General features: G+C 37.2%; 2 protein-coding genes across 2 annotated transcripts; both read right to left on the reverse strand.

The window, feature by feature from the left end:
* Window positions 1–1892: 1892 nt before the first annotated feature.
* On the reverse strand, window positions 1893–80293 carry LNPEP (leucyl and cystinyl aminopeptidase). The gene is made up of 16 exons (XM_074329203.1): window positions 78979–80293; window positions 48759–49699; window positions 34981–35101; window positions 33888–34042; window positions 31959–32072; window positions 30352–30486; window positions 25791–25922; window positions 23434–23594; window positions 23114–23202; window positions 17381–17564; window positions 16072–16228; window positions 9161–9345; window positions 7475–7636; window positions 4684–4824; window positions 3926–4007; window positions 1893–3287 (listed from the first exon to the last, which is right to left on the reverse strand). Exons 1-16 carry the CDS (start codon window positions 78995–78997, stop codon window positions 3156–3158), a joined length of 2910 nt encoding a protein of 969 aa, XP_074185304.1. The 5' UTR covers window positions 78998–80293; the 3' UTR covers window positions 1893–3155.
* A 9694-nt stretch (window positions 80294–89987) lies between these two features.
* Window positions 89988–127933, reverse strand: ERAP2 (endoplasmic reticulum aminopeptidase 2). The gene is made up of 19 exons (XM_019727916.2): window positions 127819–127933; window positions 125184–125864; window positions 121508–121646; window positions 117172–117306; window positions 115364–115484; window positions 113262–113416; window positions 110347–110460; window positions 108826–108957; window positions 108469–108600; window positions 105585–105653; window positions 104393–104568; window positions 102135–102214; window positions 101804–101987; window positions 97578–97734; window positions 96911–97095; window positions 94248–94409; window positions 93582–93722; window positions 91673–91754; window positions 89988–90975 (listed from the first exon to the last, which is right to left on the reverse strand). The coding sequence occupies exons 2-19, from the start codon at window positions 125723–125725 to the stop codon at window positions 90832–90834; spliced, it is 2850 nt and encodes a 949-aa protein (XP_019583475.2). The 5' UTR covers window positions 125726–125864; window positions 127819–127933; the 3' UTR covers window positions 89988–90831.
* Between the last annotated feature and the right edge of the window lie 385 nt (window positions 127934–128318).

Below are 128318 nucleotides of genomic sequence, written 5' to 3' on the forward strand. Positions count from 1 at the left end.
TACGTACCCAGGGCTCTCCTGCAAGCGCTTTTGTTCCTACAGTGGCTATAGCACAATCAAATGAGAGCACAAGTGGCAAAGGCTATTAGAGTGAAGTAGAACCTGTGACAGTATGAAAGTTCTGAAACAATGGCAAACAACACAATTTTACCTCAAGAGGCTTATAATTAAACAATAAGATGGAGGAAGGCACAAGTTTATGGTGGAAGGTGACACTACTTGCAGTTCAAGAATTCCAATCACTGGACTCCTCAGATTTCTACTTTCATAGCCTTTCAGATCTCCAAAACAGAGGTTTTTCTTCAAAATTCCAGACTTCCAAATCTACCTTTCCTAACAACCTAGTATGATGTGTCTTTTATATTACATTCAAGCAGACTGTCTCTCTGCAATGAATACTTGTTGGACAAGTACGTACTGTGTTTCCTCGAAAATAAGACCTAGCCAGACAATCAACTCTAATGCATCTTTTGGAGCAAAAAAATAATATAAGACCTGGTATTATATTATATATTATATTACATTACATTATATATTATACCAGGTTTTATAGTAAAATAAGACCGTATCTTATATTAATTTTTGCTCCAAAAGACGCATTAGAGCTGATTATCCAGCAAGATCTTATTTTCAGGGAAACAGGGCAATTGTGTCATGGGCCTATGTGCTTATATGAAAAAGCAAACTGTGACTGCTGACTGATTCAATCTATTTGAGTTCTCAGAAATACAGTGGCTAAGATAAAGTATTTGGGGAAAAAATATTTCAAAAGCTACAATTATACTTATTATATACATGGTCTACCTATTACTTAACGTTATATTGCTGATTGAAGAGTTGGTATTTAGAAGTGTCCCTCATAGACCTCTATGAGTTGGCATAACTTTTAAATTTATGGAATTCTGTGGGAAAGTTTGAGGTGAGGCCCACAAATAAAATTACAAATAGTATGGACACGGTCTCATGGGAATGGACAGCTTTGAGTACAAAGATAGCAATGGATTACAAGTTACCTCTGTTTTTAGCTGATGTTTTGATAAAGTTTTACTTATAATAATATCCTCCATACCACACACACACATATATACTCACAGGAAACAATGATATAATTCAAGACAAGATTTGCCATATGCAGAGTTAACATGTTACAGGAGCAATGTAAAGACGGGCAGAGAAGTATCTTAACTGATTTTGGGAAGTAGCAAAATTTAAACTCTGTATCAAAGTGGAATTTAGTAATATAACATGGTAAAAAACCAGCAACAAAAAAATCCCTTAGAAGTTAGTATTTTTCCCCCACTCTAGAAATATAAAAACACACTAACTTTCAGTATCACTAAATTATCATTCATTTACTGAAGCACAAGAGGAATAAATACCTACAATTACCCCAGTTTCAATAGGACATCTTTAGATGATTCTGTGATTCTCAGGATATAATATTTTTTACTCTAAAACAGAGAGATAAATGTTTAGAAAAGACTAAATTGGGTGAAAGCACACCAGAATTAAAGAAGGCTATCTTTTAGCTTGCCAGCCTTTTAAATTTTATTATATAAAAATATTTTCACAAAGTAAAATATAATTTTATACACAATCCTATATACTCTCACTTTACACCTGCTGAATAAAAAAAGGTGATCTTTCCCATTTTCTGATTCTGTGGAGTATTTTTAAGTGCTTGCAAATGGACAACTACCCTTTTTATGTACATAGATGATGTTTTCAAACAAAATATGAAGTACTCAAGAATTATTAGGAAGAAAGCTTTTCTCCTAAGAATCAAAGAAACATAACAATCTACGGATAAGTCTGCATAGCTCAAAAAATTCAAGTACAGTATTTCTCCTTTAGTAGTAAAAACGCCATATAGTTTTGGATATCTTCCCTCATTTTTCTTTCTTTCTTTCTTTGGCCATTCCTTTTACTTTGTTAGTTTGGCCATGATAAAAGAAAACTATGGTTCCTCAACTAAAGTACTGTTTTTGATAGTAGAAAAAATTCAAAGCCCACCATATTAAACCTGAATCAAGTTACTCCTATCCCACATTCTCCTTTTTCCTTTAAGGTACTATGGTGAACTTCAAACAAAAAGGTTCAATTTCTCAAAGGCCCTATTTTAAAATGTGTTTCTAATGTGCTACTCTATCGTATCAAATGTTAGTCTATCCATGGGTATGATTCAGAGAAGCGTCTATAATCTATCAAGCCAAAAGGCATCTTAAACAACTTATATTCTTAGTAACAGTGATAAAGTCATGATAAAAAACAATAGCACTAACAAAATGCTTGCCATAAATGTAGAACCACTTATTTATAACATAAGGTATATGGCAGGGAGCGAGGAAAGTGTACAGATTTAGAGGATATTGAAATTTATGAATAAAATAATTATAATTAAAGCTAACTTGGTTTGAAACATTTTCTTAAAATATGAAAAAGAAAGGGTTAAATATTTGGAAAATTTAATCTTTTAGCCTCATTATTTAGCTTTTCAACATAACAAAAATTTAAAAATTCTGTAGCACCTGGCTATTCTACAGAAAAAAAAAGAAAAAAATATATATATATATGAATGACAGTTATAGATCTTATTGAAACTTGTTTCCAGGAAATGAAGGATTAATCAAAACCCTGAATCCAAGTAGATCCGCACACCTGAGGTCAGTTCTCTGCAGTCACGTGCTCCATCAACTCCATCGCCACACTCTCAGAAGCTAACTTTGTACCACATTCAAATAACATCTATCAACAAGAAGCAACAAATAGCTGACAAACCAGCAGCCTGCAAAGATGGTAGATCTTTCCTTGTTTCACTGTGTCAGTATTTTCCGGATACTGAGAAATTGAACAGAATTCCAAAACAGATATTTTCCCCCCCATTTGTATATCTTCAAAGTAGAAAAATTACTCATTGTTTTTGTAGATGGTTGGCATATAGGTGAATATAATTTTGTAATAAATAACTACATACTCCCCAAAGACATTTCAGAAAAGACAGATGAAAAATACAGACAGGCCCTGAGCTAACTAGAACTCCTAAAAGTGCAAACAACTCAGCAGCGACCCTTGGCTTCACCTTGGCTTTTGCAAAAAGCAGAGTCAAGTTAACAAGCTCTCTGAATGGGCGACAAAATGAGTTGCAGTTGGCGATGCTACAGCCACCACGTCAGAGTTTTAAGGTTCTTCTCCATCCACTGGATATTCAACTGAATGATTTCCAAAGCTTCCTGGACATAGCGAAGCCGAGAGGTTGCCTCTGACTGATTTTCAAAGAACGCTTGAACCTGTAAGTTACACACAGAAGTATTTCAAAAGAAGAACAGTAGATCTCGGGTAACTAATCTGAATATCTTTTCCAAATTAAGCTTTTTTAGTGACGGCTGTGCTGATGTCTTAAAAGAAGTAGAGACAAGAAGCATGTTAATATTCCAGGTATTTACATCAAGTTACTGATCAAGTATGGTGAAACCTGAATTTAAAAAATAAATTCTCCTTACTCCCACAAGGATGAAGTTTTCAAATAAAAAAAAAAAAAAAAAGCCAAGTAACAGCAAATGAAGTAGAGTCTAAAGTTAGGTGTGGTGCCCTCTTTTACCCTTGGAGTGGAATTCCTTAGAACAGTTTTATTAATACTTAAAAAGAAACTTGGCACATACTGGTATTAATTTAAAAATAATAATATTTGTATGAGGGAGACAATAGAATATTGTTGAGAATGGAACCAGAATTTTTCCTTATCAGAATTTTTTTCTCATTGCTGTATATCCACCCTTCAGAAGTAATCTCAATGCAGAATCACCAGCATTGATGAAGGCAGACAATGGAACAGAAATTGGCATGAGAAGCCACCATCTGACTTAAACTGAGCAGCCGGAGGGGAAAGGGTGACCCAATCTCCCCACTAGCATTTTATACAACCAACCTCAGACAAATGTGCTTTTGTTGAAAACAGGTGAGTTGATCCAGCAACAATACTGTGCATGGTGTAGGACCCCAGATGGAACCTGAAGAAACACAAACAGAACAGCAAAAAGAGCAAAACGTGAGGCAGCTGTTGGTAAGCCAGGTTCCTGCGTGCAAAGGCAATGCTTTACTGTGAGCTACACATGCCCCAAGCAGAGCTGAGTCCAGCTGCTGGGAACCACAGCCCAGTAAATCAGTAGTCCTACACACACTTACTGCCGGTGGGAGGGAAAGGTGGGCAGGAAAAGGCAGGAGTTAGGAATACCCAGATAAATTATTAATCCATTTGATCTATTCAAAAATCACATCAAACATCCAGAAATGTCATTACTATTTTAGAAGGAAAAACACCTACACGTGCTCTCGAGCTGGGTGTGAGTTCTTAATGATCCCTCGGCAACGAAGAGGCATTTTTCAACACATATAACTAAACAGCCATTCTGAAGTCGCCCGGGGCCCATGCTAAGCTAAGTGACCTGGTGTCAAGCACGGTTGGGCTTGATTAGCACTCACAGGGAACACAACTGTTACGTGACTCACGTTATGGAATTACGTTTACAAATGTGAACATTTCTGGGTGTTTCAGTTAAACTGTCACTGAAGCATTTTTCCTCTCATAGCAAATCATAACTCCTGTGAACCACGACAACACTGGGCACGTTTTTTAAACGCAGAGCCTGAAAATACTAAAAGCTAGCAATTCTCTGAGAAACTTACTTCTGTACAAGCTTATTCCAGTTCTCTTTGACAAAATCCCATGCCAACAAGTGTCCAGGAAAACGTCGGCCCACTGTTCTAATGATAAACGACAGCTTTTGTGTTCGGATGTTATCTCCACTGAGGCTAGTTTTCATTAACCTGAAAAGCAAAGCAGATTTAGCTTCTAAAATAATTATTCATGATGGAGTGATCACAAAACTTAAATTAGTACTGGCCTCCTAATTAAAGCTCTGTAGCAGTTCAAGGGATGGAAGTTTTGGATTAGGCTGATCAATAGATTGAAAACTTGTCATTTTTTTTAAACAAAGGAAGATCTCACCAAGGAGATAAGCACTTAGGACATTTGAGAAATAAACTCTGGTAAAATTTATTACAGTTCTGAAGACTGGTATTTTTTTTGTTAAAAACTACAATTGATTTGGGGCGGCCGGATGGCTCAGTTGGTTGGAGTGCGAGCTCTCAACAACAAGGTTGCCAGTTCAAATCCCGCATGGGCTGGTGGGCTGTGCCCCTTGCAACTACTGTGTTTCCCCAAAAATAAGACCTAGCTGGACAATTAGCTCTAATGTGTCTTTTGGAACAAAAATTAATATAAGACCCCGTCTTATTTTACTATAAGACCAGGTCTTTAATATAATATAATATAATATAATATAATGTAATGTAATGTAATGTAATGTAATGTAATGTAATGTAATGTAATATAATACCGGGTCTTATATTAATTTTTTGCTCCAAAAGATGCATTCGAGCTGATTGTCCGGCTAGGTCTTATTTTCGGGGAAACACAGTAAAGACCGAAAACGGCAACTGGACTTAGAGCTGAGCTGCACCCTCCACAACTAGATTGAAGACAATGAGCTGCAGCTGAGTTTCTGGAGAGCGGGCCTGATGGCTCAGTTGGTTAGAGTGAGCGCTCTCAACAAGGTTACACCCCCTGTAACTAAAGATTGAAAACTGTGACTGGTCTTGGAGCTGAGCTGCGCCCTCCACAACTAGATTGAAGAACAATGACTTGGAGCTGATGGGCCCTGGAAAAACACACTGTTCCTCAATATTCCCCAACAAAACAAAACAAAAACTGTAATTGATTTGAGAGAGCAGGCATATTATTACTCTTAAAAACTGGGCTGCTTGAATAATGTGAAAATGAAGATACATTTAAGAATATACTCTTGATATTTTTTGATACTTCATACGTACTATATAATGTTGTAAATTCTTGACTCATTTTCTCTGGGACCTCCCTTTTTCTCCCTTTACTCACAGACCAGACCCGACTTAGATGTGTGGTGAGGAGTCCGCATACGCTGGGTAGGCTTCATCTCAGGGACGGGACACATGGGCAGAAATCCTAACAAGGCTTGAAATGGGAATTACCTATCCCCGTGTTGTAGGTTAAGAAACTGAGGTTATGCAATTACCTCAGTTACACAGCTACAAAAGCCTGGCATTTGAACATAAGCAGTTCTCATCTACTATTGTTATAAAATCTGTGTATAGTGAGAAAACACATACCCGCAAAAGAATATAGCAGTATTTTTAAAGGAAGAAAAACCCAAGCACCCATCAAGATGTGATGGATCAAATCAATGATGATAGATTAGAGCCATACTACGGAATGCTATGCAGTCATAAAAACAAATGACGTAGGCTTTATGAACTGATATGGTGAATCTCAAAGACTGATCTTTCACTAAAAGGACCAACACACAACACTGGGTGTGATGTATATAAATATACCGACCAGGACTGACACTGTGAGCAGAGAGAACAAGAATGGAAGTGAGGGACCACGAGAGATACTTTCATATTTTATTCCATTTTCTCAGGTGTTGTTTAAAATACTTTATTATGGGAATTTATTAGTGTGCTAGTACTTTAAAACAAAATTGTTACTATTTGGCTGGTGCAAAAAAGTAATTGCAGTTTAAAAGGTTAAAAACAATTGCAAAAACCGCAATTACTTTTGCACCAACTTAATAATTTAAAAACAAAAACCTTTGTCTATTTGCTTGGGTCAAAGGTAAGCTACTACTCTAAAGAAAACGATTACTTATAGTATATCCTTTGGAAAATGGGTTTGTGCAGATACTGAGGACATCTCTGGGACACCATTAGGATTTATCTGAGAAAAATTACACGTGCAAGAGCAGCAATGAGACCTCAAGGCCTCCCTCTAGCCTTCCTGGTGTCGACTCTAACGTGACCTTCATGTTTCCCGTGGCTCCTCAGAAGCTCCTCCACTCTGCCTCTGACTGTTCTTCCTGTCAGGAGGCCCTACTCACTGCCCTTCTTTCCCCATGTGAAACTCGCATTTCCAGGTCTTCATCAGCTGAACGTTAAAAAGGAAAGGTCTGACAAATTCACAGGAAGGTGTAGCCTACAAGCTTTTCCATGTTACCATTTTCTGAAGTATCTGCATTTTCAAAATGACGGCTTGGACAAAGCAATGCCTGGACCAAAAAGAATGAAGCAGCAACTGTGGAATTAAAGACAACATGCCAAGGGGAGGAAGAAGTGTTGACGCAGAAAGTGGGAGGGGCTTGTGATTCTCGGCATGTTCCAAAGTCTTCAGGCCAAAGCACTGTTGGCCCGTATGTCCCATCCCTGACATGAAGCCCACGTGGTACACGCAGGATCCTTACCACACTGTCCAAGGCAGCTCTGGTTTGTGAGTAAAGGGAGGGAAAGGGAGATCCCAGAGAAAATGAGCTCCCCACCACAAGAGCATGATGCTTTAATGCCTTGGGTTTCTATATAGCCTATTCCTCAGGTGGTTTCATACCAGTAAAGTTTCCATACATCCTCCGAGCTGGCAAGAGCTTCAAGTATTTTATTCTTCTCTGCTTCAGAACCTAAAGACATGTACTTGCTTAAGAGGAATGACCAGCCTCTTTCTGTTTTTGCTCCAACTTTGAACACGGTCATCATGACATCAGTCGGCAGGCTGTAAGAGAGGTGGTCAAATGTGAAAAGAATAAGAAATAATCCTGAGTACAAAGGCAAGGAACTGACTAGAGGTGGTGTTTTGGGGTCAGAGCAGGCAATAATTAGAAGAATTTTTACTGTTCCAGTTTTTAATGGTTAATTTAGTGGTTGCTACTGTCCTAGTGGTGGGACTATAAGGAATATAAATTCAATTTAATATAATAACTATTCACTGAGCATCCATAAAGAACGAGGCAGGCAACTGGTTGGATGATGGAGAGGGAAAGAATGAGACCCAGACTCTGTTCTTTAGGAAGTCACAGGCTACCACACAATACAGAACAATAAATATATACATTACAATACGGTGTGGTAAGTTCCATGTTAGAAATGTGGGGAGTGGATGAGAAGGAGGTAAGAAGCATAGTTTTCTCCTTTTATGAAGATCTCAGAGCTGGAAAGAACCTCAGTAAGATTATCCAAAACCCCTACCCAAAGGCCCCCCAACTCTTTATCTGAGGTTTGACTCTTTGTCCATAATGCCCAATAAGGAACCTAGAGAGAACCAATCATCATCAAAAACATTTCTACTAATTTCTAACTCCATCTGCTATGTTTTATCCTAAATTAAAAAAGACTTTCTTGACAACCCACACCCATTCGGATGGACTGCTATCGAAAAAACAGAAAATAACAAATGTTGGTGAGAATGTGGAGAAATTGGAACCCTTGTACACTGTTGGTCGGAATGTAAAATGGTGGAGCCATTATTGGAAACAATATGGTGGTTCCTCAAAAAATTAAAAATAGAATTACCATATGATCTAGCAATCCTACTTCTAAGTATATATCTGAAAGATATATTAAGAATATCCTAATCTCTGAAAGAACTGAAGACAAAAGTTTCAAAGAGATATTTGGACACCCATGTTCATGGCAACATTATTCGTAAGAGCCAAAGGATAGAAGCAACAACCTTTCTATTAACAGATGAATGGAGCAGCAAAATGTGGTGTATACATACAACAGACTGATTATTCAGTCTTAAAAAGAAAGGAAATTCTGACACATGAACAACGTGGGTGAACCTTGAGTATATTATACTAAGTGAAATAAGCCAGTCACAAAAAGACAAAATCTGTATGATTTCACTTATATGAGGTATTTAGAGCAGTAAAACTCATAAAATAGAAGGTAGAATGGTGGTTGCCAGGGCTTGGGGAAAGTGAGAAGTTGTTCGGGTAAAAAGTTTCAGTTTTGCAAGATAAAAAAATTCTGGAGATTGGCTGCATAACAACGAGAATATACTTACACTACTGAACCGTATACTTAAAAATTGTTCAAGATAGTAAATTTCATGTTGTACTCATATGTATTTAACCACAATTGAAAAACAGCCTTATTTTATAATACAAGGGCATAGACTTCACCTATATTAACACTGAGTTTTACAACATTTGTGATCCACGATGAGAAGATCCTGGTTTCAGTATATGATGGGAGGTAAAGAAGAGGAGTTCATTTGAGTAGAAGCACACGTCACCTTCGCGTTCCATTGGATGCCATCCAATCGTCAAATAGCTTCATGGCAGTAGTGCTGCAGTTCTCGAGGTTGTGGGTGCAAGCAAATTCTAGCAAAACTGACCGCAGCTCTCTCATAGATGGGGTGCCGTCATCAGTCCAAGTTTGCTGTTGAATTTGGCTTTGAAGCAATTTAAATATCCTGGTCTAGAGAGACAGCATGGATTATAATGGAGAAGGACAACCAGAAAATCAGGACAACTAGATCTCTTTTTCCCAACATTTACCCAAGGAGAAAAAAGGCAGGGAGACATAGCTATTACTCATTAAATATCAATTGCCCACACACAGCTGGGATGAAACCATTCAATAAGACATAAGGCTGCTATAGGCCAGGAGGACTTTCAGTGACAACACAGAGAAAATTAATGACTTCTGCGCAGTAGGGAAACTTTTTTCTGTGTGTTTGCAGCTAGAATTTATTTGCCTGCCAAAAAATATCACCTAAAACCACGGCTAAAAGAAAGTTGGAACTTCCTGACCTCGTGACTTTAGAATCCATAAATCCATAAAACTAGGAGAGAAAAGATGTACTTCTTTACTCATGGTAGATGTTTAAATGTTTCTGAATCCAATATTAAAGGAATATTTAAAATAGCAACTAGTTTGACACTGTAACAAACTAATGTAATCAAATTAGAGAGAAAATGAGGACTGCAGGAAAGTATAGTTGTTTATAGTTATCCTCCCCCAATTTTTTATTTAAAAACTTTTCGAACCTTAGCTACAAAAAATAGCCCAATGAACACCCGTATGCTAGCTTCACTGGTTTTTAACTGCTTTGTTTCTATGTGTGTATTAACACACATACACACATGTTTTTCCTACTTTAACTGAACCATATGAAAAGTCAGTTACAGACATTATGGTATTTCATTTATAAATATGTTAGCATACAACTCCCAGAGATAAGGGCATTCTTCTACATAACTATAATACCTTATCACACTTAAGGAAATGAACAGCTATTCAGTAAAATCATTTACTATCCAGTCCAGCATTATAGTTACTTCTGAAGAAGATGTCATTCTTAAATGTATACTTATGGTATTAAGAAACCAACAGAAGTGTAGAAGCTGTTCATAGTATATGCAGGTATTTTCATATTGCAAGCTGTGGTGCGTGGGCAGGGGTGAGAACCACCATACAAAATATGCATTTATGAATGCCACTAAAAGGAACAAAAATTCTAATGTAAAAATGCTTATAGGTTGTTTTGTTTTGTTTTGTTTTTAGAAAACCTGTATGGCTATAAATGAGGAGAATCAAAATGAGAAAATTACAGGCATGCTCCGCCTCCAGGGTACTGGGCCCAGGGGCTCTTTGCACTGGTACTTCTTTAACACCCTATCTCTATCATGGCTCACATCAGGTCAACACGTACCACAGACAGCCACATACAGAAACTCTCAACCACAGAAAATTAGCTCAAGCCCTTCCCAGAGCATTATATTCTTTCAGAGCACCACAGTCAGTACCTAAAATGAATCCTAGTTGGAGAGTTTTAAACTGCTGAGGCCATTTTCTCAGCACACTTTCTCTGAATAAGTCTCTTGTGGAGCTGACTATGAGAACAGAAGAAAGAATCCATGCAAGGAGAAGGACCGGCTTTTGTTTGTTTGCTTCAAAAGCAATAAAATAGAGAAAGAACAGCCACCTTGTGGAATGTGTGAGTGACAAAGCTTGCGAGTCATTGGGAGGACATGAAGCAGAAAAGTACTTGCCATGCTCATTGGTAATGCAAGGCACTTAAAAGCAATGCAAGAGATCCTAGTGGATACACATGACTTCATTGGTACATACTGTCTTCCACTGGCCTGACCTCAACGGTAGCACGAGAGCAAACCATCCCAACTGGCTGAAGCAGAAAAGAAATTTGAAAGCTACCCATAACTGTCAAATAGAAACAAAGCTACACATAACTGTCAAATAGAAACAAAGGAAGAATGGGAGAGAAAAACAGTTACATGTTTGAAATACTATTTTTAAAAAGCGGAGAAAAGCGCAATGTTCCTTGACAGTTTACTAAAACATAAAGAAGCCAGTAGGAAAAAGTGGCACTTAAAAGTCCTGAAGACAAGGGGGAGCTGACAGTTGGAGGTGCTGAGGCTAATTCCTGAGCAGCTACTCCGTCGGAATTATCGCGTGCAATTTCACTAGTTACACCCTATACCAAATATTCCAGAGGAATTCCAAAAATAGTTGGTTTTAAATATATTTCAAATGATAACGTAATAAAGATTCTATTTTAAAAAGAATAATTCTATTTTTAAAAATTCCTCCTGTTATAAAATATCATTTTTATAAGTAAAACAGGTTATGTTTTTAAGATTAATAAACCATAGCAAGTGCTTCAAATTACCTTTCGCTTTCAAAAATAAAATTAAACCTATTTTTCCATGGTTCTAAATTAATTTTTTGAAATTTAAACTCATTAAACAATAGAATCCAATCCCCTGATTTCATAAAGTGAAAATGGCAAGTGGGGAGAGGGAACTAATTGGGGGGGTGGGTTATACAAGCTACAAACATTGGATATGCAATAAAATGCAACAACAATAACACAAAATGATTTAAAAAATAAAACAGGGAAAGATGCTGGCACTTATGTTTTATATTACATTTTGATTTACTGCTTTAATTTTACACTGATACGCCCAGGGAGTTCTTTCTTGGGTCAACTGAGCTTCTTAAAAGAGAAGTGTCAGCTTTTATTACAAAAGGTTTATCTCAGCAACCCCTCATATGTAAAATAATGACAGACTTATAAGTGATGAAACAGGAATATGGCTGGGATCAGATGTTAACATCAGATGTGAACAATTTGACACAATTCAAATGTGCCTACAGACCCTACCCACTGCAACACCACAGCATACATCATAAAATGTGGGACATGGGTACGTGTTATGTAGGTATATACAGCCTACACAACAAAATGACCAATAAATGTACACACCACTCTGACGACAGTGACATAAAGAATTAGACACCAGTCTTAATCACAAATACTGATTGAAGATTGGCTCCAAGGACTCAGAAATTTCTGCCATTCCAATCTCTGACTACAGTGGGTCAGATTTCATATTTTGAGAGTTTTGATGCTATCAGAATGCCCTAAGATTAGAATAAGAATTTTAAAGAGACACTTTCTCCCTCCTGATGAACTAAAGCTAACTAACTTGACTTTTAACTGACAATCAAGTATACGCACATGAAGATCTACAGCAGTTAAAGGGCCCGTCGTCTTCCAAACGCATACTAACACCCCTGCCCGTGCCCTCTAACCATCAGTCCCCTGAACCTCAGCCTGAAGTATGTTCTTAATAAACACATACCTGCCCAGCGAACTGGGAATCAACATCTGGAATGAAGATAAATAGTTATTTGAGTGTCACAGTAGGAAAATATTCCAGAGGTCTAACTCCTTGAATTGAGCTCAGTATATACATTCTCAGCACAGGGGTAGCTTGAGTATCAAGTGCTTCCTGACACTGGGCCTCAGCAGAGTTAATGGAGAGAAGCAGGGGGAAGAGTGGTTCTGCCACCATAAAATCTAACTAGCTGGGCAGCTTCCCAGTAGACAGATATTCTGCCTCCTCTTAGGGTCTATTTCTATTCGCAAACTTCATTTTCTAGAGTCCAACACTGTCCTTTAATAGTGAAGAAAAGTGAGTGATACGTACTGTTATTTATTACTACCCATACTGGGTTGAATAACGTCCCCCTATAATTCAAGTCTGCCTGGAACTTGTGAATGTGACCTTATTTGGGAATAGGATTCTTGCAGATGTAGTCAAGTTAAGATGAGGTCATACTGGATGACGGTGGGCCCAAATCCAATGACCGGTGCCCTAGTAAGAACAGGGAAATTTGGACCAAAAAAACACAGGAAGAATGCCACGTGAAGACAGAGGCAGAGTTGTAGCGCTACATCTACAAACTAAGGAACGCCAAGCATTGCTGGCAACTCCCTGAAGCTAAGAGAGACGCATGGAACAGATTCTCCCTTAGAGGAAACCAACCCTACCCTGCCAATACCTTGATTTAAGGCCTCCAGAACTGTAAGAGAATAAATTTCTGTTGTTTTAAGATATTAGTTTGTAATAATTTATTACGGTGGCCCTAGGAAACTAATATACTACCCCAAATGGTGGTGATTTGATATGGCAAATCAAAGTAATTATAGCAATTCTGTAATAAAAAAAAAATATGTATACAATGAAACACACTAGTGCTAGATCAATTAAATATCCATATTGAAAATCTATGAATCTTTATGTCTACCCCAGATCATATACAAAAATCAATTCCAGATGGATCATAGATCTAAACATAAAAGGTAAAATAATAAAGTTTACAGAAGGGAACACAGAAGAGAATATCTTGGATTAGGCAGATTTCAGACACCAAAATTAAAAATCATTCTAATAAAAAAATATCATTAAGAGAGTGAAAAAGCAAGCCAGAGTGGGAGAAGATATTTAAAAATAAACATGATCAATAAAGGACTCATAAATAGAATATAAAGAACTCTTACAAATCAGGAAGAACAGACTGACAATCAATAGAAAAACAAATGAAAGACTTGGGTACTTCACAAAAGAGAATATCCAATGGTCAATAAATACATCAAAAAGAATTCTCCTTCACTAGTCATAAGGGAAATGCAAATTAAAGCCAAAATTGCAATACCACTATGCACCCATCCGAATGGCTAAATGGAAAAAGGTTTACTATTAAGTGTTGGCAGGGATACAGAGCCAGAATAGAAATGGAGCATTAAATTGGCATAACTTTGAAAAACGATTTGGTAGTACAATATTAATCATGTGTATGTTGTGACTCAGCAATTCCACTTCCAGACACATACCCCATAGAAATGCACACAAATATTCATCAAAGAAACATATAAGAATATTCACAGTAACACTGTTTATAATAGCTCCAAACTGCAAATAACCCAAATGTCCATGGGAGGTAGCTAAACTGACTCACAAATGGCCATTTCTTTAATATACTAACAGGAACAAGTCTGTGTTGGATTCTAAGTGCGACCTAAAAAGACCAATAATTGTGTTTCTTTGTTCCCAATCAATGTAGATAAATTTTAAAGTGCATTTAAAGCAACAGTAAATAAAAAGATGCCGTACGAAAAAAAAAGAGAGACCAATAACTATTCCAATAACTATTTGCATACTTCTTGGAAAGGCACACACATACTATAAAAATACTGTTAGTAATATTTTTGATATAAAAGAAATCTCAAATAGTAAGTTGAAAACTTCATTTTCAAGACAGCAACTAGATGTGGGACTGTCATTTTAAACCTTAAACATATGGTTTACAAGCACTTCAAATAGTTTTTACTTAAAATCTGTTTAAAATAGAAAAAAAAAACTGATAGCAAGAAAGAAACAGCTTTGATTTTTCCAACAAGAAGTATCATTAGAAAGATGACATTGCTAGAATACAAATTAATTTAAAATATAACAACATCACACAAAGAGTAAGCTTTGGAGTGAAACTAATCTGGGTTTGAATCTCAGTTTTATAATTTATTAGGTGAGTGACTTTGGGGAAGTTATTTAGTCTCCTCATTTATCTAATAAGGGTTAGAAATCTCTATTTGGTATTGAGTGAGTATCAAACGAGGTAATCTACATTAAGTACCAAGCCGGACATACAGCATATAGTAAGCACTGAAATGTACTTGTTTCTGGTGTGTTTCACTCATTTATTCATTCAACATTTACTGACCATCACTATGGGCTGGGTCACATTCCAGGCATCTTTACAAAGGCCGGTAGTTAAAAGCCTTTAGAATGATAAAAATCTATCAATTAAAAGAGACCTCAGAAATCATATAACTTCAGCACCTCACTGATGGGTAGGAATGGGGGTGGCTTCTTTGTGGTCAGATCAGAAACTTGTGATGAAGGGTGCTTTTCAAACTCTATATGGCCCCCCTGCCCTGCATTTCCTCCCCCCACTGAGAATCACGCACGTGATGAGAGCACTTATCATAGGCCATGCACAGTAGGACTGTGAGAGCAGCAGAAAGGAGACTGTTAGAAAAAAGAAAAATGATGTAATCCAATCCCTTTCTGTTACCAGTGAGGACACCAAAAACCCTAAAAGACTTACTCTAAGTCCTGGTCCAATACTTTCTTCCTTTTCCTGAAAGCTATCTTTTGCGTGGTCCATGGAAAACTTGACTAGGTTATAAAGCAAACCCTGTTGTCAGTATGTGCTGATTCGGAGAAATAGATAAAACAAAGAATTCACTACTCCCTCCCAAGCTTTTAAAGACTCAGTCAATAGTTTAATACTGAAAGTGTCTAAAATAACAACTGTTAAATCAGTCAACTGGTTTTAAAAAAGGTAAAACAATCTCCAATACCGAGACTCCTTTACTGCTTCGCAGAGAAACTTATATCCACCAGCATCATCATCCGTAAGACAGGTTACCAGTAAGGACACGTGAAACAGAATATTCTCAATACAGACATAACTATCATTGTATATTGACCACTAGGAAATGAATGGGGAGCATTACTTTGCCAAAAGACCTGTTTCAACATGTATTATATGCAAATAAACCAGGATTTGCAGAGAAATTTTCTCTTCATGTGATAGCAGTTTCAGAAGTCTGTATTTTGGTATTCAGACAAGACTACGTACGTCACGCTGAGCTTTTATTGACTCTTCATGGTAAGCAATGACATTTTGATTCAAAGTAAAGATTTCACCACTTGGAAAGTGAAGACAAACAGAATTTAACTAGATGCTTTTTCAGTCTTACTGCAGAGTAGAATTAGAACTAAGAAGTAAAGGCAAGCAATCAAGAGAAGCTGGCAGGGCCAGGCTTACCACCAGTCTTGAGGCCAGATCCATGTATCCCAGCTTTTCCAGGAGGTTATAGATGAGGCCTGTCTGGAACAGGGCTTCACTGATGGGCGCAGTACAGGTCTCATTTCTAAGGTAATCAATCAAATCAAAGGCCCTCCGAAGAGGTACTCTGCCCAGGCTAAAGGGTAAAGGAACAGAAAAAGTAAATACACCGAGACAGGCAGATGAACTCTATGCATGCTGAGAGAGAAATTTTATGGCCAGATGGTGAGTCTTGAAGATCTAAAATTTAAGCTTAGAGTGTCATTCTGTAAAGTTAGACTAAATATTATTATCTTTGATTAAGTTCATGTGTGTGACCCAAGGTTAAAGACACATTTCAGCGGAAAGATAAACAATAGCTCCTTTTTTATTCTGTAAGTCACCTGTAAATTGCTACTAACTCAGGAAAAGTATGACAATACCTTAGGTGAGAAAAGATGAAGAGTACTAATTTTATTTATTTTTTAATTACTTACATTTACCAGGTGAGAGCATGTGGCATAAAGAGGGTCTATATCAGAAATTCTTTTGTGTGTTTGTATGGGAATTTGTTTGTCAAACTTGCTAAGCTGAGGTGAATTTATGGTGAGTACATTTTAAAAAGTAACCATTTTATAGAAATCATAACAATGATGGCTGAGATAATATAAGGTCATGTCATAAAAAAATGAGCCAAAATAGGAAGATCAAGAGCATCCGGAAGGAATACTTTTGAGTATTCTTTGTGTCTCTAGACCCATTAACAACCTCCATTGGTTATCTTTCTATTCAGAAGGTATCTCTGCACAAGATCACTGCCATTCTTGGCTGTGGGATTCTGTAATGCACGGGGTGGTTGGGGAGGCAAGTGGTACCCAAGTAAGGAGCTGCCAGCTGTGAGAGGTGCCCCTCGAACTAGTGAGTAAGCACTAAGCCTCAGGCTCAAACTAAGTGCTGCTTAAAAAAGAATTCTCTCAAGAAATAAAACAAAGCCTGAACTCCTATGTCAATTTATTCAGCAAATATGTGTCTTGCTTGTTGGCATCTACAATCTTGAAATATTATTTAAATCTTATTATTTAACTGTTCGATGTTTGTTGCTGATATTTCCATATAGATGGTAAAGCTCCTGGAGGTAAGGAATATGTCTCCTATTTTCCCAGTCCTCCAAACTGAATGATACGTAACAGGCAATACATGCTATCTCTTTTGAACTGTTTTTCTAAAATGTTCTTTTCCTCAATACCACTTGGTTAAAAAAAAAAAAAAGAAAGAAAGAAAGAAACACCCCAAACCAAATATACTCTACCCTGCAAGTTCAAAGATGTTGTTGATGAGGTTGGCTCGGTCTTTGTCACTCAGGACATAAGGATTTACTTGCAACTGTTTGATTAGCGCTTTCCAGTCGTCATCTGCATAGTGCACAATGTAATAGCCAGTCATGTTTGTATTGACTTTGATCCACTGCACTTCTTCTGTAAGATTGATGACATCTAATACAGAACCAAACAGTGAGAGAGAGAGAGAAGAAAAAATATTAAATGATGCTTTGTTTCAAAGTTAATATGGTATACTTTTATATTAGTTTTACTATGAAACTAAATTTCTACCTTTCAGCACAGTTATTTTCACGTTAACAAAGAACACTATTCATTTATTCATTCATTCATTCATTTAACGGTGAACAAGGTAGATATGTCTGTCCCTTCACTCATAGATCTTACAATCTAATGTAAAATATCATATAAATGTTATTGAGCGAAAAAGAAAATATGGTATTTTATGGAAGCACATATAAGAAATGCTTCACCCCCCAAGGGGAGGTTAGGAGAGGTTTCTTGGAAATAAAAAGACACCTAAGGTGAAACTTCAAAATCTATATAGGTATTAGTCAGATGAAGAGGGACCCTAACAGTTCAAAGCCCAGAGAGAAAGTATCCATGCACTGAACTGGCTCCCAAGTCCATTGGGCTAGAGAAGAGAAGCAGGGAGAAGATAAAGTATGTGTAGGGTGAGGCAGTAGGAGAAGATCATGAAAGAACTATATAAAATGGATTCCATTTGGCCTTTGTTGCCTTTCATTATGTTAGCAAAGGAAGAACAAGATGATTTAGAAAAGTCACATAACTCAAAGCTAGCAAAATAAACATTAGGGAAGAATAAAGGTCTCACTAGGCACAAAGAAGAAATAAATCAGTTAAAATAATAGAAAAATAACATGCACTTTTTGGGGCCTTACCATTACATATATAAATGCTGAGACCATTGTTAGAAATGCACATAGAATTGTTCAATTGATGTACAATTAATAAGGAGCTACAAGACATATGACTACAAAAACTATATTACTACAAAAGCGGGTGATAAAATATATGTAGGAATTTTTAAAATCCTTTAAATTACTAATCAAGAAATGCCCTTTAAAGCTGGCAACAAGGACGTGAATTTAATATAATCGCTAAGGGTATGTACGCTTCTAAGCATCTTAAAATTAACTACTTATTAGGATATAAACTCATGAGCTTACTATTTTGGTCAGTGTTAATCCCTCAGTGCCTAAAACAATGTTCCTAGCAGGTACTTAAAACATATTTGGTGAATTAAAGAATGAATGAACAAAATACGGTAAATACTTTACTCCAATTCTACTAAAACTGCAAAAGATTTTTAAGATGGACAAGACTTATATTCTGATCATGTCTTAAGATGACATATCAGATAATGTCTTCTTCATTAAAAAATTCTATGCTAATTTCTGTTTTATTGCTGACATTGGAATAGACGGGAAAGATCATTTACATTAATAAGGATTATTCCTTTTTCCAGAGCAGAATGTAGTTCTAAGGAGTAATTGTGACGGTAACAGTAGATGCTCCAAGCGGGAGATATTTTTAACAAACCTATGACTGATGAAATTAACTTTATCATTAGCTAATACAAAAATATCAACACTCTGCAGGTCACCAAACACAATTTCCTACAGAGTTTTTATGAAGAAAGGACCGTAGGAAGAAGGACTAAATAGCACCAAATCTCCCTTTCCCATAAGAGGAGGCAAAGAATGATACGTATGGCAATTTTCCCACTGGATGGATACAGGAAAATATTGAAATACAGAGTATCTTGGCTGATAAGCAACTGGCCATGTTGTAAACTTAGCCAAGTCCAGATGGTAGCGAGGAGGGACGCAGCTGGGAGTGTACTTGAAATTATTACTGTCATTTCGATGACAGAATATAAAGCAGTGCAGCCAACAGCATAGAGAGCAGAGTTGTCATATAAAGAGCCAACATGTTAGTCTCTTTCAGGTCTTCTGAATGATCCAGAATGGAGATCATTAAAACCACAGGTATCAAAAAATAATAGCTTTGCTCACAAGGGAGGTAACTACATCCTGCAGCTCAAATGTGGATGAGGCTACCCTCATATGTTTTCAATTTATTATAATCATTAACAGATTAACAGTTCAATTTTCACAGTCCATTGAGTAGTAAAAAAGAATGAGCAACTCCAATCTTAAATGGCAGAAGCCCAGATGAAGTAATCTAATATTGATTTTAAAAAGCCATTTGTCAATGAGTTATGAAAATCAACTACTGTTTTATAAAGAAACATTAAAGCACAGAAACAAAACCCATGTTTCTACTACAAAGTGGCAAAATTTTCTGTGTAGTTTGCTCCAGAGGGCTAGCATGAGACTTGCCGTTCAACTGCATCCCCTCTTGTTCAAAAGCATTCCTTTCTGCAATACCCCTTTCTTCTCCTTTATTTTATTGGGGGGGGGGGGCGGGAGGGAGAGGCAAGAGCAGAGAATGGCACACGATGAATATCTTAATTATATGTTTTTCCTTCTTCTTTTTTCCAATTGCCTTTCACTCCAATGAAATGTCTTTAAGTTTCAGAGAAATATTTCTGGCACAGTGATATCCTTCTAGAAACGTTAATATTTCAAGTTAGATTTATTACAAAAATTTCCTATAGTTAAAAAGCTTAGGTCTGAGTTAAGATGTGGATAAGAAGGGAGTGGGGAGAAGGGGAGGAGGGAAAGGGAGGGAGAGAAGGGAGACACTCATTTTTTAAGTATAATTTCTTCAATATGGAACTTGAAAAACTGGCCCCTTTTCGCTCTTTTTCTGCACTATCAACTGTTCAAAATTCATGTATGTGGGGAAAAGTGACAAAGCTATTGACCAAATATTAAGTCCTATATTTAATTGAACTAATGGACTAACCCAGCAATCCTGGCATTAGAACACATGGAAATATACTATAGATTTAACAAACCACCAAGATAACACACTGTACTAAAGTTATATGGCATAAAATAAGCCTGTGTAGTCACTGTCTCTGCTACATTTCTTTCAAGAACAGAAAAAAAGTAAATAAATAACCGTGATTCTTCCTGGAGCATCAGGAACCAAGAAGACCCAAGTGTCCTTAGGGTCAAACATTTTTTTGTGAGGACAGACCATTTTCAGTGTGGACTCTCAAAACCTGAACTGCCAGGAATTAAAACAGCAGCAGCAGCAAGGTAGATATCACAGCTGAGAATAGAAAGGAACAGGCACTGCTTTCATCAGACATCGGCTCACTTCCAGCTCTAGACTAAACCAACTATATGACAGTGCATTTTGTATGTTCCCCTTTACCAAGAATATTTTCAAATGAAAGGGAAACAGAAGATATCATTTCATCAAGGCTTTGAATGCTCTTTTCCTAGAACTTTTTACAGTGAGATTTGAAATTGAGTCACTTCATTATAGACTAAAATTTATTAATTCAATAAATGTTTGTGTGCATACGGGGTGCTAAGGTTGCAAAGGTGATTCACATAGCTATGATATCTATCTTCAATGGGGGGGATACATCTAATGTGGGGAGAGATATTAGTGAAACAGTACTTACAGTATGTTAAAAGTAGAGAAGTAGAGAATGCTATTCAAACACATAAGAAGGGCACCTAACCTGTCTTGGGGTGAGGGAAGGCTTCTTGGAGCAAGCAATGGGTGAGTTAAGATCTGAAGAATGAATAGAAGCAAATCAAAGTTCGGGGAGGCAGGAGTGTTCTTCCAGGAGAGAAAACAGCATTGCAAAAGCCCAGAGACAAGAGGAAGAATAGCATGTTCGAGTCGCTGAAACAACTTTTGTGCAATGGAAGTGTAGAGCGCCAGGTAAGGGTTAGAGCAGACAAATAGGAGCTAGAATCTCAAAAAGAGTTTAAGAAGCTCACATATAAACTGAGCTAAAAAGGAAAGGGCTAATAAAAGCAGTTTTCTTATTGTCCAATTACTTCTAATACCACCCAAAACTTACATACTATCGGGAGGTTTGCAAAATTTCTTTATTGGTCCCTTTCAAACAGGGAGATGAGATGATTTGTTCTCTTTGAGATGGTAGTCTCAGAGACTATCCTTCCAGGGCCCACGGGAAGTATGGAGTTTTGTTCTCATTAAAGGAGGTGGCACTTCCTTGCATCTCCAGCTATGCTATATTAATCAAAGATATGATGGCTTCAACTGTTCTTAGTGTTTTAAGTAATGAGCTTGTTGTAACATTTCACTCTAGTTAACTGCAATGCAACTGGTATGCTCATATATTTCAACTGCCATTATAAATTGTTATCACACAACAGAAGGGCAAGTTAGAAATATGTATTAAATCACAAAAGGTAACACAGTCTTCATTTTGAGAAGCATTCCTATGAAAAAGTTTAAATAATGAAAAAACATTTAAGAGCTCAATTTTTTTTTTTTTATAGAGACAAATGGTGAATCAAATGTCCAACAATAAGGGAAGATTAAGTCAATTACTGTATATGTTAGGTTTTTTCCTAGAAAAAAAGATATAAAAGTCACATGTACACAATATCAAGTAAGTAAAAAATATCTTTGAAAATGACTAGAAAGAAAGAAAAATGACTAGAAATAATCATGAGAGTAGTTATGATAGGCTGAGAAGATTTTTTTCCATTTTCTCGATTTTATGTTATGCGGACATATGACATTTATTTTTTCCAATAACAACATTAATAACAATAGCTAACATGTATATAGCACATAACACGTGCCAGTCATTGTTCTAGGTGTTTCATATAAATGAACTCAAGTAATCCTCATCATAACACTACAAAGTAAGTATAATCACTATGTCCATTCTACAGCTGAGGGAATGAGGCTCTGAGAGGTCATATAACTCACCATCACACAACTGAACCAGGCAATCTGGCTCCAGTCTGTTCCCTTACCCACTAAGCTATACGACCCTCTCAAAAATACAGGATTGAACACCAGATCCAAATTCAAACAAGAAATTTTCCCTTTCCATAAATCTAAAGTATCACTAATGGTTCCCACAGAACCCAAGAGCCTTATGTTCTTTCAGGATGTAAATTAAGAGGACACATTATGTGGCATTCATAGAGGTATTTAACAGATGGTCAGAAACTACGTTTCAATTGCTTTTTATAGACTCCTTGCGGGTCAGCATACACAATCTTCACATTTTATGATTCCCTTCCTTGTAATCATAATTTCTTGCCCCATTTTTTTTCATTACCAAAAAAAATGTATACTGTGTCTACAGGACATTTTGTAATAATTGTTTACTATAAATCTAGGCCATGAATCAACCTTTATTATGCATAAGAATCATCTAGGGTGCTTGTTAAAATGCCATTCATTGCCCCAGCCCACCCCTAGAAAGCAGAGAGCAGAACATACTTTAAGAAACTGCTCTAATTCTTATTTTGTAACATAAAATATATTCTAGGATATAAAAATATATCATTTGCTATATTCTAGGACTGCTAGCACATTCAGTGCAATTTCTTATGCCTTATATCATACGACTAAGAAAGACCAATTTTATTTATGATATATAGATTCAGTCTCGCTCTAGTCACATCATACATTGGTGCCTCATAAAACCAGCCCAGAGAGTGTGCACACTGGAAAGGATAAACTCCTTTCTTCTGCTTAGTCAGATGTTTTTAAAATATGCTGTACCCAATTTCTTATCAGAAAAGTATTAATTATTTTCAAACCTGATTTTGTTTCCAGTAATGATACCGATTGATATTTTGAATAATTTCTCCCCTCAGTGACAAAGGTTAGTGGAATATGCCACAGATAGCTGTAAAAAGAAAATATTGAAAGATTAATCTTTCCAACATTTCAGTCAGTTATACACAATTTGTTTGTTTGGTTTTGGGAGGGATTTTGGCAGGAAGGTGAAAATTTTCAAGGTAGTCCCAGAAAGGGATAATAATCTTATTAGGTTTCATAAGAAGCTATAATTACAAAGCATTTAAATATACTTTAACCTGTGTGCAAAAAAAGACAGCAGGGAGAGGAGGGCCTGTACCTTACACCTGAAGGCTGGATTCCAGGCTTCATATTTAAAAAGAACCTTTCTTGTTGTACAAGAAGTTCCTTTCCTTTTCTTTGAACGGTCACTAAAGGAAATCCTTTCTGCAGCGTCCAGGTTTTCATCATTTTCTTTACATCTAGCGTTTTGTTTGTGATCTATAAATAAAAGAATAAATAGTTTTTGCTTAAAGATAAACAGTTTAAAAACTACAGTTTATCTATACCTTTCCCTTTTTCCCTACCACATGCTATGAAGGCAACATTTAATGTTAACAGTAAAAAAGTAGCATGAATGCTGAGTTGCATTTACTTATCTAATCTAAGTAAATGAGCCATTGCTAAAAGGAAAGTAACCTGGAACAGAACGAAGTGACAACTAAAGAGAGTGAGGGAGGCACGTTATGCTAAAAAAGCAGCAGATACCGTATCAACCGAGTGTTCATTAAACTCCCTAGAAAAACGTAAGTGCTTCTTCAGGTCACTGAAGGTATGAATAATGACATACAGTCTAGAATCAGAAGCACTGCTACTCACTCCTGTGAATCAGCTGCATCCAGATTTGCCTTTAGTCTCCAGACCCTCTACTTTCTTAAATGCTAAAGTTCTCCTTTTAAAGAACTAATACTGTCAGAATGGCAGGGAACAGCAGCAGGAGCAGAAGAGTAAAATATGAGCAGGTCAGCTGCCTTGACTTTAAGTCTCTCTAGAGAACAGCGGTAAACTTCTTTGATGGTGAGGCCCTCTGTCCCGGATAATGCATGAACTTATCTACAAAATCTAGAATCCAGTATCAGAGGTTCACAGACCCTCTAAAGCCCAATATCCCTAAGACATCTAATATCAATGATTAAGATACAATTTTTAAACAACTATCTCTTTAAAGCAGGTGAGTCAAATTTATGACAATTTATTTTCCTAGATTACATATGGATTTGAATTGCAAGCAACTAAAATCATGAAGTACTTAAAATGTTTGGTAATATCATATGCTACGGCAGGCCTTCCACCAATCACCAGCCCGCAATTAATTTAAAGCAGAAAAGGATGGAGCAAATCTTCCCAAATTCATTGTGATATTCATTTTACATTTCTCATGGCTGGGGTCTATTTATTTCTGGACAAGAGGTTGGGGAAGGAAACAAACTTGTCCCCAAACAAGGAACTTCTGGGTCTTTGAAACATAACTGAAATGAAGAGGCCAGTGCATAATTTGACGTGGGTGCTGAAAAACCTGAGGGTAACATTAGGGACTATGTTGGGCTAGGAAAACAGTATGAAGCAAAAGTTGAAGTCGGTGAGGAAGGCAGAAATATGTCCCAAATGTCAGGAGATAATATAATGAGTATAAAGTAAATAATGTGGCTTTCAATTGCAATGCTACTATATGATAAGAGGAAAAACCATGGTTTGGAAGCAACTCTTCAGTAGTGAGAACTGATCTCTCAAACAGAACTCAGAGAGTAAGGAAGGTATACCTTCTGGCCAAAGGGTTAACAGCTAGAAAATAGCAGTTTTCAGATAAGGCAAGGAAGCAGAAAGAGTATGTGGAAAAGACCCAATGTGGGGTACTTATTCCAGGGTCTATAAAACTTTGAAACTTGTGGGTGCTATTTTGCATATATGCAGTTTTTCTGGGGAATACGTCCAGAACTTTCATCAATTTTTCAAATGTGTCTGTGATGTAAACATTGAGAACTTTATCTCAATCAGCGTAACAAACTCAAATGCTTATGAGGTTGCACAGTGAGCGAGCACGCGATGCAGGCTGGCTTCTGGCACTGCTCTGAAGCCTAACTTGTACCTAACTACACCGCTTGTTAGAATATTTGCAGGCACGACAAAATCCAAACAGCAAGCTGGAAGGGTGGTAGGCAGCCCCTGGCAACCAGCTTGTATCATTTACTCCAGAGGACCATGGCCCTACAGGACAGGAGGATGCACAGGGCAAAGGATAGGGAAAAATCATGACTGGGAGGTGGGAAAACTGCAAAAGCATACACACAGAAAAGGATGGTTTAAGAAAAAACAAAAAAATCAAATAATGAAAATACAGTAATATACATTGACTCAGATAAGACAATTCCTACAACACAGGAGTGGAGATGAAGGCATGGAATAAAAATGGTTACGCATGGCCACACGAAACTTCTCAGCAAGTAAGACTAGTACTTCCATTTCTTGACTTTTATTTCTGTGCTCTATTCATAAATATTTATATTTTAAGCTCCATCTCCTCTCTCTTAAATAATTATCCTTGGTACCACAGCTTATTTATATACTTGACAAAAATATAAATAGGAGAACTACTCTCTTCTTACTTTAAGAGCTAAATAAAATATCCAGGTCACACACCTCATTAAAACTATCCCACAGGTCATCACTTTGAATGGATCCATAGCTATGATTACGCAGGTATAGGACAATAGCACGTTGAAATACATCTTCACCAAGGTAAGTTTTCAGCATCAACAAGAGAGAAGCTCCCTATTAAAAAAGAAAAGTGAGAAAGAGAGGACAATATTAGAATACAATAGGTTTATAGAATTGAGAATCTAAAATTCAAAATATACCCATTCTAAGCAAATATTTTCATATATAGAGCCTAGCTATAACACACTGTTATTTAGTCTAGTTAGTATCGTATAATCAGATGTGGGCTATGTTCAAAATTGTCTTAAAAATTATTTTAAGGGGTTTGACAAATAATTAATGGAGTAGATTCCCAAGTGAACTTATTCTCCTATGAGCCATTTTGTGTGCTCTATAAGTTACTCGCTGTTTCAGTGTTAGTGTTTAAAAGCTAAGTGTTTACAAATATATTTTTAATAAAAAAAAACACGCCAAATTTTCCGTGGCATCCCCGCCCCTATCCCCAATGCTTAGAATACCAGTTGAATTCATGGGTAAACCGTGGCAGATAATAAATTAGCAGAGCTCTCAAAAGTCTCTCTGCTGGGGAATACATTCATTTCTAATTTTAGTATATCATGTTGCTGAAGTAATTAAGATCTCTCTTCTTCCTGCAGAGTCAATTTAAATATGTTTGGAACTAATGAATGTACAGGGCAGTAAGTATACACTAATAATTTAGAATCAGGCATGCAACTATTGAGGCCACACTCTATTCACTAATGCACATGTCATCATTTCCAGTCTTAAAACAACCACCTCCTCCATAAAGGCTTCCCTGATTCGAGGCAGAAATTGTATTTCTCCATCTTCAAAAGCAATTTGTCTCACTTCTTATACCTGCCATGTATACCGGGGGTGTCAAAGAATTGTATACAAGTGAACACTTTGGTCAACATTGCTCAAGCAGTAGTTTGCCGTAATCAAAACTGTCTAGACATTGATGGCAACCACTTTGAGCACCTCTTGTAATTGCAGAAGTCAAACATGACTTGTAATCATCTTTTGTTATTGGTATATATTGACTATTACAATTTTAATAGTTTTTTCCTTTCTTAAATGTGTATACATTTTTTTGGCACGCTCTGTATATATATTTCCTTTTCTAGACTGTATGCTAGTTAAGGGAAAAACTGAAAAACTCAACTCCAATGACTAAAACAATGCCTAGCACACGGCAGACACTCAAATGATTTTTGAATGAATTTCACCTCTGATAAAAATGCAGCCATGTTAAGTCATCAAGATTACCATACACGTATAACTGAATTTAATGCCTACTGCTCTCTTATTTCTATATCATACCTCACAGTGTTACTTGTGCTATATATTAGTACTCATTCTTTTCCCAACAGTTCCCCTTCTCTTCTGCCATCACCAGCGTTCCCTCTCTACTGTAACATTCCCATTAACAAACAAAAACTATGTAATCCTTATTTTAAACAAATAAGACATGCCCTTCCTTTCCTTAGTCCCATGCCTCCTCCAGTTTTTCCCTTTGTAGTCAACTCCTTAAAAGAGTCGCCTGCACTGGCCATCTCCATTTGCTCTCTTTCCGTTTTCTCTTGAGCCATCTTCCAACCATCACTCCACTGGAAATGCTCCTTTCAAAGTCATTTCAAGGTGAACTGCATGGCGTCAAGCTACTATCACTTCTCAGGCTCATCGTATCAACCTACTAGTAAGCGGCATTTAGGATAGTAAATCACCCACTCCTCCTTGAAAGTCTTTCTGTACTTGGCCTTGGGATACCACTCTTGATTCTCCCCCTATTCACTGGCCATCCCTCTCAGTCTCTTCTGCTGGATTCCCTCCACTTTCCCAAGGAATGAACTTTGACATCCCCTGGCATTGAACCTTCAGACCTCTTCTCTTTAAATTTTCTTCCTAATTGATCTCCTAAACTCAAGGGGTTTTAAATGGCTCCCAAGTTTTATATTAATATATCTAACCAGGCTTCCCCTCTGAACTCCAGACTCATATCCAACTGCCTGCTTGGTAGTATTTCCATTTCCCCTCTCAAACGTACCCCAAACGAACTTTTTATTATCCTCTCCAAAACCTACTCCTCCAATAGTCTTCATTGCAGCAAATAACAATTCCATTTTCCCAGTAGTTCAGGCAAAAATCTTGAAGTCAACCTTGACTACGCTCTTACGTTTCACACCTAATCCATTAGCAAATTCACCTGGATTAACCTTTACAATATACCACAGCTCATCACTTTCACTACTACCACCCTAGTCCAGCCTCCATTCTCTTACCACTGGTCTATTACAACCACCTCCTAACTAGTCATTTTGACTCCACGTGATGTTGAAGGCTAAGTGGTGATCTTTTAAAAAATACGTCATACTCTGATACTTCCCTATTCAAATGGCTTTTCCTTCCGCTTAGCATAAAATCAAGGTCCTTACTATGTCCTATTAGACCCTACAATGAGCTGGCTCCCTATAATCCCTCTGACTACATCGACTACTTTCCCTTCTGCTTATTCCACTCCAGACACATGGCTCGCTGTCTATTTATTCATTCATTTGTATAGTATCTGTCTCTATCTCTGAACTCGGAAATGGAAGCTCCATGGCAGAAGCGACACAGTCCACCTTGTTCCCTAATGTATCCCCAGCACCTAGTAGGACAATGCCAGGTGCAAGGTTGGTACTTGTAAGATTTGCTAAGTGAATGAATTCTCACAAAACAACCTGTGCATCAGAATTAGGCTTGAAGGTTATGAAAACCAATAGAATATGTCTGTTACACACATTTCCCTACTGGCACTTACTTCTTCTTACACACAACATTGGTAAATTATCCAGTGCTCTACTTTTCTCAGGTATGTAAAATACTTGCCAGATTCCCAAATCTGAATAAGTAGTGACCATATTGACAGGAGTTAGGTATGCTGTGGAGACCACATGATCAGAAGACAGTGAATTATGGGTTTAGAGGGTGGGGGTCGGAGGAAGACAGAGCTCTGTGACAACAAATCCTGAAATAACTTTTGTTTACAAGAACAGAACCACAAGTTTTAAAATGTTCTTTATTGACAGGTCCAGAATGGGCTTTAAAAATCACAGCAGACGCTCTAACTGGGATATATTTAATATAGTTAATTGAACTCCTAATTTCGCTACTGGTTAACAGTGTTAGCATTCTCTCCGCCAGTCAGGCTTGCAGCTGCAAAACATTTCTGCCTCCTCCTGTCCCTCTTACCCAGTCACTAAATGCTTTAAGTACTGCTCTCTAGCCAGAGTGTTTCTACAACACCCTTTTCCTTCCACTCTCACAGCCACTCCTAATTTCAACCTTTAACACTTCATGTTTGGACTTCAGCAGCTATTTGCCGACTTTGGGTCTCTCTCCAGTTAAATCCATTTTATAAACTCAAACAAATTAATTTTCTTAAATGGTAACTTTAATCAAGTCATTCCTCTGTTAGAAACTTTTCTAAAGCTTCGCATCGCTTACAGAAAAAAGCCAGATTCCTGATGGCCTTGAGGACCTTCTACCATTGAGCCCAGCCTATCTTTCTCATCTTTCCCCAACTCCACATTCAGCTTCCACTGGACGCAAACACTTACTCCCTAGGCAAAAGTGCCTTGCCCATCAGTATTCCTGACTTTTTCGTCACACACCTCCTTGTCCCATTCCTGCTGTACTTTACTCTTCCCATTCCTCTTCACCTATATTCTTTTTATTATTTAACTCATTTCAATTTCCATTTTCCTCCAAACAATTTCTCTTCAGAATCCCAGGGCAAAATACTTTGTACCATGCACTCAGCACACATTATTTCTTATTGCTTCACAAGTACCCACCACCTAAACTTTGAGTTTCTTGATGACAAGGACTGTACCTCACATGTTTTGTGTGTTTTCTTCTCTAACACAGGAATTCAATTTATTAGTCAATTAATCTGAGAGCCAGAGTGAGGAGGCAAAGAAGGCCTAACATTCACCCCTCCCTCCCAACGCAAATGTAAGCGGCATGATATCTCTGTTCTTCTGACCTCTGGTAATCCCGATCAGGTTTCTAGCTTTTTGGTTTTGCTTCACCTCCAAACCTGGGGTGTGTGTTTCTGATGCTGCGATCTAATCTTCAATTCCTAAAATCTGTTTTTGCTGACTTGTTTCGGCAATTCTGACTTTGGAATACACCTCAATCCTGAATGACACAGCCAAGGGGTTACTAAGAACCCTCCCTGGACATACCGGTATTTGATCTGTAGATCTAAAGAATGAACCAACTTCAAAAGATATATTGCTGTAAGATCTAGTTAACTGCCCTGAATACCGGTCAGAGAACTTAAACGAGATGGAGGAAGAATAACCCAGAAAAAGAGAAGACCAAGATTTAAACAGAAGCAAACATCTTAAACTATAACACGATACCTGAAAATAATATTCATTTTATCTTTAAAATAATCAAAATCATACAGCTTGCTCACATATGAAATTAATTTGAAACCTACTCCAGGTACTTTTTGTGTTCATTGTAATACCTTAAAATATGAAAGAGAATCAAACATTTCTTCAATCTGTTCTGAAGATTGAACAGATGATAATGATATTGGATGAGATGAATTCAAGGAATCTTTCTTCATGGTTTTAAATCGAGCATCTAGGAAATCTTCATACTAGCAAAAAATGAAACAGATTAGGAAATCATGAACGGTATCAAAGGCAAGTATAGTAATTATTTATATGAATTAGGCAAATTACTGCTAATGTCATTATAAAAAAATAACCAGCTTCACTACACTTCAGAAAATAGTCTTTGAAAAGACAGAAAGAGTGTGGCATTCATGCATAGTCTTTAAATTTGAAAATAAAATTATAACCTCCTGGCCATGTGAAAAACAGTGTTTCCTAAACAACAGCATAAGGATGAATTAAGAATCTATTGCTAAAGCAACCAAATGACAAATCCTGATTTTCAAGATGAATATTCTAAAAGGATTAGTGTGTGTGTGTATATATAGGATTTGTGTATATTTTTAAAATAAAATCTGAAATTAATAAAAACTGGGCCTTAAGCTGATTTCTTATATATAGTCCATCTTTTCTACTAAAATATACATTTCCTTTAACTGAGGTTCATTTGAAATGAAATATAACTCTTAAACAGAAAGAATTCTTTGAAAGCTCAGCAGATGAGCTCCCCTAGAGTACATATTGGAAGATTTTAAACATTCTGGGCACCACCAAGTGGTGAAACTGTATATCTCAGTGTTTAATTAAAACACTGATTTAAAGTACCTTGTTTAGACTTGTAGCTAAAAATGAGTTCCTTCTACCACTTGAAATTTTTGAACATGCCCTATACAAAAATTTCAGATTGAAAGCTCTAAGGGTACTCCTGTTTTGAAGTAGTCTTGGTTCATATATCCAGGAAGTTTAATAGAAAGTCACAGAATTTTAGAGCTGAAAGGGATCTGTATGCTTTCCCACCTATTGTTTGAATTACTTGGCAATATCTGTCATATCATTGCCTAGTGTGTCCAAGTATCTCTAAAGACAGGAAACATTTCCAGAGAGTCTAATAACATAGAGACCATATTATTATGCTCTCTGTAACAGAATGGTGTCCCAAGTCTTTGAAAAGGGACAAAATATGGTTTGTACCTAAAAAGGGCAAATCACTTGTCTATTATCAACCTATATGTATCACTGTTACAAGACTGATCACAGTGATAACAGAGACAGCAATGCAACAAAGTATCTTTTGTTTTCCTTTATGCACAGGATAAAAGGTTTTATTTTGCAAAAACACTTTTCAAATTTATTTAAATTCCTTCAAGCAGAAGGGTCATATCTATTAAAAATAAAATGTAGCCAATCAATTTAAAATGTTCATAAAATGTTAATAACAAAATGTAAAATAATTTCACATACTTTCAGCTTTCAATAAAATATATCAGTAAATAAAAGCATAATTTTCACTGTCAAATCTCCAGAGGTATAGATACCAGTAACAGGGGCCCATTTTATTGTATCTTTCTAGAAACATTTTCATTACTTCAAATGTATAGAAAATACAAGGCGAGTGTGATGACACTATTTTCTCCCCCCTAGCATTCATAGTAGGCCTAATAAACACTGTACTTACACTATAGAGCTCTTCAAATATTTTTTCCAAAGAGAAATACTCCATGAAAGTAGCAAAACCTTCATTTAGCCACAGATCGTTCCACCACTGCATGGTTACCAGATTACCAAACCACTGTGGGAAAAAACAAACGCCTAACCAATACAATATTTACAGTCTCAAGAATTTTCTAATGATTTAACTGTTAGATTAATTAACTATAACTAGATTACAATGACTTAAAATACAGTTATTATAGTTAAATTATATTCACATTAAAGACTTACAAAAGCTGTATAAATTTACTTTAAAAGTAAAACAAAAATTTTAACATTTCACCTCAACTAAATGGGGAAAAAAGCAAGACAATTAGCATATTTATCAATTTAACACACGTTATCTACTAGGCACACACAAAAAAGGTTTTTAGACACCTCATTAAAAATGAGATTTCCAAAATAAATAAATAATGAGATTTCCTAGATAATGAATTCGTCTACCTTCTAATATCAAGTTAGGGAGATTATTTTCCATTGTATCTACAACCATCCATGATAACTGAAAAATAAATTTCTATGTGAGATTTGCCTATAGTCAGAGAGCCCATACTTCACATTTCTCCTCAGTTACCCAAGTTGAGGACAGTATGTACATAATTCAAATAGCAGTCAAACAACATTCCTTAAGAAAGTTGGCACATATATAAATAAATGAAATCAGAAAAATCTGAAATGTGTTCTTCTGTGAGGTAGTAAGGAGAAGGCAAAAATGATAGGGGACTCTTCTAAAAAATGCATCTCAAAAATCTCTGAAATAAAGAGTGGTAATAGAGTATGCTATTTAGACAGTGTGTCCTAGGGCTTGTCTCAAACCAGCAGCAAAACAATTAAGCGACTAGATACTGAAACAACACTTCTGAGAATTACAAGAGCATACGTTTCAAAGGTATTACTTTAAAACCTGTTTCAGACGAAGATGATTTGGAAGTCCTACAGAAGTACAGAGCGGTGGCCCCCAAGTTGCGATGGGCGGCCCCAGAAATAACAGACCTAGAAGAGATCCCCTAAAAGACACCTTGTCTACATGCCTAACACTCTGATAGTAAATAAGGACACGCTTCATGTGCCAGCTTGTCATGAAGTCTTCACAAGGGTTACAGAGTCATACTCAGATTGAGTTTCAGATAGGGAGTCCACTGCCCAGGGCATGTCCCACCCTTGCCATGTCCTCCCACCCTCATGCATCCCAAACCATACCCAACACTGGTAGCACCTCATCGAGGGCATAGGAGAAACAAGGTATTGGGGGAGACAGTGGGACGTTCACACACCCATGTCATTTTCTTTCTTTTTTTTCTGGGTCATACAGAGAGTACCCTCCCTCTCTCCAATGAATGGAAGATCCAGTTGTAGCAGGAGAGGAAAAAATAAATCAATCTTGTCCTGACAACTACAATCCAAGAGTTGTGAGAGTGCAACTTAGAAAAAAGATTTTTCCGCCATAAAGTTATACCAAGCAGCCGCTATTTGTAAGAGGCAATATAGCTGTATATTAGTGTGGGGGGGACACAGAGAGAGAGAGAGAGAGATCTTGAGATGTGGTTCTTCAAGGTCCCATGCTGCCACTTATCAGCTGTGTGACTTGGAGGAAGTTATTTATTTAACCTGAGTCTCAGTTTGACATCTGTAAAATGGGATTATCACCCACGTAAGAGCAGTTATGAAAAGCAAGATAATAGATGTGAAAACACTTTATAAACTTCAAAGTCCTATACAAACATTAGATAGCATTTTCATCTGAAAATCGTTCATGTTAAAAAAAGCATCATTTTATTATGAAAGAAAGAATACAAAGGTGAATTATTATTAGCATCCAAATCTACTCTAATAAACTAGGACATGAAATAGACCACAGGTTCGACACAGAACATACAGCCCTGGTTGCTCATACCTGATGGGCCAGCTCATGAGCAATGATTTTAGTAACCAGTTTTCTGTCCCCCACTGAAGAAGTGTCATTGTCATACAGAAGTGTCTCTTCTCGGAAGGTGAGCAAACCCCAGTTTTCCATCGCTCCTGCTTCAAAGTCAGGAATAGCCACCAAATCTGGACATAACAGGAAAAAAGAGATCAACTTTTCCTCATCTAAGGCACTCCCTGGTGAAACCAAAATATTTCACCCATGGTTTTATTGCTGTGGATCAAGAGGCAGTGTGTTCATTTGACGCTCCTAAGGAAGGGAAGTGTCCTTATGTTGGCCTTGTCTGCTGCTCACTGGGCCATCCGCGGAGGAAGACCTGATCACAGCCCTGCGGTGTCACTGTTCTTTGTCCCTCACCAAAAGGAAGAGATACCGAACTCCTGCAAAACATACAGGGCCAACTCTCTCCTACTTAGGACCAGCTCCATGGTGAACAACACATGCTTTCCTAAGCATCTATTACTTGGTTTTTACTATTTGAATCAGCCTTTTATTATTATTATTAGTTTCAGGTGTCCAAACAATGTAATAGTTAGACATTTACATCCCTCACAAAGTGATAACTCCCCTGCCTCAATCTATTGTCCTGCTGACATTGTATATAGCTGTTACAATTCCATCGACTATTCTGTATGCTGTGCTCCATATCCCATGACCATATATATATATCTTAGATTATAGTTGACAATATTACTCAGTTTCAGCTTCGGGTGTACAGTGCAGTGGGGTCAGGCAACTACACCGTCCATGAAGTAGTCTCTCTAATAAGGAATTTCTTAGTAAGTTAGAATTAGTCACACTCCAGACTGGTCCCTAAGCAAATTCCCACTTACACAGCATCTTTGTAACAGCCCCATAAACTTCTAAGTGTTTTAAGTTCCACGTTCAGATACATTCAAGAAATCTAAATAATCTTAACAAATACAAATAATTTTTCAAACATAAACAGTGTTCCTTGGTTTTCTTTTACAATAACTCTGGCAGAAGTTTTTTCTAAAACCCATTTGCAAAATGAATCTAAGTTACAGTGGTAACAAAAATAGAGGTACTGTTTGATTCTTACCCAATTTCTTAAGTGGGTATTGAATTTCAAAGTAGTTTTCATAAAACTCAAGAAGCTTCACAGTTGTTTCCAAGGCATGGTGAACTTGACCAATCTTTTCTGGTACAGCATATATAGAAACCTACAAGGAAACATTATGTATGTTGTAGGAACAGGCATAATTAAAATGTCATGATATTCAAGTGGACACTGCCAGAATTAGCGTACGTGAGAAGTGCATAAAGTTGTGCGATTTTTCAGGACAGAAACACTTGCTTATAGTTCTTTTAGCCCCCACAGTTTAGCAAGTCACTTCCACGCATACAATAATGTCAAACAAACAAACAAAAAACTTGATAATTCCTTTTTTCTTTTTAAGTTAACATAACACCCAAAATCAACAATGTTGGCTCATATTATAACAACTTATAATCATTTGCCCATTTAATTTTACGATACTCTTCACTTGTCTCTATTACCTACAGTTGCCCTTTCTTGACTGTGAGCTATGAAGACTGTGAATTATTGAAGGACAAAACCAAATTTTCATCCTTATAACACCTATCACAGTGCCTGGCATTGAGCAGGCCTTCAATACAGAAGAATCTCATCCTAAAAGGGAGTTAGTTCTGAAGTAAACACGTAAGGCAGAAATTGAACGTTTGTTGAAATGACCCTGGAATAACCTAGTAGAGACCACTACATTCTCTTTCAGTAAGGTGGTACAGGTAGTTTCCCTTCCAGCTTTGGGACAGCTTACTTTTTACCAGTTGTCGGCCTGTTTTTATGGACCATGTTGTATAAAAAATAACTATGCCCAGGAGAATGAAACACTCAGTGAACGGCATAAAGTAACTAAAAGCAACTTACAAGTATGATAACTTGCTACCATTGCCCATTCAATCCAGGGCACGTGTTCTCTCAGGGAGAAGGCAGATGCAGTCACCCACTACTTAAATGTTATTCTTTCTCTCTTTTGCTAAGTGCATAAGGTAAACATATAACATGTGACTAACTGTAAATGTCTTATTCAATAAGTATCAAAAGGCAAAATTTAAGCAATCATGTTAAAAGCAATGGGTTTTAAAAAGCAATTTTTTTTTTTGATTGAGAAAAAAGCCCTGTATACTCACCTGGAAAATGGGATATGGATAAGACATAGCAGAAAATAAAAACAGCAAAATAAAGGTATCAATAGGTGGGAAATGGAGACTTATTGAATAATTAATCATTTAGACAAAATACATTTGTGAACTCTAACTCTAAATTAACTTTAGTTTCCCATTTAAGACTGAAAAACTGTCAACAATTTCTAAGAGGTCAAGTGCATTCCAGCCATAATTGCCTTTATGTGGGGCTTTAGTCTATAGAACATATGCATTAATCACAGAAACATGGAGGAAACATGGCATAAAAATTAAATGTAAAGAAAAAATTTTTCAGTAAATAAACAGTAAAATTAAATGTACAGGCTCTGAGTTAGAGTGCCAGGTTCAAATTTTAGTTAGTTGTGTGACCTTGAACAGATTGGTTAATCTGTCTCCTTCTCTGATAAAAGTAGCTCCCGCCCTCACAAGGCTGCTGTGAGCATCAAATGAGCTAATACATTGATAGAACTTAGAATAGTACCCGACACAATATAAGGGTTCAAGAAATGGTAGCTATTATCATTACTGTCCACAGCCTCCTCAGAAGTTGGCAAAATATGGTGACTAAAGCATTTGTGCCAATAGTTACTCAAAGAATGAAATGTCTAGAACTAGAGTTAACCAATGAAAAGCATGTTGCATTTTCATATGCGTGAGAAACGTCATCTCACACAGCATGTGGCCACGTGTACTTCAGCAGCCCGGCTACCACATGCAGCCCTTGGTATGCGGCTGTGACCACAGCTTATTACATTTCGTCACCACCTGCTCAGGGAACCACAAGCTCATCCTGGTCACAGGCACTTCTTATATCGTTCCCCTCCGAAGTCAGTGTTAGTTACAAAAATAATTTTTAAAAGCTCGACATATTCTTTTTAAATCTCTAACTGCCATTATAAATGACTATACCATGATCACTTGGAATTTGAGATGCCATTATTGTCTCTGCCTGTTATTTCCAGACTTACATATTTTATGTCACAGCTGACACAATCATTGAGAAGATGCTACACTAATAGAAACACGACCTATATCCCCCAGATTCCTCCTCAAACATCCTTCTGCCAGGCACACTATTTGGCCATTCCCATCAAAAATCATTTACAGGCAGGTACTAATGACAATAAAATGCAGAGGAACCTAACAAAACAATCAGTTTTGACCAATTACGGATACATCAGACCCTTAAACAAGTTTACTCATTAAGATGAAAACCACCCAATCAGGATGCGCTTTTTAAAAAAGGAAGATTCAACCAACTTTTACAACCTGGAGTTTTCTTTTAACTACATTTTTATACTATCTTTTAAGTCTGTACAATGTTCTAGATTTAGTGTTGCCCAATAAAATTTTCTGCATTGATGGAAATATTCAGCATTGGTGATATCCAATATGGTAGCCGCTAGTGACAGGAACACTAAAAATGTGGCTACTGAGATTGAGGAAGTAAATTTTAAATTTAGTTTTTTTTCAGCTTTAATGATATAATTAACATAATATTGTGCAAGTTTAAGGTGTACTTTTGTGTCAATTTAATATATTTATTTATTGTGAAATGTGATTATCACAGTAGTATTAGTTAATACTTCCATCACCTCACATAATTACTTTTCCTTGTGGTATGAACATTTAAGATCTACTCTCTTAGCAACTTTCCTATGTATATTAACAGCAGTGTTAACTATAGTCATCTTTTGTACATTATATCTCTAGTGTTTATTTATCTTGTAACTGGAAGTTTGTATCTTTTGACCACCTTTCTCCAATTTCCCTCCTCCACATCCTGCCTGTAACCACAAATCTGTTCTTTTTTTCTGTATTTGGTGTGTTTTGATCTTTGGGTATTTTTTTAGACTCCACCTATAATTGAGACCATACAGTATTTGTCTTTCTCTGACTTATTTCACTTAGCATAATGCTTCCAAGATCCATCTGTGTTGTCACAAATTATAGGTTTTCCTTGTTTTTAAGGCTGAATAATATTCCATCGTGTATATATACCACAACTTCTTTATTTATTCATCAGTCGATGGACACTTAGGTTGTTTCCATGTCTTGGCCATTGTAAATAAAGCTGCTATGAACATGGAGGTACAGATATATTTTCAAGGGGGAAGACAGTTTTAAGTAGATCAATCAATCATTCATGGACCTAAAGACCCCCACCCCCCAAAAAAAAGCGTTGATTCTAGTTCTCTTAAAGGTCTAGATCATTCTATGGCAGGGCAGATATGGAACAAAGGGTTTTGTATCATTCTGGACTCCATAGATCAGGACAAGTAGTGAAAAAATAATTGAACTTAACAATGTAGGCCTTTAATTCATTAAAATGAAGGTAAGTCTAAGAAATCACAAAAGGGCTGAGAAGTTAAATTATGTATTCTTACTATGTGTATGTTGGAGAGGGGGGATTTGGGAAAGAGGGGCAACTTGTTGAAAACCCTTCAGGTATTAATATAAAAACCAAACAGATAAAACTTCATTTTTTTTTAAAGGTAATTAGTTTTTAAACTTGTTTTTGTCCTCTCTAGTTTAGAACTATCCAGGGCTGAGATAAATAACTGTAGAATCCTCAAATAACCAAGGCCCCTAATATGTGGTTTGTCAGATATGCCTGGCCAGAACATTTCCTTCTCCTGTGACCTAGATCTATCTTAAGAAACCTGCTGTCCAGTTTCAACAGCTCCACTTTCTACCTGCTGTGGACTCCTAAAGTATTCCTCTCCAGTCCCTATAAACGGCAGGTTTAATGTTTAGACTAACAGTACTTAAGATGTGGTATGGCTACCCTGGGCATCCCTGATACTCTTTCAGTGGGTCTTCAAGGTCAAACTATTTCCGTAATAAGAGGTTTTTGCCATTTTCACTCCCATTCTCTTATGAGTGCACAGTGGAGTTTACCACAGACTCCATGACATGTGATATAACAGACTGACAACAGAAGCAAATCTGAAAATCTAGTTTTTTATTAAGCCAAACATGGAAGAGATTTGCAACAATGTAAAATAACACCTTTCACTAATATTTTTTTGTTTTGGAAAACAGTTATTTTTCATTAAAAATGTTACTTATGTTAGCATGTAAAAGATTTTTTATTGTTATTATGAAATAAATTAATATTTTAATTTTTTCAGTATTAATTTCTAATGCAGCAAATAACCAGAGCTATAACCCATATAAACAAAAGCTTTTAGGGGTCCACAATAATTTTTAAGAGTATAAAAGGTGGTCTGAGACCAAAAAGTTTGAGAACCATAATTCTGTCTTCAAAGATAAAGAAAAAAAATCCCAAACTCTCCAGACATCTTGATTCAAGCATGGAAGTTTCAATACACTGTTTTTTCAATGAAAAAGCATATAAAGTAAATACATAAAGTAAGTAAGACGATCTGGATAACTCTATAGCAGGACACGAAGGGACACGGGGTTTGGGCTCATCCTGGATTCCTGAGTCCAGAAAAAAAATAATTGAACTTAACCATAGCTATGGAATAAGCACAGAAGATGAAAGAAGGGAGGAGGAAGATGTTGGGTTATTCTTTAATTTTGCTTTTGAAACTAGTTCAGAGTAAGAGACTCCCTCCCTACCATCATCTTCTTCCCCTCAAACACTGAGACTAGGTCTTATTTAGCACTATGTACAAAGCACTTTGTATGTCTGAAACATAGCAAGTACTCAGACTGCATTTCAGTGAAAAGGGAAGCTAAATAAACACTGATAAAAATATTCCCCCAAAAAGTGATTTGTAATTACTCTATTTCCTATAAAGACATTTATAGAAAAAGGAAGAGCATTGAAACTCAACTTTACTTGGAAAAAAAATAGAAGAAAAACCTCTAAATTAAAAGAGTACAGAGTAAAACTGTCATGTAAATGTGTGTTTTGGAGTTATTTGAAGTAATATTAATCTCCGATAACATTTATTGAACGTCTACTATGTGTGGGACATGATGTTAGGTGCCAACTCTAGTAGCAATCAAATACAAGATAACTGTGTTTTTATTTATTGTATGTAATTGATGGTTTCCGCTGAACAAGCATGTACACATAGAACCGGAAACATGGTTTTAACCGTTTAGAAAATGGAGTCCTAAACAAGTGGCACTTCTGCCTTCACAACACACCATGTATGTTTCTTTGAGCATCGCTGGGTAGGAATGTGGACGCCAATAATTTATTCCTGTGGGAAAAACTATTTTCTTAACCCTGAGGTTTCCCAGGAACAATTGTGGCCCAAGACAGAAACGCCTCTACTCTGTTCCCATGCAACTCATCCGCAGAGCTCCTTGAAGGAGCCTTCACATTGCCGCTTGGCCCAAACCACTACCTTCTATGTTTTAGAACTATTGTCTTTGCGAGGGGGGAAAAAAGTTCCAGAGATTCCTGGTAGGGTGGAGGAGGTAAGGAGGTCAATTGCCATGATTCCTGACAGATTCTCAGAGCCAAAAGTGGCTGCCAAGTTACAATCCTTCAGCAAAACTAATAATAAAGTAAGGGTGTCACGGTCACTAGCAGAAACACAAATTCACTAGGAAAACTAGCTTCTTATTAAGCTTCCTATGAGGAAACATAGCAAAATAGGTATGAATTTAAACACAGACATGTTTGTTTGCATTCCTGACACCTATGAAACACAGGCCTTGTTACCAGTTAATGAAGTGCCCTTATTCTATATCTTCCTGTTAACACTGTCCCCTTTGGTCTTAAATTCCTAACTATTTCAAACCCACCTGACAGGCAAAATATATTTAATACCTGATCTAAGACTGAAACAAGTTCTACTTGTATGAATAATGAGGTGCTGCATATTACATTTGCTGAAACGAACCAGAAAAAAACATCTAAGCCAGAATTAAATTAGATGTAGCAATGAATAGGTCCTCTACTCTCACGTAACACTTCCCTGAAAGTGTTACAGATACATAATAATTATTAAAGACGAAATGGAAAGAATCCTATACTGGCCTCAAACATGTAGTAAACAAGAAACAAGAAAGAAATACCACTTGTTCCTCAATTTTAAAAATCTCACTATGGCTGGAATATGTCAAACCACCATATATCTTAGCGCTCAGCTAATATCAGAAAAAGTTTCCATTTCTGTGCATATTTTAGTTTTATAATTAAAGATAGTAAAACATCTTGGTAATCTCCTTAAATAAGAATCACAGAGCTAGTGTGTGAGGAGTTAGGATTTGAAAGCAGCAGTCTGAACGGCTCTATTATGCTACACTATGCAGCAGTCTTACAAAATGAGACAGATTCATGCGTAGATCTCCAAAATGAAAAACTAAAAGTACAAAACCAAATGCATCTTTAAAAAAGTGATGTGAGATGGGACCTGTGCTTCTTGAAGCCTGACAATTTTCGAAGAGAATGTACTATTTTGTATGTTTGTATACCTTTTTAACAAATTAATTCTGCTGGACTATAATCTCCTCAAGGGCAGAGACCATGCTACGTTCATATCTGTACTCCAGCTTTAAGAACACAGAGTGGCACAAGTTAGCATACAGTGAAGGTATATTTTAATTTATTTGAGGTGGGCATCTTTTTAAAAACTATTACCTTTTTTAAAAGAGATAAGTTGGGACGTATCAAAAAGAAATTTAAAAAATAACTTGTTAATTGAGGCAGTTTAAAATGATAAGAAGAATTTGAATTAAAATATTCACTCTATACTTCTCTGACCATCACTCCTGACTCTCCAATAGAAGAATGGAGCAAGGAGAAAACGGAAAACTAATTTTGGCTTGTTCTATTTTCAGTCTTAAAGATAAGAAATAAAGAAAAACTATTAGCATGATATAAAAAGGAAGAAATTCAAAATTTTTTAAAAATGGGAAAATAACCAAAAAAAAGAATAAATAATGAATAGATCTGAATCACAGTATTATCTGCTTTCAATAAAACAGAATTGAGCCCAAAGCATTCATCTTCTAAAAAATTTTTTGTACAATATAGTCCATACACACACACAATATATACAAATATATATATATATATACACACACACATATACATATATATGTATATTTGTATTTTCTCTGGTTGTTATCCACAATGGAATTAATACAGAACCAAGAGAAAATATAAAATTTACAATAATGTACAAAGTTCTAATAATAACTATTTAGTTCTGCTGAACAACCAGCATTCAAAAACATTGCAGATTCCACTGAGAAAATACTCTAGTCAAAATTCTGGCCACAGGACAACTACAAAGCATCAAGTTAACAAGTGAAACATAACGTTCCATGGACTAAAGAATACAGACAATACAGAATGCTGAGATCATTTGGTTCCTTTGTCCGTATATTTATCATTATGACAATGATTAGAATTCACATAAAGGTATGTCATTTTAGTCACTTAAAATTTAGACAATATCTTCATGGGGAAAAATTAAGTTATTTCAGCTTAATTTTCAACTTTCTTTTCCTTTTCTAGGATAAATTATTTACCCTAATGTTTATATCTGTAACAAACTCACCCTCCAATCAAATTTATAATCTTTATCTTATACAATACTTTTAACAATCTTTCCTCATAACACAAGTCCCACAGTCCTTGACAATCCTCAGGGTACCTCTTAGAAAGATTCAGGTATAAAAAGCAATTGAAACTGTCAATGATGAGTATATATTTATGCCCATTCATCTCTCATGCAAATCTACAAAGCGGCAGACACCTTTCTAAGATCTAAAGCTAAAAAGTTTACTTTTAATTCCATCAATTATCTGGATATAGTTTCAAAAGTATCTTAACCTATGATAATTCCTTATTTAAAATGAAAATGACATGAGGCATAACGAATACCTGTAAGTCATTTAACAAAGACTATATGTTACTGAATGAGATCAGCAAAAGAAATTTATGAAAACCCTTCAATGTATACAGAATGCTTATGAGTTAGAAAATACCTCAACCGGTAAATGAATATAATTGCTAGACTTGCTCTCAGATGGATTTGAACAAAGAATTAATTTGCTGATAATTCTCTGAAATGCTTTTCCATCAGACTGATAAAACACAAGCAAATGATAGTTTTAAATCTCTATAGCAAAAACTTTGCCATCAATTTACAACTTACTGAGGATCACTTTGATTATCATTAACCCATTTGTTAAAAATAGTGATGATTATCCAAACACCTGGGATTGTAACCACATTTTTTCCTACCATTTGTCATTGTCATTTGACAATCTGCCAAGAAAAGCTTCTATGCATGAATTCAAGTCTTTATCTCAATGGTATTTCGTAAATGAGCAATAAATGAAAACAGAACTATGTACCCAACTACAATGAACAACTGCATTCAAACAAAACTAGCCACATTTCAGTGAATGCTAATTTCTATCTAACTCAACACATATATTCATTATCTAATCCCCAAGTCAGACTAGAACCTCCTTCCACATTTAATTATTTTTCTGTGTGCTTCCTCCAGCTGGAACATTACCAAGCTTCTGTATGGAAGTGAGTCTGCTATTTTAAACAGCAATGCACTTCTTTTTCCCACTAACACCCAATACTCTGCTCAGTCTAAATTGTTTTCTTAGTCTAGCCACCCAATCTAGATACTGTAAGGACAATGTCAGTGGCCCAAAGGGTTAGATACTTAGCACTGGGTTTAAAAAGCAGAGAAACTACTGCTGATGTGTACAAGGCAGAACCATCCCAAACTCATGGACACTTGATAAAATCTGGGACACACTAGTTCCTCCCACCAAGCCCCAAGCGCCCGCAGCAGCCCCCCCTAACTTAACCATTGAGGTCCTTTTGACAATTATGGGACAAGAAGAAACTTGACAAGTATTACCCTACTTCAGTCTTCAAATCACACTACTAATACCAACCTAAAGAAAGTTCTTTTCAACATTTAGCTCTCCTCACTCTCACTAATCTCCATGTATTTTTCCTCCGACAAGAACCCTGGAATGGTGTGATGTTAGAGAGGTGATGACTATTCTAACAACTGTTTTAAACTTTATAAAATAACAGTTTCAGCATTGAGAAAAACTATGGCCAAAGCCTTCTTGCCCACCAGAAAGGTCCTGTATGACACCAAATGACACCTGGGGCAGTTGTCTGGGAAATACTACTACACAACCCTCGTTATCTTTGCTGCGAGATCCAGGAGGGAAAGGAGCACACCCAACTCACAGAGGTACCGCTTCTCACTGCACTTCCCTTTCTCCTGTTCTCCCAGCTTATAAAGCTCTCTCCCACAGAAATATCAGGAAGCCTTCTTTTACTGCCTATATCACAGATCATTGGCTTGACCTCCCGCAATAATGCAGGGGGACTGGAGAAGACTTTGGACCATCCAGCCCCCCAATCTACAGAAGTCCAGACAATTGGCTTGAGTTTTATGTAGGTGACTACATTCTTGTAATACGTGGGAGAAATGCCCAGGAAGATCTCCATTAAGGAAATACTCTTAAAACAGAAGAACTTCAAAGGATCTTCTACAGTTGACTTGATTCTCCATGGTTTTTTCAAACTCCCTTAGAAGCCTGAAATTTCCTTTATTTGGCAAATGAACTGGTTTCCTCCTAGTTTAGATGCTAAGGTTGGAATTTTAAAAAAATTTAATTGGCGCATTGTTCAACCATAAGCGTCAGCAGAAAAGTGAAGGAAAACCAGGCAATAAAGAATGGTGACTGCTATCATGATGATCCCACAAGGTCAATGGCTCTATAGTCCTCTCCGTTTGTTTTTTTTTTTAATGTTTGGTAGACATCACCTGAGAAACCATCTGATCCTGAGCTTTTCTTTGTTGGGAGGTTTTTAATTACTGATTCAATCTCTTTACTCATTACTGATCTGTTCAGATTTTTTATGTCTTCATGATTCAGTTTTGGTAGGTTGTGTGTTTCTAAGAATTTATCCACTTCTTCTAGGTTAACCAATTTGTTGACCTATAATTGTTCATAGTAGTCTCTTATAATCCTTTGTATTTCTGTAGTATCAGTTGTAATGTCTCCTCTTTCATGTCTGATTTTGAGTGTTTCGTTCTTAGTCTAGCTAAAGGTTTGTCATTTTCGTTTATCTTTCCAAAAACCCAGCTCTTCATTTCACTAATCTTTTCTATGTTTTTTCCAGTATCTATTTCATTTATTTCTGCTCCGATCTTTATTTTCTTCCTCCTGCTAATTTTGGGTTGAGTTTTTTTCTAGTTCCTTGCGATCTTTCTTTTCTCAATGTAGGCATTTATCACTCTAAACTTAACTCTTAGAGCTCCTTTTGATGCATGCCATAGCATGCATACGCCACCATATTACAGTGTTAACAATATTCTGAATTTGACTATCTAATTATTTTTACTAGTGTGTTGTAATTTTGATGTTTTCATGTTAAAATTATCATCCTTTCATTTCAGCTGGAAGCACTCCTTTTAGCATTTTTTGTAAGGATGGTCTAGTAATGAACTCCCTCAGCTTTTGCTTGTCTAGGAAAGTCTTTTATCTCTCCTTTATTTCTGAAGGATACTTTGCTGGATAGAGTATTCTTGTTTGGCATTTTGTTTTTTGTTTTTTCAGCACTTTGAATATATCATCTGTCTCTTTCCTGGTCTCTAAGGTTTCTGTTGAGAAATCCACTGATCAACATATGAGGGTTCCCTTGTAAGTTTCAAACTTCTTTTACTTTTCTGCTTTTAAGATTCTCTTTCATTTTTGACAAGTTTATTATAATGTGTCTTGAAGAGGATATCTTTAAGCTGAATTTGTTTGGTAGCCCATGAGCTTCATGAACTGGGATATCCAAATCTCTCTCAATATTTGGGAAGTTCTTGGCCATTATTTATAAATAAGCTTTCTGCCCTCTTCTCCCTCTGTTTTCCTTCTGGAACTCCAACAATTCACAAATTGTTTCTTTTGATGGTGTCCCATACATCACGTAGGCTTTCTTCATTATGTTTCATGCTTTTCTCTTTGTTCTCCTCTGACCAGATAATTTCAAATTTCCTTTCTTCTAACTCACCAATTTTTTCTTCTGCTTGGTCCATTCTGCTATTGATTCTCTCTATTGCATTTTTCATTTTCATTCATTGTATTCTTCAGCCCCAGAATTTCTGTTTGATTCCTTTATATGATTTATATGTCTTTGTTAAACTTCTCATTTTGTTTGGTTTTGTTTCCTGATTTTATTGACTTGTCTGTGTTTTCTTGTAGCTCATTAAGTTTCCTTAAAACAGCTATTTTGAATTCTTTATTGGGTAAATCATAGATCTTCATGTCTTTGGGATCAGTTACTAAAAGGTTATTGTGCTCCTTTGATGTTTTCATATTTCCTTGATTCTTCATGCTCCTTGAAGTTTTGTATTGCTGTTTTCATATCAGAAGTAGCAGTTATCTCCTCCAGTTTTTACCAATTGCCCTCTCCAACGCATCCAAATTCATATATATATAGTTTTTGGGGGTTTTTTTTTGCTCCAACAGTGTGCCATAACTTTTCTCCTGAAAATCTGGACTTCCACAAAGGCTCTCTTGCCCGAGGGTGACTGTCTAAGACAGTGTTTTTCAGGCACTCTCAAGCCAAGGGGGCTGGAGCCTTTCACAGGCCACAGCCAGGACCAAGGTCTGTATGCATGGCTGGGCAAGACACCTCCAGGTTCCTTGGCATATGGTGCTGGATCCCACTGCTTTCACAAAGGCATTTTTGTCCATGGATGGATGCCAAATTGTTGTTGTTGGGGTGTGTGTGAGGGGGTGGGGGGAGGGCATGAATGAAGGACATCTTATTTAGCCATGATACTGTCATAATTTAAATCTAAATGTCACATTAAGCTAGTGACCACCATAGTGTACAACATAGTTCTAGAAGCTTTACTATACACATATTATCTTACTGGAATTCACTTTTAAAAGTAAAATTAAAAGAAACGTGAAAATTACTGGCTTTTAGGTATTCAATTAGCAACAGTAAATAACAACTAAGCAAAAAGTAACATTTCTGGCATGCAATGCCAGAGCTGTGATCCAAAAGCTAGTTTTCCTTCATAAAGTGGTTAAGAAAACCAAAAGATGTTGTTTTTTTTAAATGAGCTTTTACATTTTATAATAAAATGAATTCTCAAGACTTTAAGACCAAATCAGAAGAATAAAAATCATTGCAGGGAACAAACTGACAGTTTAAGACTGAGGAACATGGTTCCATCCTGACCTCAAACAAAATACCAGATATGATTGAAAAAATTGTATTTTTAGAGAAATTTCTCATATTGTATATTATAATTGGTTTTCTGAGAAAAAAAAATATGTGCTGTCTCCTTTTTCCCCCGGTAGTACCAGGTGAATGCGGGTACAGTAAAATGTAATACTCGCCATGAGACAATCTATGTAATTATTAATAGAGGCGAGTTTTCTGGCTAAGTTATAAAATGTTACTAATTTTTAAAATACTGTTTTTTTAATACTCAATTTCTTAATTTTAAGAAACTGTCTTCCCTTTTTCTAGCATTTTCTACAACTCAATCCAGCCCATGGCAGGAGTCAACAAGTGACCATTCTCCAAATCACCCTATTCTGCCATATTTTCTTCCCATTATATAGTAGTAGTAGATGATAAAGGATTTGTCTTAAAACTTTGTTTGCGTACCAAGAACACTGTTTTTATATACATGTATCCTATAATTCCTAGAGATAATAGAGATTATAGATGGAGAAGTAAAGCCAAGCTGCTATTGCAGATATAAATTTGCTTTTAATGTCAGAGCTCATGAAGAGCCAGCATGCCATTTATTTTCAAAGTATTACGTAAAGGGACAAGAGAAAAATTACCTATCTGAATAGGACTACAGATCCTGCTTTTGTCTGTTTCTCCATTTAAGAAGGATAACAAAACTTCCTCAAATAAATTTAAAATATTCATCTCTAGTTTTCTCAATACACCAACATACATTAGCCAAATGGCCAGCATCAGTAATTCACATACTGGTTTACAGAGTAATATGAGAAAATGTTTCAACTGCGTTAAGCAGATGTCACAGTACTTTGTGCATACGAGAACTGACATTATGCTAATTAACAATAACCTGTTTGCAGTGTTCTCTGCATCTTTCTGGAAATTCAGACTACACGCTATGGATACTAAGATTAAAGCACAAAATATATGGTCTAAATAGGGAGCTGAATGCTTTCATGTTTTGATTCACTGCTTTAATAACCAAATTAAGTCTCTTTTAGATTTTTTACAAATTTCCACCAGAAATTCAAAATAGGGAGGGTGGCATTTTTAAAAAAACAAACCAGCAAAGATGAAGGATACTAAAAATGATATATGTAATAAGCATAAAATACTTCTTCACACCCTTTTTTTCCATCTCACTAAGCACCTCCTGCAAGTTCTGCACATTAAGAAAATAGCTCTTAAAGAATAATCCATACTCTTCTTTACTCTGTGCGTCCCACAGAGATCTTGTAAGGTGACAGAAAACTAGATTCATCTTATAAAACATAAAAAGATCAAGATAACGTAAGTTTTTGCGATGGACTGTACGTGACATAATATTTATCCATTTCCTTCCATCAGCATGCCCGAACCCTCACCATGATATATGATATATGCTCAAGGCTTTGACTAAAAAATAAATAGCACGTTCTTCCAAATCACCATTCTACTATTTTACACGTAACATCCTAAATTTTTAAAAATTGCAGTTCATGTCTTTGGTCTGGGCAAAGGAACAGATTGCAGAAGTCATCACAGAGCAAGGCAGCAGAACCGTTTAAGAGGGCTACATACTTTTTCTCTTTATTGCCATCTGTGTAGGAGATGCCATAAAACCCATAGTAAGAGCTGGATATATTTGCCGAGTACTCTATCTTCAAGGTATAATTGTGCCCTTCAAGAAGGGTTTCAGGGGCGACAATGGCAATTTGTTCATGAAATGGATATTCCAAGACCTCAACTTGTTTTTCTTGGCTTGAGACTGCTGACATAAAGGTCACTCTTGAAATATTATGGTGTGTGCTGTGGAGAATAATATTCCAAGTGGCCTGAAGAGCCTGAAGTGAAATTGTCACGGAACCTCTGAACGTCATGGAGGTCAGGTTTGGATGCAGGTTGAGTTCATAGCGTAGTGGCATAACCGCAGTGGGAAGCCTGACTTGTGCCCACGGAAACAACTTCCCATTTGTTGCCACTGGCTGAATGAGTCCCATCGACTGGTTTTTCTTATGGCACCCTTCTTTGGTAAAGGTACATCTGGGCAGTAGATAAATCACCATGATTACAGAAATGGCAACCAGAATGACAAAAGCACAGACCCCCATGGTCCTTGCAGAGGGCACTGAACAAGTCCCATCTGGGCTCTGCCTGTAGCCGGCTGCACTGTTCCGAAGGCCTGAACTTCTGTTCATGAAGGACATGCCCAGCAGCTTTGCAGATGACTCGTAATCCTCTTCGTCCTCATCCATCTCATGCTCCCCGAGACCCCGCACCAGCAGTCGGGAGCCCCGGGGCTCATATTCCACCTCGTCAGGCTCTAGAGGATGTAAACAAGGCTCTTTGGCTAAATCCACCACATCTGGTTCTTCCTCAAACATGCTGTTTTCAATCATATTCCTGGGGAGCTGAAGCCGATCTAAAATACCAAAACAGAAGGACAAGGCACAGAGTTAGGAAGAAAAGCTCATCATAAAATGTCTACTAACAAGGCCACTTTTAATTTAAGAATTTTTTTTTAATCACTAAGACTTATTTCCGTCTCAGAGCTACTGAACTAAATAAATAAGATGCTTATAATTTTCTTATACCCATTAAAAACTCACGCATAAATAAAAGTATACTACGATCATGAAATAAGAAAGCTAAATAAACAGACTAGTATCCAAAAAACAGTAGCTGAGATTAAATACTAGTTTCCTTAATCCACTCCTGCCCAACACCCTGGCCCCTTGTCCTGAGCTTTTAGGGGCCCTGCTTTGGCCTGCCTGGCCCCACTGGGTGAGGGGTCAGTAAGATCAGAGATGTGCACACCCCGAGTCCATGTCCCCCAGTGGCAGGACCCCAGAATTCCCGCATTTAGGGCCTTTGTGGGTCTCTTCTCTGAATGCCATTCTCCCTAAGGAGGACCCCACACTGGTATGCCCAGTTACAGTCTTAAATAATGGTCAACCAACAGGCTGGGTTGGAAAACTATATAGAAAATTTCCATAACCAAGAAATAAAAAAAATAAGACAAAAGAACTGTAAGTATCAGATAAAATTACAGTCCAACCTGTTTTGTCATGCTTCTGAGGCATTCAGAAGTATAACATAGTCCCCTCTGTAACAACCATGCTGTGTGCCACGAGTATAAGTGGATCTTGGGATAGGGTAACGATGGGAGCTTTTATAAACTACAAAGAACCACATTTTCCAACTTGCTAAGAGTCACTGAGAAAAAAAAGACTCAAAAAGTAGATGGATAAATAATCACATATAGATCGATAATTCCTAGGATCAGATCATTCAATATTCTTTATTTAAGAATCACAGAATTTTAGCTTTTACAGGATCTCAACAGTTTGGTAATTAAAACCCCTGTTAACCTTTCCCTACAAGGTACTTTATACATATCATTTCAAACCCTCACAACAATTCTATAAAATGGTGAGTGTTATCATTATTTCAGACATGAGAAAACAAAAAAATAGAAAGAGGGGTTAATTTCTGTCCATAAAGTCAGTTATTTAGTCACAAAACTGATATTGGAGACCCGTTCTAAACACCTAATTCTAAATTTTAGACTCTTTCCATTATTATATTGCATCTCTCTACTCAACTAATGCAAGAAAGGATGAGAGCTTATACCCACGTTATTTATTTATTTTGTACTTGGCAATGAAATTGCCAAGAATATCATTTTGCCATCAGCAGAGAAAAACACAAAAGTACTTAATATCTAGCTTAACAGAAACGCCATGTATTTTGTGCTATTCAACAAATACTAAATAACTAAACAGTGGCAACTCATAACTCATGAAACAAAGTATCAGTAAATATTATGATACAATTCACAGTCTTGCTACTCAAAGTGTGGTCTGTGGACCAGAGCATCTGCAACACATGGCAGCTTTTTCGAAGAGCAGACAGACTCCAAGTCCCTTCCCTGAATTGAATTTTAACAAATCCTCAGCTGACTTATGTGCCCATAAGTTTGCGAAGCACTGGTTTAAGCCTTCTCCACGGTCAGCACTAGACACTTCATTCCCAGGAGTGCTCCGGCCACCCCAAACTTCTTTCTATTCCGAGAACAGCCAGGCTGCTCTTTCATGCTATGCTCCGCAGGCCTTCTTTCCTCTCTGCTCCCTTTGTCTGCCATGTCACCATTTCTCCCTCCCATCCCAGGCCACCTGGTGAAGACCTGTTATTCTATAACTCAGCTTAACTGGCTACAATGCAAATTAAGTTATTTATTTTTTTATTACCTTTTAAAAATACATTTCATTTTCACTTCAATCCACCCATTGTTGCTTTGGGGAGCACAGAGACCCCAATGAGGCTGCCTTTTCCTACCTCTTATCCACCCTGAACTTCATAAAAACTATGCTACTTTAAAAGTTTTCTTTGAATAAAACTTTTAATCACTTTCTAAGTGTGGGTTGAACAAGCTGCCACCTATCCATCTCCTGAGAATGATCTGGAAATAGAAGAAGGGTGATAATTATAATATCCTGCTTTGGGAATTTAGTCACCTAAACTTCCTACAGTGCCCCAACTTTTTGTGACAAAGTTTTGTTTTGATAGTTTATTTTGTTTGGGGGACATTTACATCATTAACAGAGCAAATATTGCTATAATTGAACTTAAAACTTTTTTTTAACTCTTAAGGAACAGTTAATGGTTAGAAATTTTCTGTGGTAGTTTTTTAATACCTGGCATGCTACAGATTAGTTGCTTAATTTGCTTTTCCATTTTAAAATGTCTCAAAGGCCTTTTACGACTTATTTATCTCATATGGGAAAATCATGTTCTCTTAGGCATTTGTCCATGTGCTTGGTTCTGTGTCAGACCTGATAAAGACAACAATGCGGTCTGGGCAGTATGGTTTCATTTAATAAATTTCTAAACCAACGCTAGGTATGATTTCAACTTAATATTCAGAGCATTCCCAGCCCTGAATTTCATCTCCCTAGAACTTTGTTTTTGTGTTTTGGATTACTTGGCCATGCCCTATTTAAAGCCAAGGGGTAATCGACAAGTCTGACCATTTTAGCATCTCCTCTTGGCAGTTCATTAATTTTAAATCTGTGACAAGGGCTTAGTCAGATGCCTGTCAAAATCCAGATAACTCACTTTTATTATTTATCACCCAGTCAGATTAATACCTATGTAGAATGTTAGTCTTTCATAAAAGGAGCACATTGACTATCTGCTGTATTTTACCGCACATTAGAAACAAATTTATATGTGTGTACAATCATATCAAGTTAAATATATCAAACCAGAGGAAATCACTTCCATTACAGGTAGCCCATGAAGACTGTACTTCATGCCTATTGAAGAAAATGTTGCTTTGGCTTCTTAAGTCAGTACCCTTTGATCTTAGCATTAAATTGTAATGTAACACACGACTACCCTTTGCTCTCCTGGGATTTATTCGTATTGATAAAAGGGATCCTAAAGAAACAGGAAATTTCCTAAAACCTCTCAAATCCACATACACAAGCTATCTATAAGCCAAAACCAAAGAATGTCCTAGTTGAAATGTTTCAGTGTTAAATAGCAGAAGCCCATGTGGTTATAATCTAAGAAAACTGAAGACATTTCTTTTCATCAGACACCATGAACGGGCGCTCCTTGATGTTGTCTGTGGACCAGTGCCAATCTGTAAACTGTGTGCTACCTGTCTGGGACAGGATACATGTAGACAATCAGTATTTAAAAACTTCTGTAGCAATTTGACAGTAATGTTATGTCCACAGAATTTAATAATTTAAAAATAAAGCTTACAATTTGCATGTCTTTTTTCATTTCAGTTTTCCAATGATTCACTTTTTATATGCCTACAAATTTTCTGGAACAGATTAAAACTTAAAAAACAAGGAACCTTGATTCTTCATCTGAGATAATGTGAGAAGCAATGAGTTGGATTGTCACTATAATGGCAACCCAGGTTGGTATAAAATTCTCAACTGTGACAGTGGCAATGGCAGTGACAAGGAGGGCACGATTATAAGTCATGTTCAAGAGGGAAGTCTGTGTCAATTCTGTATACACATTCTGACTTGGATAATTAGAAGAAGGAATGTCATTCATTGAGATTAAGAATATAGGTTTTCATATTCCCTTTTTTTTAAAAAAAACCTTTTTGGAGGGAGTAGTGAGAATGGAACTATGAGATGGCATTTGGTATGGGACAAGACATATTTAATCTATCTGTCAGATAGCCAGGTGAAAATGTTTGATTACTAGCATAGCATAGAGCTAAAGGCCTAACATCAGACAGAGGTTGAAATTCTGGCTCTTCTACTGACTGCTTGAACAAACATGTCTTAGTTTCAATTTCCTCACCTATAAACGTGGAAAACATTACTCAGTATTTTGTAGAACTGTTATAAGGATTACATTATGGGGGTCTGAACTCAAAAGAGGTATATGGGTGGAAGAATCATACTTCGGATTTGCCTACCATTTAATTACATGATAGTTAAAATCATGCAGATGGGTGAGACTATTAAAAGGGAGATAAGAATCAGAGAGCATCAACATTAAAGAGGTGGGCAGAGCAAGAGGGGAGCAGCGGTACTAGCTGTAGGAAAATCAAGACAGCAGCATCCCAGAAAGCAAGGGAAGGGTTTCATGAAGAAGGAAGTAGTCAGCATTTAATGTCTTAGAAACGTCAAGTAAACGAGGCCTAGAGAGGCCGCTAGATTTGGCAACCAGGGAACCAGAGACTTTTATGAGGTGCATTTAAGGGAGTAATGGAAACAGAAGCCCGACTTCAGTGGCCCAGAGAAAAAATGGAAAGTTAACAATAGGCTATAGACTATCCTTTCAAGGTACATAGTTGTGTATCAAGAAAAAAGCAAAGAGTCAAACAAACAAACAAAAAAAGGCATAAAGAAGAGTTAAATCCTTTTGTTTTCTTTCCCTCTGTGTTTAAGATGGGAATAATTTAGGGATGGATTTAATGTGAGGAAGGAAAAGTAAAGAAGGACAAAATGTGGAGGTGAAGAAGCAGACCAGAGGAAATGCTGTATCCCAGAGGGACCGGAAGACATCATAAAAGCTCCAGCAGAGAGAGTAACCCTGATGGGAGCTAGGCACTTTCTTACTCCAAACTTGGAAGAACAGGCAGTAAGACAGAGGAGAAGCACGTATATGAGCATGGAAAGCTGAGGGTGTACACGGCAGAGCCTCCGTGTTCTCTGTGACAGAGGAAGCAAGGCCATCGGCCCAGAGCTGAAGGCAGTTGTAGAGAAGGCAGAGGTGACTTGAGGAGAAAAATAAATGACAGATGCTATGGGAGAGGACCAGAGGGGTGGCCCAGGACAAAGTATGGCTGACAAGTTTAGTAAATGCCCAGTGGAATATGTCATGCCACCAGTCTCCATAGACGTGGTTAGCGGTGCTTACCAGCCCAGGTCTACAGAGGAAGTGTGTTATATGCATTTTACCACAACTGCAAATAAAAAGTAAATGAAAAAAAAAAATTTTTTTAAAGTAGAGAAAGCAGATGGTTAATCCAGGGTTAAATATGTAGGGAGAATATGATGAGAAGAAGCTAAGGGAAAATGAATAGAGGGGGCTGCCAAGAGAATAAGTGATTAATTGAGGAGTTCAACTTAAAAAACATGACAAAAAGTAAAGGTATGGCAAACATGGTGAACAACTTGCATTAAAAAGAGCAAACTTCCCACGGACTTAATCCCTTTAAACTACCATCACATTTTCTGAGAAAATGAAATGAAATGGGGTATATTTCCAAATCAACAAGCCAAAACCACTTTAAAAGAATAGGCCTAATTAAAATAAGCCTTCTTGGACACATACAAGATTTACTATATATTCAATCAGGTAATATAGCAACTTGCTATATTTAAGCTATGCCCTAAAAATAAAGGATTATTCTTCTGAGGCCCCTCTGACACATTTAAGCAGCACTAGAAACTCCAAGCGTGAGACAGCATTTACGTCTTCTAGATCATTTCCAAATGGAAACTTCGTTAAATTTCTGAAGTGATGGCTAATTATCAAACAATTTCCCATGAGCAATCCTCATCCATCAAAAAGAGATTTTAAAGAAGTTTAAACTTAAAAAGAAAAGACTAGAATTTAGAACAAAAAAGTGTTTTTTTTAACAGCTCTAACCTGGAAAACATTATCCAACCCACCCTCCATCCCAATGCTCATGTTAAATTATAAGTTTAGATATATCATTATCTCACCAGAATCTGAAGGGCAGTCATTAAGAGAGAACAAGTTTTGAAGCTGGTCCCTGACACATCCTGTTTCCTTACATCTCAATGTATAAGCAGTGTCATAAAATACAAACACAAAAAGTCCTATGTGCATTTTACTTTCACTCCAACATACAGTGCTTTGTCACGAACCACATTTCATTTTCCAATTGCTAGGCACAAGGTCATAACCCAGGATGGTCTTTCGCTCTTCTATTCCCCTCTTCCCCGCTTGTCTCCCGTGTGAAGAGATAAGAGAGAAGTAAATAAAGGACTGTGAGTGGGAGGTGGGAAGATCAGAGAGAAATGATTCCGTTCATGAGCAACATAAGCTCACTTTACTCAATTTAGTTATAAGAGAGACTAAAATTTATTTTTCCCTTTCATGAAATCCCTCAAGTTCACTTCAACACATATAAAAATGCTGTGGGAGATTTCTACTTCCAAAATGACAGAGTGATTGGTACCCGACTTTTCTTCTTCTTGTAAACAACTATTAAAATGATGTAACTATATTCAGGTACTGGATAACAGACAGGGCAAGAATGTGACCTCTGACAGAAGGAAAAGGTGAGCCCACATTTGTTCTGGTTCTCTGCCGAAGGACACTTTCCTAATAGTAATACAGTGAGCTGGAGTCCAACCAAAGCAGGGCTGGTAGGCAGAGACAAGGTACCAGAGAAGTGGGCACTATGCAGAGGTGGGACCATAAAAGTTTGTACAAGGGTTTCCTAAGAGTCCTTAACCAAGGCAGGACATAACTACACGAGGATTACAAAGGATTAGCTATAATAAGGTTAATATGTAATAGAAATACTAGAGGTCAAACAGCATAGGGAAATATTAGCAGTCTAACCCAGCCTGAACAAAAAGAACTCATTAACACTCTGGGCACCAACTTGCTTCACTTTAGCAGCAAAAGCACACCCAAGAAAAAAGCCTACTCTAAACCCACACTAACAAAGTTAAACACCAAGCCCTAATAAAATTCATAGGGGACACAAAATTTGGAGGATGAGTCTCACTAAGTTAGAGGGGCCTGAGAAAAAACCTTGAGCTTTCCACAGATCTGCCCCAGCAAAATATAAAAGCTTACACAGGTGATCAACCAGTAACTAAACTGCCTACTAAAACAAAAGCGGACACTCCACAAAGAATTTTTTTTTTAATTCAACATCTCAACAATGTATCAACACTGTCCAAAACATAATATGAAATTACTAGACATTCAATGAAACAAAAAAATGTGACCCATAGGAAAAAATAAGTCATTGGAAACTAACTTTAAATTGACCCAGATATTGCATTTCATAGAAACTTTAGGGCAGCTAGTATTATAAATATGTCCCCAAGAGTAAAAGAAAATGTGTTTAAACAACAACACTAACAAAGGAGAATATATAAACAGATGGGAATCTCAGCAGAGAAATTGAAACTACAAAAAGTGCCAAAGGGGAGAAAAATATGGAAATTCTAGGACTGAAAGTTTCAATAACTAGAATGAAAAAGTCACTGAATGGACTTAGTAGACTGGAAATAGCAGAAGAAAGAGTCCATGAATTTGACAGAACACTAGCAATTACCAATTTTAGGAACAAAGAGAAAAAAGGATTGAAGAAAAATGAACATAACATCAGGAATTTGTGGGACAATATCAGATGGTCTAACATACATGTAATAGGAGCTCCAGAAGAAGACTGTGAGAATAAGGCAGAAAAAAAATTTGAAGAAAACATTATTTACCAGATCCAAAAAGCTCATCAAACTCCCAAAACAATAAACACAAAGAAAATCATACCCAGCTACATCATGGTCAAACTGCTGAAGACCAAAGATAAAATCTTTTTAAAAGCCTGAAAACAATATGTTACATATAGGAGAAAAATAGTGAAAAAAATACTAACTGCTCATCACAATAATGGGGACCAGAAGATGACAGACAACATTTTTAAGCGGCTGAAAGAAGAAAAAAAATGTCAACTCAGAATTCTCTACCCAGTGAAAATACCCTTCAAAAACAAGATAAAGACATTTTCAAATAAATGAAAGCTGACAGAATTCATCTCAAGCAGGTGAGCACTACAAGAAATTATAAAGGAGTTTCTTCAGACTGAAGAGAAATGATACCAGGTGGAAATTTGTATCTTCAGGAAGGAAAGAAGAATACCAGAAATGCTGAATAAGTTGCTAAAACTTAAAGTTTAGGTTCTTTATTTTTCTTAAAATTTCCTCGAAAGACTGTATTTTAAAACTATCTGCTTAAAGAAAGAATAACATGTTAGCAGTTTTTAACATATATAGAAATAAAAGATAAGACAACAAAACCACAAAGAATGGAGATGATGAATAGGGGAATTATGTTAAATTACATTTGTGAATTGAGAAGGAGAAATAGCAAATGTAAAGTGAGAAGCAGGAAGTCTGAAGCAGCAAGTGAGAAGGGTCAAGTGTAAAATGTGAAGTAGTACAATACTGACTATAAACAGACTTTAATAGTTAAAGATGCATATTATTAGCCGTAATCACTGAAAAAGTAATTTAAAAGATGTATAGTTAAGAAACCAATAGAACAAATAAAATATTTAAAAATACCCAATTACCCCAAAAGAGGTATTAATAGAGAAAACAAAAACAAATTTTAAAAATGGCAAAATGATAAACGTAAAATATAAATAATTACATTAACTGTAAGTGGATCAAATATTTGTACTAAAGGATGGTGAGTGTCACTTTGGATTCAAAAAAGCAAGACTCAGCTATATATTGTCTATAAGAGATACAGTTTAAATTTAAATACACAAATAGGTTAACAAAGAAGAATGAAATTTTATAATGATACAAAAAATTCATCAGGATAATAATCTTAAATAAGTGTGAACTTAATAACAGCTTCAAAATTCATAAAACAGAAAATGAAAAAAACTCAAGAGAGAAACAGAAACATACACAACCATAATTGAAGATATATATGCTTCTCTTCATAATTGATAGACAAGTAGACAACAAATAAGTAAAGCCATACAATATCTGAACAATAATATCAACCAAATTGGCCTAACTGGTTGATAGTATTGTTTATTGAACATTACAGCAAACTGCAGAACACATATGGAACATTCACCAATATGGACTATATGCTGGGCCATAATATAAATCTCCATAAACTTCAAAAGACTGAAATAGTCTTTTTAGAGACTATGTTCTTTGACCACAATGGAAACAATTAAAAAGGACAATAATAGGAAATAATCTAGACAAACTCTAGATATTTGAAAATAGAAAATAAATTCCTAAATAATCCATGAGTCAATAAATAAACCATAATGGATTTAGAAAATATTTGAAATAAATAATAACAAAAACATACTATATCAAAATTAGAGCGAAAAATTAATGCTTTAATTGCATATATTAGAAAAAGGTTTAAGATCAATGATATAAGCTTCCACCCTGAAGCTATAATATAGCAAATTAAGCCTAAGTAAATGAAGAAATAATGAATGGAGCAGAAATCAATGAAATCGAAAACAGAAACAACAGAAAATTAACAAAGCAAAAAATGCTGCAGGGCAGGAAAGCAGTGTTATTGGCTCTAAATCATATTCTCCTAGAAACCAACCTAAAAATCCATATGTATCAAGTCCTAGCAGATCTCCAAAACCAATTTTTCACTTCTCAAAAGTCTAGTTAGGTTCATTAAAGATACAAATCAGAATTGGGTCCTGGGCCAGAGACAGAGATCCTCTTTAAAACGCCCAACACTTACATCTGTCCCTCTTTCAAAAATATCTGGCAAACACAAAATCATTTAGCCAGTGATAATGCTAGCTATACCCAAACTTAGAACACACATATGTTCTCTCCCACTCTTAAAAAAAAAGCTAGGGAAATGTTTTTGTTTGTTTTTTTGTAAATCCCAGTCTTTAAAATGAATCAGCGAGCCACTATTTAAAGGAAACCTCATATGATCTCTTCCAAAGTAAAAAAGTATTAAGCAAAAAACTGTACTTAACTCATCTAGCCTGTATTTTTACTTTTGCATATTTCTTTTTAAAGGAAATCCTTTTTTAAGTGTCCATTTAAAGTCTTCAGTGAGTACTTCTCAATAGGAGAACCCAATTTTTTTAAAAAGGCTTTATTTTTAAGCATTTGATTGAAAGTGCTTCCTTCACAACTCTGAGGCTCATTTTGCAGAAATACAACCATCCTGCAGTAGTAGTTCAGGCTACAATTATGTCAAACCAATTTCCACAGCTAGCACCTTTGTTCTGAATCTCAGTGACCCAAAGGCCAAACCAACATATGATAAACTAAATCAGTCCTTGGCTCGAAGCCAACGTTCCACAAATCCCTAAAGTACACACAACCAAGCATAGTGCTGGATCTGCCTCTGACCACACACACATTGCAAACATCTCTGTTTCTCTGGAACATGCATGGCTTCTGTGGCCACTTCATCACTGTACCCGTGTCCCAGCCACTTCACTTTCTCAGCCTCACAGGCTTCTCTTTTCTCCCTCTTCATTATATATTCAATATCATCTTTTCAAATCCCTAGTTTCTTCGGCCTTTTTAAAATCAATTCAACTATTATTAGAAAAAAACGTCCTACTCTGACCCTTTCCCCTACTCTCTCTAAAAAGAGTACACCATAAACATTAAGATGCCTAACCACTGTTTTAGGGTGAAAAGGTTAGAAGGACTGCAATTAGAAAAATGCTTAGCTAGGACCTGAAAAAAATAATCCAGTGAGACTTCCACAGATATTATCCCCCATGATAACTCCTTGGACAATCTAGAAAAAGCAACTTGTTTATAGTAAACTTGGCTTTACCTAGTCATCATTCTAAAGTAATTCTGCCAAGTTGGGAAATTATCCAGTACAGGCTTGCTTCTCAGTAGCCATTGTCCACAGACGTGTGCTAATAATTAGACTGTGCAGTGTTAATTATGCTGGCCGCCCTGCCAATGTCCTGCAGAAACTACAGGGAGAGATCAAAATAATCATTCCCGAATCATGAGTCACCTCACTCTCTGCACTACACACCGCTGGCAGCCTCTCACACCTGGCAAATGAAGGCTGTGCATATTGCATGCTTATACAGCCTTTCACAATTAGAATGAAACACTGAGTTCCAAAACCTGCTCCACATACTTTTCTACAATAATGGGTACAGTTTAATCCTGGTAACTTTGTGCTTATTAAAGAATTACAGGTTTCAGAAAAATTTCAAAGCCTGGTTTTCCTGAATTTCTGCACGAGTAAACTACAGTTATAAATTTTGCTTCACACGTAGATAATTCCGCTAGGCAGGGACTGCTATCTCACTCCTCTTTGTAGCCCTGGCACCTAGCAGGGAAGACGCCTGCAATAAATGTTGAAACGTTAAAGTTGAAAGTAGCTACTCAATATAATAAAATGAAGTGCTAATTAATTAAAATAACCACCATGTCTGCTCATAAACTCTTTGAGGGCTGAACCCTGGTTTACTGAAACCTGTAATAACATAGAATTAATATGCTAACTATGAGGTTACCAAGGTCCTTCTAGCACGTGCCGTGGGGCAGGGCTTCGTACTTAAGTGATTACGTGCTCTGAGTCACTGCACTTCATGTCTATTGCACACCAGTTCTTCACACTTCTTCCTACATTTCCTCTTCTTTTCTCTAAGCCACTATATCATTTAAATCCATTATGATTTAGGAGGCAAAAGTATAGTAAATAGAAAGCTGGAGGTTCTCGTTCTGCCTCTACCACTTAAGTGTGTGATGGAACCTCAGCTCTCCCGCTGGTAAAACAAGGATGATAAAACAGGCCGGGTCTGCTGAGATTATCATAGGGGTCAAACAAGATAGGTGAGTCACAACACTTTGTAACTATGAAGGGCTACATTAATCAACAATGTGTTGCTAATACATTTAAATAATGAGGGTAGGAGCTTCAAAGTCACAAGCGAAAAACACAGCTTTTACTTCTCAGCCAAGCACACTAGTATTTCTCTTTAAGATCCATCAGTACTATTTCCCCCTCACAACTTTTACTGTAAATGATGCTGCTGAAATGTTGCTCACAGCACTTATCAGTAGATAAATTCATAAAATCAGAAGAGTCCAGAAATCTCATTGTGTTGCCTGGGCCATATATACCAAATGCTAACATAAGCAACATCTCTGGCATCTTGATGTCCTTTAGGATCGGCAACGGCAGTGCCCATGGCCTGCAGCCGGGATGGAACAGGGTGACTTTAGCTAATGCTCTCTGTTTCACAGAGAGTGTAATACACAGGTTTTATGTTTTAAGTCATCTGACTTCTAAGACATGTATCACATGGCCTCCTTGATTGTAAAGATGCTACAACTCTTCTCAAAATATTCCTAGGAATTAACGAGTATCTAAAGGCCAAGCTCATTTGCTATAATTGCATTTACACAATAAAACTTAGATATCCAACGACAGCTACAATTTGTAAGAAGGCAATTTAAATTTATATAATGCTCGACATTTTCTGGGTGAAGTTACCTAAAGGGCAGCATTACATAGACATCAATTTTACTTTACCAAACTAAAATATTCAGTCAACAAAATTTCCACCATCTTCAAATTGTACACGGCCTTATATTCACTGAGTCTAATCATAGCTGCTATTTTCTATGCAGTTTTGTAGTCCTATGAGCAAAAATCAACATTGCAGTGCTGGAGGGAAGACACAAAGAAGATGAACTACTTGTTAGATTAATGTTGCAACTATGAAGCACATTATTTTAAAATATCTATCAAGGAGAACATTTAAGAGGGAAAAGGAGGCAGTCTACTAGAGAACGCCAACAACCAAGGAGAATATCAAACAGAAATAAGAGCTACAGCACATAAAGAATCCTGCCGTGAAATGCTTCAGATATAGAATTTAATGTCAAGGATCAACGGGAGGAATAAATAAACACCTGTAATTTAATATAAACCTCAACTTTTAAAATGAGGGGGAAAAAAAGAACAGTCATTTCCTTTAGTAATGAAGGAAATGTTTTACCTCAACAACATGGATGTTCTTCTAACCCTATGTGCACTTAACAAACCTCCAAATGAACCAATGTCCTGCATTCCCTCTGTAAGACATTTTCAGACGCCAAGTGGCCAGTGAATGCCTATGACTAAAGGGCTACTCTCTAGAGGATCCAAGCACGTAGGTCCCCAGCAGAGCAGGTGTATTCTTACCAAGAATTAGTTGTCTGTTCTCAAGCCAGTTTATGTCAGTTAAAATGATAACTGTAGTTGTATAGTAATTAAGTATTGAGTTAAATGAAAAAAATATTATACAAAAAGGAAACAGTTTCTATGAAAACTGAGTTATGCATCAGAAAGACCCGACAAAAGTGAGATCCTACAAAAGTAAGACCCCAGTAACACTGCTGCCAAATTAAGTTATTAGCAAGAAAAACAAAAAGATTGGGGGAGAGAAGTCCTAGGATTTTTTGTACCCAGACTTCAAAGCATCTAAACTATCAAACCACTTGAGGAAAAAAAAAAAAAAAACGACCTAGAAATTACAGATGCATCATGGGCCGCACATATCGTATACGAGAAGAAAGATGTACAACTCTAAACAGTGGATCCATATGGAAAATAAAAGTTTTAGTCAATAAGATGATATTAGCAACTAAGTTTACACATTTTGACTTGAAAAATGTATTTTTTTCTTTGTGATTTTCATTTTTAATTAGGTTTTAAAAAGTATTCATTATGTTTGAGATCATGTTAAAGGGAAACTGATGTAAGCAGAAGGCTCAGCTCTACGTGTTCACCGTGACAGGCAAGAGCACACATCTGAGCTCCCCCAACAATAACGTATACATTTACTTATGAACGTCTAAAGAACAATTTTACTAAAACATAACATGAACATTTACTTAGGGTGTATGTACTATTCTTACAGACTAATTTACCCCCTAAGACAAAATTGAGATTATGCTATACATTATCAGTTCCATGATTCTGCGGCTTCTTTGAAATGGGAACACATGCAGGGCTTCAGGGTTATTTTGGACTTCAACTCGGACCCATAAGGAAAGAACAGAACCGCTGGCATTCGGAACACTTTTTTCTTCATACAAAAACTACTGTGTGCAGCTGGGGGTTTTTCCTCCAAAGCCCAAGGGCCTTGATGTACATGATGTCATCATTTCTGCACCCCTCGGGGATGTGAGGATTATCTGCCTGAAGTCCTAGAACAGGATCACCTTAGATGCTGAAAAAAGTAAAATCAAGTTCCTCATTCATCACCACCACCACCACCAATAAAGATGATGATAAAAACCAACATGAACCGAGGGCTTTGGCACGTGCTGAGAATGGGCCAAGCACAGCAGAGCAGTCAAGAATGTCTCTGGAACCAGACAGCTCTGCCATTTCCTGTGTAGCCTCGAGCAAGTGATTTCATCTTTCTAAGCTCAGTTTGCTTATTTGGAAAATGGAGATAATAACAGTACCTATATCTCATTGAATTGTAAGGATTCAGTGAGATACATGTAAGACATTTAGGGCAGAGCCTCGCACATAGTAAGTGCTCAGTAATTAGCAGCTTTCTGTTTTACTAATCAGCATTTTACATGTGTCATCTCATTTAATTTAATCCCCACAACATTTTATAGATGAAGAAGTGAGAGGCTAAGAGGTTAAAGAACTTGATAATGAGTGGCACAGCCAAGTTCCAAACCCACACTTTCTGCCTGTAGTAGCGAAACCCTCCAACACCATGTGATAGGACTTAAAATAGCCCAGGAGTGTCAAACCAGGTCCCTCCTACCAGGGAAATGTTTCATGTCTTCTCAGCCTCTGGAGCTGAAGTGGTTACACAGCCACCTCCAGATCGGAGCTGAAGAGCTGCATGGAGGTTTAGGATGGCCTCAGAGCTGAACACAACCACCACCATGCGTCAGATGAGAACACTGTGGTCTCCACCACCCTCTCAGCCAGGCACCTAGTAGGTCTTCAAACAGTACTGCTTGGTGTTGCCCAGTTACATTCACTGTATCACTACCCCATCACGGGCAGTAAGTTGGACATGCGCCCTCTCTAAGATTATGAAATTATTCAAATACAGCACAATGTGCGCCCATTTTATGGAAATGTTATTCTCTGCTATTTTAGAAAACTAGAAGCTTTTTTAGAGACCCTCTTAACCTATTATGTTTACAGTTAAAACAACTTTTGTCCAAAGTTATTTGGCTGGTTAGTAAAAATGACTGGAACCAAAAATATTTCTTTTTTTAATTTTTCAAGTTTAATTTCTCTACAGGAAGATGAAAGTAAAACAGTGAGTGTGTTTAACCCATAGAACTGCTCAGCTAAGTTTAGTGCTACCCAAATTCAGCCAGTGACTTGGAAAACAACCACTTTCTCAGACTTACAGGAAATGGTTAAGTAACCTCAGAGAAGTCATTTGTTCTTGCACAGTGGTAGACAAAGCTTTTATTTAAAAAAAACAAATGAGTCCTTTTCAGATACTAGAACATCCTAAAATGGTCCAAGCACTCATCAACTGACATAGCAAATCTGTAAGATGTTTACAAGTTATTACTCTATTCTAGATTTCCATTTTCCTTCATAAAGGGAAAAGAAAACCACAATATGTTGTTTTTTTTAAATGAGCTTTTACATTTTATAATAAAATGAATTCTCAAGACTTTAAGACCAAATCAGAAGAATAAAAATCATTGCAGGGAACAAACTGACAGTTTAAGACTGAGGAACATGGTTCCATCCTGACCTCAAACAAAATACCAGATATGATTGAAAAAATTGTATTTTTAGAGAAATTTCTCATATTGTATATTATAATTGGTTTTCTGAGAAAAAAAATATGTGCTGTCTCCTTTTTCCCCCGGTAATACCAGGTGAATGCGGGTACAGTAAAATGTAATACTCGCCATGAGACAATCTATGTAATTATTAATAGAGGCGAGTTTTCTGGCTAAGTTATAAAATGTTACTAATTTTTAAAATGTGTTTTTGGATGCAAATATTTCTAACACATTTTATAACTTTCCCATCTTCTTATAAAGACTTGTCTTAAAATATGGTCATCGTTGGGAAAAAAAACACTGCTACTTGATAGGACACAGAACTCAGTGTCTTGGCTGATAAGAGTACTAATATAGGAAACGACACCCCCAGAATCTGGCCAATTTGCTTAAAAATGTATTTCAATTAACAATGTAAAATTTACAACAAATCCCACTGCAGGGGATTTTTTTTTAAGTTTTAGTTCAGATTTATTCATTGCACGAGTGTTTCACTGAAACCAAGTTTCACCGCAGCTGTCTACTCCAGCTATTTTTCAGTGAATTTATAAGTTCAACTGAGGGTCAATTTTGATAATGATTCACGTATCAGACAGTATTCACTTCTTAAATATAAACAGAAATCATTCAATTTGAACAACAGGAAGAAAAGAAAGATTGAGAAAAAAATGAACAATGACTCAGAAACCTATAAGACAATATCAAAAAGAATAACATACATGTAAAAAAATATTGGGTCAGAAAAATTATCTGAAAAAACAATGGTTAAAACTTTGCAAATATGGTAAAAGACATAAATTTACAGATTCAAGAACTTCAATGAACCTAAGAAAAGAATGAGGCCAAAGAAAACCAAACCAAGACACAAATAATCAAACTGCTAAAAACCAAAAGTAAAGAAAAACTCAAAACTAGCTTGGAAAAAAAATACATATTACATATAGGGTAACAACAATTCAAATTACCATAGATTTCTTAACAGAAAACTATTAAGGCCAGAGGTTGATAGAGCAACATCTTTGTAAAGGTGAATCCAAAATAAAAAAAAGAACTCTCACAACTCAGTATATGGACAAAAGATTTGAACAGCCACTTCACAAAAGGAGAGGAGCTAATGGCCAAAAAAAAGAATACGAAAAGATGCTCAACATAAGTAGTCCTCAGGGAAATGCAAATTAAAACCATACTAAGATACCACTCTGTAGCATCTGCATTTACCACTGCACTGGCTAAAAATTAAAAAGATTAATCATACTAAATTTTGGCAAGGATGTAGAGAACAAGCACTATCACACACAGCTGATGGAAATGTGAAATGGTAAAACCAGTTTAAAAAACTTGTCAGTTTCTTAGTTAAAACATACAGCTACCAGATGACCCAACCAATCAACTTCTAGGTATTTGCCCAAGAGAAACAAAAACAAATGTCTACACAAAGAATTATTTGAATGTTCACAACATTCAATAACCCAAAACAAATGTCCACTAAAAGGTGAACAGATTAACAAACTATGGTATATCCATATAATGGAATACCATTCAGCAATTTTAAAAAGAAAAAAAATTAAAGAACCATTAACTATTGATATTACATGGACAAGTCTCAAAATAAAATCATTATGCTGACTGGAAAAAGCCAGACCAAAAAAGATAGTGTATGATTCATTCCACTTATATAAAATCTATATAATTCCATTTATATAAAATTCTAGAAAATGCAACTTAGTCTATAGTGACAGAAAGCAGGTCAGTGGTTGCCGAGGAATGGGGATGGAGGGGGGATAAACTGTAGTTGGTTGGTTTTGTCTTGACTTTAAGTTTTAAAAATGTAACACTAAAAATCAGAAATATTCAACACTTCAGCACTCTGATTTTAATTACACAAAAGCCAATTTGAGAGGTTTATTCATTTGAACAATTACTACACATTCACATGCCAGATACCAGGCCTTTGTTTCACAACTACATTTTGTCCATTCACACAAAGTTACCATAAATAGTCTTCTGTTTAAAAGTATTCCTAACATTATAAACACCAACAGAGTGAAGAGCTAATTCTCTACAAAGTTAATAAGTATTTCAAGGTACTTTGAATGTATGGGTTAGGATGGTCGGATACATGACCTACTTTTACAGAAGGTCAGTTCAGCTGAACTTATAACTGACATACATCACAGTATAAGTTTATTAAGGTGTACAGCATGATGATTCGATTTACATAGAGTATTGTGACATGATTGCCACAATAGGTGTAGTTAACATCCATCATCTCATCGAGACAATAAACAGAAAAAAAATGCTCACGATAAGAATTCTTAAGATCTACTCTCTTAACTTTCCTATGTATATTAACAGCAGTGTTAACTATAGTCATCTTTTGTACATTATATCTCTAGTGTTTATTTATCTTGTAACTGGAAGTTTGTATCTTTTGACCACCTTTCTCCAATTTCCCCTCCCTCCACATCCTGCCTGTAACCACAAATCTGTTCTTTTTTTCTGTATTTGGTGTGTTTTGATCTTTGGGTATTTTTTTAGACTCCACCTATAATTGAGACCATACAGTATTTGTCTTTCTCTGACTTATTTCACTTAGCATAATGCTTCCAAGATCCATCTGTGTTGTCACAAATTATAGGTTTTCCTTGTTTTTAAGGCTGAATAATATTCCATCGTGTATATATACCACAACTTCTTTATTTATTCATCAGTCGATGGACACTTAGGTTGTTTCCATGTCTTGGCCATTGTAAATAAAGCTGCTATGAACATGGAGGTACAGATATATTTTCAAGGGGGAAGACAGTTTTAAGTAGATCAATCAATCATTCATGGACCTAAAGACCCCCCCCCCAAAAAAAAAAAAGTGTTGATTCTAGTTCTCTTAAAGGTCTAGATCATTCTATGGCAGGGCAGATATGGAACAAAGGGTTTTGTATCATTCTGGACTCCATAGATCAGGACAAGTAGTGAAAAAATAATTGAACTTAACAATGTAGGCCTTTAATTCATTAAAATGAAGGTAAGTCTAAGAAATCACAAAAGGGCTGAGAAGTTAAATTATGTATTCTTACTATGTGTATGTTGGAGAGGGGGGATTTGGGAAAGAGGGGCATCTCGTTGAAAACCCTTCAGGTATTAATATAAAAACCAAACAGATAAAACTTCATTTTTTTTTTTTAAAGGTAATTAGTTTTTAAACTTGTTTTTGTCCTCTCTAGTTTAGAACTATCCAGGGCTGAGATAAATAACTGTAGAATCCTCAAATAACCAAGGCCCCTAATATGTGGTTTGTCAGATATGCCTGGCCAGAACATTTCCTTCTCCTGTGACCTAGATCTATCTTAAGAAACCTGCTGCCCAGTTTCAACAGCTCCACTTTCTACCTGCTGTGGACTCCTAAAGTATTCCTCTCCAGTCCCTATAAACGGCAGGTTTAATGTTTAGACTAACAGTACTTAAGATGTGGTATGGCTACCCTGGGCATCCCTGATACTCTTTCAGTGGGTCTTCAAGGTCAAACTATTTCCGTAATAAGAGGTTTTTGCCATTTTCACTCCCATTCTCTTATGAGTGCACAGTGGAGTTTACCACAGACTCCATGACATGTGATATAACAGACTGACAACAGAAGCAAATCTGAAAATCTAGTTTTTTATTAAGCCAAACATGGAAGAGATTTGCAACAATGTAAAATAACACCTTTCACTAATATTTTTTTGTTTTGGAAAACAGTTATTTTTCATTAAAAATGTTACTTATGTTAGCATGTAAAAGATTTTTTATTGTTATGAAATAAATTAATATTTTAATTTTTTCAGTATTAATTTCTAATGCAGCAAATAACCAGAGCTATAACCCATATAAACAAAAGCTTTTAGGGGTCCACAATAATTTTTAAGAGTATAAAAGGTGGTCTGAGACCAAAAAGTTTGAGAACCATAATTCTGTCTTCAAAGATAAAGAAACAAAATCCCAAACTCTCCAGACATCTTGATTCAAGCATGGAAGTTTCAATACACTGTTTTTTCAATGAAAAAGCATATAAAGTAAATACATAAAGTAAGTAAGACGATCTGGATAACTCTATAGCAGGACACGAAGGGACACGGGGTTTGGGCTCATCCTGGATTCCTGAGTCCAGAAAAAAAATAATTGAACTTAACCATAGCTATGGAATAAGCACAGAAGATGAAAGAAGGGAGGAGGAAGATGTTGGGTTATTCTTTAATTTTGCTTTTGAAACTAGTTCAGAGTAAGAGACTCCCTCCCTACCATCATCTTCTTCCCCTCAAACACTGAGACCAGGTCTTATTTAGCACTATATACAAAGCACTTTGTATGTCTGAAACATAGCAAGTACTCAGACTGCATTTCAGTGAAAAGGGAAGCTAAATAAACACTGATAAAAATATTCCCCCAAAAAGTGATTTGTAATTACTCTATTTCCTATAAAGACATTTATAGAAAAAGGAAGAGCATTGAAACTCAACTTTACTTGGAAAAAAAATAGAAGAAAAACCTCTAAATTAAAAGAGTACAGAGTAAAACTGTCATGTAAATGTGTGTTTTGGAGTTATTTGAAGTAATATTAATCTCCGATAACATTAATTGAACGTCTACTATGTGTGGGACACGATGTTAGGTGCCAACTCTAGTAGCAATCAAATACAAGATAACTGTGTTTTTATTTATTGTATGTAACTGATGGTTTCCACTGAACAAGCATGTACACATAGAACCGGAAACATGGTTTTAACCGTTTAGAAAATGGAGTCCTAAACAAGTGGCATTTCTGCCTTCACAACACACCATGTATGTTTCTTTGAGCATCGCTGGGTAGGAATGTGGACGCCAATAATTTATTCCTGTGGGAAAAACTATTTTCTTAACCCTGAGGTTTCCCAGGAACAATTGTGGCCCAAGACAGAAACGCCTCTACTCTGTTCCCATGCAACTCATCCGCAGAGCTCCTTGAAGGAGCTTGAAGGAGCCTTCACATTGCCACTTGGCCCAAACCACTACCTTCTATGTTTTAGAACTATTGTCTTTGCGAGGGGGGAAAAAAGTTCCAGAGATTCCTGGTAGGGTGGAGGAGGTAAGGAGGTCAATTGCCATGATTCCTAACAGATTCTCAGAGCCAAAAGTGGCTGCCAAGTTACAATCCTTCAGCAAAACTAATAATAAAGTAAGGGTGTCACGGTCACTAGCAGAAACACAAATTCACTAGGAAAACTAGCTTCTTATTAAGCTTCCTATGAGGAAACATAGCAAAACAGGTATGAATTTAAACACAGACATGTTTGTTTGCATTCCTGACACCTATGAAACACAGGCCTTGTTACCAGTTAATGAAGTGCCCTTATTCTATATCTTCCTGTTAACACTGTCCCCTTTGGTCTTAAATTCCTAACTATTTCAAACCCACCTGACAGGCAAAATATATTTAATACCTGATCTAAGACTGAAACAAGTTCTACTTGTATGAATAATGAGGTGCTGCATATTACATTTGCTGAAACGAACCAGAAAAAAACATCTAAGCCAGAATTAAATTAGATGTAGCAATGAATAGGTCCTCTACTCTCACGTAACACTTCCCTGAAAGTGTTACAGATACATAATAATTATTAAAGACGAAATGGAAAGAATCCTATACTGGCCTCAAACATGTAGTAAACAAGAAACAAGAAAGAAATACCACTTGTTCCTCAATTTTAAAAATCTCACTATGGCTGGAATATGTCAAACCACCATATATCTTAGCGCTCAGCTAATATCAGAAAAAGTTTCCATTTCTGTGCATATTTTAGTTTTATAACTAAAGATAGTAAAACATCTTGGTAATCTCCTTAAATAAGAATCACAGAGCTAGTGTGTGAGGAGTTAGGATTTGAAAGCAGCAGTCTGAACTGCTCTATTATGCTACACTATGCAGCAGTCTTACAAAATGAGACAGATTCATGCGTAGATCTCCAAAATGAAAAACTAAAAGTACAAAACCAAATGCATCTTTAAAAAAGTGATGTGAGATGGGTCCTGTGCTTCTTGAAGCCTGACAATTTTCGAAGAGAATGTACTATTTTGTATGTTTGTATACCTTTTTAACAAATTAATTCTGCTGGACTATAATCTCCTCAAGGGCAGAGACCATGCTACATTCATATCTGTACTCCAGCTTTAAGAACACAGAGTGGCACAAGTTAGCATACAGTGAAGGTATATTTTAATTTATTTGAGGTGGGCATCTTTTTAAAAACTATTACCTTTTTTAAAAGAGATAAGTTGGGACGTATCAAAAAGAAATTTAAAAAATAACTTGTTAATTGAGGCAGTTTAAAATGATAAGAAGAATTTGAATTAAAATATTCACTCTATACTTCTCTGACCATCACTCCTGACTCTCCAATAGAAGAATGGAGCAAGGAGAAAACGGAAAACTAATTTTGGCTTGTTCTATTTTCAGTCTTAAAGATAAGAAATAAAGAAAAACTATTAGCATGATATAAAAAGGAAGAAATTCAAAATTTTTTAAAAATGGGAAAATAACCAAAAAAAAGAATAAATAATGAATAGATCTGAATCACAGTATTATCTGCTTTCAATAAAACAGAATTGAGCCCAAAGCATTCATCTTCTAAAAAAATTTTTGTACAATATAGTCCATACACACACACAATATATACAAATATATATATATATACACACACACATATACATATATATGTATATTTGTATTTTCTCTGGTTGTTATCCACAATGGAATTAATACAGAACCAAGAGAAAATATAAAATTTACAATAATGTACAAAGTTCTAATAATAACTATTTAGTTCTGCTGAACAACCAGCATTCAAAAACATTGCAGATTCCACTGAGAAAATACTCTAGTCAAAATTCTGGCCACAGGACAACTACAAAGCATCAAGTTAACAAGTGAAACATAACGTTCCATGGACTAAAGAATACAGACAATACAGAATGCTGAGATCATTTGGTTCCTTTGTCCGTATATTTATCATTATGACAATGATTAGAATTCACATAAAGGTATGTCATTTTAGTCACTTAAAATTTAGACAATATCTTCATGGGGAAAAATTAAGTTATTTCAGCTTAATTTTCAACTTTCTTTTCCTTTTCTAGGATAAATTATTTACCCTAATGTTTATATCTGTAACAAACTCACCCTCCAATCAAATTTATAATCTTTATCTTATACAATACTTTTAACAATCTTTCCTCATAACACAAGTCCCACAGTCCTTGACAATCCTCAGGGTACCTCTTAGAAAGATTCAGGTATAAAAAGCAATTGAAACTGTCAATGATGAGTATATATTTATGCCCATTCATCTCTCATGCAAATCTACAAAGCGGCAGACACCTTTCTAAGATCTAAAGCTAAAAAGTTTACTTTTAATTCCATCAATTATCTGGATATAGTTTCAAAAGTATCTTAACCTATGATAATTCCTTATTTAAAATGAAAATGACATGAGGCATAACGAATACCTGTAAGTCATTTAACAAAGACTATATGTTACTGAATGAGATCAGCAAAAGAAATTTATGAAAACCCTTCAATGTATACAGAATGCTTATGAGTTAGAAAATACCTCAACCGGTAAATGAATATAATTGCTAGACTTGCTCTCAGATGGATTTGAACAAAGAATTAATTTGCTGATAATTCTCTGAAATGCTTTTCCATCAGACTGATAAAACACAAGCAAATGATAGTTTTAAATCTCTATAGCAAAAACTTTGCCATCAATTTACAACTTACTGAGGATCACTTTGATTATCATTAACCCATTTGTTAAAAATAGTGATGATTATCCAAACACCTGGGATTGTAACCACATTTTTTCCTACCATTTGTCATTGTCATTTGACGATCTGCCAAGAAAAGCTTCTATGCATGAATTCAAGTCTTTATCTCAATGGTATTTCGTAAATGAGCAATGAATGAAAACAGAACTATGTACCCAACTACAATGAACAACTGCATTCAAACAAAACTAGCCACATTTCAGTGAATGCTAATTTCTATCTAACTCAACACATATATTTATTATCTAATCCCCAAGTCAGACTAGAACCTCCTTCCACATTTAATTATTTTTCTGTGTGCTTCCTCCAGCTGGAACATTACCAAGCTTCTGTATGGAAGTGAGTCTGCTATTTTAAACAGCAATGCACTTCTTTTTCCCACTAACACCCAATACTCTGCTCAGTCTAAACTGTTTTCTTAGTCTAGCCACCCAATCTAGATACTGTAAGGACAATGTCAGTGGCCCAAAGGGTTAGATACTTAGCACTGGGTTTAAAAAGCAAAGAAACTACTGCTGATGTATATAAGGCAGAACCATCCCAAACTCATGGACACTTGATAAAATCTGGGACACACTAGTTCCTCCCACCAAGCCCCAAGCGCCCGCAGCAGCCCCCCCTAACTTAACCATTGAGGTCCTTTTGACAATTATGGGACAAGAAGAAACTTGACAAGTATTACCCTACTTCAGTCTTCAAATCACACTACTAATACCAACCTAAAGAAAGTTCTTTTCAACATTTAGCTCTCCTCACTCTCACTAATCTCCATGTATTTTTCCTCCGACAAGAACCCTGGAATGGTGTGATGTTAGAGAGGTGATGACTATTCTAACAACTGTTTTAAACTTTATAAAATAACAGTTTCAGCATTGAGAAAAACTATGGCCAAAGCCTTCTTGCCCACCAGAAAGGTCCTGTATGACACCAAATGACACCTGGGGCAGTTGTCTGGGAAATACTACTACGCAACCCTCGTTATCTTTGCTGCGAGATCCAGGAGGGAAAGGAGCACACCCAACTCACAGAGGTACCGCTTCTCTCTGCACTTCCCTTTCTCCTGTTCTCCCAGCTTATAAAGCTCTCTCCCACAGAAATATCAGGAAGCCTTCTTTTACTGCCTATATCACAGATCACTGGCTTGACCTCCCGCAATAATGCAGGGGGACTGGAGAAGACTTTGGACCATCCAGCCCCCCAATCTACAGAAGTCCAGACAATTGGCTTGAGTTTTATGTAGGTGACTACATTCTTGTAATACGTGGGAGAAATGCCCAGGAAGATCTCCATTAAGGAAATACTCTTAAAACAGAAGAACTTCAAAGGATCTTCTACAGTTGACTTGATTCTCCACGGTTTTTTCAAACTCCCTTAGAAGCCTGAAATTTCCTTTATTTGGCAAATGAACTGGTTTCCTCCTAGTTTAGATGCTAAGGTTGGAATTTTAAAAAAATTTAATTGGCGCATTGTTCAACCATAAGCGTCAGCAGAAAAGTGAAGGAAAACCAGGCAATAAAGAATGGTGACTGCTATCATGATGATCCCACAAGGTCAATGGCTCTATAGTCCTCTCCGTTTTTTTTTTTTCTTGAAATCTAAAACATTCAGGGGAGTGAACAGTCCTAATTTACAAGTCACTATGAATTATCTGACTATGAAAGAGAGAAATACATAGTACGATTAAACTCATGGAAAAGGTTTTCTGTCTAACTTCCCGGGCCTCCAAAGGCTCGTCTTAACTCATTCATCCCTTCAGCCCTCAATTTCTTTTGTCCAACCAGATCCACCTACCACTCCTTTCCAACCCTGATTCTATCTTTCCATCTCAAAACTAGTTGCTCCCCAAACTAGGCTCATTTCTGAGCCAAAGACTTGCAAGGCTCAAGGTATGACCATTTCAAAAATCTCTGCCTACCAGGCTGAGTTTTCAAGGATCACCTACATATAAATAATTTTAATAGAATCTAAAGTATGCTGTCTATTTATCTTGTCTCAAGACGCTCTTTCTTGGCGATTGTTAAGTAAAGCACAAAGAACTTTTCCAGCACTGCTTTCCAGGTAAAAACTGAATTGGGTTCCAGTCATAGCCTCAATCTTAGACTATTAAATGATGTTAACATACTATTCCTATAGTTTCTATTTCCCTAAACTGAAACAAAAAAGACAGAGGATTAAAAACAGAATTTAACTTATATTCCATCACATAGAAAGAAACTACAGTCTTCCATTTTTTAAGGTTTTCTTTCAATGTGGTAATTTATCATAGAACAAATATATATAAACAAAATGTGGTAAGCTCACATTTTTGACAGATAATGCTAAAAAATTATTTTAAAGAAATGCATACTATAGGACAATTGTTATTTGTAAGATAAAAAGATGAAATCACAATTCCATACTGCCTTACAACCATGAATATCTAATTTGTTATCCAGGCTTCTCATTTTAGAAGTTGGGAAATATTTTCAATTGGATGCCAATCTGAAAACAAAATCAAAAATAATTTTATAAGTCTCCCTCACTTGATTATGTAAGAGGCTGTAGTTCTGAAGTGTTTTCTGGGGGCTTAGTTCATATGAAAACAATGGACAAACCGTTTAAATTATGTTTTCAGTTCTGGGACTTCAAAAAATCAACGCTTTTTCACCCTCTGGATTTACTTCAAGCCATACCACAAACCAGAAAAAATGGGGAAAAAGAGAGAGAGAGACAGGAGTCCTTCTCCGTCAATATGCTTCCAAATCCTGAATTCGCTCCCCTCTGGTGAATACTTCTAACATCCTCAAAACGAAGTCACAAATCCCTAGGCCCAACAACCTCAGACCTCAATTAAGGGTGAGCTCTGGTATTTACATTCCTTAATAAGAATTTAAGTTACTCTGAAATATCGTACCCCTGCATAAGGACAAATAAATCTAAAGAGTCATCAAATAATTACTTGTCCTAATCTAGTACATCTATCTAAGGACCTAGAGAGTTGCCATAACTTTTGTTTGCTTTTTGGTAATACTTAAATCGCTACTTCCTAATAGTTTCACCTCTACCTGCCAAACAGGATATAATACTGTTAAATCAATCTTGAGGACTGGTGCAGCACATCTCTCTCCCCACAAAAAAAGTCACCAAAGATCCCAAAGCCAGAATGGACATCCAGTCTTCAGCGTAACAGTCAGCAGTACCTCCCAAGGGCAAGACCAAAAATACCTCCTGAGCCAAAGGGGAAATCTTGACACTAAGGTCCCTCCTTATAAGCCTTTTCTAGAGATGTGCATGTTAAATGGGTTACAGCAATATGTTACCTGGAAAGGAAAACAGGATGACCATTAAATAAGCCCATTATCAGCAGGCAAAGGAAGAAAACTGAGCCATACCAGCAGCAAGTTTTAACAGGAAAAGTACCAAAAGCTTTACTGGGATAGATGAGAATTGAAAGCCAAAATGGCAAAACAGAAACTAAATTTGCTTCCTTTATAAATTTATAGGTCAGAGGGTGAAACCACTGACAAGATTTTAACTGAAAGATATGTGGTCCTGAATTACTAAAACTGTCTTGAGAAAGTGTAAGTGGTGAAGATTTTAGTAAAAGAGAATGAATGTGTAACAAAAACCCATACCCAGATTGATAATTCCTGCAATCATAAATTCTATGGATAATGAAATAATCTGCACCAAAACACCCAAACCTATGCGAGAAGAGTTAAGTCTACATGTCCTTTGTACTCAAAAGGAGGAAGTACAAAATAGATATACTTTCCACTATTCCATCTCCTGTTTGAAGACACTAGAAAATTCTACACCTGTCCTTCAAAAGTTATGAAATAAAATAAAAAAACTAGTCCATCTTAAACCTGAAAAACACCTCAAACTGGTAGGAGCTTATTTCTTGTTAACTTTAGACATTGTAGTTCCCATTCTCCTTGTTAAATGAGTCTGGATAAGCCTCCAAGGAGTGATTAATACATTAACCAAAATGATGCATTGCCAAACGGGCTCCAACACAGGCTCTGAAAATCTGGATGATAGATAGGAAAGGATTAGAAATCCAATTTCCTACATGAAAGTTGATGGATTGCTTTTTTTTTTATTCTCTTCTGTAGGACTTTTCCACTGCCCTCCAAAATGAGACAATTTGAAAATATTCATATCTAAAGGAGCATATTCTAAGAGGGGAGGAAAGGCCCCAATTTTAAGATGTGAGAATGTACTTTAATTCTGTAGACACAGGTTCATCAAATCAGCTAGCAATGATCTTGACCAAATGGATGACTCAGCCTTGCTAGGCGATTTTTTTTTTTTTTTCAACTTAGATGAAATTTCACACTTAAAATCCTACAACGATAGAAACTCCAAGCATTCTACCTAGAACAAAGAAAAAGCCTTGGAATAATCATTTGAAAGGATCGAGTGATCTGTATTAAACATATTTTACACTAGAGTACTATATGGTCTCTAAGGTTCCTTTCCATTCAAATCTTTCTTAATTCGCTTAGTGACTTTACAAGACTCTTCTTAGAACCTTAATAGTTACAAATAGAACGTGAATGAGAAAGAAAATTCAGAATTAAAGTTGTCATTAAGCCTAATTAAACATCACAGACAGGAAGATGGCAGTAGAATAAAGCATTTGTGAATCACAATGAGTAATGTAATGAGAATATAATGAATAATCTGCAGGCCCATGAATGAGGTATAACATACAACAAAGTCAGTTTGCGATATAATATAGTGGACAATGTCTCTATCTTTTGGGTCGCAACTAACCTACCCAAAAGGGGTAGACTTTGGCTTCTATTATATGACAAACTATCTATCTGAAATAACCATATCACCCGCAAGAAAACACATCAACTAGAGGATGAATTCTCTAACTTAAGTGTAAATTCTCCCTTACTGGCAGTTCTCCTGCTTTCTATCCCTAAAAGGAATCCATATACTCAATGCTACAAATTGATGACATTTCCTCCCTATATAGTGACTCCAGCACTTCTGGTCCAAACAAAGCCATTGTTTTAACTAGGGTGGGATTTATTCTCTCCGTCCAGTAAAGGGTTGTGGCTGTTTTGCAGAGCATTCCTGCAGGTTCCAGCTTTGACTCTTCAAGTCACATTATGGTATCACCGTGAGGGATCCTTGATATTTAATGAGCCTTCAACTGAAAAACTGATGTTTATCGGAAGCCGGGAAAAGGAAGCATGAACGCCCTGCAGACTGCCTCAGCAGCAGGACGGTGGCAATGCGGGCAGGCACCTCCTTGGCACCGATCAGAAGTAAGCAAGCCTTTCCCCAAGTTTCCCTTTCTTCCACTAAATTAACCTGCCAAACCACCCACCCCCAGCCCATTCTATTAGGAAAAGGCATGCCGGCAACTCGCTGAAGGACAGGGGGACAGCTCCCAGCGCAGCACAGAAGTTGGGTTTGGCAGGGGCCGCGGCTTAACCCTTCCAGCTCGAGAGCGGCGGCAGACACCACCTTCTCCGGGGGCAAACCCGGGCTGCCAACTTTCCCTCCTCTCCGCACAGCAGCCCAAACTTTGCCGTTCGCCCACCTGGCCCCGCAGCGGAGCGTCTGGTCCAGCCGCTCCGGACGATCCCCCCTACCCCGGGCAGGCGGTGGCGCTGACCTTCACACCAGCCCCCAGCCCCGCGCCGGCCGCTGCCCGACAGCCCCCCCACCCCATCCCGATGCCTCCAGCAGCCTCCCCCAGTCCCCTTTCGCCGGCCCCAAACCCTCGCAGAAAACCCGCGATGGGGAAGACTGCAACCCAACCCCTCGCGTCACATCTGGCCACGGTCCTCTGGGCCCCAGAGAGCCCCAACCCCGGCACCGCTGGCCGCCCACTCACCATTGGTGAAGGGCTCCATTTTCCCCCCGCCGCGGCTCCTTACAGCCGGAGCGCCCTAGCTTCCTACTCCAAGAGCTGAAGCGGCCCTGCCGACTGAGCATGCCCAGCACTGCCGCCGAGGGCTGTTGGGGAGGTGCCGCGAGGGGGGGCTCCGCTCCGCCGCTCTGCGGTTCCGCTGCTCCGGGTTTTCGCGACAGCTGCAGAAAATGCGAGGGAGGCTAGGAGGAAAAGCACGGTACTGCCCCAAGCCTAATTCCCGGGAGAAGAGTGGGAGGAGCTGGTTAGACCTGGGGGCTGGTCCAAGGGCGGGGCCAGGACAAGCCCCGCCCCCACAACAAAGGGCAGCCTCTCTGGTCTCTTCCACTGCCGGGAACGACATTGAGTCATTCAGCAAATGTGACGGCATACTGCCTTCCTCCGGGGCAGGGTCCCAGGCACTGAGTCTCAGCGCGGCATCGCGGCGGAAAAACAGGGTCAGTGCCCCGTGGAGCGGACATTCCAGAAACAGACAATAAACAAACACAGAAGATACACAAGGCTGAAATAAATATCCCGCTGCGCATTAAATCAGGGTGATGTGATGGAGAGTGAGTGGATCGCTAATTCGGATGGCTTGGTGAGGAGAAGCCTCGCTGGAAGGTGCCGAGATCTGAAGGCAGAGCAGGAGCCTGCGGGTGAAGGTCGCTCCCAGGATTGCGAAGCTTCGTTTCCCTGGGGAGACTGGCTCTGGGGAGCTCACTTGCGCAAGCTCCGAACGCGAAAGCGCTGTAGGCCTTCTCGGAAGGGCTGCCCGCCCACAGCAGAGTGGTCGCAAGTGGGGGGGGGGGGACCCCGGCGGAGCCAAAGGCCCCAGGGATTCTGTCCGCTTGGTAGTGGTTTAGGGCGGGGTCTGCTCATGCAGGCGAATGACAAAACCCGGCGCTGGAGCCGGGGGACGTGGGTGCCGCAGGATGTGGGCAGAAGGCCAGCAGGAGCCGAGCCCTAAATCAACACTTCAGGTTCCCGGGGTGCCGCCGCTGGGGTTCTCCGCCAGACCCCGCAGAGCTAGGCCTCAGAAGCAGAAACTCCCTTAGTTACCCCGCCCTCCAGCGCTCGCGCTTTTGCCTCCAGCCCCAAGCCACCATTGTTTCCAATGTCAAATCCGGGCAGACCCGGCGAACCTTCCAGATGGAGCAACTAGGGGCCCCATGGGCCCCGGGAAGGATCGTTGGGGCCCCTCTTCCTCACCCCTTGCTGGGTGTGCGCATCGCCGGCACTCTCGTGGCGAAGGCTGCGCGGCCCTCCCAAAGCGCTGCCACCGCCTCCTCTTTCTCTCCCGCCTACCCGACCCCTGCAGCAACTTGGCTCCAGCTGTGCCTCACTGCTCCTGCCAACTGTCACACGCTCCACTGAGGCTGTCAACAGCAGGCGCAGAGCGTCGGGTGCAAACTAGCAGGCGGCGAGCACAACCAGGACAAAAAGGGATAGCCGGGATGTCGTTTGACCCGCGCGGGAATTAGAAATTAGGTTTTGAAGAAGTAAAATCGAAGTGTAATATTGTATTTTTAAGTGACAAGTGTATTAAATCACTTCTCACTCCACTTTAAAACCTCCCATGAATACCAATCGCACTTAGAATAAAAGTGAAACTCTTAACAACTCTGGGACTTCATCTCTTACACGTGCTCACGATTCTTTGGCCACAGAGGGTTTCTTGCAGTTCCGGAAGTAACCAAGTTCCATCCAGCATTGTTAACCATTCCTCTTGCATATTCCTCGTACAAGGACTGTTACTTCTGCCTGGCACTTTGCCTGTTGGTTCCTTCTTGTCATTTAGGTCTCAGCTCAAATGTCACCTCTGCAGAGAGCCCTTCCCTGACCACGCCATCGAAAAAAGGTACCAACATGGTCTGCTGCTTAATTTTCTTACAGCATTTATTGCTCCCTAAAACAATATTTTTGTTCGCTGCTTGGTTATTATCAACCTCCCTCTCAAGAACACAAGCTCCGTGAAGGCAGCAGAGTCATCATCTTTTTTAAGGGTTATGTGCCTAACCTCTGGATAAGGATGCAACAAATAATTTTTGAATGAATATGTGAATGGATGCAGTGGTATTTAGAGTTCTAGTTCACTTGCAATATTGAACACCCAGAGAACATCTCTATATTGAATGGTGCATTTGGGATCAGTACAGAGAAGGTGTCTATATCATGTGATACCTCAAAGCTGTGCTCTCCCCACTGTGTGTGTTAAATAATATAATCAGAGACCTTTTACTGCTCCCCCACACCCCAGCGAACTTAAGAACCAAAAACAGGAAGTGAACCACAGGAACTGTTGCATCAGTGTTCAGATATTACATAGTATATGCAGGACGGGTTTTGTTAAAAAGGACCCCTACACATTGCATTGCTTAGACAAGAAGCCCTTCTCTATATTTTAGGTCATATCATGTTCCATTGGTGTTATTTTTTGCAGCCAAAGCACATGATATCAGAGGTACAGTACTTAAAACTTCACGGCTTGTTACATCTCACCTCACCTCACCTGTAAGTTCGAGTCTATTATGCTTTTAAGTGTGAAACACATTATCTTATGGTTTGTCTTAAATACTCCATTTCTGCAGAGACTTGTGGTAAAAGTGCTTCACCATTGCACTAGTAAATATAGGTGGATCATCATGTCTTTCTGAGATTTCTTTGACAAAGAGACAAATAATTTATCTTCTCTTTGCCAACTTCTTGCCTCCCATCCCTCCCATTCCTACACACACACACACACACACACACACACACACACTCAAAGACATTAAGGACCTTTTAAAGACTTGTGGTTTTGTATTGGAAATAAAAGAGTATACAAAACCAAAATGTTTCAGGATACATACCTTCAAAAGAATAATAATGAATTTTGTTTTATTCTGTTTTTTTTGTGTCTTTTGTTTTGTTTTTGAGGGGGATGCCATTTTACATTTCACTTCACAAAGCTTCTTTGAGGGAACACAATTTAACAAATTCACTACTGAAACCCATTATATTTCAGTCTTTAACCTCCTCCTATCTTCCCACACAGAACTTCCTCTTTAGTTTAAGGGCATGATACCTTTAAGTTATTATGAAGTTACTATTCTTATCAGAAGAGATAGTGTGATATTATCTACTACACCCATTTACTATTTGCAGAATCCTTGCTCTCTACCATTTAACATTTGAAAACGAAACATTTGGAGGGCTAATTATAATATATAATAAATAGCATGAAAGGGAAAATGTGAGCGCCCTGAATAACAAACAGCATTTATTTATATATTTAAAAAAGCAACAAACTTGGTAATCAGAGAATGTGAACATTTTTGTTTCATCAAAATAAAGCATGTGGAATGCCATGATCCACTAACCCAAGCCTGAAGTTAACAGATAAGGGAACTGAAGTCTAGAGAAGTTTGAAGATTTACTCACAGTCCAGTGGCAGGCATAGACTGGAACTCAGGTGGTCTGGGTTCTAAAGAAGTGCTCCAGAAATTGCTTCTCTATTCCCACAGAGAAGTTAGGGTCAATGACAATAATCTATAAAAGGGATACAGAATAAAGAGAATTACAGCTAACTTCAGGCGACCAGAAGGCTATTCCACTAACGATTGATATTGCAATTTAATTTATTGACATTCCATGTCAACTTTAGGTTTAGCATTATTAAATATTCTTTTTTAATTATTTTGAAATAAGCAATAAAAATACATTAATTCAATGTACACACTAAGTATGTTCAGCAGTCGTATATAAATAGAGGATACTACTTGCTGCCATGATGATTCCAGCTACTCCAGACTCTACCCAGGCACCCCAGAGACTAGAGGAGTGAATACCTCATTACTTCTATAACCCATTTGCAGCACACATGCTCAGCATCAATTAGTGATGTTTGAAGTTATACCAAATTAAGCAATGTTTAGAGCACTAAGAACAGCAGAATCATTATTCAACAGAGTCCTTATAGAGCTTAGTCATTAACAAGAAGATTCAGCCAAATAAAATGAAATGTTATCAGGAAGGAACAGCATGCGAGTCCAGATACTTTGGAATACACAAGCAAAACACTGATAAACTAAACAATAAGGAAATTTATCATCTCACATAACAAGTCCAGAGATAAGGCAGTCTCCAGTCATCGTTCCCCAACCTCATCAAAAACCCAGTTTCTCACTCTATCCAGTCTGTGAGCAATTTTCTGAAAGACTGCATGCCATATGGTCAAAAAGCCTGCATCAAGGGAGGAAGAAGGAAATTTTTCTCTGGTGTCTCTTTCTTAAGAACAAGGAAACTTTTCTCAGAAATTCCCCACTAGAATTCTCTTTAGGTTTTATTTGCTGAAATTGTATTTTGTACATTTCTAAGCAAATCACTGGAAATGAAAACAGGGTTCCCATGATCGGTTTCTTAGACAAAGTTGAGTTTGGATCACTTCCCTTATTTCATATGGAGGAGGAGGGGAGCCTTGGGCAAAATCATTTTTCTTATTCAGAAGGGAAACGTAGGGTTTAGCAACCAAAATGGCAGTTGGCAACCTAAATGTCATGAACACAGATACCTTTTAATAACATTTTGATATTTTTTAAACCCTGACACTGTATAGGAAAAGTAAAAATAGAACTCAAATCAATGCAATTTTTCCATATAATTAATTGATCAATATAATTAGGATTACAAACCAAAACATGGTATATCATTAAACCTTGAACTCTGACCTGAAAGTAACTACTGAAATGGAAAAATAAATCTTAGGCCGTTGTATAGTTTGCTAGGGCTGCTGTAAAAAAATGACCACAACCTGAGTGACTTAAACAACAGAAATTTATTGTCTCATAGTTCTGGAGGCTAGAAGCCCAAGAACAAGGCACCAGGATAAGATATGTTCCAGGCTTCTCTCCTTGCTTCTAGTAGTTCTTTGGCTTGTGGTAGCATAACTCCAGTCTTCACATACCATTCTCCATGTGTGCATGTCTGTGTCCATATTTTCCCTTTTAATATGAACACTAGTCACATTGGATGGGGGCCCACCCTACTGCAGTATGACCTCTTCTTAACTAATTACAACTGCAATAATGCTATTTCCAAATAAAGTCCCATTCTGAGGTGCTGGGGGTTACAACGTCAACGTACGAATTTTCACTGGACACAATTCAACTCATCATAACAGCATCCTCCTAACAGAAATAAGTTTGAAGATAAGTATCAAGAAAGATTTGACTTTCATGGATAGCATCAAGAAGTAAAAAAAACAACCTGCAGAAAGGCAGAAAATATTTGCAAATCATTTACCTCCCAAGGGATTTGTATCTGAAATATACAAAGAACTCTTACAACTCAATAATAAAGCACAAATGATCCAACTAAAAATGGGCAGAGGATCGGAATAGACATTTCCCCAAACAAGATGCACAAATAAGCACTTGAAAAGATGTTCAATATCATTAGGGAAATGCAAATCAAAACCACAGTGATGTAGCACCTCGCAGTATGGTGAGGCACAGGCATAGGATGGCTCAAATGGAAAACCAGATAATGATAAATGTTGGCAAAGATGTAGAGAAATTGGAACCATTGTACACTGCTGACGGGAGTATAAAATGGTGCAGCTGTGCTAGAAATCAGTCTGACATTTCCTCCAAAGGCTCAACATAGAGTTGCCACAGGATCCAGCAATTTTAGCCTATGTATATACCCAGAAGAATTAAAAATTCATGTCCACACAAAAATTTGTACATGAATGCTTATAGCAGCACTATTAATAACAGCCAAAAAGTGTAAACATTACAAATGTCCATCAAAGAAGCCTGTTACAAAAGACCATATATTGTATTATTTATTCCATTTATGCGAGTGTGAAACATCCAGGCTAGGCAATCTGTAGAGTCAGAAAGCAGATTAGAGGTTGCCTAAGACTGAAGGGAGGAAAGACTAGGGAGTGACTGCTAATGGGTACAGAGTTTCTTGTTGGGGTAATGAAAATGTTCTAAAATTGACCATGTTGATAGGCACACAACTCTGTGAATATACTAAAAACCATTGCCTCTATGATTGGGACAAGTTGCTAAACTTCCCTGGGTTTCATTTTCTCCTTTATAAACTGAGGACAAGTACCCCCCTCTTAGAGTTATTGTGAGGAGATGATGAATATACACACTGAAGATGCTTTGAATAGAGACTGGCACACAATAAGTACTAAAGATGTATTTACCGTTACTATTAAATGTCAATTGTGCAACTTTAATACCAGGTAGATTACATACAAAAAAAATTTACACTCTCAAAGTATAAAGAAGAACAAACAAATTTATAAAATGCTGACATATTCCAAACTGATAAACTTAAAATAACGATGTCCTGAAGAAGCCAAGCTTTCGTGTTGAGCTGATGTCTAAGACCTGGGTCAGATGGGGCCTCCCTGGGCCAGGAAGTGGCAGGGAGAGTGGGCCCAACTCCAGCCATGAAAACCAGTCATAGGCCCACTTCTATACAAGTCAGAAGAGGTAAAAGATGTTTTTAGAAATGATAGCTAGCTGGAACTTTTGATTTCCTTGCTCTTTCTAGGGAGATGTTTATATTCCTGAAGATACAGGTTCAGTTTTCATTTTTATTTCTTACAGCTATGCTGAAATAGAGCCTGTCTAAGGTTCATTCCTACAAAAAGTGTCCTTCAGGTTTTTGTTTGTTTTTGAGCATGAGAAAGTCCTGTAATATTTATGCAGAAGATTACACTTGACTGTGATTCTTGGCTGTCTCTGGGCTGACTCAGATGCTGTTTCCCTCCCGCTGGCTGATAGCTGCCAGCACAAGCAAGCTGTCAGTCAGACAGCAACATTGTGACGTGCCCACGGTGTGCTGAGCACCCAAGAGAACAAAAAAACAAAACAGAAGCTGAAGTTTTCCTTGTAAGGCACTTACAATACGTTGGGCCAATCAGATCGCGTACCCAGGATATATGATACACATACTGCACACTACATGCCACAGAAGCATAGAATCATGTACTAGCAGGATGAGCCTGAGGCAAAATTGCCAAGTAGGCTTGTCTCTGCATTTCCCTAGGTCCCATTTTTTATTTCCCTTCCTTATTTCTAGGTGCTGCTTTACACAGTCAACACATATTTATCAAATGCCACCTGTGTGCAACACCCTTGAGTAAGTGACAGATGCTGCCTTCCAGAGTTTCCTACCCAACCAGTACTTTCTGGGGTATTGCCCTCATTCCAGAGCACACAACCCGCCAACCCCCACCCAAATCCTCTCTCCCAGCTTCGAGATCCTTTCTCCTTGGGGCCCTTTTCTCAACTAGCTGTAAAGAAATAAGTATTTAAAAAAACAAAGTCACACTAAGGCACGTCTAACGAGTTACAATTTAATATTTTAACTTTTTTAGCCCAAAGGAATGAATCTGTGATGGTAGAATTATAGAAGAAAAGCAACTTTTTTAAGGGGAGATGTATTTTGAAACAAAATCTATGTTTCCTTTTTTAGACAGCACTTTTTAGATCTGGATTTACAAGACCAAAGCTGCTGATGTTATTTCTTTCTAGGTCCTCAAATGAGACAGGGAAGCCAACAGTTGATATACTTCCCTTGACCTTAAAATACAAACAGCTAGGCTTCCCAGAGACACAGTTATCTGAAACCAGAAGAGTAATTTGCTTTTCCTCTTTGGTAATGACTTTTCTAGAATATAGAACATAATTTTTAAAGCAACCTCTCATTAATGAACAACTTTTTAATTTTTGCTGAAGTGACCCTAATTCAGTCCCTGAATGTGAGTTGAATGAACTCATCCAGGTCACAGGGTCTGATTCCTGTGGTTTCTGTCTGGTTCACATAGATTTTGCAGGCCAGACCTTTTCTTTGATCCTGATGGCTTAAGTCTCTACCTGTTTACCCACTACCAGCTAAAAAGTTCTGTTTGTCCTTCTAATATTCCTGTTTTTAGTCTTTGGGTCTACATCTGGAGGTATGAATAGAAAGAAAATAAAATTATACACCAACTGCGTTATGCCACGGAGACAATTGTTTCTCTTTTAGAAAAAGTTCACCAAACCCTTTCCCACCTCTTTCCATATTTGAGTTTTCAGAATATTCTGCCTATCCTTTTCCTGACTTTCCAGTTCAAAATATTAGAAATGAGTTAGAATTTTTGAACTCAGTTTACTAGAAAACAGTTTTTAAAAGGGAATATGGTTTTAAAACTGAGAAATAATGTCCTTTGTATCTCTTAAGTCTGAGACAGTCTACTCTGCAAACTTTAAAATGAGGTTTGTAATTATAACTGAGGTATTGTCTGGATGTTTAGAGGAACCTGTCAGGTAGTATTAAGGTGGGAATTGCTCACAGAGGCATGAACCTAAAATCTTGTACTTAAAGAACGAAATATGGCATAACTCAGCAGAAGGATGAACACAGGAACTTTGAAGTGTGGGAAATCAGGTCTGTAAATACTTCAAGATGAGAATTAATGCGTCATATACTGAGAAGAGAAAACTGGTTTCCTGACCTTACCTGGGAGTATGGTAGAAGATGAGGACTTTTGGGGAAAAGAAAACACATTAGCAAAAGATCTTGAAGTTATGGCTGTGAGGTAAAGTTTGCAGAAGTGAGTGAGGCAGAAATGGTTTTCCACCTTGCTAGTGAAGTCTGCATTTCTCAAACTTTCTAACCATTTCTCCCTATGAATATTGGAAAGTTTCCCCGATTTCAGTTGTGAAAAAATGATCCGTTTATACCGCTGACTTCCTAAGTATGATAAGTGTTAGGCAACCCACAACCTTATTTATGAGAAGTCAATAACACACAGTCAACACTGCAAACCAATTTCCATACTAAGGAGCCTCATATGGAAAAGTGTTAGGCATTTGCATATTGAAAAATTATTACAGCTTCGGAGAATATGCTAAACCAGGTATCCTGACTGACCTTCTTGCTAAAAATAACTAAAAATATAGAATGAAGTATATTTTATAATTGTTTTAATGCACCAATGTCCTAGAAAGTTAGTAAGGAATACGCAGGCGTCAAAAACAGTGAAGGCAAGAACCCTGAGGGATAAACAGAAGGGTGAAATCAGTGTTCAACTTGAGGGCATCTGAAGATTCAGTTTTTATGCTTTTGACATATGACACATGACAAAACCTGGGCCTGCCCAAATTGGGGAACATAATAGGAAACAAAATTCAGGTATGTTTACAAAAGATTCTTCTGAAAGTAAGGGATACAGAAAACTTCAAAGTAACAGGATACACAAAGATTTATCCAGCAGATACTAACCAAAAGTGGCACAGCTATGTACATATCTGGGGAAACTGTACTTTACCATGGAAAGTATTACTAGATGTAAAAGATTAACATTTGGCACTGACTATTACAGGATATAGGGGAAGAAGGTGAATTAACACCCCCTTTCAGAAAAATAATCTGGCACCAACTATTAAAATGTTGGATTATATAAAATATGTATATGCTTCCACCCAGCAAACCCACTTCTTTCATAATTCTTTTCACCTTTTTTTTCCTTATGATTTGGAGACATGACTTTGATGAGATTAAGGTTTCAGGAAGCAGACAATATAATAGGTGATTGATTTAAAGTCTGTAAATATAAAATTTGTAAACCATTATATGTTGAAATGAAAAACAGTGACACGTGGTTAAATGCAACAAAGGTCAATAATGAATATAAGTAAAGGGGTGTTGCAGAGTAAAACACGTGGCCACTTTAAACAACCTTGCGGTTGGTAGGCAATCATGTGCAAGTGGAAAACTAGCTTCTCTGACTATTGAGAGGTGTCCTGGTATTTTGGGATAAAGCCTTCCTTGACTCCAAAATCAAAACAAAACAAAACAAAAACCCCCAGGAACTTCCCTCAGAAAATCAGGATCTCTTATAGTAGTTCCTTGCCAATCTTGCTTCTCTGCAACCTCAAATAGACCCAATGACATAGCAAGGAATGAAATGCAGAAGTATGTACAGGAGGTAGGACAAATTCCTGTCATGGTGATAATTTGGACTCTTGAGGGCTGTGCCCATTCACTCCTACACAAAGTCTAAAAGGGAGAAAGCCATTGGATCTGGGCCCCCCTGATCTGAAAGGTTTCTCATTCTGAGAGGGCTGTGGAAATGACAAAATTCTCCTCGAAGCTCTGTGGGGAATCAGGATGGCACAGAGTTGTGTCTGTTCACTTCATCTAGTCATGATCGTGTATATAACTTGTTTGTTCATTTGCAGTAAAAGAAAGTAAAACTAACTTTAGTCCAGTCTTCCTTGGTGTTGGGGATCTGGCATCTACCATAAAAATTTTGAAATACCATACTAATAAGTACAATACATTTATTTTTAAAATACTTTGTTGAAACATTATTGGGACATTCATTCTCATGAAATAATAACTTTGCTTCTTTCTGTACTCAAGTTTTAAGAATCTGAGAAATTACAAATGTATTTAAACAAAGAGCTAAAGGGAAGACCATTTAAAACTTGGAAATTTATGGTAGGCAAGTTACTGAACAAAAGAAAGAACTTTGCTTATTTATGTAAATATTCATGGTACAGTTTTACTGAAGCTCATACACATTTTAGTGCTTAATTTACATATTGTTTTGGTGGAAAAAAAACACAGTATTCTTTACTCTTTCAGTTTCTTTATGCTCAAGTATGTAATTATAGAGGGCTGTCACTAAGGTGTTGTATAGACCTTGGTAGGATACGGACCAGGTCAAATCTAGAGTCAAAGATGTTTCTAAGATTCCAAGAAATGATTTGAAAACAAACAACAAAATATGCATCGAGTCATGCCCCCGGTCCACACAAATTGTATTCTGTCTCTGACTGGAAAGGTCTATAGACCTTCATATCACTCCAGGAGGGATTGCATAACACCCTCAATGCCACCCCTGCCTCAACATCCCGCTTCCCTTAATAACCGAGATAAATTAGTCATTTGTGTATTGATTCACATCTTTCTAGAACTTACCTATACTTGCACACTGATTCAAATGTAGGAACATGAATTTATTAAATGTACTACCTGTATTTAGAGAAGTGTTTTCTTTATTCCAAATGACTTATTCAAGCAATTAAGAGAAGCATCTAGAAAAGCACTTCAGAGATCAAGAGTTTCCCTTAAAATATAAAGAAATGCTAAAACTGGATTACAATATAGGATGATACATTTAAATATTTACATTAAACCATGCTTTCACCCAAAATATATACAATATAATCTAATTCTGCAACTTTCAAAAGATTTACTAAAAATACAAATGTACCAATTAAAGTGATGTGGTCTCATCTTTCTCTCCTGTACCTTTGCGACTGCAGATTTTACTTCATTGGGAGATGAAGGCTATTCTTGAGGGTTTTCATGAATGAGAGCCTCAAGCCTTCCCGGCCTATTCGATAAACGCTGACATACAGTTTTTAATAATCTAAGGTTTGGTGACAAAGTCTCTGTATTCCTGATTCTTATGCTTCATATTTGATTCAGATTTTTCCATGAATGGTAAGAATTAAACACCAGGATGCTCAGCAAGGTTAAAAAGCAGCAAAGTTGCAAAAGAGTGGCACAACGCGAGGCAATGTAGATCATCTGTGCTGTGGCTAAACTCTCCATTACTCAGAAAGTTTACTTTTAAATAGGCTACCAAATTGCCCTTACCCCACCCCCAGCACCATGCATCGGTCAGCTAGAGACCATAGTTTACAGCAGGAAACTGCCCTGGATTACTTCTTGAGTCTTCTTACTGGTGAGACAAAACATCTGTAACTCAGACTTAAGCTTTGCTGATTTCATGCAAATATGGCCCACAGCTGGTGTGCTCTTTCTTTCAACCGTTTAAATCTTAACCAGTAGCCAAGTCCTCAGAGTGGGAAGATTCTTCTCCAGCCACTCAATATTTTTGGGTATGGTTTCCAGAACAATTTGAAAAACATCCAGATGTGATCCTTGGGCCTTAAGAGAGTCAAAGAACAGTTGCACCTGAAAAATAAGCAAGAAAAGAATTATTGACATGGTTCATAAAACACTTTCTCTTCCAAAGGGTTTCAAAACAGCTTGCAATTTCTACAAACACAGGTGCAAGCATTTTTCTGCCAACCTCTAAAAGGTTATTTTCTTTTTCTCCTCTTTTTTTTTTTTTGCATAATTATCACTTTATCTTCAAACAATAAATAAAGTAAGACAGGAATGATAAATCCTTCTTACAAGTGAGTACACTGTGGGTAAAGAAGTTGTAATTAAGCCAAGTCACAGAGTAAGTAGTGAGCCAGTTTTAAGTTCTAGAACTCTGAATTTGCTTCAAGAGTAAATAAATTCAAGATTTATTGTGGAAAGAAAATAAAAAAGACAAGTAGAATTACTACTAATAATAGCTTTGTTAAAAACCTTTCAGGACTCTTCCAAACTTCAATATAATCACTCATGATGATATAATGTGAACAAAATAACACAAAAGGACTCATCTCTCAGGGGTAATTTTCATTTTGAATTCTATAAACACATATTTTAAGAGGTTCGAGTCCTTTGCCTTCCATTTACTTACTATGGGACATTGAAAAAAACAACTTATTTTCTTTTAGTAAAAGGAGAACTTCAAACCAGATCACATCTAAGTTTACTTTCAATTCTACCTCTTAAACATTTATTTTTAAATTGTTAGCAATAGAGAATCACAAACCTCTTGCAACTCATCCTTGGAAGAAAAGTGAGATGTTGTACCAGAGATAATGAGTCTCATGGCAAATGAGCCCAAATCAAATCTGAAAATAAAAAGGAACCCAACAGATTTAAGTAATAGAAATACTAGCCTTACGTTTATTGTATCATATATTTTTTAATGTATAATATTAATAACTATATAAGCTGATGCATTACAATTGATAGTATTAATTACCATAATAACTCATATCCATCCAATAAAATCCCAAAGCTACGAAGTTTATCAAATTTGACCGTAAGATAAAAGTGTAGATAAAACTATTTTAGAAAATATGACTGCCTTATTCAACAATGTTTATATTTAAATTTATGTTTAAAGCAGCATTCTCTACATTTTTTTGATTATGCACCTCATCAGTAAGATTTGTTTTTGATCAATAACTTCACAAACTACATTTTTAATTTATGAATTATATATGTACTCTGTTATAGGTAAAAAAAGAAAATTTAAATAGGATAAGAAATAATATATGTGCCAATATTTTCTTCTCGCACTCTAATGTATTGTCTTCCACACTTCCCCATCCCATTTTGGACACCATTGTGTTTAGACATTGTATTTATTAGGCAAGGTTACTTGGTTGAACTGTCTGTCATTCGCAGCCACAGACTGCATCCTTGGCCTCCATGTCTTATATAGAGAATTTGTTCACAGGTCAAAGGGATTCATACTGAAACCAAAGCACAGATAATCTAAGAAATGGTTCCAAGTCTAGACTCTGCATATGATGGGGCAGGAGGATAATTTCCAGTTACAAAGGAAATCTAAAACATTTCAGAAAAAGTCTGAGCATTTAAGGAGGGAACTGATCGTCATGCAAACAACCCATCCAATGGTTCCAGTAGGGTCGTTAAGGAAACACATCTAAATAAAAACAACAACAACAAAAAATGTTTCTAACTGTAGGGTATCATGTGGCTGTCAAACCATTGAAAGTCTGGGAGAGGAGTAGAAACTGTGCTTTTTGCTTTTGCAAAGCTGTCTGTGAGAACTGAGTCCTTTATGGCTAAGAAACGAGAGGAGAGAGGAACTGTGAACGATGGACATCAAAGATGCCAAGTGACACTAAAATAAACACAGCAAACTGCACAGCTCTCTCAGTCAGGGTATTTTCCGTATAGTAGTTCCTAAGTGACATTTGGCTTTTGGATGAGGAAAGAGCTGAGCACCTTAGCAGGGGGTTTATTGTGAGAGAAAGCAATACCATCCTGCACGTTCCAATGAAATCTAATCATTATTTGTTCCTTCTGGGGGATATTTTAGGCCCAGGAGTGTACTGGAGTGAGCTCTAGTTCTCCTAAAAGCTGAAACCCCAGCACACACTCAGAACCAATCCCATTTTGGCGGAGGGCCCCCAAAACAATTCTGATGGAAATTCTTAGAATTTTAGCTACTCTAAGCTCTCCACTATGCTACCTCCACAGGAGAACTGAGGTGGGAATTAGTTCTCATCAAAATTCCTGAAGTTCCCCCACTCCCCGCCCCATAACAAATCTGCATTAACAAAGCAAACCAAATAGGTTCGATGCCATATATATGGGTTCATTGAATTCCTCTGGGCTGGTGAGAGAGCGAGGAGTGATCGGGCTGATGACTGGATTTAACTCAACTAGTACTTGCTCCCAGCAACTCTTCTTTGCCTGGGCTGAATAAGAGAAATCTGTTTCCCATCCCCTTCTCGTTCCTCTCCCTTACTCCTGGACAGAATAACTTATGCTAGTGAATTTTAAAACCAATAGACTTTGTCGAACAATTTGGGTGAAATGATATCATTTATATGCGTTGGGGGACACTCAATTACAATTGGTTTTGGGCAACTGAGACAGCTGGGTGGAAGAAGACAGATTGGATATAAGTAAATACCAACTTTTTTAGGAGATGGGTCCAATTTTCTCTTACAAAATTCCAGGCTAATCGCTGCCCCTTTGTATTTCTGGCAATCGCATGAAGAAGAGAGGCCAAGTCTTGTGTCTTGATAACCTTTCCTTCCATTCCTAGTTCGATTAATCTGAAGAAATAAAGACCATATGATTTTTCATGGCATGTGTTATACAGTGAAAATTAACTCAGGCTATCAGTATACTAAAAGACTAGGAGAGGAAGAGGCATGGTAGAAGTATAATTTACGGAAAACAATAATAAATTTTCTACTGGCTAACATTTTTAATGTCCCAGTTAAACTTCTACTTTTTTCTAGCAGTAATTTTATTCACTTACTATTTCAAAGAACTTTGATAAGATCTCATACAGCATTTGATACATAAGAATGTATTTTTGCAATAATTGTCCTCTCATTTTCTGAAAGTAAAACATAACCATTTTTTCTAGTATCAATCACATGATTAAGAACTACGTACTATCTGTTTTCACTATTTGCATTTTACCAATGTATGTATTTTTTTGGAAGTGAATTCAAAATAATTCAAATCCTGACTCAACTATATGCCTTTGAAATTGGTGGCTAAAATTTTAGTGATTGCACTGAGTTTGTGTCAGTTTACTTTTAACAACTTAGGGAGATTAATGCACTTACTTCATTAACTTTTCCTGATGTTTGGAGGTTGACAATGCATAGAGAATTTTGTTTTTTTCAGCACCTGACACTGACAATTCATAGTGTTCTAAAAGGGAATTCCATCCTTCTGTTGTCTGAGCACCCACGGAATACACAATCTTTAAAACATCTGTCGGGATACTGTGATATTAAACACAAAAGTAAAGAAAAAAGTTCAATGAAAGACAAAACTCTGTTTTCTGTATTACAATTTTAAATTGCTATAACATAATCACCCTGACTTACTTACAGTACCTAGCATATTAAACCTTTCTTTTGACGAACTTTTATAGAATTATTTTATGTAATTTCACTTTGTGAATCTGTGCTTTTTTCCTACTGATGATAAAATGTTAGCAAGGAGAATAATCATAAGATTTTCACCTACTCAGAGATGAATATGGAAACTTGATGGAATCAATAAATAAAAGAGATGATTTCTGAAATATAAAAGCACTGGTTTATACAGAATTCTATCATTAAATAACATGTATCGATGCTGTATATTTTTAAAAAAAATGATTACTTGCTGCATTAAAATCATATTAAGAGTATATTCTAACAGGCCTGTCTGAGGATTGTCTGACTCTCTAGGTCTAGAGAATTGTAAATTAGCATAACTGACAAGCGTTCAGTCATTTTACAAATCTGTAAAAGTGGTAAGATGCAATAATGTTATTTTCTGTCCACCTAAAGAAGACACTACAATTTTTGGGTTTTATTAACCTAAAAGATATTAACTAGTTTTTATAGTAATTTAGTCTATGAGTTTTAATCCCAAATATTGTTAGATCAATAATAATGGATATTCATATTGCTTGCTTGGAAAAACCACAACGCAGAGAAGTGGGATGGGGCAGAAATTTGCATTTATCATGCAGTGACCATATGGTAGGGATTGTGCTAGTCTCTGTACGTTTTATTTAATTGTCAAAACTACTCTCTGAGATAGCTGTTAATACTAATTTTTAAAAAGTGGAAATAAAGGTCAGAAAGGTTAAGTAACTTGCTCTGAGGTGACATAACTAACCATTTTGGAGACAGGATTTAAATCTGTAATTCTAACGCTTGTGCTATTTCCACTATCCATACTATATGTATTTAAATAATGCAAGTGCTGTTTGAATCATAAAATAAAAAATAAGTAATCAATTTATAATCCACATTTTTAAAATTTGACTGTATTTTACTATATAAATTTATGAAAATTGGTAACAAATATATTATAAGTTCCTTGTAGGTAGGATACATAGTTGTTTTGTTCACTACTTTATCCTTAGTGCCCAGCATAGAGGCAACATGCAAAGAATCGTATTTTGAATGCATGAATGAATGAAGCAATCGATTAATCTATATAAGGAAATTCTTCATTAGGATTAATATTAATGGTCTTGAAATTTAGAAAAATAACCCTACAATATTTAATAAAGCATTCTTGATTACCAGCGTAAAGGAGCTTTACGCAGACTATTTTCACAGGCATAACATCCTATTCAACATGTTGAGCCATTGTAGCTATTGTACATGTGTTACTGCAGGTAAAATCATCCCTGTTATAACCAGCATAAAGACAGAGGAGTAATCTATTGTATTATGGAGCAGGAGGATATTTACATTTTAGCCTTACTCATACAACTCATTCAAATGTAAACAAAAAGAAAAATAGCGCTGAAAGATATTTTTTTCTAAAAGTGATTTTAGGCTTATGCCCCCCAAAGCAGAAAAGTCCAAAAAGAAGGAAACTGGAATTGCTTTTTTAAAAGAAGAATTCACGAAAAGATCTCAGAAACCTCACTGAGATGTAGTTATAGGGAGAGAAATTATGATAGCACATCATAGCAATTTTGCACAGGAAAAATCGGTACCATTTCATTACATGGTCAATTTGTGAGGTTTTTTTTTCTTCTATTAGAAAAAAATGAATGTTCCTTAATTCATATACAGATTTGATTTCTGAAAACATCCAAGTCTCGAGTCTGGGTTTTAACAAGAACCATAAAAAAATTATGTGTTGGACAGAAATCAAGGTTTACATGGAAATGATCTGGTAGTGCCTGTGGTTGCAGCCACTAAACTGAAGTGCAGCACGATCCATTTGCTCACTGGGCATCCTTCTCATACTAACTACAGAATCAATTTTGCCACAAGGACAGTCTTTAGATGGTCCAAATCATCAGTTTCCCATCAAACTTGGAACTTGGGGCCAAGGCTTTCCTATGTTATCAGTTAATGAGGAGGTAAACATATTCTTTTAAAAGGCACTCAGCTCCCCCACTTTTTTTTTTTTCAAGTTTCATCAGATGATCACTGGTGTTTTAATTGCATGTACATTTTACTTTGCTTTTTATCTTTAAAAGCCATCACTTTTGGAGATGGGTGCCCTTCTTCTTTCACCCCCTGGCTATCTTTCTATTATCATGCCAGTGTTTATTTAGCTTTCCAGGGACTTCAACCTCACTTCCCACAAAATCTACTGAGCACTGGCTATGTGAGAGCATGAAGCAAGGGTATGTAATTCCCAGGATGTTTCTTTTTGGTTTTTTTTCTATCCTCTTTGAAAGGTTTTAGCCCTAAAGTCCTACGTGATCAAAGACTTTTACATTAAAGTGAAAGGAGCAAAGAACAGGACAGAAGTTCTCTACTTTAATTTTCCATTGGATTCCATCCACTGAGAAAAGAGTTCAGTTGCCTTCCGGATGCAAGGAGCATGGTTCAGGTGACAGGCCAGCTTTAAGAGGGCAGTGCGGAGCATCCTGTCCCAGACGGAGCCCTCCTCGCTCCAGCTTTGCGCGTCAATCAAGGGCTTAAAATACCGGAGAAGGTAATGCTGCAGAAAGCATAAGATGGTTTACAGAGAGGCTAAATTTAGTTCTTAACACAGCTCTTACCCATCTAAAGGCTCAACTCCAAACTATCTACATGAACCTTTTCCCAAAACACAGAACTACTTATTCATCATTACATTTGTCTTCTCTTTTTCTGGTCCCAACCCACCATATTTAAGAAACAGAGTTAGATTCTCCATTAAAACTATGATTTAATTTCTTATCTGAGAGGGGACTATCAGTTGATATAAGATAAAATCACCTTAGTAGGAATGTTTTGCTCGTGATCCTGGGAGGGCTGTTAGGATGGTGATGACAAGGCCCGAGGGGCATCCAACCAGTAGGTACTGCGGTGTTAACTGTGCTATCAGCCAGTTTCCTCAGCTTCACGAACATTCAACCCCAAGAGTCCACACAAAACAGACCACCGATACTCCAGACTCTGTGTATTTACTTAATGAATTTTTTTTAAAGTAACACAAACCTTGAGGTTTTCAGTGACATCTGAAATATTCCTTCTGTCCATCATGTGATAAAACGATTCTAAGTATTCCAGACCTTTGAGAATAGCAAGGACGTTTGTTTCATGTTGGAGATAGTGAGTGAGGTCGAGGGCTTTGTCTAACGTCAACCTTCCAGCACTGAGGTATAAAACAAATGTTGTGCACATTTTAGAGTTCTTAATATTCTTAATATTAACTATGACATACAGAGCAATAACAGAAGTTTATTATAGCCACACCATTTGATGTCAATATTAGCTCTGCCACTCACTAGCTGTGTGATCTTGGGCAAATTATCTACCCTCTCTGGGCCTTCCTTGCCTCCCCTATACAATGGGGAGAATAATAGTATCTTCTTCTTTTGTAAGGATTAAATAAGTTAATACATGGAAAGCACTTAGAATAATACCTAGTAAACAGTAAAAGCTTTATAAATGAAATAAATATTAGCTAATATTAAGTAACAAATAATTTCAAAGTTTACTATTATGTCATTCTCTAATTATTTAATTTGTGGCTTTGAATTATTTCTCCAAGTGAATTTGGAACTTTGAGGACAGATACTAGGTCTTTTCCTTTTTTGATGTCCCTCCTAGAGCCTAACAGAGAAGCAGCACTTGTTGTGAGGGGGACAATACAAGTATTTCCATCTTTTTTTTTAAGAATCTAGATTCTAAAGTTATATATCTTCTCTACACTTTCTTTTAAAGAGAAAAACAAACAAAACTATTATTCTGAATACCAAAATGTTAGGGTCTCTTCTGTAGAGGAAATAAACCATTGTAATGTCACTTTTGTAAACTAGTTCTCACACGTGCTTCTGAGAGGACCTGTGTCCCCTTGTGGTCTATAAATCATTCTTGCCAGCATCTCATTCCCATATTAAGCTAATAGTTTGATATAGAAACAGATTCCAGAACAAAGGATGTGTCTGTTGAATTTTTCATTAACATAATGTTCTACTTCCTTTGGGTTTTAAAACTTTTAAGTTCTTATCTAAAAAGAGGGAACTGAAACTAGAAGTGAAATAATAAAGAACCAACTTTTGTTGTGACTTTACTCTTCTCAAACACAATGACATACTGCTTTAAACAGACTTATGGAAAAATTTCCAAAAATTTTGTCTGAAGACAGAAGGCTAGACCATCTGCTCTATGATTCTATGATCTGCTGTATTTTTTAAAACACAAATTGACAAAATATCACTATTCCTTCTCACATGTGTAAGTATCATAATATACAGTGCAATTAATACCTTGGAGAATCAGCAACAGGAAGAAAGTGGGTATTATATTCTATGGTGACAATTTAAAAAAGAATGTAACACATAAAATTGATCCTGTTTTTCTTTTTGGCTGAGCCTAATTTGTTTGTTAATAAAACAAATGCCATTATTAGAAAATTTCATGCTTGCCTACTTTAAAAAATTTTAATCTTAATATTCATTTAAAAAGGATTCCTTTTCTTTTTATATAGTTATTGTTTAATAAAAATCCAGCTCCTCACCACTTGCCCTTTGCTTCAATCAATGCACAAAATATTATCTGGATGTTTGTTTACCTTAAAGACAAAACATATATATAAGGATATACTTCAGGTTAATAGGAAAAAATCTATATCTACTCTTTGTAAACAGTTTTAGCTAAATGGTGCCTTTGTGAAATAAAACCATATTCCTATGGAACCAATTTGGGGCTTACTTTTAAGGTACGGGACTAAAAGAAACAAACAGTTTTTCTGTAAGGAAATTAAAGTTGTCATTTTAATTCCACTCAGTTCAGATGGGATCCAAGTCTTAAATTATATTTAATAAGTATGAAAATCTAATTAAAATAAATATCCATTCCTGGGTCAAATTTTGTCTGCAAGCCAAATGTAATCACTGATTACTCCCTTTAACTCTTAAATATTTCATAGAGCAGAGAAGGAAGAAATATATATTCTCAACAGAGTTTAACAAGTAAAAATATTTACACTGATGATGAGAATTTTAAATTGTTAACTTATACAGTTACTTGCATTATAAAAGTAATATAAATGAAATACAAAACAATTGGAGATTAGAGAAGAGGAGGAAAATACTCATAATTTCAGTACCCTATACATTCACTAATAGCATTTTGGAATATTTCCTTCTGTTTTTTTTTATTTTTTTTTATTTCACATTTAGCCTTTTTACTATGTAGTTGAAAACATAATAATACACAAACTCACATTATTTCAAATGTATTTTTTAAACTTCACATTATTTGAAATGTATTTTTCTGTTATCACCTTCTCTTCCTATTCAACACATCATCTTTTAAACAATTTATGTTAGATCATACTAATAATGCTAACCGCTGACATTTGTTGAATGGGGGTACTGTGCTTAGTGCTTTATTGCCTTATCTTAGGCAGTCCTCAAAACAACCTGTGTGACAGACATTATTATTTAAAACTGGAGTTTTAAAGACTAGAAAAGTTTTAAAAACTAGAAACTTTAGGCTGAAAACGGTCAAATAACTTGCCCAAAGTCAAACAGTAAGTGAAGAGGTAGTACCTGAATTCACCTTTTTACACCAAAAATTGTAATGTTAATTAATTTCATTAACCTGTCCATCTAGTGAGGAAAAGGTCATCATATTTCCACTGGTGCATCAAGAACTATAGTGTTCCTTCCGCTAAATTTAGGCTACCCAGAAATTCATAGGCTAGAAACAGCAAAAAGGACTTTGCAACTACTTGTAAGATTAGCTTTCATTTGCTGAGCTGTCAATATTCTTCATTATTTCTAGTCTTAAATTTTTAATCCACCTTTTCTTCAATCTGCGAGTTTCTCCGTTGAGCAGACATACCTCCTTGAACTAACAGTAGCCCACTTCTCAGCTAGTCTATTATGCATCTACTCAGATGGTGGATGGTGTTTTTCTCATTGTAGCTTCCAGTATGCTATGATACCATGTTGTTCCTGAGACTATGGGGCTGAGGATTAAACACTGAATGGTCTCCCTTTTCTAACTGGGGAATTCAGTTGTAGGGAAAAGCTTTGCCTGAGAGATGTCCTGCTGGTTACTTTCACTCAAGATGACCTAAATAAGTACCTGAAAGGAAATAATATGTCACACTGAATAAAGTGAGTATGTTACAGTAATTCTCAGAAGAGGAAAAGCTTACAATGTACCATACTCCACCTGATCCCCATTTTTTGCCCCCATTGATGATACTGTGACCCAATTATTCTACATATTATTCTGTTGATGATAAATGGAAAAGGAAAGACAACACTTTGTCTTTCCGGGGAAATCTAAAGAGGAATAAACATCGGCAGCTAGTTCTTCCTTCATTTCCCCAACAATTTCAAATTGATTTCTTCAATGTGAGCAAAGTAATGAATGGATTATGTACTAGGCTAACAACATATTTAAAATTGTATAGGTTAAGACTATATAGTTTTTTTTCAGCAGATTACAAAGGTATTTGGTGAAACAGCAAGCTACTAGCATAAAAAAATTTTAAATCTGGGGTCAAAAGCTTAAATACCTAGAGGTTCCACCCTAAGTGAGTGAAGAAAGCCACTCAGGTGTACCATCTGGGACTTTGGCACATGGGAGAGTGCAGGCCTGGCCTAAGTGGGGCATCTTTCCACTACACCCTCCTCTGTGGTTACCCTGTGGGAATGAAGATTCAAAGTTGCCAAATCTTTTCATTTTTAAAAATGTATTTATTTTTTAATTGTTTTTTCAATTATAGTTGATGTTCAATATTATTTTATATTAGTTTTGGGTGTACAGCATAGTGTACACCCGGTTAGACATTTATATAATTTATGCAGTGATCCCCTGGATTAGTCTAGCACCCACCTGACACTATACATAGTTATTACCATATTACTGACCACATTCTCTATGTTGTACTTTACATCCCCATGGCTATTTTGCAACTACCAGTTTGTATTTTTTAATCCCTTCACCTTTTAAAGAGACTCCAGAAGTCAGGATTTTTATATGAAATTCTTCACATTTTAAAATGTTGGATTACATTTTTAAACACTACATGGGTCAAAATACTTTATCAGTGAGTAGGCTTCGGTCTAGAGGCCAGTATTTGGCCTCCGTTCCGATCCCTGTCAAATGAATGATCAACATTGAATGTTTGATTTTGAAATCTAGCATATCTGGTTATATGTGAGTTACTGCCTGTGAAATCAAATGAAAGTTTACATTACCTTACTAGCTGAAAAGCGTCATGAATCAGATCTATTCTGTCCTTAGATCTGAGAACTGTGTGGTTCTGATTCAACTGTGTAATTAGTTGATCCCATCCATGCCCTTCATAGTGAACGATGTAATAGCCATTTAAGTCCACATTGAATTTCACCCAACTGGTCTTTTCAGGTAAATCCAGAGTATCTAAGGGGACAAAATTGGCATAGGCATTTCATTATCAACATACACACCAAGAACATCTCCAAAAATGTTAGTTTCCATATTATCATTAATAAAAGAACATCTTTAATTTCAGAATTGAAGCACCTGTTTGGCTAATCAGTTCATTACCTGTTTTTGATTTTAAAACGTATCTGTGAATCCCATTAGAGGAACTTGTGGAGTAGGTCAGTGGGATGTGCCAAAGGTACCTATGTTAGAAAGTAAAGACTGTTACAGATTAAATTAATGTCCATTTCAATTTTCACAGACTCAAGTAAGCTGTACAGGCACCTCATCACCCATCCTTTACACTATCAGTGGTCTTATAAATTGTGTAGGCCAATACTAGCGTATCCTTGGGTATGTAAAACTTCTTGCAGGATGACTGAAGCTGCAGCAGTATATACCTAGTTGAACTCTGTCACAGTTACCTGTGCCATTTGTTGTCTAAATCTCATACCACAATAAGTTCTGTCGATTGTTTCCTTTAAGAGAAAAAAAATTCAATCTTGCTTTCACATATCCAAAAACTCTGATAGCCTGACACTAATTCAAATAACTGAAACAAAGCTGTAGGAAAAAGCCTTAATAGGTATAGGTCTTAGTCCAGTGATTTTCCACTGATCCTTTTGTTCAATAAAGCTGCCCATATCCAGCCACCCAGCTGCTCAGTGACTGTGGGTAATTAGTCAGCAACAGCACAGTCCGGGATCTGTAGGTCAGCCAGATCCAGAAAGTGAAAAAGCAGAATGGTTGGGAGAAAAAGGCCTCAGTTAGTTTTCAGTGGCCCTACTATGGGAAATAATAGAAATTGCTATTTTTTTCTAACTTCCTAGCAGCTTCCAGAATTTATTTCCTCTATCACATCAAGCCATATTAGCTATAGTAACCTTGCACCTGTAAAATCCTGTGCTTGAAAATACCAACAGCTGTAAAACAGAAAGGACAATAACTGAGAATGTTCCTATTAGTCTTCAAAAAATACCAAAGGATGAAAGAAACAAGACTGTACACAGCCTCCACCTAGTAAGGGGTCAGAAGGGATCATCTACCTGCCAACCCACAGAGTACAGATAACTAACAAAGCAACTAAAATATTTACACAAAAATGTGAAAATAGACACTTAGATATTGCCAAGAATTAATGGTTTGAGATTCCTGGGTGGATCTTGGCTCTAAAGGGAAAGGGATTTTTCCAGATAAACATATCTGGGAATAAAACAGAGGGAGAGTAGCATTTCATGCGTTTGGATAGGCCTGAATCAGAGAGTAATCATTTCATAATAGTAATCTAAAACCTGCCTTAGACAGAGGAAAAATACAGATCATTATAGATCTTTGTCATTCTGGGCCATCCACACTATTGAACGCTCTCATGACATTTTGATGTTATTAAACTGAGTCCTACTTTCCCAATAATGAACCAAACATTAAATGTTCCAGCTTGTGTTGCCAAGCTACAGATTGTCTAAGCTCTCTGAGGCTCAAACTTCAGAAGGACATACAAAAAAATGGAAAGAAAGATGTGTCTCACAGAGAGAAGGCGCATAAGAGTTGCTGTTGGATTGGAAATTGGTAATTGATGACACAAAAAGAGAAAACATCCTCTTTCTATATGTATATCCTGTGTGTTAAAGTCCTTGGATTTGCTTCTGATTCTCAGAAAAACTCTAGATTTGTCATTAGACAGCTAGATCTTTAGAAAAAATAAATAATACTTATAAGAGCCAGTGCAGATTCACTTTGATTATTTCATTTGAAATTAACCTAATTCATCTTATTAATAGGGCTAAAAGAACAGAGAAATGTGAACGGTGTTGTGTTTCTTGCTTTCAGTAAAGCCTTTAACAAGTTTTCTCAGGATAGGCTGGAGAACAAGATGACAGTGTGGTTAATTGGATTTGCTTTCATTATTACCAAGAACATCAAGTTTTAGGATGTTACATTTGTAGTGGATTACTGAAAAACAAAAGACAACAGGAGGTCTTAGCATCTAATTTATCACATAAGGAATATCTTTTCTCTTCTGATAATTTGTATAGCTGTCATAAGACTCCCTAGGTGTAGGCCTAACACAATTTATTAGAGCCCAGAAAGCTAGTATTGAAAAGGGTCAGGGCATAGAATACTAGAAATATAACCGACTACCCTCTGCATCAGAACTGAGTTTCTAAAAGGGGCCTCAGAATTACTAAGAGTGCAGCTGCCGAACAACACAGTCTGGGCCACCTGAAACCTCTTTCGATCTGTTATCAAGGCGAGTTTAGGCCTTTGATTCCTGCATAGCAATAGCATCCCACAGTTGCCAGAGAAGCTGAAAGAAAGCGAATGCAGTAACACGCAAACTGAGAAGAGATAAACTAGACCAACAGAAGAACAGCAGCTACCCTTCCTGCAGGGCCCTCCATGAGTGGTCCTCTTTGAACACCCCCTTCAGGAAGCGCTCCTGTCGCAGTCTGAGTGAACGCCCTTCCTGGTTAACCACCACCAACGGGATTCCTTTCTGCAGGGTCCAGGTAGCCATCATCTCTTTGACCTCCACGTTCTCCCTGAGAAAGGTGAGCTGAAATGAAAAGTGACTGTAGTTAACTCGAAACAGAGGAGAGAAAAGAGAGAGAGATGAGAAACTTAGGTTTCCTGGGATGCTAGAAACAAGGCAGGGGAAGGAGGGAGGGTGGTCTCAGGCTGCAGTCTCAGGGCGGAGCAATGTGGGAAGCCGATGGGGCAGCCCACCTCAGGGCCGCTCTCGGCAAGTTACCTGCAGGAGGGATGTATGTGAGAGCTTAAGGGTTAACATATGGCAGGAAAAGCCAAGAGGAAGGGCTTGAGACTGAAGCCTCCCTCCAGCTCCCTTTCAAAACAAAAAGAAAAAAAAATACACCTCTCCATTTTAATAATGGTGGAATCCAAGAGGGTGGTTTAAAAGAGATACGTCTGTTTTTAAGGAAACTTTAAATATTACAACAGAACGACAGCATATCATTGTACGCAGATTGAATGGAGAACAAAACCTCCAGCTTCCTAACTTCTAGTATGAATTTCCGATCACTGGATGCTAAATCTTTCTTTAGAAATGGTTATTTATGGGATTAGCATGACTCTTTAAAAAAAGAGTTTGCCTTTCTTTTCTTTCTTTCTTCTTCTTTTTTTAAATGATGACTTTCTTTTCTCTCTCCTAAAGTGCACCAATAACGTCCCAGAAGTAAACAAAAAGACAGGGAGGGCCTCAAGCAAGCCATTCACTCTATTTCCAAACTTAACGGCATATTTGGTTTGGCATTTTTCAGAGCCTAGAGGATGTCAATGCAGCAAAAAACCACTCCAGAATTTGGAGCTGAGATATTTTCAGTTAGCAGTGGGCTTGTGGGAAAGCTGAATTGTGACAACAAAAATATAGTAGTAACAGCATCATCCCCCTAAATGGCCTGAACATTCCTTCTTCAATCAGCTTTGTTTCAAGGAAAATTGTAGAATCTCTCTTCCTCTCCAGTTATTTAAAGGGATGGCTGGGTTCCTCTACAGCCTAGGGTCAGGTGATGGGCCAAATCTCTTTTACTTTATACGTCTCCATATACTTACTGTGTCGCTTGTCATCTTGGAATCGGAATAACAAAATCCACCAGATGTAAAATCACCTTCTAAACAACTCTATAAGACAAGAATAAAAGAGCACTGCTAGTTGGGCACTGACAGTTAGCTGAATATGCCTATTAGACATGAATGCAGACATTTATTCGGATAGTTATATGAAAGTTTAATTCATCTAGACATGATAATGAGCACAGCAATTCATGAAATGGAAAAAAAAAAGGGGGCATCTTCACAGTGACCATAGAAAACACACAAAAGTTACTTCATGAATTACTATGCTCCTTAGCATGTCTAGATAAATTAAATTTTCATATATGTATTTCAAGTTTGCTGAAGAAGTTCAACGTGGTGGCATAACTGTTTCAGGGGTGAGTCAATTTGTTGAATTTTCCTTTTGTTTCTTTCCTTTCCCCTGGGAAAGGTCCTACTTTACTCTTTTAGTGTGCATGTTACTCATGCCCCTATTTAGCATTTAGGCAACTGTGTCTAGTGGTAACTTTTCCCTGTCACATCACAAATGCCTTGGCAGTGGGGGAGATGCCTCTGCTTACCTGGCTATCCCCAGTGATTGCCACAGTAGCATATGATGGATGCACAATATATTTTGAATTCAGAACTGATAATGAGACCTAAGAAAATCACCAACTTGGCAATCAATCCTGGAATAACCAGGAGTTAATGCTCTAACAGGAACTGTAGTTGGGGGAAAATGACATACGCACTGTCTAAGGCTCTCAAGTGCTATTAAGTGACTTCATGAAAAACAACAACAAAGAATTCTTCTGATTCCCAACTTGCTACCGTATTTCCCCGAAAATAAGACCGGGTCTTATATTAAGGTTTGCTCCAAAAGATGCAATAGGGCTTATGCTCAGGAGATGTCCTCCTGAAAAATCATGCTAGGGCTTATTTTCCGGTTAGGTCTTATTTTCGGGGAAACACGGTATTGACATTGCTATTAAAATTGACATATGTGACACAATGCTGAGTAAGGTATTTTCAGGAATTTATCATTTTCATCCTATAGTTTCACTTGACATCAGAAGGGAGTCAACTGAATTTAAGACCTATAAGCGAAGGTTAGATAGGAGAATTTCCTGATAACTAGGAAGAAGGCGTGATATAATCGAAAGAATGAATACTGGATTTAGAGTCAAAGGACAGATTTTAAGTACTGACTCCATCATTCATTTGGGTACAATCTTGAGCAAATCTCTCCCTTAGTGTTAATTTTCTCATCTATAAAAATGGGGTAAGAATACCTACCTGACCTTCTTGATGTGGTTATAAGCATGACTTGACAAAAGTTAACGTAAGAGTGTTCAGAGTTGGCCTAAAAATATCCTCTTATGATTGGCCAAATTTCTCCTTTAATCCCCCCTCCAGCCACTGCATAAAGACAGATTCTTCCTTGTTGAAGAAAGGCTAGGTTATAGCTACTCACTTATACACACACACACGCACACATGCATAGCCGAGGGAAAAGGACAGGGATGGCAGAGAAAAGCAATGTAAGGCTGATTGTTGAGAAGTTTAGGAGGAATTGTGGAGAGAGAGCATCTGGGTCTCCTGCAGGAGGTGACGGAAATGGGTAAGGAGCATTTTTATAAACATTACTAAGGACTCGGCATTTTTATGATTTTCAAGAAATGTGAGTAAAAGATTTGAGCTACCTCAAAAAGATTTTTAGTTACTTGACTTTATTTCTTTGACTACAAAATTACATGTAAATTACACCATGAGGGTCCAGACTTGACAAGGCCACAAAAAATTCAAATGAAATTTCTTTTTAAATTGTAATGTGCTATACAAATATTGAGCAATATCATTGCTGTCCCTGGGACATAAGTGCTTATGAAAAGAAAGGACCTCTTCTGTCTACAACGGCATAGAGTTCTTCTACCTGGAAGCATGAGCTCTGCCAGCCCAATACTTCTATAAAAGATCATTTTCCTTGCAGTTGAAAATTTAAGAATATTTTCATAATGATTAGAATAGATTCATCAGAGTTTACTGTATGTTTTCTGCTCTGTCTTACCTATTACACTCCATGAATCCCAATGACAAAGGGACCATGTGTTCTTTAATCAATCATTAGCTGTTTAGTAATCACAGTTATTGATTAGTATGCTAGTTCAATGGCATTAAAAAGCAAGAACAGCCATGATTCTTGCTCTTAAGCAAATTTTGTCATTATTATTATATCACTGTTATTATTGAACCATAAAAACCAATAAAAGAGAACGTCACTATGTGGAACAGATTCATCAATACACTTCTAGGTACACGGCAGAAAAACCAACCAATGAGCGCTGAAGCAGTGTATGAGGAGGAGGTGAAATCTCAGCTAGATCTCAAAAGATGGATAGTATTTGAATTCTTGGAAAGAAGAAAGGGCGTTTCAGGTAGCAGGGACACTAGAAACAAAGGCATGACAACATAGAAAGGGAGCAGGATATCTTCCTATGAGGGAGAATATGTGTCTCACGCAAGAGAAAATACATGTTGGGAAATAAAGTTGAACAAGTAGGGTTTAACCTTAAAATCTGGACAGGTTAGGTGTTATATATAATAGTAACTAAAAAGTCATTAAAGATTTTGGGAAGTGAGAGGATAACAGTGTAGGATTAACCATAGAAGGGAAACCAAAGAGAAGGAGGTCAAGTAGCCCACCCCTATAACTAACCCAGTGTGGCATTCTGGTTTATTATGGTGCCAGAGAAAAAACGAAGGCACTGCCTTCTGTGGACCCTGGCAGTGTGGCATATGGAATAAATATTTGTTGACTAACAGTCTAACTATAAACCTTCATCATTAGCCTGTCACCTTATAGGCTTAACAACAGTCTACTGTAACCCAACATATGACTTACATTTGACAGACTGCTCCACAAATCATCATTCTTAGCATTCCTAAAGCTGAACTTCTTTAAGTAGTGAATAATTCCTTTCTGAAATTTCTCCTCACTCAGGAAATCCTTGAGCATATTCAAAATACAAGCTCCCTAAAAAAAAAAAAAGCAAGAAAGAACATAAAGAAAAGGTACATATGTTTTTAAAGGAAGCTTAAATTTTATAGATCATGTAATATCTGAAAAATGAACAGCAAATAAAATAAAAAGTTAAACAGGTGGCAGTAACCTGGTAGCAACAACTCAACCTGTTGATTTTATGAGCCTCCTTATATTTCTCCTGAAAACAGAGCTGCCACTGCCCGTAGCATTTATTACCTTGTTGTAGGAAACTGCATCAAACATTTCATGTATTTGAGTAGGAGTTTTTGCTTGATTGGAGATAGGATGGGATGAATTTAATGAATCTCTTTTAATTACTTCAAAACACACGTCCAAAAAATAGTTATCCTAAATAGAGAAGAATAATTTTTTTTTTCAGTTTCAATTTGACACTCTTAAAGCAATAGAAAACATGCTAAGTTTAGCAAAATATTCTCCTTTTAAAAAATTTTATTAAATTTATTGGGGTGACATTGGTTAATAAAATTATATAGGTTTCAAGTGTACAATTCTATAATACAACCTCTGAATACTGCATTTTGTGCATACGACCCAGTGGTGAACACACAAATCTCCTTCCGCTAATCTTAGAAGTAAGTATTCAATCAACATTCCTTACAATTGATTGTAAGTTTTTTTCCCCTTTCACCAATTTTCTACTTCATAACAGTGTAAATCCAACATTCCCTCAGACATTACATGAATGTTTACCATGCATCAAGCCTTGGATAGGGAAGTAAAACTAATGGATCCCACTTAATGAACACTTGCTATGTATTAGGACCTTATATCCACCATCTGCGGTCCTTTCAAAACCCTGCATGGGAGATGCATATCTGCATTTCACTAGCGAGACTATATGAAGCTTTGAGATTAAACCACAGATGCAGCACAGAGTAAATAAGAAGACTTTGAATCCATGTCTGTCTATATTGTACTAGACTAAATGCCTACCCCAAAGAGCTAATTAACTTTTATTAACCACCTTAATATGTGGTGTTTAGATCCCCCTAGGCCTATAAAAAAAGACACGCATGAAGAAATCTTTCCACACATTTTGGGGAAGTGAATAGGCCCTCTGGAAATTCTAGAGGCGTGCACCCCGAATCATGCATAGCTCAGGTTATGTGCCAAGAACTCTGCACAGGACATATACCACGGGCATTGTCTTGTCCTATATCATTGTGGGGGATTTATATCTGGGTGGGGGATTTATGCTATGGGCTTAATTGTGTGCCTCCCCCTATTCGTATGTTGAAGCCTCCACCCCCACTATGTAACTGTAGGGCCTTTAAAGAAGGGATAGAGTGAAAACGAGGCTGTTATGGTGAGCTCTAATCCAATCTGATTGGTGTTCTTATAAAAAGAGGAAATTTGGACAAAGAAACATCAGAGAAAAGACCATGTCATGACATAGCAAAAAGGAGGCTATCTGTAACCCAAGGAGAGAGGCCTCAGAAGAAACCAAGCCCACCGACACCTTGATCTCAGACTTCCAGCCTCCAGAACTATGAGAAAGAAAATTTATGTTGTTTAAGTCTCCCAGTCTGTGGTATTTTGTCATGGCAGCCCTAGTGAAATAATGCAATCTGTTTTGTACCTCAAACCAAACACCACAGGTTCAAGAACACCATGCTATTATATATTATTTTGTCTTTAGCATTCACTAAAAATTTCAACAGTAAATTGATGATTCCTTAGGGCACATGGTATGATATACAAAAGTGTCAAACTTACAATTTGTAGCTCTGGATAGGTAGCATTAATAGAGATAAGTTCCATGTATGTTGCAAAACCCTCATTGAGCCAAATATCATTCCACCATTCCATTGTAACCAGGTTGCCAAACCACTAGGAGGTAAAAACTCAATGTTATTGAAAGTTAAAAAATATAGAAAATTGTTAACTGTAGCAAAAATATTATGTTAACTTCTTTCTTTTAAGTATTTCAGGCCTTTTCTCTGTCTTGACAACCCTTTTCTCTCTGCACAACTTCCTTCTACTGATTTCCCTGCCTTCTCGTCCCACCACCACATTTTTGCTTGTTTTACTTTTCTTTCTTTGGTGTTCTTATTGCCAACTTCCATTCTATCCTCTGAGTATTCCCTAGCTATTAGATTTAATATTAAGAAAGAAAATAAAACATTTTGTAGTTTTTTTTTCTTTCTTGTACAATAAATATAATTTCAGCTTATCCTTGATAAATGGTGATGGTCTAAGGAAAAATCTTTCTTGGTGAAGTCAACTCTTTACATTATATAGAAGGTACTTAAGCGAATCATAAGAGTTCATTTAGGGCTTTCAGATTGTTACATAATATTACTGATGAGCAAATTTTGTTGTTAACCTCTGCCCTGACTTATTTCCAGGGATTAACTTGGCCACTAAAGTGACTAAAGGTCTGAGATTTTAAATATATATATATATATATATATATATATATATATATATATATATGCATAAGCATAAAGTAAATGTAAATGTAAGTTTACCTTTGACCTATATTTGATCTGTAACACCAGTTTTAAATATTACTATTTTTCATGTACTTTTATATTTTATTTATTTGTTTAGCCTATGTGCCCAATACTGTGCATCTAGTTTATCTGTTTTAGGATTGCAATCTCCAGAAGGATGGGAAACGTAAACAAAACCATTTCAAGATTCAGAAGAGCCTTGTTACAGTTATAGAGCAGAATAGCTAGGGATGTTGCTTCTAGAAACTCTTCGAACTCTATTCCTTTTCTGATGAAACTCAGATCATTTTGCAAGTGGGCACCAATCTTTCCAAGGGCATCTATAAGAAGGGACAGGTATATCCTCAATCTGAGAAGTGGTAAACATGAGAAAGAAAGGCTGAGCTGGTTCTGGTCATTCTTTTCCAGTTAAAAAGAGTGGTTTGTTTATTCATTCATTCAATGAATATCTATTGAGAACCTACAATGTTCCTGGCACCATGCCATACGTTAGAAATATAAATGTATATAATACAGCCTCTACCTCAATGCAAGTGATGGAGGTCAATCATGAGACAGATAAATGCAATAAAGCATTATAGGTGCCATGATCAATGTCTATACAGGGGCAGAGAAGATTCCAGGAGGAAAGAATTAGTTCTGCTTAGCGAGTGTGTAGATTAGTTAGGAAATGATTCATTTCATGAGTCTTGCAAGTGTTTTTCAGGTATGTTGGGAGTGGTGTGTGCTCTATGCAGATCAAGTAGTAGGAGCAAAAAAGCATAGAGGAACAACTCAATCTGGCATGTCCAAGAAATAGCAGGTAGTCTGGGATGGCTAAAGCTTAGGGTGTCGGTAAGAGATGAGGCTGGAGAGGTGGAGAGGGGCTACGTCATGGGGGCCTTGTATGGTGTGCTATGGACCCGTGACTCATCCAGTTGGGAGTCTATGCCAGGGTTTTACACAGAGCAGCAACATGGTCATATGGAGACAAAATAGTCAAGGCAAAAATTCCACTGTGGTCTGCTGCTTCAGCCTTTCACTCTGTACCTCCATGAAAGAGAAGCTATTAAAGGAAGGCTTGGAAGGTGCATGGAGCTTCAGAGGTAGAACATTTCCCTATGAACACTGGATAGAAAGATTAGGCATCCCCAGACTTAGTTAAGTGCTTTGGAGCTCCCAGTGACTAATCATCAAAATGCCTAAGATGGGCCAATGGGGAGATTCTACACCAGAGGAAGCTGCACATATATTCTCTGAGTACAGTGCTGAGCATGGCTCCTGTGTAACTGGGTACTTAGTTCATTGCTTAAGAAAACAAAAACAGCTTATTATTATGGTGATGATAAAAGATAAAGATAAACATGAAAAATAAGAGACATTACCAGATCCTACAATGGCACAATATTTACCATCATGGTAAAAGAGAATTTCTGGGGCCCTTAATAATTCACTGTGTTACTGGGGATTTTCAAAAATGAAATAGAGTAGAAATAGCCTCTGCTATCTATAGGACTAGTTTTATAGCTCCATATTTGCATGTAAGACAGTGTTGATAGATGGGCCTTGGAAATCTCACTGCGAGAAATGGTAGCAGTAGTAGTCATCACCATCAGCAACTAACACTTATCGACTGCTTACTGTATGACAGGCACAGACACTTCTCTGTAATCTTCACAACAGTTTCAAGCAGGAACTATTAACTTCATTTTCTAGATGAGGACAGTGGGGTTTAGAGAGTCAGATGATGTATTCAAGGTCAGCAGCCTGTGATTTCTGAGACTTGAAGTACTTTCTTATGGCCATACAATCACAGGTTCCAGCTGAAAGGGAGACTGATTTTGCCCTAGATTGGAATACCACAGTACTAGGGGGTCTAAGAAGAAACATTTTTAATAGAAATCTCTATTTGTAGAGTTTCCAATTCTGTGCTGTATGTATCTGCCCAGTCCCCACCATTCTTTATTAAAAGACATTTGAAGGCTTTACTTTGAAGGCTTTTAGAGGATATAGTGACCACTTCTCTTGTGATAAAATTCCTGTATGAGTCCCAGGCTCTGGAGCTTGAGTCCTTTGGTTTGATAATCCCTAAGGTCCTCTCTAGCGGTAAAATGACGATTTTTGTGTTGTTTCAGGAAGATGGGTGGTGTTCCATATTCTGCTCTTTGGGGCTGATACTAAGAGAATGCCAGGTACCTGGTGTGCTAGTTCATGGGCTATGACCTTGGTCACCCACAGCTTATCAAAAGCAGAAGAGGTCCTAGGATCAACGAGCAGCGATGTCTCCCGATATGTGATGAGGCCCCAGTTTTCCATGGCTCCCGATCCAAAGTCAGGAATGGCAACTAGGTCTAAGAAATAAGAACAACCACACTTGACCATTATGGCTTCCACACCAGAAGTGGGATTTGTTTCCCCGACAAATACATTATGATCCTTTCAGTGTAATATGTAAGCAGACTTTCTGAAAACATCAAGAATATCTTAACATTGACATTTTGTCTTGAAGTTGCACTGAAAATAATCAGTACCCATATCAAGTAGAATAAATTCCATCAATACAGTTTGGGTTGCAATGGAAGTAATCTATTGACATTTAACCTTTTTTTCCCCCCCAAAAAAAGTTCTGGATTCTGAAAATACCATGGGTGCACTATTGCTAAGAAAATAATTTATTTAAAAACACTTGCATGTATTTTATATTAGTATATTGAAAATAAAAGGTATCAAATAACATCTAATATGTTTGAGATTCATCAAAAAATATAATGAATTCATTTCTACAAAAAGACAAACATACAGGATTTTAATTTCAGGAAAATGACATTGATGTTTCCTCTACTTCTTAACAAAGTCTTGGGGAAGAAAAGTAAAGTTTAATCTTTAAGCAATTCGGGTATAATGTATATTAATTTATATTATATCCGTGTGTGTGTATATATCCCTTGCCAATGTAGGTTATAAAATTTCTGGCTAATATTTAATCTTGGAATTCTTTCTTTTTATTTTGCCGGACCATTTTAGAAGAAGTGCTGTTTGGCTGAAAAGGAAGGTAATTTTTTTTTTTTTTTTTGGAATCAACTGAGTCACTTGGCTTGTAATTGTATCGTCTGAAATTAATACTAGTTAATATCAGTGTGTAAAAACAAATATAGTTTAACAAAATAAAAAATTAAATTGGCACTAAAAAAGGTTAGTATTCATTAGCACTTCAAATGTCGGAATGAATGACTCCTTTTCTAAACTGCACTGATGATTTTATATTAGTTGGATTATTTCCTAAAGCCATTAGAGATGCTTACTCGTATATCTGCTCTATTTTGTCTTAAGTTGCATGCTTCTTTTCAGTTAGTTTTAAAATACATTTCATATAATCTTCAAGGTTGCATTTTTCAAGAGCAGCATAAGATTGTGGATGGGTGTTATTTGATCTTTCCTTGACTTTTGACATAGAGGAGAGAAGTGGTTTATGGGTAAACTGAATTTAGTATATCTGTGCTAAGTGGTATATGGAACTGGCACTCTGCTAATACTGTGAGACTCAGGAACTAGGAATAAGCGCCTGGAGATGTCTTTTGATGGTCCCTTTTATAGTCTCTTAAAAAAATTGCATGGATGTTGGGTAAAAAGGGAAGGAAGAATATAATAAGGAGTATTTCCTAACATCCCAAAGGAAAATAAATGTTTTGTCACTGTCTGAAAAGTAATCTATATAAGTTATAAAATTAAGTCATAGTTTTATATGTTCTGCAACATTAAAAAAATTACAATTTTTAATTTTTAAGATAGAAAATTAAAACCAAAATAGATTATGTGTATTTTCTTATATAAAGATCTACTACTACCACATTCAAATTGCCTATTTCCTTCAAATCCTTTTTTTTTTTTTTAAATCTGCCACAGTCTTATCTTCCAAACTCAATTGCGCTATAGATAACAGATGAAGGGACAGTTTTCAGCTGTTTACATAAAACTTTGGCCAAGTTTTACAAAAGATTGCTGGTCTTATACAAATAAGGTATAGAAAAATATTATATTCCAGGAAATTCATCCAATTAAATCCAATATGCAATGCAGCTATTTTAATATTAAACCTAACAAAAACTAGAGAAATGATCCATACTACTTGGACTTCTTATAACTATTTTCTACACTCAAGGACCATCTCTGAGATACAAATTACTGCTTCCTGGGCTAAGTGAACCTCTTCAGTGCTCATTTAAATCACATATAAAGGAAAAACTCAAAGCAAGTTCTATGAGAAAAAATAAAGACAATGATGTGGAATTTGAACTTACCCAATTTTGGTAGTGGATAGTTGATATCAAAGTAATTTTCATAAAAAGCAAGTAGTTTCAATGATGCTTCCAAAGCATAATGGGTTTGACTCCATTTGTCTGGGGACGCATAGATGGACACCTGGGAAATGGTGATAGAAGTGGTCTTTGAATGGCAGCTCCTTGGCACAATTCCATTCCTAACAACCCTCACCCAAAGAAAGGCAGACTGCATTTTTCAAGAAATTATTGATATATTATTAAAGCATGTTGTTGATAGGGGATAAGATGTTCTGTAAAGCATTAAAGCAAAAGCCAGTCTTGAAAATTATAAACAACCCTGCACCTTCTGTTACAATCCCTTCTCTAGGCACTAATCTGTAAATTTCAAGCTATGTTAACCCATGATATCATGAGAGTTCACTTGATCTCATCACTGTCATGTACTCTGACACTTGAGAACTAGCCTTCCAAAATTATGACTACAAGCACAATTCAAGTAAAACAGAGTTTTATGAGGTAGGAAAGCTTTCAAGAACTAATTGGATCCACCCCTCTCCCCATCTAGTTTACTTTAAGCTCAAAAATGCCCAAATATGTTCCCTCAATCCCCCCAAAGTAATTAGCCATTCAGTGGAAAAAATAAAGTTAGATTTCGATTTTCTTGGGTTTCGAGAATAGTGCTACTTTCATTTCATGATCTGCTCTCATGCTCTGAATCAACTGAAGTCACTCAGAACTTCTATAGGAAAGATATGTTAATGGCCACCATGTTTTAATGGCTTACCAGGCACTGTGCTAAATGCATACGTGTAAAATCTAATTTAATCCTCTCAACAACATTATGAAGTAGCTGCTATTATCTTCAGGAAGATTAAGTAACTTGCTCCAAGTCACTCATGTGGAGCTGGGATGTGAATCCGAGGAAGCTGACAGCAACCTGTCCTCTGAAATAAAGTGCCATCTGACCTCTCACATATCTATATCTAAGCACATGCAGACCGATGTGCAGAGATGCCATGATATGTATATAGAGACATATTCATAATATAGATCTACATATCCATAGGTGTAATATGTATGTAAATGGTAATAGCCATTTTATAGCAATATTTCATAAGCATTACTTTATGGGTCTTTGCATATGTTTTTACATCGATCATTTATGTCGATCAGTTCCTGGGTCTTTGAATATGTTTTACGTTGATCAGTTCCTCAGGGTAAAGAATACTTTTTTACTTTTAATGTCTCTATTGATGTTTGCAAAAATTTATAAAATCATTATTGGTTACTGTAAATTTCTGTAAACAATACATACTCTAAAAGTTATGTAGACCTCCTCTCACTGAGGAAAAAAGGTTGTAGAAAACTACTGGAAACAATGTGAATGTCCTAAAATAAGATGCTGATTAAAAAATTCTTATGGTACTTCCATGCCCTCCATTCAAGTACTATGCAATTATTAATATAGTATTATAGAATAATATTTAATGGCATTCCATTTTTATCGCCTATTACAGTGAAAATTGAGTTAAAACAGTCTTATATATTACTTTATAAAAAAATACATATATATATAGTATATGCTGTTACCATATATACTGTCATACTAATATACATATATAAAATATTTAGAAGGTAAATACTAATGTTATTAATAATTCTATCTTGGTGAAGGGAGTAATTTATTTAACTTTTACTGATCTCTAGTTTGTAAAATAAACATGATACTTTGATAATAAGGACAAAAAGCTTACGAAAATAAAGAAAAGCTCATTGGCCTCTGCATATTGTTCTGCACTATGTATGAAATTAGATTGCAATCTCACCTTGACCCCTGATGAGGTTGTCCCACTCACAGACTTGAAATCACAAACTATGTAGGCTACGAGGTATGTACTCATTTTCACAGTAGTTTCAAAATGATCTTCCAAGAGGCCTCCTTCAAGTTCAATTGTCTTAATCTACAGGAAGAAAAAAGAGTCAGGATTTGAAAACTGGAGTATTTTCCAGCAATGCCTATGACTTCAGCCAAGTAAGTTAGGGGACAGCCTGACATTCTGAAGGACACTTGATGCCCTTATAGGAGGAGATCAGTTCCCCCTCATAACATTCCATGGCTTCTCCTCCCTTTATTTTTTTTTATTCCTGGGCTTCCTCAAAGACACAATGCTTTTGGGGTCCCAAAATGATGCCAAATCTTATTTTGTTGCATGAAAGCATAAAAGCATCTTAGATGCTTCCACTTCCTGGAAATGCAATAATCTCCAAACTGGCATAAATTCAAGTTCTACACTTCTAAGGAAAAATACCAGAGAGTGGCCCCTTTCTCTTTGCTATATAATAAATAAATCTCTGTTGCAGAAGGAAACAGGAAGCAAAACTGCACTAGATGCTTTGCATTATCTTTTAATCCTCTTATTATTTGTGTGTGAGGTAGGTGTTAGTTCACAAGTGGGGAAACAGGGCCTAAGAAAAGTGACCTGAATTGCCCAGGATAACACAGTGAGTTCCACAGCGAGACCAAGATGTGGATGCGACCGTGTGACTCCACAGACGTTGCTCATTCTTTCACTCGCTATGAGACAGCTTGAGTCATAGTCTTATTTTTATCTTTGCTTCATTGATTCAGCAATGAAAGCAGTCAGGCCAAGGAGGTCATTAGTAATTTAAGCTTCTGCCTATGTACTGAGGAAGCAAAAGTTTTCAGCCCACAGACTTGTCAGCTGCCTCTATCAAATTCACTGAATTATTACTGAGTTCTATCTTCATTTGCTCTGGATAGCTTTTCCTGAAGATGATCTCCATCATGGTACGACACCCCTAAATACTGAGTGGATCAGATTCAGTAATCTGAAAAGACCACTTTCTTCAAATTAATAATAACTTTTTGGCTAGTTTGCGCCCCTCGCCACACACACACACACACACACACACACACACACACACTAACACTTACTTTTCAACTTGTCAGGCTTGTGGCAGCACTAACCAGGGCTTACCGAGCATGTTTCGTGTTCAATTAAGATTGCAGTTTGCTTTGGTAAAGGACAATAGCATAAAATATTGCCATAAACTGCTAGCCTATTTCAGTGACAAATAGTTTTGCTATTAAATTCTGTATAATTTAATTCTACAGATTTCTATCAAAAAAAAAATCAATTCCTAAATTCCAATAAATCCAAAGACACTAACCAAATACTCCAAGAAAGTTAGCAGTATATAAAGGGCTGTACGTTTTACCTCTGTCCAGCAAATTAATTTTGTCCAGCAATGGTGTCTTTTTTCATGAGTCTGATTCAACCAGAGTTCTATGGGGACATACTCCTAGCAGAGTAGAGGGTTGTGCTTGGGGAGGGGGAGAGGGCATTATGATTGTAGTCTTCTGACCAAACTCTAAAACCATTTAGTCAAGTGTGTGGAGGAATAAGGAGAGGAGGGGGCAAGGCTGTGGTACTATGGGGGAAGGAGAGTCTGTGACACTAGACAGCTGGTGGCAGAGATGGTTAGGAGACAGATGGGCATGCTCTCTGATTTTTTCCTTCAGATAATGATGTAGCCCATGGAGGCTGAATTTTATTCAGGAACTTAGATTGACCCGTGTAGATTAACACTGCCTTAAATGGAAGTGTATGGGGTGTTTGTGTGAGTTCATCCAGGATGGTGATGTAAGCTCCAAGTATACGGCACTTAATGCTAGACAAAGATGTTGCTGTTTGTTGCCACGCAGCAGCCTACCCGTCTGTCTCCTTGTACCTGCCCCCAAAGAAAGGAGAGTCTGTGAGACGGATCCTTTCAGGGACCTTGCTTCACCTTTGTATTCGCACCTCATGTCTCCTTGTTTGGCCCCCAAAAGATGGCGGGTTAGCCAATGACAAGTAAGATTCCCCACAGAGGGGACAACTCAAGCCAGGCGCAGTCGAGTGGGGACCAACAGGAGAACCCATGGGGTTCGTAGAGGTGGGCACAGCCACCCCACCTTCCCCAGGGTAAGGAGAGCCTCTGCCTCTGTGGCTGCAATCCTTCCCACAACCTGCAGGGGAAGAGATTCAGTGGTGTGCTCTCCATCTATTCATATGCATAAAGGTTTTGTCCCTTGGGGAAGTACATACATCCTGAGACTTACAGTTCTGCTGCCTGCAGGCAAGGGTGATTGGCTTGAATCAGTTTCCTATTATGATGTATGGGATTCACGGATCTTGAGATTGACAAGCTTTATCTCCTTTACTTCCCCACCTAACTAATAAAAGCTAATGCATAGGCCCGATTCAGGGTGTCCAGTACTTGAGACTGGGGGTCCCTTGGCCCTGCTTATAATCTATTATTGGTTACTGTCTTTTCTTAACCCTGCGCTGCCCTCCTCACTCCCCACAACTCTCGTCGTGCGGGATGCAACAGCTGTTTTCTCAATATTGGCAGGACTCTACGTGCATATAGCAAGTGTTACCAGCAGGTGTGTGTTTCTTTAAAGAATGAGGGGGACAAAGTAGTGCCCAAAAGATATGCTGTCTCTACCAGTGCTTTGCTGGCCACCTCACTTCCCTTAAATCTTATATTCTTAACTAAACAAATTAAGAACTTAGTATGTGTTGCTTCCTCCCACCAGTCCATAACACATCTTAAGTGCTGCAACTATCACCCAGAGAGTATGATTGTAGCATTACTTTAGTTTTCCTTTTTTGGCTAACCATGAAAGCCTGTGTTGGGCAGGTCAATGAGAAGCAGAATGTAAAGCCAATATTTGCTAAAAATGGCATGATCCAGAGATCTGGTCCAGTCAACGGAGGCCATGCAAAGATTCAAAGTTGTATTAAATATTGTCAGTGTTCACTTATTTTTCTTAAATGTGAGAAGTTGCTGGAGGTTTCTAAAGATAGAAAATTTAAATTCTAATATAACACAATCGCAATTTATGTTTGCACCACATTTTAATTAAAAGGCTTTATGAACTGTGTTTTTACTTTACCCTCCATAACTATTCATATGAAAATTTTTATTAATAAAAAGATGCCAGGAAAGAGACTGAACTGCCCTTAAATGAACATACTGTTGGAAAACAGACTTGGAGTTAAGGTAGCAGATAATTTTACCTGAAAATGAGAGGACCAATTAAATTGCTGTCTTTACAATCATGGAAAAACTGTGGGATATGTGCCATATGGAGTGTTGTCATTTCCCCCCTTGATCTGCTCTTCCAGTGTTTCAGAGCAAACATCTTCTGCAACATTAAACAGAAATCTGGGGAAATTCAGTGTCTAGCTTCTCAACTCATGTCTCCCCATCATCCATAGAGGCCAGTCACTGCAGACCAGAGAGGAAAAGGGGGTAGGGCCACTCGCTGACTTACGATGACCTGGCTGCTTTCAGTGCTGCTCATCCTACTGAAACACTGTCAGGAGAGCCTCTATTTTTGTCCTACTTTCCAAGTTACAATAGGGAAATATTTTACATTGTGTTCAACAATACAAATGGCAAGCACATCATTAGTGAGGAAATAGCAAATGAAGACCATGGTCTACTGTGTCTTTCAGAGTCTCTGCATTTTGAGTATAAATATGCGCCAAATTAAAATGTTCAAAGGTTTCATTCAACTTAAAAAGTGTAAAACCACAATAAATAATTTTCATAAATAATTTTAAGAACTATCTATGGAACTTGAAAAAAAAAAAAATGGAGTCTCTATATCCTTACCATTCAGGGTCATCACCGGGGAGCATGTTAAAAAGTCAGAATGTTGGGCCTCACCCCAAAATTGACTGAATCAGAACCTGAATTTAACAAGATCCTCAGATAATTGATCTGAACATTAAAGTCTGAGAAGTACTGCTCTACGTGATTCTGAATTTCATCACTGGCCAAGTAATACTGATGTAAAAGAACAGTGTTTCTACATGAACACAAAGAAACTACAAATCACTTTTTTGTTTTGTTTTGTTTGTTTGTTAAAAAAAAAAAAAGACTTCTGGAGAAACAATGCCTCAAATAGAGTGATGTTAAAAATCTAGAAATTTTATCCATCTACATATTGTTACATAATATGTAGATGGATAAAACACATTAATGACTGAAATCCTAAAAACAAAGGAAATATTTTAAAAAGCAACACAATGAAGACCAAAGCTCAACTTGAGAATGATTCCCCAGTATTTGTGAAAGTGGCAATACCTTTGGCATATTAGATAGTGCAATGTGTCCTCGCTCTCTTCTTATCTTGATGGAAAAGTTGGCTTTGAATAATGGTTCATCAAAGCAAGGAAAAGCCATTCGCGCCTCAGTTGGCTCAAAATCTGTTACTGCAATTGTTCTGTGAAAAGAAGAATCACCCCCAGCCAGAATACACAAATGAACCCAAGAAAAGAAATGAATTTATACCTTGAGAACAAAGCTTATCAAGCCCAGAGGTGACATATTTGATTTCTCAAACTATAACCTCAGAGGATCCAGGCTTTCTTTTTGGGGGAAAAAAAAGGAGGGTAAGATTTTGTTTAGTAGCTGTCAGTTGTGAATGCATGGCGATGCGTCCTTTACTTACATCATCTCCTTCACACTCATGGCAGACATGGATATTAAAGCTCAGAGAATTGGAGTGACCTTGCCAGGATCCTTAGCTGGTAAATTCAATGGCTCAGATAGGCATGCCCAGTCCATTTGAGGTCAAAATTGACTAGGAAATTAGTAGTTCAGTACCATCTCTAAATCTGTGGGGACCTCAGTCAGACATTCTAATAATTGTGAATATGGGAATGTCTTAGGGTGTGTTCCCAGGAAGCAGACCCTGATTTATTAAGAACATGCTGTCAAGAGAAAAGGGAATGAGGGAACCAAAACAGGGAAGGGGAAGAAGCCAGACCAGGTCCTAGCTTCAGCCTGACCCACAGGGAGCTCTGGAATGGAGGCTCCACCTTCAAGTTTTCCCCTACTGAAGCTGGGCGTTCATATTCCTGTACCACAGTTAGCTAAGGTTCTCCATGAGGGGCCTAGGTCCCAGCCACTTCTAGCGTTCCCTGCCTGCTGGCAAAGCAGCTCCAGTCTTCAGCCTAGAACACATAGTTATAGTCAAATCTCTATGTCGCATCACCTTGATAATGCCTGAAATTGTATAATTACAGATTTATCCTTTGGACTTACTAAGTGCATCTGGAGAGCAGATTTTGATTGGAGAAGAAGGGGAGAATAGAAAGTTCAGAGTCAGATAAAGAGAGAGAAAAGCCAGAAGGGGAAAAAGAGAAGCTGTCAGGATAACTTTGCCTCAATTTCCTTTATTTCTATCATTCGGACTGGAAAAGTGAGGCTGGGCATCTAAATAATGTGCTTGGGGCCTCAAGATTTTATTTGGATTTGGGTAGCAGGTCCTGCAAATGTAAAGGAATTCCAAATGATGGGAGTAAGTTTTCACTAATGTGAAATTTTAGTTATAGTAAGTCTAGACGGAAAAGCGAAGAAAAAAAAAAAAAAAAAGAAAACTTTCTTTGCTACCGATACCATTAATTTTAGTTGCATATGCCAAGTAGTGACTTCCTGTTTCTCAAAGAACTATTGTTGACTGAATTATTTTTGTATTTTAGGTTAAGTTGCATGTGTGTAGTATGTGAGAGAGAGCAAATCATCCTACATGTTAGACCTACTAGATGACTGAGTATGAGGAGCGCTGGCTGATTAATCATAACAAGAGTCAGAATAGCCTACAGTTCATTATGGGAGGCATGCTGGAAGTCCTCCTGCTGTAGTTACACCAAAAAATCTTTCCCTCCAGTCTCCCACATCTCCCAAAATGATATCCTTAAAAAATATTTTCTTTAGATAGAGCCTTTGTTACTTGAAAAAAAAGAAAAAAAAAAAAAAGCCATCACTGGTCACATGGTTGCCTGAGTGGAAAGAAACTGATGAGTTTTCTATCCAGTACTATGTTGGACCTGAGAACAGGCCCCTAAGAATTGAGACTGCAATGAGGGGAAGCATCCCTAAGCGGAGGGGGAAAGAGAGGGGCCTGGGGAAGAGCTGTGCTAAGTGGACTGGGGGTGCGGGGTGGGTGCCTGAGCTCCCAGAGGGCAGTGAGTATCTAAGGTGGAGAAAGAAAGAGGAGGTTTGTAGCAGACGCTGCCAAAGTTGCCTGCTAAGATTTACTCCCCTTCTTCAGTTCCAATGGATTCCTGATTTTGCTTAGGAAGACGATGTGTCTAGATAAACAAATCACTTCTTTAAACTCCCTTGCAACTTGGTGGGCATATGACTCTCTGTGGCCTAGGTGAAATCATTGAGTGGGAAAGCTTTGTAAAAGGAGTCAGACTCAGCTGGAACGTTTCTTTTTGCCTTTTTTCTCCCTACCCCCACCCCTGCCCCATGTCCCCCTTCTTCCTGCCTGGAATGTGGACTGGATGCCTAGACGCGCAAAATATTATCTTGTGTTAGGAGGAAAGCCATATGCCAAGGGTGGCTGGGCAGAAAGATAGAAGGAGCCTGGGTCCTCAATAACACCGAGAAGCACTGCAGCAAGCCTGAGCTGCCCTACTTCTGGACTTCTGTTGCGTGAGAAAAATAACCCCCTCTGTGTTAAGCCCTTGTACTGAGGTTTCTCTAACTGGCAAGTGAACACAACAAGGTAGCAGGGCACTGAAACCAGGCTCTTCTCCCCTCCCGGATGGATCCCAGTGCTGGACCACCAAATCACCCACTCTGACTCCTCTCTTCCTCTCACCTCACATTACCAATGTGTCAGCAAATTCTGCCTGTTTTAACCTCCAGAAGAAATGCCACGTTCAATCACTTCATTCCACAAGTACCACCAACTGCTCTGGCCCAAGCTGTAGTCATTTCTTGCCTAAACTGCTGCAGTGACCTCCTAAATGATTATTGCTCTTCTACTTTTTCCTCTCTATAAGGGAGCCTCAACACACACTTGATCTGTATAAGCATAGATCAGATCAGAACCTTCCAATGACTTCCCATTGCACTGGCGTAAAAGCCTGAACTCCTTACAAAAGGCTCTACGTCTGCATGATGTGATCCCTTCCAACTCTGCTTCTCTCCCTTGCTTGTACTCTTCATGCCACACTGACCTTCTTTTCTCAATCAGTCCTGCCTCACAGCATTTGCACTTGCTGCTCCCTTTCCTGGGAACACTTTGCCCTAAGATGTCCTCATGATTGTCTTTCTCTCTTCCAAGTTAGGTCTCAGTTTAAATGCACCTTCTGGACAAGGACTTCCCTGACCACTCAGCTAAATTAGTCCCAGTTCCCAGCTACACTTACTCTCTATCACAGCACCTGTTTTATTTCCTTCATAGCATTTATCACTTACCTTGTCCATATCTCAACACTATGCACTCAGTGTCTAGAACAATGCCAGGCACATAGTATGTGCTCAATAAACACGAGCTGATCAAATACACCATATTTCTCAATTCTCCAAACAGACTTTCTCCTGCCACCTGGATTTGAGTCAGGCTGTTTCCTGGGTCACTTACATACTTTCATGTCCTGTCCTCTCTCTCAACCCCAAAGCTCACATTTCTTTCTGATCTCAGATCGAGGCTCACCTCCTTTGAGAAGCCTTCCCTGTGTCAGCTCTCTCTGCACTGTAGCACATAAACATATCTGTCTTATCACAGTCATATACTGGCCTCTCCTCCAAGTTATTCTCCGCCAGCTGTTTATACCTCTGCATTCTGTGTTCCCAGCTTTCCTGTGATTTCCTTCAGAGATGGTAGAGCTTCGCCTTCTTCCTAGTTTCCCACAGTTTATTGGGCTTTTAATAATTGACCACTGAAGCATGCTCCTGGCAGAGATGTAACACATAAGGAAAATATCACAAGAGACTGTTAACAGCTGAAGCAATGTCTTACCTTGTTTCACCATCAAGCGTTCTGTATGTGCTTTTATAAAACCCTTCAAAACCATCAGCTAACTTGGCCTGGAAGTCAATCACCACATAATATCTCAGGTCAGCCATAAGTTTCTCTGGAACTAGCAGTGCAATTTGTTGATGAGCAGGATAACTCAAAACATTCAGCTTTTTCCCTGGTTTCCTGTATCTCAAATCTTCCTCTGAATGAAGAGTGGCATTCATGATTTCAAGATCTTTGCTGTGCAAGATGATAAATTGGGTGGCATCTCTGACGAAGACTTCAATCTTCTCAGATGCAACAAAGTCCAGGGAGGTGAGATTTGGATGGACAAAAAGGTCATAGTGGAGGGGAATGACCGTGCTGGGGAGCCTTAGCTCCCGCCAAGGAAATGGTTCTCCATTGGTGGCCACTGGGAAAGTCCCAGGGTGCTTATTGAACTGATCACTAGGTGGCAATGAGAATATTTGGGGCAGGATGATTACTGAGCAGTAAAATCCTGTGTAAATATTAAATATGTGTTTTCTGCGTGGATTAACCATTGCAGAAGAATGGAATACTAAATTTATTCTCTAGAAGACAAGTACTATCCAGGCTAAATCTCGAAGTTCTTCACAGCACCATATTGCCTCCAATTATGTCACACAGGATTTGAACAATGTTTTAATAAATTCATTTAATCTAGAAGGAAAAAGACAACATGTATAGCATGAAGAAAAATATTTCAATTCATAAATAAAATCTTAAAGAAAAGGATATATGTGAATAGGGAAAACCTGCTCTCTGTCAGAATCAGGTCAAATATCCATAAAATAAACTAATAAAGCTATCATCTGGTTATTACAGAAAAACAATTCTTTAGAGCTCAAATGAAAGGAACGAATTCCCTCTGTATTCCTATGCAATGAGCAGAAGGTAACTGTGTAAATTCATAGCATGTTGAATGTTTCTAACATTTGGCTACATCATTCTAAATGGGCACCTGGAAGTGAACTGCACAGGCGTCTCTATTTTGTCTTGATAAGTCACAAAGAATACTCTATATTCTTTGGATACCAGATGTTATTATCATTAATGGCATTGAATTTCACCTCTTTCAACAAATAGCATCTGAATGGCCTTATTCCATGGCTACTGGTATAAAGGTTGCTGGTCTAGCTAGATGCTTACCTTGGATTATTTCCAATATGTCAAAAGCTATGGAAATAAAATTTGAATTTATAATATTCTGAGAATATTTTAAAAAATTGTTTGGTCCTCGTCACCTTAGGCTACCTTGAAAATACAACTTAAACTCAATTCACTGTCTCTGTATTAGAATTAAGACAATTTCTTCTTATTAGAAGGGTAAAGCTACAAAACATGAAGGGTAATCACATAGGTATAAGACTATAGTTACTATAGGTGAGTCAAGTCTAACCCCACCCTGCCTCCTGTCTCTACCTACCTCCTCCCTGCTCCAACTTAAACCCATGAATGGTTTCCTTTCCTTTTCTTTTTTATCATTAACAAGTTCTTCAGAATCAATTATCTGAACAATTACTTCAATTTTCCAATTTGCAATATTAATACAGATCAACAGATATTGTTAAAGGAACAAAGAAAAAGAATACAATAATTGTTAAATAACGATCTGTCTCCCCTCTTTTTAAGACAAGCATTAAATCATAGTTACCAAATCTCAATGTTCTGAACCTCTGATATACAAAACTGAAATTGGTCTATTAGCTTAAATTTCTGATGGTCTGAAAAATGAAATTGCTTTTTTGTTAGGTCCTGGGCTTGGGAATCAAATTGCCTGGATTTCAATACTAGCTCCTTCACACTTACCTGTGTGATCTGAGGCAAATTTCTGATTTTTTGAGCTTTGGTTTCCCAACCTTAAAATAGTGTAATAATCATACTATCCTCATAATGTGAGGATTAAATGAAATAATTCATGGAAAGAATTTGGCACAGCCCAGCAACTAGCATACAGAAAGGATGTAATGAATGTTGAATATTGCATCACCATTGTGGTTATTATAACTTGCATTCTCTGGCCTAAATTAAGAAGTATTTCTGCCCCGACTTGTAACACACATATCCCAAGAAAGGTGTATTTTTTGGGTAAGAGTGGAGAAAAAGGCCTTGATATTTATTCATATAGCCTTTAACCTTAGAACTGGGAAGGAATTTAAAGGCCAACTAGTATAAGTCCTTAGTGTCCAGATAAAGAGACTGGGCGGGAGAGACTTTCCCAAAGTCACACAGGAAGTCTGAAGCAGAATCGGTATTAAAACACAGCTCTTTTACCCTTGGCCTGATGGCCTTTTCCGTTGTACTAAAGGCAAACTGCACTGTGTGCATTGCAGGGAACCAATTGTCCCGGGATTGAAGACACAAGAATTGCAACAAACGTTTGGGAGAGGCTGACAGATCCCCAAAAGAGAACGAATCAGTTAAGCAGAAAGATTCTCAAATCAAGTCCCATCTTTCACTGCACACACTTTCCAGTACAGCAGTGCCAGATTCAGCCCCTTCCCCCAGAGCCTCACCTTCGATTACAACACAGCAGTTTTATACCTTCCGTTCTGGTCACTACTCTCACTGAAAACTCTTAAAGACAAATTCAAGAGAAATGTTAATGTGTTACCTTAATCCACGTTGTTGCAGGTTTGAATGGAGGATATTAGTTTTGCTTTCACTTTCTGTTTGGTATCCGGAACTTTGCATTCTTCCTGATTGTAGCACAAGCTGGTTCGTCATCACATAGGTATAAACAACACGTTTAGTTCAAACACAAGAAGCTAACGAGGGGCTTCAGAGTGAAAGCCACACCAGCATTTCAGTGGCTGCCGCTCCTACTGTTTTATGTTCCTCACCCCTTATCCCCTTGTGTAAAGCCTTCAGAACCTAGCTTGTGCTTTTTGGTGCTGAGTTATTTAAGGACATGATCTTGAATTCCTCACTGCTCTGTGCACTATTGCCACTGACCTCTGTCCATTCACCCTTGAAAAGGTAACTCCAGTGACCTCCCACTCAGCGTCTATGGCCTTTATCCGAGGAGATTATCCGTATCTTGTCCATGTCTGTAACCTCTTGCCTCTTGGACATAAAGGAATTCTACCCCACTCGTCTCTCCATTTCTTTTTA

This window comes from Rhinolophus sinicus, linkage group LG03, assembly GCF_036562045.2.
Source record: "Rhinolophus sinicus isolate RSC01 linkage group LG03, ASM3656204v1, whole genome shotgun sequence".
In the NCBI taxonomy this organism is placed as follows: Eukaryota; Metazoa; Chordata; class Mammalia; order Chiroptera; family Rhinolophidae; genus Rhinolophus; species Rhinolophus sinicus.

What these genes read in the sequence shown, in the direction of transcription:
- LNPEP (XM_074329203.1), bottom strand. An exon ending in CTCATGAGCTGGCCCATCAG is followed by an intron (nt 32,073 to 33,887) that starts GTATGAGCAACC and finishes TTTTTCCCACAG; the next exon opens with TGGTTTGGTAATCTGGTAAC. An exon ending in TGTGGGATAGTTTTAATGAG is followed by an intron (nt 23,595 to 25,790) that starts GTGTGTGACCTG and finishes TTTTATTTATAG; the next exon opens with ATCACAAACAAAACGCTAGA.
- ERAP2 (XM_019727916.2), bottom strand. Translation starts at nt 125,725, where the DNA reads ATGGTTAATCCACGCAGAAAACACATATTTAATATTTACACAGGATTT. An exon ending in TGTGGAGCAGTCTGTCAAAT is followed by an intron (nt 105,654 to 108,468) that starts GTAAGTCATATG and finishes CTTGTCTTATAG; the next exon opens with AGTTGTTTAGAAGGTGATTT. An exon ending in CCAAGATGACAAGCGACACA is followed by an intron (nt 104,569 to 105,584) that starts GTAAGTATATGG and finishes TTTTCATTTCAG; the next exon opens with CTCACCTTTCTCAGGGAGAA.